The sequence below is a fragment of the Paramormyrops kingsleyae genome, chromosome 10 (assembly GCF_048594095.1).
Source record: "Paramormyrops kingsleyae isolate MSU_618 chromosome 10, PKINGS_0.4, whole genome shotgun sequence".
Classification (NCBI taxonomy): Eukaryota; Metazoa; Chordata; class Actinopteri; order Osteoglossiformes; family Mormyridae; genus Paramormyrops; species Paramormyrops kingsleyae.
This window is the reverse complement of record NC_132806.1, coordinates 13,991,618-14,095,957: the sequence shown is the minus strand read 5'-3', so window position 1 is coordinate 14,095,957 and position 104,340 is coordinate 13,991,618. Positions and strand designations below refer to the sequence as shown.

At 48.9% G+C, this 104,340-nt stretch overlaps 4 protein-coding genes and 1 long non-coding RNA gene across 11 annotated transcripts; 1 reads left to right on the top strand and 4 right to left on the bottom strand.

The window, feature by feature from the left end:
• Nucleotides 1–1,539: 1,539 nt before the first annotated feature.
• LOC111835080 (uncharacterized) lies at nucleotides 1,540–13,115 on the bottom strand. Of its 2 annotated transcripts, none has more exons than XR_002836149.2 (3): nucleotides 12,606–13,115; nucleotides 12,338–12,462; nucleotides 1,540–1,662 (listed from the first exon to the last, which is right to left on the bottom strand). It is a non-coding gene; the product is annotated as an uncharacterized lncRNA (long non-coding RNA). The 2 variants fall into 2 exon arrangements; XR_002836148.2 differs by lacking the exon at nucleotides 1,540–1,662 and adding an exon at nucleotides 5,390–6,530.
• Nucleotides 13,116–14,469: 1,354 nt separating this feature from the next.
• slc26a2 (solute carrier family 26 member 2) lies at nucleotides 14,470–22,875 on the bottom strand. Of its 2 annotated transcripts, XM_023794858.2 has the most exons (6): nucleotides 22,774–22,875; nucleotides 20,772–20,820; nucleotides 19,834–20,442; nucleotides 19,729–19,749; nucleotides 19,010–19,644; nucleotides 14,470–17,893 (listed from the first exon to the last, which is right to left on the bottom strand). In XM_023794858.2, exons 2-6 carry the CDS (start codon nucleotides 20,772–20,774, stop codon nucleotides 17,128–17,130), a joined length of 2,034 nt encoding a protein of 677 aa, XP_023650626.2. In that variant the 5' UTR covers nucleotides 20,775–20,820; nucleotides 22,774–22,875; the 3' UTR covers nucleotides 14,470–17,127. The 2 variants fall into 2 exon arrangements, with proteins under 2 accessions (XP_023650626.2, XP_023650624.2); XM_023794856.2 differs by having other exon boundaries at nucleotides 19,010–19,749.
• On the top strand, nucleotides 22,782–38,357 carry pde6a (phosphodiesterase 6A, cGMP-specific, rod, alpha). 2 transcript variants are annotated; one of them, XM_023794855.2, is made up of 23 exons: nucleotides 22,782–22,922; nucleotides 23,558–25,200; nucleotides 28,059–28,211; nucleotides 28,738–28,827; nucleotides 29,310–29,450; nucleotides 29,973–30,047; nucleotides 30,253–30,317; nucleotides 30,442–30,508; nucleotides 30,671–30,718; nucleotides 31,184–31,333; nucleotides 31,435–31,578; nucleotides 31,724–31,789; nucleotides 31,882–32,028; nucleotides 32,937–33,044; nucleotides 33,612–33,721; nucleotides 34,150–34,237; nucleotides 34,400–34,500; nucleotides 34,885–34,992; nucleotides 35,085–35,148; nucleotides 35,277–35,351; nucleotides 36,116–36,199; nucleotides 36,497–36,665; nucleotides 36,913–38,357. In XM_023794855.2, the coding sequence occupies exons 2-23, from the start codon at nucleotides 24,733–24,735 to the stop codon at nucleotides 36,960–36,962; spliced, it is 2,571 nt and encodes an 856-aa protein (XP_023650623.2). In that variant the 5' UTR covers nucleotides 22,782–22,922; nucleotides 23,558–24,732; the 3' UTR covers nucleotides 36,963–38,357. The 2 variants fall into 2 exon arrangements, with proteins under 2 accessions (XP_023650623.2, XP_072573430.1); XM_072717329.1 differs by lacking the exon at nucleotides 22,782–22,922 and having other exon boundaries at nucleotides 24,706–25,200; nucleotides 36,916–38,357.
• A 257-nt stretch (nucleotides 38,358–38,614) lies between these two features.
• ppargc1b (peroxisome proliferator-activated receptor gamma, coactivator 1 beta) lies at nucleotides 38,615–76,011 on the bottom strand. Its single transcript, XM_072717328.1, has 12 exons — nucleotides 75,515–76,011; nucleotides 49,090–49,275; nucleotides 48,281–48,469; nucleotides 46,704–46,823; nucleotides 45,567–46,434; nucleotides 45,224–45,269; nucleotides 44,952–45,016; nucleotides 44,157–44,598; nucleotides 44,014–44,065; nucleotides 43,810–43,928; nucleotides 43,554–43,678; nucleotides 38,615–43,123 (listed from the first exon to the last, which is right to left on the bottom strand). The coding sequence occupies exons 1-12, from the start codon at nucleotides 75,593–75,595 to the stop codon at nucleotides 43,032–43,034; spliced, it is 2,385 nt and encodes a 794-aa protein (XP_072573429.1). The 5' UTR covers nucleotides 75,596–76,011; the 3' UTR covers nucleotides 38,615–43,031.
• A 13,723-nt stretch (nucleotides 76,012–89,734) lies between these two features.
• Nucleotides 89,735–101,723, bottom strand: arhgef37 (Rho guanine nucleotide exchange factor (GEF) 37). Of its 4 annotated transcripts, XM_023794993.2 has the most exons (14): nucleotides 101,610–101,723; nucleotides 101,059–101,270; nucleotides 99,064–99,352; nucleotides 98,806–98,929; nucleotides 98,218–98,365; nucleotides 97,575–97,774; nucleotides 97,345–97,475; nucleotides 96,593–96,697; nucleotides 95,332–95,445; nucleotides 94,711–95,028; nucleotides 94,048–94,176; nucleotides 93,468–93,663; nucleotides 92,782–92,951; nucleotides 89,735–92,242 (listed from the first exon to the last, which is right to left on the bottom strand). In XM_023794993.2, the coding sequence occupies exons 3-14, from the start codon at nucleotides 99,337–99,339 to the stop codon at nucleotides 92,033–92,035; spliced, it is 2,121 nt and encodes a 706-aa protein (XP_023650761.1). In that variant the 5' UTR covers nucleotides 99,340–99,352; nucleotides 101,059–101,270; nucleotides 101,610–101,723; the 3' UTR covers nucleotides 89,735–92,032. The 4 variants fall into 4 exon arrangements, with proteins under 4 accessions (XP_023650761.1, XP_023650760.1, XP_023650762.1 ...); XM_023794992.2 differs by lacking the exon at nucleotides 101,610–101,723 and having other exon boundaries at nucleotides 101,059–101,442; XM_023794994.2 differs by lacking the exons at nucleotides 101,059–101,270; nucleotides 101,610–101,723 and adding an exon at nucleotides 99,713–99,854.
• Between the last annotated feature and the right edge of the window lie 2,617 nt (nucleotides 101,724–104,340).

The following is a 104,340-nucleotide window of genomic DNA, read 5'->3' as shown; positions in this document are numbered from 1 at the left end:
GCTGCTGCCCACACCGCACCGGCATTACAGTTCAGAGAGAGCTTCATCATACGAATGTACCAAAAAACCTGCTGCATAACTTCATAAGGAAGACCGTTTAAATGTTGGACTGGTTCTGTACAGTTAGACCTTCATGTGTTTCTGGAGCACAGAGTCAGGTCTGGTCAAATGAAAATGATGCATTATAAGGTCCTGTTGTGCTTCTCCCCTTCCGCCAACTTTCGGTCTTTTGAGCAGGCACAACGCACAGCTCTGTAACTAACCAGGAGGAGTATTTCTGGGGTAGAGACATAAAAATAGAGAATAAAAACCATTACTCAGTTAGACATGCAGGAAATGACCATAGATCGCTGTTTATCCTCGACCCGGGCCCACCCCCCTGTCACAGGCCTGCATGGGGGTTTTCCCACGAAAGGTCGTTTTCCACGGAGAGCTCAGTAGATAGCTACAGCCCTCGGAGCATCACCGCAATCTGCCTGCAGAGCAGAGACCCGAACCCAAGTCCTGACCAGCGCTCATTTTCCGTCTGCCACTGGCATCCTGGTGGCCCTTAGCACAGGACGAGCCAATTATTTCCCGTGTTGGGCCGAGTCTGTGCTTTATCACCTCTGCGGGGGCCATTATTAATGTTCTTGTACATTTTACTCGTCCATTTTGTGAATATAAATGCAAAAATAAACAGAATGCATTTTTCATATTTGAACTCACAGTATTTATTCATTATAGATTTAAAAAAAACAAAACTTGTGTGCAAAAATCTGCCTCCAAAGCTTTCCCAATTATAATAATTGTGGAGGCCTATAAAAATAGCCCCCAGGGTGACTTCCGCCCAGGTCTATGGATATGTTTCTGTGTTTACGCCAGACAAAAGCGACCGGCCAATAAACAAACGCGTATCATCGGAACAGTCCAGCATCCCACGCCGAGCAGCAGAGTGACGTCACGGCTCGAGCGCGTGTCCCCCTTTAAGCCCCTGCAGCAGTTTCCTGCCTGCCTGATGCGGCGACCTGCATAGCGCCAATTAGCGCTGCATTGTGTGAGGCGCACTCTGATTGGCCGGTGGCAGACACGCCCACGCCCGCCCCTGCCCCCGCGCCGCACAGTGTGGGGCCGCGTTCCAGCACGGCGGAGGTGAAAACACCATTCATTCCTCTGATTCATGCTTGTTGCCATGGAGGCTTGTATTAGCACATGAGTCAGTGCTGCTCCTTTTAATAAAGAATAAAAAAGAGAGATTTAGAGGAGAAGCTGGTGGATTGGCCCCCGACGGAGAGCGGCACCATCCGCGCTTCAGCCCAGAGCCTCTGTGGCCATCCTGCAGCTGCTCATTTAAAAGAAATATGAACTATTATCTTACTTTATAGGAGGGAGGCGGGTTACTTCTGCTTGTGCTTCCATCAAAGCCCCCACCCTGGTTGGACTGGGAATGGGGACAGCAGCAGAAAAAGCCGCAAAATACAATCAGCACATATTCTATAGTTTTGGCCATAATGTCTGGTTCGTGTGCAAGTCTGGAAAAGTCAGAGAGAAATATGTTCTGCTAGTTTCTTCATCTTCATTCCGTCCTCATCATCACGCTGGTGCGCTGCTCTCCATGTGAAACAGCAGCCACTCCGCCTCTCCAGATTCCTCACCCTGCCACATGCACAGGGCCCAGGAGCTCTGCAGGGAAGCCTCGTTTTGGTCACTTGTGCTAATGACCTTGTCCTTCTGGGCATCGCCCACAGCTTGTGACAGAGATGCAGGGTGACTGGAGCACTGAAAGTCACACAGAGACAAGCCGGGGGGGGGGGGGGGGTCACAGCACAGGGGCAGCCACCACGTAGTGCCCCAGGAGCTGGGGGTTATAGGCCTTACTCCGGGGCCCGATGGCGGCATCGAGCTGCCGACTCCCAAAAACCTTCCGATCACTGGTACTGCGTCCGAACCCACTGAGCCACACCCCCTGCCCCTAATACTTAGCTGGCTTGAGATCCATGCAATACAGAGTCTATTTTATTTATTTTTAAAAATGATTATCACCATCATGTGCTTAGTATACACGGATAATATCATCTTTGTAGAGCCATTTGGAGCAGATTTGACTGCTATACAGTGGATGCAGGAGACCACAACCATCACTGGTCAGAACCAGTACTTATGAAAGGGGAGGGTGGGTTACTCCACCATTATACCGGTTATATTGTTATTGTAATAGTTATACTTCACAAAGGATGGTAGATTGGCAGCCCCACCTCCTTTTAAAGCAAAAGGACATCTGTACTGGTCGGATTGCTGTGCCATTTCTGAGTTACAGCCAGAAGCGTAACATTTCATTAAAATTTCCTCTTATTTCATTAACTTCGTGTCACACAGCTTGACCACACCGGCAAATTTCAACACCACTTTGCAATAGACATCTCTCTCTACGTTCAAAGGGAATCACCCGGGTCATCGGTACACAAATGTAGCTATCTTCAGCTTTCCTCCAGAGCTGCGTCCACGTAGCTGCCAGAGAACGGGCCGTGGAGAACATGCTGTGACATCCCTCAGAGTGAGATCTCGGATCCTGGACGTCTACCTCAGATGATCCCGAGAGCCCAAACCTTCTCTGTCTGGCAAGCATCAGTCCATCGACGGCTCATAGTGAGCAGTAGATTCTTCATGGTGGTCAATAATGAAGTGGGTCTACCCTTGGGACCCTTGGGCTAGTCGTCATACTGAAGACCCCCCCACCCCTGGCTGCTGTATTATAGCATTCTGAACCAGGGGCCCTTAAAGGCTCCAGAACATTCCATGCTTCAGGTTGCTTCTATAAGATCAGCTGGATTCATCACAGTGAATGAACACACAGGTCAGAGCAGGAGCTATAATAAGCAGCCGTCATAGCACGCTTTGGCATTATGGGATGGCTCATACCGGTAATCATCTGCCGTCTGCCTGTTGGCTAGGAGCCAAGAAAATGGCCGTCATCATTCAGGTGTGTTTTCCAGAGTGGCTCGGCTCCATTGTTATTTGCATCATTAGATCTCATTGCTGCCTGGGATAATTACACCCTGTCGCCCATGCGGCTCGCTCTCCGCGGCGCAGCTACGCAGGCTGACTAAAGCGGTCCGCCGGGCCACCCACCTGCCTGTTACATCGGCTGCAAGCGGATCGAAAAGTAGCCCCTGCCTTTTCCGGAACATTTGCAGTTCATCCATCTTTAAGCTGCGGACTGAAATGCGGTCAGACGCACTAAGACCGCGAACAGTTCAAATGTACTTCAGCAACATAAGAGAAATGAAATCAGCCACGGCTACAGAGACTGCAACATTTTCCTTCAGATCGATTGTGTGCAGCCATACTTTACACTGAGTGCAATATATGACTAAGGTGGTCTCCAAATTGTCTCAAGTAGCATATCACATGTTGAAGGGTGTGGAAAGGCAGGACAAGGTCTCCTCAAACAGTAAACAATCTCAAACTTAGTGACCTTTAGAACCAACCAGGAAGTATCCCTGCTTGAAATACGAGGGGTAACTCCACAATAAAAGTGGCCCTGACCTCTCAGTCAGTCACATATCCCAGAGTAGGACCATATCCGATGACAATGACTACAGTTTTTTTTAGACACAAAACGCGAGTCCAGGCTTCTGAAACGCCCCGATCGCATTGCTGCATTGATACCCTAATGCTGCTCTAAGGCTTAAAATAGACATCCTTAAAACATGCAGAAAAACTCTGAAATTTGAACCAACTCACATCCTTGCTCACGTGAGACACATTAATAAAAGATCCCATTTGCATTTATTTGGCAGACACTTTCTTCCAAATCGACATACATTTGAGAAAGCTGGGCCACCTAGTCCCAAGGGCCGCGCTCAGGGGCCCAACAGCAAAATCACACTGCAGGCCATATGATTGGACCAGCAACCTTCCAATCACATAGAGAGTCTAACCTGCTGGGCCATATGCTGCCCCCAAGGCATGGTAAAAACTCTTGAGATGGCAACAGTCTGATTCCTAAAGCCCAAACAGAGCTTGATCAGAGATCTGGAGTGGCCAGTCGTGGTCTTTTGGGGCCACAGGGGACCATTTCTCCACAGCACTCTGTGGTGACTGATCATCAGGCATGAAACTCCACCGCTCTGTCATTTCAAGTGCGAGACACGGATGAAAAGGCAGCTCATAACCCTCCAACCCTCAGGAAGGCAGCAAGAGGAGATTTCGGCAAAAGGAGCACAGACTGCAGCCACAGACCTTTTGTGGGTGTATCACAATTTTACCCCATTATTTTCCCTTTGTACTTAATTATTAGGACACACACAACCAGACACAGAGTTTTAGATATAAGAGCATCTTAATGTTTTATTCTAGGAACTGAAAATGTATATTGTGTGAAAGGACTGATTACATCCATTCATACATCAATCCTCCAACCACTTGTCCTGTATAGGTTTGTGGGGACTTAGTACATTGATTTAAATATTATTCTGCAAAGATGAAACAGGCAGAGAGAGGCTCTTCACTGAGGCACACATGCACCAAAGTCCCATTTCATTTGATTAATGGAGCTGGAATAATACCCAAGTAAACAATAATGGGGGGAGTTTTTAATTCTGATGGAATAAAATATCTTCTATCAGTGGACCAATTGGAAATAGGGCAGGTGACGACAGTAGTAAGGAAGGTGAAGCTGATTGGCCAAGAGAATGGTGGACTGAGCGCGAACCCAGAGCAACTTTCACTTCTCTTGAAAAACTGGCACAGGAGACACAGTGATGGTAGTGAAATAGAGGGAGACTAAGACTGTAACTGGGACTGCTCCACTAAGACTATATGGCTGTTATTGTCACAAATCTACAAAGGAAAGGTTTATTTATTGGATTTATTTTGTTTTATTGTTAGTAATTTGTCTATTGTTTTGATGTTGTGACCCTGGAGAGGATGTACCTTTAAATTTCGTTGCTGTGGAAACAACAATAACAATAAAGCATCTGAATCTCCATCTGATTGGAAAAGGAAAGGAGTTAAAAGAGTAAAAGAAGAAGTGAAAAGTATGATTTATCTAGCAGAATCTGCAGCTGCAGGCTGATCATGTCGGGCAGGTTAGTCTGTCCCCCAGGTGTCATTTTGGATATTTACATACCGGTACGAAGCCTGACATTCAGTCTTCAGTAAATTTTAAAATGTAATACTTAGTTTTAATCTGCTTGATCATTTTAAAACATTTGCTTGTACTGGTTTTAGAATCAGTCAGAATCCATGAATATTTAATTGGTATATGATTAACAGACAGATCACGGGGCTGTGAATGTTTAAAGAGCATATAATTAGCATAATTCAAATAGTAATTCTTGACTTCACACGTCCTCCACCTGATAGCTGTAGATAGACACACTAACACAGCATGTTTTAACACATTTGAACCTTCCCCCTATTTTAATGTTATATACATGCATGTGTCATATTTCAGACACTTTTGGTACAAATTCAGCACTGTAACTGTCACGCCACACTCTGGCAAACATGCGAGTCATGTGGTGTGGTCACATGACTGTGGTTTAACCATGCTTGAGATGCTTTTCCTACAGTTTCAGCATGTTTGATTCGCTACAGGATGGCTGCAGTCTGTCCACTCTGACAGGTTATTGTTTCCGTTGCTGACTGAGCCTAAACACAATTTAGACAAATTTCCTCCAAAACACTCCAGGTCCGTTTCTAGTCGTTCCTTTGGAAAGAATATCCATCACATGTGGGTGGGGAGTGGATTAAGGCCGTATCTCTCCTTCTGTTTGGGGATAGCAGCTATTCACAGTCCTCATTTATCAGATGTCTTCTGAAGATACTGTTGAAGTTACTTTTGGAGATTATCCATGCCACTCAGGGGAAGCTCATCCTCACCTCACCTCACCTCTGCAGCCGGCCCAGAGCATGCCTGTTCCCGTCGAGCCTGTCCAGGTGTTTGCGTGCTAACCAGTGGCTAAACCAGTTAGCGCTGCACCCTGAATACTTGCTGGTAAAAGGATCCTGAGAGTACGGCCCAGAAAATGGGGGGCTGTGATGCGGCCTCGTTTTCAGCTCTCCGGGGTCCCGTAATTTCCAGCGATGCTTGGAGATGATTACAGCCTAACAGGCACCTTGCCCTGGGTAATTTGCCCTCCCCCGCACATCTTCACTGTGACGAGCAACTAGTGCCCAGGGTCACCGCGATGGCAACTGCAGGCAGGACCACATGCTGTCTCACGGCCCCCAGCATCCGCATGCTGCTCACGTCCATTCAACAGCCGGGTGGGAGGTCAGATTAACGCTGAGCCTCTTTGGCCACGGCCGGCATCCAGACGATGAGTTATCACCATGCAGGCGTTACTTAAAACCCCAACGCAGCACGATCAGACCGGCCAACAGATTGCTGGGGTTCTCAGAATAAAGCATGTTAAGGGGACAGGCCTGGGACGGTGCGTACAGCCCAATGGGGCAGGCAGGGATGGGGCAGGCTGGGATGGGGCAGGCTGGGAGCCGTGGCTGAGAGCCAAGCGGGGCAGGCAAGGACAGGGCCGAGAGCCTTTCTGCAAAGGAGAACAAATCTCCTAAAGAAAGTTCAGATTAAATATGGAAATTCCGTGCTTTGGGATCAATACAGTATATTAAAGGATGTAAAGTCAGAACATAAGCTGCATATGAGCCAGAGCTGCAGATGGAGTGATGATTCAGCAAATCACACACACACACACACACACACACACAAGTTGGCCTTCCTATCTAAATGGGGACCGTCCATTCATTTCTATGGGAAAAACCCTAATCCCAATCATGACACCCTTAACCTCTACCCATCCCTAACCTTAACCATAAGTAACCAACCCAAATACAAGACTTTTGGCATTTTCACTTTTTTGTATCGGGTACATGCTGCCGCTAACGCCACAGCCCATTTACAATAATCCCACATGACCTCCCACACAGACTACATAACAATACTACACAACAGGTCTGCCCTCGTTACAATACGGCACTTTGAATTTCATTAATTTTCATAACAAATGTGGTTACAAAGGACAGACCTTTTGAACTAGGGGGAAATTACACTGCAGCAAATAAGAATTTGACTCTGAAGTAGGAATTCTGACTGTGTCATCATTATAGCGCTTACAACACTGCTGGGGAAGAATAGGGTTAAGGTGACACTCCTGATCAGTGACAAAGGAATCCTATTACCTGCTAATGTGGGGTTGGTCTCACTGGGGCAGGAGGAAGGACACCTCCAATGGTGCAGTGAGATGCCCCCACACACCACCCGTCAGATACACCGGGTCGAAGCCACACCTCACTGGCTCTGTACACGGCTCGGGGGGGAGGGGTTACTATAATGGTTCTTATCTGGGACTTATCCAATTCATCTTCTCATTTCACTGTATATAAAATCCATTAAACAAAAAGCATGAAAAAAAAAAAATGAATCCACAAAACCAGTAATAGTATTTTAGGCATTTCATCGATCTGGGATTTACTTAATCGCAGAAAGCTTGTTAAATTAGTGTAGAAGTGATTGTAATGCAGCAGTTTCCTCACACCTCCTTGGCTGGTGGGGGGGGGGGGGGCCTACAGTGTGTGCGTGTGTGTGTGTGAGGGGGGGGGGGTATTGCACAGTTGATGCAAAGTGTAGGAACAGTAGGAGAAGTAAATGAGATCGGTCTCTAGTAAATGAAAACAACCTTGAAGATGACAGCCTGGGCGGGTTTGGTGCAGAACATCCTCACCATCATCTCTGTAATAAATGGTCTCTCAGAAATGGGAGTGAACAGTCACTAAGACAACTCACCATTACCGGCCCCCCAGGGGGGAGCTAATTTCATAGCAAAATCTCATAAGGACACCTTTAATGCTGCCGTCTATGTGAAAGCCCAAATAACTGACTCTCAGTACCGATCAGAAGCGATCTGCCGTTTCAGACAGCAGTGCAACACAAGTGCGGCCTCAGTGCGGCCTCAGACACAACAGACAGCAAACAGTATTTTGGCTCGGTTCTGATCCAGCACAGAAATGCCCAAAGCAAAACAAACCATTATCCTCACATTTCTCAAATGCAGATGCTTCTCCCTCCTGCAGCTAATAGTAAACAAACACAGACGAGAAAAATAAACAGATTGGAGCTGGTGGCGGGTCCGATGCAGCCCATCCATCATGCTCTTAATTACTCGTACTGGGGGCTTCGTTAGCCAGGCCCCATTAGCAGAGCAGCTCAGAAGTCATGTCAGGCGTGCATGATCCATATCCAAGCTGCAGTTTCCCCGAATCCGACGATGGTCCGACAGGAGGCCAGTGTACAGCCCCACCGGTGGGAGGGGGACAGACTGGCAGAGACCATCAGGGTCACAAACACCCCCTAACCCTCACAGCCCCCCACAGCAAAGGGGAACACAGACACACCACACACCGTCCAGCCCGTGTTAAAGACAGATGGAGCCTCATGCTAACATCAGCGATGCTCAGGATACCCACCTCACCAACCTCAGACGGAAGCTCTCTAGCCTTATGCCTTCATCAGAATAGGCCTCGGTAGCTATGGCAACAGCCCAAACCATCGGAGATGATTACAGTGCAACACAAATCACTCAGGTCTGGAAGCACATGTTTCTCCACAGGTGGGTGAGGCATTGCAGACTTGGTTATGGTATTTGCTGTCGCCCCTTACATTTCTTCACAAAGGACAGAAGGGGACATCATGTCACAGCAAGGGATGGTGTGAGATCACAACACGAAAAACAGGACAGCTCAGGGGCTGAAAAACCACACGGACTGAAGGTGTCTGTAGACACGCTGAACAGCCACAGTCAGAGGTGGGGTAGGAATAGGTACTTCATCGGGAAAAAGCCACGTCGCTGTGGCCCAGAGGCTAACGGAAACACCACGGTGCATTTTCTCACCCCCATGTTTTCCTCAAAATAATTGCTTTTGTAGCTGCTGGTGATTAAAACGGCTCGTTTTAATGGTCTAACTGCTTCCCACACCACCAAGGCCTGAAAAGGGCAATATGTAAAAAAATAAGCTTAATTGAATTGAACAATATTAAATTAGCTGTATCACGTCCATGCATATAAACAGGCGCTTTCCAGACATCAAGCGAGCCTCAGTGGGCTGCTGCCAGTGCGGTCACTTCCCATGCAAACCACCTGAACAAACCGCCACCTTTGTGGCTGCTCTGCTTCCCCCCCCCCCCCACCCATAGTACTGAAAAGTGTCAGTGAAAAACATCCTCTAAACGCCCCCCTGGCAGCAAGAGCTGCCCTTGACAAAGCAGAATAATAATTATGGGAAAAGCCTTTTTAGTATGAAACTGTGATGCCATCAAAGTCAGGTAACACAGGGATGCTGAGTGATTAATGGACAGAGAGTCGCTGGGTTTTAAGCGGCTAGACAGGCTCAGACTAATGCCCCCGCTGCGGGTCACCATGGCCCCAACACAACAGCACCCCTGCAGCCTTTTCTAAAGGTCAAGGGGCACGAACTGAGGGCAGGAGTGACTCGGGGCTTCCCATCATGCACTGCATCAGGACATCAGCGAAACTGGTTTTTCAAAAAGCCTCTGGGGGCCCTGTTAAAACCAGCCATGGTGACATGGAAGTCAAGTTCTTAGCATATACCCCTGGCGATAGGAGTGACACTGACCCCAGCAGTTAATGTTTGGTTAAACAGCACAGTTTGTGACTTCTCACAAATGCTGAAAAGCAAGTCTGCTCTGGAAGGTTGTAATTGAACCTGCACCTCGACAAATCAATAGGAGCAGATGCTTCATAAGGATGGAAAATGCTTTGACAGCAAAAGCAGTCAGAGTTACAGTCAAAAGGCATTCAGAATACACCACAGAGGGACCAGCACAACCAGTGATCCACCTCTAGACACACGCCGGACAAATGGAGGTAAGATGGTGAAGAGTATTAAGGCCAACAGTAAGCAAGAACTGCACAGACTAAGCAGATCGGCATCAGATGGGACACGTTGCCTGGGGAGAACAGCGCCTCCAGCAGGTGTGGAGGGCAAATAGCCAGCCCTCCAGGCTTAAGTTCCCAGCTGGCTAAGTAGACATGCAGCCTTCCAGCTGGGAGGGTGCGGGGGGAGAGTGCGGGGGGCGGGTGCGGGGGGCAGGTGCGGGGGGAGGGTGTGGGGGGCGGGTGCGGGGGGAGGGTGTGGGGGGCAGGTGCGGGGGGCGGGTGCGGGGCCCTGCACCTTTCATTGGCAGTATCTTAATCAGTGGACAGTCCTATAGCCAGCAAGTGACCCTGTGCATATACCTAAAAAGCTATCAAGTGTAAGAAAATCAGTTAAGCAGCAAAATTAATGACCACAGCAATACTAATATTAAACATGCAGGGACAGAAGGGGGGGGGGGGCGGCAAGAACACAGAAAATGTTAGAAACTCAAGCGTGACGGGGGGGGGGGGATAGTGTCCTCCAGAGCTCTGTATTCCCAGTGCCCCCCAGGCCTGACAGGACGTCCTGCAACCTGTCAGCAGTTCGGAAAGCAGCTCGTTATGACAGATGCACCATCGTCCTGTGAAAGCTGCCCTAATTAAAGCATATCTGCCCTTCCGCTCTGCATTCATACTGCACACGGCTATCAGACATCAGCAGCGGCTCCCAGGACAGCCACACGGCCTCTGAGAGGGGCTGCGTTCAGGCCATGCGTCAACGCGGCCCTCAAGGAGACGCAACTGCAGGAGGACGGGCCACTAGGGGGCGCTTGGCTCTAATCTAACATGTCATTTTTATTTTTTGTGAACAACTTTTATTTCAAAAATAGTTAACACTAGATTGTACAGGTATCATCAGAGATTGTCAACACAAAGCAATACCATCAACTGCATCCTGACCATGAACATCATCGTCATCGCAAAGGAACAACAGAGGTTGACACAAATATTCTGTCATGAAATAAATTACAGTGTGATACATTTGTTATACATTGTCATAATTGTAATTTTATTCATTAAATTACTGTAAGCCCCTTAATTTGTACTTTGTGTGCAGCAGAGGCTAGAGGGGAAGACAGTAAGTTTTTCATTGTATAGTGTGACTGGTTGCTTGCTGGGCATATGGCAATAAACTCTTGAATCCTTAATCCCACCCCCCAACTGGCCAGATGGGGGTTTAACCACCCCCGTACAGCTTCACCTCCCGCGCCGAGATGCCAAACAGCCAAACACTCAATCGCCTCAAGCCCACTGAGGCAAAAAACAAACAGGAAGGTCTATTTCCACGGCTGGCTCAGTGAGGCCCTCGTCGTCGAAGGCCCAGCTGTTTCACAGCCACGTGGGAACTTCAGGAGAACCAGCGTGACCCATCTGAACATCCTCCGCAATACTGAGCCTACAGCATTTCATAATGGTTTTCGATAAGAATCATTCCACGTATTACCAGAGAACTTATATTACAAAGAAAATTTTAGCTGCAGAGATTTTGCCTCCAGCAAAGAAAAATCCCTTTATCCACAAAGACAAGTGTTTTGTTACAGTTTCACCTGGTTTTGCCTTTTGGCATTTCAACCCACAAGCCTACAATTCCAGAGCCTCCAGTGATCAGCCTTGGTATAAATAGTGGACTTTAGCATGAATTTCAAACATGGCGACCCTCACTGGCAGTGCTGTTCATGAGGAGAGCTTCTCAAAGCATGTTCACCTTTCAACTGCCAACGGACAGATCACCACAAGCGGGCCAAAGTGTGCTCACTTCCTCTTAGAAATGGTTTGGAAATTGCCTCCTTTACCTCATTACTATGAAATTAGCCTACAATTGGCAGTGAACTTGTAAATCACATGTTTACATTCTCAAATGTACAGAAGACCCATTCAGAGGAGACAGTTGAGGCACCATACACTGAAACAAGAATAAAACATAACTCTCCTGACAAAGAAATCCTGACAGCTTCACTTCTCACTCTCAAGATACCTTACGGCATTTTATCATCTACTACAACAGTGTAACTGATAAAAATATTATCAAATACCCCCCAATGTCTTCAGTCTATGGTACACTTATTCTCTCTCGCTTAGCATTACATACAATCTTAAAATAAAAGGTTCCATATTGAACCTTTAGGGGTTCTATAGCTTAGTACATATATGGCACCCTCAAAAGGTTCTATATAGAGATAGCACCTTTTTGAAGGCAATGTTTCTATTTCCTAGGATTAGAACCCCTATAGTTCTATATAGCACCCCCAAGAACCTTTTTTTTCTAAGAGTGTACCAAAGTTTCGGGAAAAATTCCATGCACTGTGAGGTTAAAAAAAAATCCTGCTTCATGCATGTGTGTCTAATTACAGCAGGTGCAGGCATCACCCCAGAACAATAGTAGTGATGAGACCCCCCCCCATTACCTGGCAGCACCCTGGAGCCCCTCATTCAGCAGCCGCCTCACTTCAGTTCTGATCCGCCAAGAAGATCCAGGAGCCGTTCCTTATCCTTCTCCAGGACTTGCTGATTGGCAGTGGAGACTCAAAGCCTTTCAGACAATCACTCATTAATTGCATAATGGTTCTTGATGGAAATGATACACCTGGGGAGCAAATTGCGGCAGCGTTGCCGCGTCTCCCAGAAACATATCAAAATATAAAAATAATTGAATGAACCGGAGATGTGGCACACCGGCGAGTTTCTCCTGTCCAGGGGTTTCTGAGATGGAGATGGGGGCAATCCTGCAGCCCCCTCCCGGGATCCGCTGGCCAAATTACTTTTCCAGATACAGAGGACAGGCAGCTCTGGGGGAAAGACCCGCTCGCGGCTCAAGCGCGCGCTGCTTATGTTTATCCCTTTGATATAAATATTAGACTGTGACATAATGTGCACAAACCCCACAATACCCAGAACTGCGATGTATATTCTTGAGACTTAAGTACCTTCGTTAACTTTACGGACAAAGCACGTGTAAAGGCACACTTTTCTGAAAGTGGTGTAGTGTTAATCGGCGCTTCAAATGTGAAAAAAAAAAAGTTGTCGGTGTTATGCCGAAAAAGGCATCCCTGCCATAGAATGCATACCTGTCTCTAAATGACCGATCGGTCGCTGATATGAAACGAGTTGAGCTACTTTGTCGAATTAGGCTACCGTAGTGCTAATCGATAACCCTAACCCTAATCCCCAAAAAAACCCTAACCCCCAAAACACCCCAAAAACCCTAACCCCCAAAAAACCCATAAAAGCTCAACTCGTCAGAATACCGGCATGCATTCTACGGCAGGTATGCTTTTTTCGGCATAACACCTGTACTCACATAGTTATTCAATACTGGTAGATTAGGAGTGGTGCCAGTATACAAGAAACGCTTCCTGTACTCTTTAGAGACAGCTAAGAGGTACCGGTACTACGTACTAGTGAGTACCGGTCCACTTTATGCACTGGTGTGACCCTTCGATATATCAAACTGGGATTCTGCGCTGCCGGTTGGGATAGAATAATGATTAGCAGTAGTAGTTAGCACTGTTGCCTCACATCTCTGGGACCAGGGTTTGAGCCTCCGCTATGGCTCCACGTGTGTCTGGAGTTTGCATGCAATTCCCGCGTCGTCGTGGGATTTCCCCCGAGTACTCAGGTTTCCCCCCACACTCCAAAAATATGCTGAGGTTAATTGGAATTGACCGTAGGTGTGCTTATGTGAGTGAATGGTGTGCGAGTGTGTCTTGTGGTGGGTTGTTCCCTGCCTGTAGCTTCCGGGATAGGCACCGAACCCTCCACGACCCTGAATTGGAATAGCGGTTACAGAAACTGGATGGATAATAGTAATGTGAGCATGTTTAAAATAACTAACTTACGATGTGGTCCAGCAGTGTTTACCCTAAGAGTTCAAAAAGTGGGAAAACGAGTAATTAAGTCTTTTTATTAAGCACGAACCCCTTTCCTGTGTGTTATATTGTGAGCAATGTCGCCCCCAGCTGGTGTTTTGCGCATTTACCACTTCCCTATAGACATGGTTATTTTGAAAGGTAATATTTAAAATAAAATAGTAACTAATATTTAACTTGGCCTTAGCGCTGAAACACTGCAGGATTCCATATATCAATAACTGTTCTACCCTAATCACCTTAAGTATTAATTGCCTTACTCCACAGCTCCGCAATGTATTTGAACTCTTCTGCCCTCTGCTGGTCCATGGACGTCACACCTGATTATATCCAGGTATTAAACCCCCAGATGGTGAGGAAATTACATCATTTGGCTCTATCCAAAAGAGCAAAGGAATTTCCCAGGGGATGAATAGGGTGACAGTCAATACACATGGAGTCTATCCTGACGAACGAGATTCAGTGCTTAGGTCACAGAAGGACTCTTACATTCCACATCACGCTGGAAGCCATTAAATCAATAACGGCTTATGTTAAATCAACTGGAGCCTTTTACCTCAGTCCGTACGGTAACTGGATGCCGGGAACATTGGGCAGTGAGATGGCGTCTTGGAAGAGGAGCGGCCACCAGTCTGTGGCAGGGCCCACGCAGAGGACACGGAAGCCAGCAGCTGAATCGGTTACTTTATTTGGCAGGTAAGGACAGCAATTACAGGCACTTCACAGGAGACAGAAGGTGGCAGCTAACAAAAAGGCACTTCAGCCAGTAAGTACAGGAGGAGACGGGGCACAGAGCCCTTTCAGTCCCAGAAACCATCAGCAAATGACTCAATGGCATCCAAATCATCTTTGCACCCCAGCCTGAAAGGGGCATTATTCCTATTGCTCACTAAAGGTCTACACTGCCTTGCAATTTGAGAGCCAGTATTTGGGATTAAAAAGGTACATTTTTCTAGAACAGGAACATTAAATAACCTCCAAGATGGAGCACAACAACTGAATATTCAGTACTGTGAAATGCTTATTTTCACTGTTTCCCTTCACTTCGCAATGATCAAAGGTGATTCTTCAAGTGAACCCATGTGGGACAAACAGCTCAACCTAGTGAACCACTATGAGGGGGGGGGGGTTGATTGTGTAAGAGGCCCGGTTTGTTTGTGTCGCCTTGAAATGCCTCCCCGGTGACGACAGGTGTCAGCAGGCGGGTGACATCAAATGGCACATCCTAAAAAATTACTGCAACAGCCAAAGCCAAAATGAACAATGCGAGAAATTCACGCATTGCAGAAATTTAACCAACACCACAGAATCAAAACTAAGCTTCTTGTACCAAAATTTAAAAGGATCAAAAGCACACATATGGTTTGATATCGATTAAAACATGCTAAATAATTCTGTAAAGGATGGTTCCAGTCTAAACCCAGGAGTAATTGTATCCCCATTGTCCACGAGCCTAGGAGTTGGGGCACTCTCATGCCAGACAAGAGACAGCGAGAGCTACGAAGCTGCCAGCGTGAGCAGCACAGAAACCTCAACCTCACAGACAACTTATAAAAAGCCACCACACGCTTTCCATACAACTCATTTACATGCATCACTGACACTGTGATTAGGCCCATTATAGCTTGACAAATTTAAATAAGTCTTCTATAAAAGAACCCTGCATATATTAAAGAGGTACACGTGCAGCAGTACTTCAGGATTCTGAACCTGTAAACACAACAACAGTCATTAATGATTCAACCAAGAGCGACCTGGTCGGCACCTTGAGGCTAGATAAGAGATACGAGGTCAAAGTGTTGCTGCTCCACAACGTAAAACACACACAAGCAGCCCGGACCTGCTGCCCCCAGGTTCCACCTGAGGACGTGTCCCTGTATACAGACAGTCCTCACTTGGTGAGTATACCAGGATTAATGCAGCTATGAGAGACAGAACCGGGGCAAACAGGCAACACGGGGAAGGTACGAACGCATCTAACCCTGCTCCCCTTTCACGTCTTTCTTTGTAGGATAATAGCAAACATTCAGCTTTGCACAGTCCCACTATGCAAACTATCAAGTATCTTATCTGGTAACTCATGCCTGTGTTATACTTGGCACAAGGGTTCATAAAGGGCCCAGGCAACGTGAACACACTGACACAGGAGCCGTTACAATGAGTGCGCAATTACAAAGGAAGGGCCACTGCTTTTCTACAGGAGATTCTTTATGGAGGTAAAAATTGCTAAAGTTACTTCCTGACAACGATCTGAACTTTGGCCATTTAATAAAAGCCCAACCGGACATCTCCATGCCTCATCCTCTAACAGGCATGTCTTTGGATCCTGAAAGCACACCCATGCACATTTGTAATACCCAAAAAGCTGTTTTAACTTTTATGTTCCTGAATATGTACACGGCACTGAGAACGGCACTGCACAGAGAACCACTGACGCGATTGAGAGAACAGAGTGCGGGATTCCTGAGCCAGCAGTAAACGCACAAAGTCCTGTGAGCATGATGCAGAGAACCACAGGACAGGATTCCCTTAAGAACGAGCAGCAAATTGGGGTCAAATTGGTCCCTCCTGATGAGTTAAGCACTTAAAAAAAAAAACTAATTAATTTTGTGTCCCTCTTTGTACCAAGCCTTGATGAGCAATGGAAGACCTGCCCATAGTACAGGATTGGATAGAGCCGGAGTGGAGACCACGTAAGAAAGCATGAAGAATGAGATCGGGACAAACAGACCTACTGCAAAGGCACGCCTAAACGTGGACCCACTGCCCCATCAGCCTCCTGGAAGCAAACAGCAGATATTACTATCTAGCTAAGGTAATGGCTGCCATATGCATTGATCCATGAACATCATCATCTAGTTTTCATCACAGGCATGAAAAGCTCAGCTCCTGGGCCCCTTTTGACTGTCCCAATAATTAGACATCATTTGGTCATTTGTTTAACTAATGTATAACTTGACCGTGCTTGACATTTTTGATTTTGAATTCTTTTACACAAAGATTAGTGTTCCTTAAAATAACATAGTACAACTAGTTTAATAGAGCTACAAAGTGGCTAAATTCCATAAATTAATTTAGTTAGCTTAACTGATTCATTAAATGAATAAATTGAACGCTGATTTGTATAAACACTTCAAAACAAAATTAATATTTACTTTTCTCCTTCATACAAACATACTGATAATATCATTTAAAGAATGGGAAGTCCGTTTCTCTTTCCCCATAAAAAACCCGACCGAGCCTCACACCTGACAGGCAGAAGGACTCTGGGGCGACACACTCGGCCTGACGTGCTTCCCGTCTAGAAGCTGTGCTCCTTCCCTGGTTTCTCAACACTCCGTGTCACAGCTCCCGTTCTGAGAGGCCAGGCTTTGGCCGTAGTGGATGGCATCACCTATGGTGAAGAACACCATCTTATTTCCCTCAGCCTCGGGGTCCAAGTAACCACCCCTGCGGAGCGAGTCCAGCACAGACATGCTGCAGCGGGCCAGCAGCAGCCGAACACCCAGCCCACCATAGTCTTTAGCAACCTCCTTCAAGGCACCGACCCCGGCCGTGTCCAGAAAGAGAACTGGGGCGCAGTCCAGGACGATGGTGTGAAAGAGAGTCCACTTTGGCAGGAAAGCGTTGGACGGCTCGGCCTCTCTGCGGGGAGGTACCTTTTGTTTTCTCTCCCGCTTCTCCTGTTTCTTGAGCCGGGCCTTCTCCACCACTGGGTTCAGCCCAACAGCCCGGTACAGCGCCCGTTTGAAGAGGGCCTGGTTGGCATAGTAGATGGGAGCCACGTAGCGGAAGACGGCCACACCCGGCTGGGTCTGTAGCCCCTTGTACGAGGCCAGGTCCTCGTAGAGCTCCGAGCAGCCGGCCTGGCCCAGACGTATCGCAGGCACCCGCTGGGTACGGCCCAGGACACAGAGGGCGGATACCAGTACCCCCACCACCAGACCCAGCTCTGTGTTCACCAGAGCAGAGGTGGCCATGGTGACCAGCCAGATGGTGGCATCCACGTGGTTCATCCGCCACATGTGGGGCACATCAGCAAACTTGCATAGCGCCCCCCGGAGGTTCACTACAATGATGACTGCCAAGACACACCTAAAAATGTAATTATTAAATTAACAAACATCCTCAGGACCAGAGCAAGCAGTGGGAAAGCCACTAACAAGACAGGAAGGGAAGTATCACTGGCTCGTAAAAACAGACAAGACAAAAGTTTCAGGATTCTCTATCCCAGGGGTCAGCAACCCGCAGATCTTTGGCTGTCTGCATACATACAGTATGTACTACATTGAATAGTACATTTCCAATTAAATTTAGTCTGGTATAATATGCGGTTTTGAACGTACCCTTATGCATGGCGAAAACATTGCAAAGCCTATACAGCACCTCAAAAAATCTGAAGAGGCTTCTGCGAACGCCACATATTGACTGCTGGTGACTTGTGATGTTCATCTTGGTAGCCTAACTCCAATGGATCACAACTGGTCAAATCGGTACCGCTACCGTAAAAAATTCCAATAATTTATGTCACAGGGCAGCTAAAAAGAGTTTTCAAAATGTCAGAATAGAAAAATAAATTAACATCAAGCAATTAGAGATGAATAGACAAAGGTATATGCATTCAGAGCTACTTTGTCAGGTTAATATGCTAGGAGAAAGAAAAAATATATATAATGTTGTCCCTATATACTGTATGATGAAATTCTGTGGTTGTCTAAAATATAACATGCTTGCTTATAGCCGCAAATACGAAAATTAGCTGTTCAATGTGATTTTTTTAACTGCATATCTTTGGATAGCTTCTTGATGTATGGACTGTACGGACATTTCGATTTTCAAGCAAGATGGAAAGCTTTCATTGTTCAGAAGGGTTTGGAGTTCAGCACAGTTGCTGCCAATTTTATGGCGCCTTGGGAGATCATAAAATACGGAAAGCCCTTCACCAATGGCGAACATGTTAAAAATGTTTTATCAAAGCCGTGAAACACCCGTTTAGTGATTAACAGAATAAGAGTTAGAGACATGCCATTTTCGTTCTAGTCCGTAAAACACTGAAAATAAATTCTTTACACTTTGTTGTTGGTGTCATATAAATATGTTGCTAAGCTGTTTAGAATGAAGTGCCGTTTAATTCAAGAAAAGTGGTTGCCAACCCCTGCCCTAGTTAAATACAAAATAGCGACGCGACAGAGGCGCATCTTGGCATCTTACTTCTGCAGTGAGTAGAAGAGTGGAGCGATCACCAGCAGCACCAGCAGCAGCACCACTGCCGTCACCAGTGCCGACAGCTGCGTGTGGCATCCCGTCGACTCCTTCACCAGGGTCTTGGTCAGTGCTGCACTGGTGGTGAAGCAGCGGAAGAAGGAAGACAGGATGTTGCAGAAGCCGATGGCGTACATCTCCTGGTTGGCGTCCACTGAGTAGCCATGCTTCTTGGCAAACATCTCTGACAGGGAGACGGTGATGACGAAGCCCACGATGGCCACGGAAATGGCATCTAGGGCGACGTTGGGGATCAGTGACCAGGCGGGCAGCTGGGCCGGCATGAAGCCTGTGGGGATTTCGCCGGCCACATCTGAGCTGAAGCGCTCCTGGAAACGCCCAAAGTGAGAAGCCAGCGTGGCGGCGGTGACCACGAAGAGCTCGAAGGGGATGGGGGCCCGCAGCTTGGCCTTGAAACGCTCGTTCAGCTCCTTGGCGGGAATCAGCACGAGCAGGCAGAGCAGGCTGGTGAGCAGGTCGCACACGTTGGTCTGCGAAATGTTCCGGATGAGAAGAATCCACGTCTTGATGAGGGAGCCGGGACCCTGGGCCCGGGGCAGCTTGAGCCCCAGCAGGTACTTCACCTGGGAGGTGAGGATGGTTAGGGAGGCCCCCGTGGCGAAGCCGCTGAGCAGAGAGTCAGAGAGGAAGACGGACACAAAGCCAACCTGGAGGAGAGCCATCAGCACCTGAAAAACAGAGGGAACATGCCTCAAACCATCATGCTGTCAGCCACGCCGAGTTTCACACGAAGGACTGCTGCTCAGACGCACCTGGTAGACCCCTGCTGTGAAGGTAACGGTGGCCCCCACCACAATGGCATAGCAGCTTCGGTCACAGCTGGGCCTCATGGTCACGTCGTCAAAGACGGCTGTGGTGTTGGGATTGTCGTCGGTGAGGTAGCCGGCCACTGCAAGCTCCCTGTCCACCACCTGACCCACAAGGAGGCAAAGGACCCCGAAGATGCCCACAGAGATGTGGCGAGATGTGCCCAGCAACATGTAGATGATGCCAGCAAAGAATGAGGTATAGAGCCCATAGATGGGGTCCTGGCCAGCCAGCAGGGAGTAGGCGATGGATTGGGGCACCAGCAGGATCCCAACAATCACGCCCGACATCACATCCCCAAGAAGCCATTCTTTGGGCTGGTAGCGTGGAAGCCACCTTAGGATAGGAAAGAAGCCAAGAAATAGTTCCCTCGCCCAGGCCGAGCTGCAGGCACAATGCTTCCGGAGCCCCTGCTTCAGCAACACCCTCCAAGTCGTCTTCTCCTTCTCCAGCACCTCCAAGATGAAAGGCAAATGTGTGCAGGCGGTCCGGTCCTCGTCCGACACGCCATCTGGGTCCTCTTCAGCCATTTCTTGATCACTCTCTCCCTTCAGCTGGGCGAGACAGGCAAAGTGACCCAAAAGGGACACGTCAATCTGGCGTCTGTTCTTGTAGGTCACCATGCCGTCACCACCAGTCATGAGAATTTCTCAACTGGACGACGGAGTAATTTGCACCAGGATGCGATCAAACAGTCATTACTGAACATCACTCACGCTGCCGGGATGCACACAATTGTTTATAAAATAAAAACATTTGTGCCTAAAACTATGCAGCTTTTTCTAATCAAAATTCGTACAGACTGCAAATTAAAGAAACTAGAATTTAACTGAAAACTGAAAAATGAATTAGTATGAACAAGCTCATGTTTTAGGTCTCTTACCATAGGGCAGGATCCATGCTTAAATGCTCTTCAGCCCTCAAATGACTCTCTGTGATAAAAGACAAAGTGTCATTCCCTGACTCAAAGTGAAATCAGTCAGCTATCCTGCACACCAGCAATCAGTAGAGTATGGTATGTGCGTCAATAAGGATTCTGCACAGATCTGTAGTGACTATCATAAAGACGGGCCCATATCTCCACAGACTTTAGATGCACAGAAACTGAATAAATCTACACTCATACATCTGGCTCCTTCTCATGATCTCAAAGGTTAGAAACCCACATTAAACTGGTTTATTACCTCCAAAAGGATCCCTGCAATTATCAAAAAACAGGAATGGAAAAAAAATATGTTGCACTGTCTGATGGACTCTTTCTTTTACAAGATACTGTAATCTTAATCCCCGCCCACCCCTGGGGCAAAATTGCAAACCAGGGTTGTCAACTTTGGTCAGCTGGCTGGCGAGAGATATTCAATTTGAGACAGGTCTGCACACACATTTACATATATGTAATAGTTCTTTTTTTTCCCTTGTAAATAGTCTGTAGGGATTGTGAACTATCCCAACACTTTTGGGATAATCTTATTTTAGGTTCATAATGGAATAATATAGATTTGCTGTAAAATTTCTTGCATGCCCGTCTGTGAGCGTGAGTGTCACACCAGATGCGTGGGAGTTGGCAATCATGGCAAACTGTTTTTCAGAACTTTTTTTTACTATTAAAAAAGGATTAAACTTTAACTATGTGCTTTGAATGATCAGTTTGTTTTCTGGGAGTGTGACCTTCCTACAGCATACAGTTCATAGAAGGCACAGGGTAGCATTTTGATTAGGTTAAAATGTATACAGTACTGTACCATAACATTAATTGTACAAACATTAATATTAACAGGTAAACCCTCACTAGAAATTTCCAGAAAAAAAAAATGGTCAAACCAACACTAATCTCCTAAGAATCACACCTAGAGAAACTGGTCAAACTTAATAATGTCTTTATAACCCCCAGAATTTGTCAGACGTCATATATATTTAAAGTTAGCAAAGACTTTTACAAAAACGTGCAGCGTCTTCAGTTTGTTTTCACGTTACTCAGATTATCAGATGATCCTTTTTTTCCAGAATGTTATCTTGTGTTTGAATTCGTTTTATGTTATTTTGTAGTTGCGTCTGAAATCGTTATATTTAATCTCCTTACGCATTCCTTCCTTTAATTTATGTGCTTATTTTCCTGTCTCGTTACCCCGCACCTTCCCGCGCCCCAGCTCCGCGTGCAAGCCAACATCCAATGAGCGGAGAGATGCGCTCCATCCGCGAGCCCCTTCACGTGCAGCCAACGTGAACGGCGCGGCGTTCCGGCAAGTGGGCAGCCACGCAGTCCGCGGGAAACACACCGGCGTCTATGCTGCACACAATGGGGCCACTGAGCAGCGCCCGGGCGGCTCTATTTACACCGCATGAGGCATCACCTCAATGGACCCCTTTATGGACTCCAAGGGAAATCATTACAAGCAACTAGTGAATAAGCACGGATTTGCAAGGGATGTAAAGTGCCACGTGGGGAGAAACGTGCTGAAGCTTTTAATTATTCTAATTGTGCTTCGATGATAATAATAATAATAATAATAACAACAACAACATGTTTAAGGCAACACAAAATGCATCGTTTTCCCGGTTAGGTGAATGTCAGCGCCGGTTTCAAGTTCAGAGGAGTGACTAAGCGATTTCAGCGTGAGCGTCCAGTTCCCCCCCCCCAACAACCAGTTTGTTCCTTTGCGTGCGCTGAGGCCAGGTGGGTCTACCTATAAACTCCGTTTTAACACCCAGAATCCTAACTACGTGTCACTACGGACAGCGCAGATAGTTTGACGAACTAAATTTTGAATTAGCGATAAAAATGTAGAAACACAAATTTGCTTTGAAACGCATCTGAAACTTATTCTCTCACTGTTGCATACAATAAAAATGGGAAAACTCGTTAAAGACCTTAAGAAGTGACTCACCTGCAGCCCCGGCTCCGCCGTTTAAGAGACAGCCTGCCCGCTGGACGCCCATTGGACCAGCAATTGGGCTGAAAAGCTGCGGACCGAAGGCGTGCACCCGCATCACATGACAGGAGCGCGGACGGCGCGGCGCCCCATCCCTGCGAAAGGTGCGGAGGGGCCAGGAGAAGGGCCTCTGGGCTAGAGCTCCTGATCAGATAACACTGCCCAGTGTTGTGTGCCTGAAAGGGCGGAGCAACATAATCAGGAGATCTCACACAAATCACACTTCATGTTTATAACCAACATTTATGTTCTCAAAACTCCGCATTTATGAATAATACTTGTAAATGTAAAAGGATACCCAAAGGAACATGAAAAGGGAATGATATCCTTAAATAGATCTTTTGAATTATTTATATACTTATTTTTAATTTTTAATATAATAAATGAGTCGATCGAACATGAATTGACCCTTTAGTGCTGTGTAACTGCATTCATGACCAACCTACGTAGGTCATAGATTTACTGGTTTTAATTGATAGATTTCTTGTTGGAATATTTCTCGGAAAGTTTAAGCCCAAAATTAATGAATAGCGATGCGGCGTGAACATAGCTCATTTATTGTCCCTGTGCTAACACTATTGTCTGGCTGAATTGTTGCACTTTGAGTGCGTCACACAGTGAAACCATGCATGTGGGCAGAGGGCGTCATGCGTCAGAGTCACATGGTCACAGAGGTCTGCTTCTGCACCCCCTGCCATGAGAAAAGTGGGGTATTTACTCAATGGCTTCGTCTTTTCAGATATCTGAGACCATACAGGACAAAGACGCCAACATCCTGGAACGTTATGAGGGAGAGTTTGCACAAAAGTTCACATGATCTGGGGACACACTCCCTGGAATTTCAAATTCCTCCTCTCCTACTCACTGTTTATGTATGACGGGGGCAGTTTTGCATTATTTTCTAAAATTCTTTGTATACTGCACATTCCATATGAGCCCCCATGTCTACCAATAGGAAACAAGCTGGTGTTTGGCTCAGTGGGTTCGGATACTGTGCCCATCATTATAGGGTTGTTGGTTCAAATCCCATATTTGATGGAGTGCCATCACCAGTGGACCCTTGAACAAGGCCCTTAACTCCTGTTGCCCCAGGGACTGTCTGACCCTTTTCAGTTGTATCTTGCTTTGATCAAAAATGTCTGCTACACAAATAAATGTAAATGAAAGCACATACAGTGGGCGTTTAACCACATGGTAGATGGGCTATTGTGTAAGGAAATCACAGCAGAGTTCACTGTGTGATTATCCCAACAGAAGATAGAGTCCACGATGTGTCAGCCTCCACAGTAAGACAGTCTGCCATGTCATTAAATCCACACATACAGACACCACATGAAAGATAACTCATAGTTTAAACCCACAGCAAACCAGCTCATCGATAAAGTCTCTTTTCCTAGAATGTTCTTTTTGACTCATTATGGTATATGCTGTTTAAATACTATCTGAGCATCAAAGCACAAAACTCCTTTGGGATGCTTGGGTGTGCTAAGGGGATCTTACACATGCTGGGAAAAGTCTCTGCAGATCTGAAATCCACTATGTAGGGCACACGCCTGCAAGCTCCTCCCTTTCCAGTCAAGCATCTTCTGCAGGAGAGCAGAATCATGCCGCTGGTTCCCACACACTACATGTTCTTTGGATCCCATGCTCTCCACCCTATGTGCCTCCATGTTTCTGTGGCCTACAAGATGTGACGTGTATAATCCTGAAATGTAATTGGATGAGTCTTGCATGACTATTTAAATCTATCCCCATTATCCTAATTGTTTCTAAGCCACTGGCTGTCTAGGTGTGACGGATAAATGTGAGTGTTAACATCCTGAAGCAGGTCAGTGGCATTAAAACTCTCCTGTGTGGAGTAATATCACCTCAGAGTGATTTCGAAGGCCTCGACTCATCAGCTTAATCATCACGATGGTGGACAAGGACACGGTGGAGAAGTTTCTGGATAGCAACCCTGCTTTCGCGAAGAGCTACTACGACTCCAGGTTCCGGCCGCAGGTCATCGCTGACCTGCTAGGAGACAGAGCCCCGGTGCTGGACCGCGGCAGCTTCCGCGACTTGACCAGTGTGGAAGAGAGTGAGATCATATTTGACCTGGTGCGGGACCTGCAGGAAAACCTGCAGATGGAGAGGGCCATCTTCAACCTCATGCGACACCTCAGCCACCTGCTACACGCAGACCGCATGAGCCTGTTCATGTACCGGCAGCGCAACGGCACAGCCGAACTGGCCACACGCCTCTTTGGTGTGCACAAGGACGCCACCCTGGATGACTGCCTGGTGCTCCCAGACTGTGAGATCGTCTACCCGCTGGACACCGGCATCGTGGGCCACGTGGCTGCCACCAAGAAAACGGTCAACGTTCCAGATGTCACCCAGGTATTTGCTCCATCGTAGAACAGAAAAAGGCCTTCCTTGCTGGAAGCAGATTCTTTAATTGTCTTATTTTCAGAGGTAGAAAGTTCAGATCCAGAAGGTACAAATCTAAACCGATGTTTTGTTTCAACCAACCAGTTCAGTACTCTGTGACTGTGACTCTTTATATGCAACTGGTTGGTCGAAACAAAACCTTGGTCTGGATTTGTACTTTCTGGACCTGAACTTTTCACCTGGGCTTATTCTGGCAAACAAATGGGACGAATCATTTGAAAGGGAAAAACATCGCTGCAAAATTTAAGTCACGCTACTCTGTTTCTCACCACTAGGTGACAGCATAGGTCTTTGGTGTCAGACCTAAATTCTTATGAAGCCAGAGCAGTATGAGACAGGTAAGGTAGGTTGTTGTGTGGGATGAAACAGACATGTTTAATCAATGCTCGCATCCATCACGGTGCAAGGCCCCTTCTCCAGCCATACGGCTGTGTCTTGGCGGAGCAGCATCACACGGCAGATAGCAAATGCAGCGACAGAAACGGCTCCGCTCCATCAAGTAACATTAGCTACACCATGCATATCTTACACCTGGATTGTTTGAGAAGGTCTTTAAAGGAGATAATGGTCCCGCCTCCACCCCGTCCTGCAGCCACTACGTATCTTTCTTTATGTCATGTGTTGTAAATGCAGGATGATCATTGGCTGGTTTAATCTATGTTTTATTCTGAGATACACAGTTATAGACATGCCAGGCCCTCGTCTTCCCAGTGGGTTAGAAAAGATGTGTGAAGGAGGACGTTGGACTCCATCCAAACTAATTCACACAGCCTGACTTACCAACACGAGCGGGGCGGGCATGAAAAAGGCAGACTGTCAGCCACACTGGGCATTTTTTTCTGTCCCCGACCTCTGTCTTCCATGACCCCCGGGCTGCCCTTCCCGGCTGCGATGGCTCCCTTAGCTGCTGAGCCCCTGGATACTTTGAGAAAGCATGTCCATTGTGCCTGTCCACAGCATGTGCCATCATTACTGTGCACTGTGCCTGTCCATCTTGTCTGTCCACCATATCTGTCCACACAGTACCCATCCATTTGGCTCTGCCTCCTCTCCAAGGCGGATAATGGGTCTGATAGGTGCAGAGAGTGCAGAACAGCAAAAACGGCATCCAGCTTTACCAGACGCTTTGAAACTTTATTAGCTTAGCTTCTTAGCATCTTCTAAGCTCAGCCTGCACACACATGAATATACAGGTATAAGCTCTAGGCTCTAGTGAGAAAGAGTGAGTGGGATAATCACGTTAAGTGGCGTTGCCTGGACAACATGGCGTTGTCCCCTCCCCACCATTCCTACTCCTCTCGCACCCCCCCCCCCCCCGCCTTATTACTGATGAAGGCTGTAATTCCTGCTCTCCCATCCTTAAAATTCAAGATCATCTCCATCACATCTCCAGCATGAGATGAGTCTGTCGAACACTGTAAGGTAGTGATTCTCTTAAAAGTTTTATTTATGATTCCTGTCACTGCTGCCCCAGACCAGTGTTCCCCAACCTGGGCCTCAGAGACTCCCCGACGGTCACCAAGCTAGTTAGCAAGAACATGGGCTGTCTGGGGGTCACAGAGGACCAGAATGGGAAACACTGCCCCAGACAATAGGTTCAGGCTTCATTAGTGCACTTTAGAAAACATCCATATCTTAACTGCAATCCCAGCATTCCTCAGTGCCTGCAGTAAATTGGATACGTTTCTGGATTATCCAACAAAAACTTCACTGCCTGCTGGCCTCCATTTTCCTTATTGCAGTGAGATTAATCCGAGTAACATGTCTCTTGTGCCCATTGCATTCTGGGATGCAGGGCGTTATTTAACTGTCAAGGGATAATGACCCAGTAATCCTGGTTGAATTAGAGTGATCCTGGATTATTTTACAAGGTCATGCCCCAAAATAGCATCCCTGAAGTCAGCAGAACTGTGCTGTACTTTCATATCACAAATCCTGATGTACCAGTAATCAGTGTGTAATGAAACCGATCCATAATGCGGCGCCAGTGAATAAAGAGCACATTCACACTGACTCAAATCTTAAAATCACAATTTAAATGCATTAAACTGCCACCTTAGAAATACCCTATAATATCTTGTTGTGTTTATCAATGATTGTTTAACCATTTTCTAGACCCCACCATTTCAGCTATTTGTCAGATAAACATAAATGAAACCCTTTCTTAGCAGCTCAAGGGCCCTGAATGATCAAAAGTGGTGGAAATGTAAGATAAAAAAAACTTGGGGTACTGTGAACACGTGTGTTTGATTTTATGTTAACTGAGTTACATCGCTTGTTCATTCATTTGTCTGAAATGAAGCTAGCACGCAGGTGACCGTGACCTGGGTCAGGATCAGTCTCACAGAGCCCCAGTACCCATCTAAGCTGTAAAAACATCAGCGTGGACGAGATAGGAACACGTGCTGATCCATAAAGATCCAGCTTTTCAGGCAGTGAACTGGACAGGCAGCTTTTGCCCTTGAAGGGGACCAGATGCCGTTAACCATTAATTACCAAGATGAAAGAGTCACTTCACAATACACTGCATACACAAGTAGCAGAGGTGTTTACCACCACTGAAACCACACATTTGTGTGTCACTAGACTAAATATTAAATAAACACTTTTCTTATTTAAGAGATGCTGAAGCCGCATATTCTGCTAACCAGCCTGCTAGGTACCATCTTCTGATTCGACTTGCTAGCTAACTTTAATGTTACATCAGTGTGGGGCCCAGAAACAACATATCTGCACCTGCAGCTAGATAAATGGCTGGGAACTAAGTAACTACTGAGTACCTAAATACTGAATACTGTCATCTACAGGACAGCCATTTCAGTGACTTTGTGGATACCCTCACGGAGTACGAGACCAAGAATATCCTGGCCACGCCCATCCTGAACGGCAAAGACATGGTGGCCGTCATGATGGCAGTGAACAAGGTGGATGCTCCCCGCTTCACCAAGAAGGATGAGGAGGTATGTTTGGTAGCCAGATGTATGGCATAATTTGGGGGGGTGGGGTTTGGAGCCTGTACCTGTGATCAAGATATCACTGGTTTGAATCCCACTGTCAGCAGAATAATTACATCATTGTTGGGCCCTTGAGCTAGATCCTTAACCCCCAGAAAGATGTTCCAGGGCTGCTGGATAAATGGCTTACCCTGCACTCAGACCGCAAGCTTCACTCTTACCTCCATGTGTTAAAATGGAGAGCAAGTTAGGATGTGTGAAAACTAAAGAATTCCAACGTACTTGTACACGTGGCGCTTAAAGTATCTTTTAATTTTAATTTCAATCAGTAACACACCTTCAATTACAGCCTCAGTGTGTTTCCCAGTGTGTCATGTGGTGAGAGGTAATAAATGTGCCGTGTTTGCACAGAATAGATACAAAAGCATCGTGGTTTCTTCAAGCATAAATTATTCCGCCACAGAAGCAGTCAGAAATGGAGAAGTTTCCATTATCATTCTTGCTAATTTATGGCCATGGTTGTTTCATCCAGACCCTGATGAAATATTTAGACTTTGCCAACCTGGTGCTGAGGGTGTTTCATCTGAACTACCTGCACAACTGTGAAACCCGGAGGGGCCAGGTGAGTCTGCATGCCTCTGTCGAAAAGCTAGGGACCCTGCAGATGCTGGCACGTCAGATTCAGTCGCCATTCGGTGGAGAGAGTGCCTGTTTACCTCCATTTGACCGTCACTTCAGCAATACCGCAAGAATATCACAGCGACATGCACAATAGCCACAATATTCAAGTATAATTTATCATCCTAAAGAAAGGCGGCATACAAGTGAGCATCTGAGGACTATGACTCACCTGAATTAAAGCACACAGGACTAGTGTGATGATTTATGAGTCTTTATGACTCTGTAGATACTTATTAGGGTGGGAAAACAGAGCCTGAAATGCTAAGTCTGTATTTTTGTACTTTTTGAGCTTGTTAGTGGAGAGGCCTCAGGTTTTTTTTACTAATATGACCATTCGTCTGTTTGAACAATAATGTCTTAAATGTTTCAGAAGCTTTCTGAGACTCTCGTCCCGTCCGCTGTCTCTGTGATGATCCGGTGCAGGTTTTGCTGTGGTCGGCCAGCAAGGTCTTTGAGGAACTGACTGACATCGAAAGGCAGTTCCACAAGGCGCTGTACACGGTCAGGGCGTTCCTGAACTGCGACCGCTACTCCGTGGGCCTCCTGGACATGACTAAGGCCAAGGTTGGACCGCAGCTTCTCAGCATGCTCCTGAAAAGCATCCTGGGCCACTTACATCCACCCTGACATCCCTACACCCAAAACTTTGGGCAGGTTGTGTCATGGGGCCGTCAGACACAGAATGACTGCTGTTAAGTGGTGAAGATGTCACTCCTTTCTTTCTTGGAAGAAAGTGAAAAAAGCTGAATCTGTCTCAGTTGTAGGTGTTTTTATGCATATGGGTGGAGTGGTGGCTCTGAGGCCAGGGATCTGTGTCAGTAATCAGAAGGTTGCCAGTTCAAATCCTGTGAATAGCAGGAGTTATTCTACTCCGTTAGACCCTTGAGCAAGGCCCTTAACAATTGCTTTGTCCTAGGTATGGTGTTAAACTACATCCAGCCCTGAGGTGGGTTGTTGTGTAGTGGGTGTGGTAACATGCTCTATCAGCATGCACTCCTTACCTCCTCCTCCCTAATTATCTAATTAGAGCAGCAGAGTCTGTGTCCGTATTGTGTGTGCTGAGCTCTTTTTTAATGCCCTTGGCAGGAATTCTTTGACCTGTGGCCCATCCTGATGGGGGAGGTGGCCCCTTACGACGGCCCTAAGACCCCGGATGGCAGGGTGAGTGGCCCCCTCCAAAACACTGCACCTGCCCCAGCCACGTCTGAGGCACATGTTCTAGGGCGAGGTGATACGAGCCAGCAGAGAACCAGAGAAACACTCAGGGTGGAAAATCAGCACCGTGTGTCCCTATCCTTGGTTACTATGCTCGTAACAACAATTAAGCTTCCCAGTTTACATTTACACAAAATATGTTTCCCTTCAGGAAATCAACTTCTACAAGGTGATCGATTACATTCTACATGGAAAGGAAGACATCAAAGTCATCCCGTAAGAAAATGAGAGACTTTCTCAGTTTTCTCCATAGTTGGATTTGGCAGTGTCAGTCCCAATAATGCTTCACCCCTATCCCATGTTACTCTAACATTGTGCTGATGCACTGATGTTTCCTCAGAAACCCACCAGCAGACCACTGGGCCCTGGTCAGCGGTCTGCCCACCTATGTGGCAGAGACTGGCCTGGTGAGGGTCTTTTTCTGCCCAACCTACAGGCCCTTAAGGGGCTGTCAGGCACCTAACACAGTGCGGCTGGTTGCCGGGTCACTCACATTTATTGGCTGCTGAAATTAACAACATGAAGGCCTTAACTTTGAACATTTGTCTCTGTCCTTTTCTGTCTCACAGATCTGCAACATAATGAATGCAGCGCAGGATGAATTCTTCGAGTTCCAAGTAAGAGCCAGGGGTGCCCGACCGTGTCTCCCGCTCGTGATTAATACCCATGATCTGGACGCGAGCACTGACCGCCATCACTCTCTCATAGAGGAACGAGAAATGAATTTCACTGAGGCAAACAAATGTAAAGAATATAAATTAACAGGGGGCACCTTTCCAGAGTCGCTGGCAGAGCACTAATACGACTACAGAAAAACATCTGAGGTGGCTTATTTAAGGCTTGTTAGTGTAAAGTAATTATGCTAAAATGTGCAGAAATTATAGCATTCCCAGTAGTGTTATTACCAGAGCTGTAGAACCTGAAATAACTATAGAGTTAACTACACAGAGAGATGTAGATATACATAAATCCATATGTGTGTTCAGTGATGAGGTGTACACAAATAAAAGATGTTCAGGAAGACAGTAAGATTTATAGATGTCTGACGACCATTCGAAACCTCATCCCTTCATCTCCCACAGAAAGAACCCCTGGATACTTCTGGCTGGACAATAAAGAATGTGCTCTCTATGCCCATCGTCAACAAGAAAGAGGAGATTGTGGGCGTGGCCACCTTCTACAACAGGAAGGATGGGAAACCTTTCGACGAAATGGACGAAACTCTCATGGAGGTAATGTAGGGTCCATGATAATCAGCCGTTACAAATAAAAACCTGTTTCTACAAATACATGCAAATTCACTGTCTAAAATGGAGCCCCTCCCCCTCTTTAGTCACTCACCCAGTTCCTGGGGTGGTCAGTGCTGAACACAGACACCTACGACAAGATGAACAAGCTGGAGAACCGCAAGGACATCTTTCAGAACATGGTGCTTTATCATGTCAAATGCAGAAAGGACGAGATCCAGAACATCCTGGTAGGTGGTGCTCTTACACCAGAACTAATAAAGGGCCTTAGGTTTGACTGCTTCACTACTTTCATATACGCCATGTATAACGTAATGATTAAAGCGATCAAGAAGCATGAAGAAAGATGGATGGCAGCTTCTTCTTCTCTTCTAGAACACCAGAGAGGTGTATGATAAGGAGCCCTGTGACTGCGATGAGGATGAACTTGAGGATATCCTGGTATTTCGGCCCCTGCATCTCCTGCCTTCATGTAGACCAGCCCCCTCCTTTCAGCCTGCCTGTGGACTCAATTCTTCTCCCGTCTTCCATAGTTAGAAGCACTTCCAGATTCGGAGGAGTCCGAGATCTTCGAGTTCCACTTCTGTGATTTTGAGCACAGCGAGCTGGACTTGGTCATGTGCGGCATCAAGATGTACTATGAGCTTGGAGTGGTGGACAAGTTCCATATCCCACGGGAGGTGAGGCCACAAGAATGTCGTTTTACTCTTCCATCAGGTCTACTTCCCTTCTTCGAAACATATCGTAGGCAAACATCTCTGACCTGCACTAACTGTGTGTAGATCTGCTGGATACTTTTTCCAGTGTTTCCAGCATGACATCATTACCTATACGCATACCCATACCTAGCGTTGAGGACGCTGAGGTCAAGTCCTCAATATTTTTTCTGCAACTCCAATTACCATGATCCATTACAGGACACATCTTGAATGGGCTTAATACTTCTGACCTCAGTATTTTAAAAATCCTGGGTATGGCCCACCCCATATGGTGACATGTTGGCTCACTTTGACTTCACATCTCAGCTCTTCATTTGTGGACTCGATCCTTGGCTGGCTTTGTAAATGTGGAGTTTTGGTGGATTAATGCCAGTTGTGTGTGTTTGTCTGCCCTGTGCTTCCTGTGATAAGCCCCACACTCACTGTGCCCATACAGTGGATAATTACCTTTGGAAAATGATTGGCTGCCAGCTAATTATCAGTTAATCCTAAGATTTAATTGTTGGGAATGTTTACAGCAGTATGTTTTTCCACGAATGTAACAATTATATATGGATTAGTAAATACATAGCAAAAACAGATCTTCCAGCTGTGGAGATTTGCTGCTTGTGGTATATTATTCACAACCCTGCACAATTTCACCATGTACTTTGTACTAAAGAACCAATAATGTCATAAGATTACAAATTAAAAGAAGTGAATGGAGCCATATTTATATTCCGGCACATTCATAATAGTACTCCAGGATCTCATTGATGGAGCTGTATTCAAGAGTCATGCATTTAATTGACAAGTAAGATGGCCTGATGTAAGGAAGCGGTGTGGCTTTGGAGGTCCATAAATACCTAGAAGAACCTGTTTCATTGCAGGTACTGGTGAGATTCATGTACTCCCTCAGTAAGGGGTACAGGAAGATCACCTACCACAACTGGAGACATGGATTCAATGTGGGTCAGACCATGTTCACATTGCTCATGGTAGGAACCGGTTTCCATCTTTCACACCCAGTTCTGCCCTGCAACAGTAGGATCATGGAAGTAGGCTGTCGAAGTGGAGATGGCCCAGGGGTAGGGATGGAAGGTCTCCTGAGCATTATACTCTGGATTAGTATTTATGGAGCAAGATGCAGAATTATGGTTAAGAACTTCAATTCTTCTCCTCAGCTCAGCTAATGGTTTCTCATTTCTCTCAGTAACGTTCTCTCTATAGAGCACAATCCATTTGTTATTTCAGCATAGTTTGTCACCATAGTGATAAGCTGAATAGTAATGGGACACACTGAGCGTGAATGATCTTCGTTGGCATTCGCTGGTGGGTATGGACTGGAAATAATATCCCCCGATAGCCGTGTGAACCGCTTATATGCACGTTCAGACACGCTCGCTCTGCCCTTTCCTTGGGAAACTGTTGAAGTCAACACTATTCAGGCTTTCTTAAGTTTAACAAGCTCTTGTGGGAAGCGCCGTCCCTAGAGCAGGGGTCCCTAGGGGATCCAAGTGTGCCTGCATGCAGCCCGCAGCCACGATCCCATTCTATCCCATTAGACTGGCGACCTGAAGCGCTACTATACCGACCTGGAGGCCATGGCCATGGTAACTGCCGGCTTCTGCCACGACATCGACCACAGAGGGACCAACAATCTCTACCAGATGAAGTAAGTGCTGAATTTCATCCACTGAAATATCCCCAGAGAGACAGGAGGCAAAAAGGCATGTTGAAGTGGTTCCCTGTAAGCGTTTGTCCATTTCTGCTTCCTGCGACATGTTCCACCAATTCCCCCTTGTCCTGTTCTTCCTGTTCATGGCATTTGTTGGTTTGTTTTTCCATCATTCACCTATCCCAGCCCTCTTGTGCTGATCCATGTTCCCGTTCAAAAGGAATCCTGGATAAATCAGTTTTCCCATCCCAGTTTCTACATCCTATGGGTCTGTTTGCCTCACATTCTCAGATATCTCAGTATTAATCAGTATTTATGTGTGGGATCACTGAGGTTAGGACACTAACCCTAACCCTATCCATTACAGATGGTCTAGTACATAACTCTTCATGCTTACAGTGTCCTCTCTACCCTATTATCCACAGATCAGGGAACCCATTGGCTAAACTCCACGGCTCCTCCATCTTAGAGAGGCACCACCTTGAATTTGGGAAGACATTACTGAGAGATGATGTAAGACACTATATATAAATACATAATGGCCACTTTATTAGGTATGCTTAGCTAGTACTGGGTAGGACCCACTTTTTCCTCCAGGAGTGTCTATGTGCATTTTGCTACCCTTGTCCGCTTCTTCCTTTTGTGGCTGCTATGACAAGCCTTCACCACGCACAGGACTTGAACATCTACCAGAACCTGAACCGGCGGCAGCACGATCACGTCATCCATCTTATGGACATCGCCATCATCGCCACGGACCTGGCCCTGTATTTTAAGTGAGTGAGTGGCTGTTGGTTTAATATGATCCAGTCATATTTAAAAAATATAGGTGCTAGACAGTGGATTGGGACAGGGATTCACCACCAAGAGGTTACTGCTTCAAGTGCATGAGGTGGTCGTTCTTACTGAGGAAGAGGGGGCGCTATAGCAATTATAGAGCTTTTCAACGAGACATAAGAAAGCTACTGCCATGAAATACTTCTGTTTTTATTTTATTATTCTTTTTATTTTGAACATTTGTCCATCGGGGGAACTGAAAACGTTAGGGAACCTTAGGGTGATTCCATGGGCCCCTGCGTGAGAGGGGCCCTGATACAAAATCTGTAGCAGCACCCCTGATCTCCACATTATAGGAAACAAATCTATTTTTTTCGCCACAGGAAAAGAGCAATGTTCCAGAAGATAGTGGACCAGTCTAAGACCTTTGATGACTGGGATGCTTGGACCAAGTACATGATGCTAGAGACAACAAAGAAGGAGATAATAATGTAAGTGTCCCCCCCCCCCATGGCTTACTGCTTCATCTAATCATCTATCACATCATCCTCCTCTCCTGCTTCTTCTGTCACCTGCATCACAGGGCGATGATGATGACAGCCTGTGACTTATCAGCCATCGCCAAACCATGGGAGATACAAAGCAAGGTGACAGCACCGTTGCCCTGGGCAAGCTCGACAGTGTCCTGTTACTCATTACCCATATTGCTTTTCATGTGTGTGTGTGTGTGTGTGTGTGTGTGTGTGTGTGTGACCATGCTACCTACATCCCTTAGGTGGCGCTCTCAGTGGCAGCGGAGTTCTGGGAGCAGGGTGACCTGGAGAGGACTGTGCTGGAGCAGCAGCCCATTGTAAGGCAAAGAGAAAAAAGGAAAGAAAGGAAAGGCAGACAGACAGAAAGGAGGGGACATGAGAGAGAATGAGGCAGGGAGGCACATGAGAACAGCTAGGTCAGCGCCCCAATCCAGTCAGAATATTGATCAGATCAAAGCCCTGCACCAGTGGGAATGTTGGCTGGACTGGAGCCCTGATCCATTCGGAATTTTGGCTGGATCAGAGCCTTGATCCAGTCGGAATGTTGATAGGATCAGAGCCCTGCACCAATCGGAATGTTGGCTGGATCGGAGCCCTGATCCATTCAGAATTTTGGCTGGATCAGAGCCTTGATCCAGTCAGAATTTTGGCTGGATCAGAGCCTTGATCCAGTCGGAATGTCGATAGGATCAGAGCCCTGCACCAATTGGAATGTTGGCTGGATCAGAGCCTTGATCCAGCCGGAATGTCAATAGGATCAGAGCCCTGCACCAATTGGAATGTTGGCTGGATCGGAGCCTTAATCCAGTCGGAATGTTGGCTATATTTGGGCCCTTATCCATTTGGAATCTGGGCTATTTTGGGGCCCTGATCCAGGCATAATGCTAGCCGGAGAGCCCTGATTCAGTCAGATTGTTGGCTGGATCGGAGCCCTGATCTAATCGCAATGTCAGTCCAATTGGAGCTTCTTCAGCAGCTATCCCTCATTCTTGCTGCGATAGCAGTCAGCGGGTTCATTTGGCACTGACCGCACTGTGCCCGCCATGGCATCTCATACAGCCACCTTCCATTTCTCCCTCAGCCAATGATGGACAGGAACAAGGCCGACGACCTGCCCAAGCTCCAGTGTGGCTTCATTGACTTCGTCTGCTCTTTCGTGTACAAGGTGAGCCTGCTGGGCTGTCCTGTGCCTGTGATAAATTCTCCTGCATCTTCAGGCAAACTCGTGCTCAGCATAGAGTCCTGAGTCAGATGTTGACTCATAGTCACGACCCACTGCAGAACTCCCCAGGCTGCGATTACAGGCAAGAAGTCTGACTTCACCTGGGAATCAGAAACAAAATAAATGCAAGTTAATCAAGGATTGAGTTAAACGAAATGTGAACATTTTCACCAAATGCCCAAAGTTTACATTACTCCTTTGAGCCCTGGTGATCTCCATCCCCTCCATCTCCCTGGGAAGGAGTTCTCCCGTTTCCATGTGGAGATCACGCCCATGCTGGAGCGGCTACTGAACAACCGGAAAGAGTGGAACGCCCTGAAGGAGGAGCACGAAGCCAAACTGGCCAAGTTAGAGGAGGAGAAGAAGCAGAAGGAGGAGGCCGCAGCAACCACAGCTACAGCCAAACAAGGTGAGGAAGTGGAAAGACAGGAAACAGGAAGTGACTCACACTGTAGCATGGATGGGCCAGAGCAGGAACACTCTAGCATGGTTTGGCCGGATTAAAGCCTTTTTATGAGTCTATCTGCTATACCTTATCTATATGGGCGTATGGAATCAGGTAAGCTCAGGAACTGGATCTTCTCAGTTTGCTGTGTAAGACACAATGACAGATTTTCTGTGCTGACCCAAATGGTCTAATATCTCCTTCACTGCAGCAGCAAGTGCACCTCAGGGCCAGCAGTCCAAGACATGTATCATCAGCTGAAGCCCCCAGTGGATCTGGGTGGGCCCTCTGCCCCCCCACCCTGGAAACCATACACCAACTAGATTGATGGGAGGCCTACACTGAACCATTGGATTATTGGGGGACATGGAGAGCCATGCATTCAGTCTGTAGCAGCTTTTGGTTAGTACTGAGGGTGTCACCTCATGGCATTTAGTACGGTGTCTTCTGGCACTGAAGTGAAGGCTCATCTTTTATAGGTGGAGCTCTCAAAGAAATCAGCGCAGCTTATTTTCATTATTTAGGGATCTAGTGTTATAATTACTGCACAGATTCATCCAGTTTCTGTTGGGAGCCTATCCCGGAAGCTACAGGCAGCAAGGCAGGGAATAACCCAGGACAGGGCGCCAACCCATCGCAGGGCGCACTCGCACACCATTCACACCTATGAACACTTTGGCAACTTCATTGCATCTAAGCATGTTTTTGGACCGTGGGAGGAAACCAGAGTACCTGGAGGAAACTCCATAAAGAGACAAAGAAAAGAGGCAAATTCCACAGATGTGGAGACTCAAACCCAGGTCTGAGGTGTGATGTAACAGCGTAAATCACTGCACCACTGTGCCCAGTGCCAGTGCAAACAAACCAAATTACAAATGCTATTCCAGACAGCATCTGGCTGATAATGGGTCAGATTCTGGATAAAATGGCCCGAATTTGCGTCTGTCTGCATACATGTGGAAGTGAACGTCAGTCAGCAGCCACGGCTGCTAGCAGACACGCTCCACGGTGCGAAGCAGCGCAAGGGCAGCAAAAACCGTGGCTGACAGTGCCATTTTCACGCCGCTTGTCTGCACGCCCTGATTTTGGAAAGAAATCAGCTCTGTGGTCCCAGTAGTTTTGGTCAGATGAGGCCACGCCCCTTTAAATCTAGCCAATCAGACGCACCCAGTCAGGTTGGGGGAGGGAGGAGGAAATGAGGGGTCAGGGCAGGCAGACGGCACCTGAGGGCGCTGTGCCGTGCAGCTGCAATCCGAGCCATTTGCTTTAGGGGTGTTTGACAGCGGCGGCTGCATCTGAGACCACCAGTGCGGAAAATTGCCGCCAGTTCCTGTGGGGAACGCCGTTAACCAGAGTGAATGAAATCTTAATCACCACATCTGCTACCCGGCTCGGCAGATTCGCAGATCGGGACTCCAGATGACACACTCCGCAGTCAGCTGACACCTCCGTCTGCAGACAGCAGGACGACTCTGTACCATGCAGTGTCACATGTTCAGAACGCCGCTATCCAATTGAAATGCAGCGTTTATACCATCAGTAGCCCAACACTCTCAGGCAGGCTGGGATAGAGCAGGAGCCGTGTTTGGTGTGGAAATAAAAACAGATCATGAGTGACTGAGTGTTTATGGCATTTTAATGGGTTTGGGACTCAGCTGGAAGGGGCAAGAGGGGCGTTCCTCGGTGGGGTTTGCCCATGGATTTGACGGACCTCAGTAATGTGGTTATAAAGTCTCACCAAATACACACTCAGAGACTAGTGACAGACTACAGACCGCTGTGCTGTACTGCAGCTTAGAATCAATCATTCTGGCTTGTAGAAGAGAGCAGCACTGGACTAACACAGACACACTGCATCCACAAAGGCAGGTGAAAAACAGCAAAGCAGACTCACTCACCACAAGAAGCCATGCTGTTGTTCATTAGGATGTTTATTCTCTGAAGGCAAATCAATGAATATATGTACTTTTTACAGTAAATGAGGAACATCTCTATACTTTAATAATGTAAACAATTTCTCAAGAGAAACATACTCAGTTTAAAAGGAAGCCATAGTCTTTTTAAAACTATTTACATGAATTAAAATATAATTTATAACATCAGATAATTTCAGCTATTTTGGTAAAATTATCTATGAAACTAGATTTTAACAATTCAAAAATACAGAAAAGCTTTGTCTCCACATTCTCAAGACATGAAATCACACAACAGAGGAGGATCCAAACTAAACAGCATATAAATAAAAAGCAAAATAAACCAATGTATGTAAAAAATATAAAATCTTACTAGCCAAATACTTTATAACAAAACAAAGTTTCTTAAAAAAAGGAAAAAAAAAATCGGGCAATGATTGGTGGATATTAGATATGATCAGTGGAAAACACAATCGGACGCCTGCCAATCCGTGGAAAGTTCTATAGGACATGAGAGCGCACAGGATGGCATGATTAAGTGCTGACATCGAGTCAACGGAAGAGCGACTCCGCTGGGCAGTCGTGAGGCCGGTCGCGTACCACAACGCTTAACATTCGAAAAAGCAGCTCTGATTTAGAGGGAGGAGTCTACAGTGTCAGCACTATGGAGACGGCTGGGAAAACTGAACCAGGCCCATCACTGGAGGCCTGATTTGGATCGCTGGCACTGGATGGAAACTGAAAGCCAAACAGTCTGACACGTGTAAACTGCTCCGGTGTGGCAGCCCAGATCCGTGTTTTTTTTGGTAAACAACCGTTTTGAAGTGAAAAGCATGGACACCTTTTTAATCATTACTTAAAGCAGTGTTTCGCAGTCCAGTCCTCGGGGTCCCGCAGGCGGTCCATGTTTTTGCTCTCGCCCAGCTGACTATCTGGCAAGACGTTGGGAGGGAGCAAAAACGTGAACCACTGTGGGTCCCCAAGGACCGGATTGAGAAACACTGATCTAAAGAGTCTGGCTCCCTTTGGAAGTGTTCAGGTTTGGATTCCTCCACCCAACACTTTAGTTAGTCATTAAAATTTGCTGAAAAGTGCTCAGAACACTGGAGGAAATGGTCAAAGGTTTCTATATGAAATTATATATTCATCTATACATCTATCTACACACACACAAATATATCTATATATGTATATACTGTTTATAATATGGCTGTATTGAAAATTACTTCAGTAATTAATAAAACACGTAGCATTTTAAAGGACATTTAACTGTATTATTAAAAGCTACCGACAGCTTTATTTCCCCCTGTAGCTTTAAGGCTCTCCTTGTGAGATTCTTAACTGTTTATCTGTATCCAGCCACCAGCTCAACAGTAACCCCTGGCAAGAAACCAGTCCAACAACCTGAAATAGGCTCAAATCTGGCCACCCGCTTCCCCTCATCCTGATCTGCAGGAGGAGCTGCTGGGAGTTTAGCAAGAGGCCGTTCTGGACCACGGCGTCCGTTCAAACGCCCGCAAACGAACAGGAGTCAATGCCATTCTAACCCAGCTTAAGTGGAAGCCTTAAAAACGCACAGACACACAGGCCTTGACTTTGTGGGACGCCCAGTTGCATTGTGGGAATGGACGAAACACCGCACTGATTCACGTGTGATATTTACCCGCATTAGTCTGTTACCAATACAATCGAGAACCATTCTGTTAAAGAATGTCTGGACAAGCTTCTCCCCTCCCACTGGCTGGCAAGGCTGACTCGTTATCACATATTGCATCTGTACTGTTAAAAAATAAAAAAAACATTAAACTCATTTAAAAATCTCCCATTGACTTAGGGTACCCCCCAAGTACTCCCTAGAATTCCCTTAAAGCATCTCCCTCCTGCCCATTGCCATCTCTGCAGTCCCCAGATGAACAGTGAGTGACCCACCCCCTCACGGGGATTGGCTGCCAAACGCACGGCCACAACGAATCCCGGTGTGGATCTCCATAGACATCTTATAAGCCATTAGAACAAGGTTAAATCATGTAAACCTGCACGTCCACCTGCCGTTAACTAGTCCGCACATTAAGCACAAACACCCGTTAGGCGCAGTAGGAGGAACAATTCTGCGTTTCTCCTGGGTGGCACCAGCAGAGGGCGCACTTTACGTTGGGGCCGGTGGTTTACCCATGAAGCCAGGGAGCCGGGCCGTGAGGTTTTCTGTGCCGCCAAACGTGCCGCTGTGTGCTTAGCGTGCGCTCTAGCACGTAGGGGGGTGCTGTGATGTAAACATTCGATTCACGTGTGTTAAGGAAGAGAAGTTGTAGAAAGTGGAAAGAGGGGGCCCTGCCGTGACAGCCCCCCCCCCCACAGGGTCAAACTGCATCCTACCGGGGCTCACAGGACTGAAGATTAACAAAGGGTGGGGGAGAACAAGGCTTATCCCCCACTCCGCCCCCCCCCCCGGACCCCCGGCAACAGCAGCGACTGACACACCACAACACAAGAACAACACACCCAGACAAGGTTAAGTGTCAAAATCAGACACAAACATTAGAGTTTATCAATGAGGCAAGTGCTTCGAGCCCACAGAGAAAAAGAAAAAAAGAAAAGAGAGAGAGAGAGAGAGAGAGAGAGAGAGAGGGGAAGTAAAAGAGAGCGAGAACAACGAGGTAGATACCCCTCTGTTTCCTCTAGGAACGAGACTTCCAGAACATTTCGACGCTCCCAGCTTGCCACCATGTGGCCGACCCGCTCAGCGAGGCTGCAAGGGATTATTACGGGGCGGGGGGGGCGGCTATGGGACAAGAGCCTAAACGTAGGGCACTATACTACTAGTCAAAAGTTCTTTCACACACACAGATTTTCTACATTTGCATGTTACTCACTTAACATTTACTAAAATACACTTGATATTCTTTGCTAAGAAATAAATTTACAGTATGTTCACCATTTGAGTACCGTTATTAGCAAGAAAATGTCATATCTTTGATTCATCAAAATAACCTTCTCTAGCAGTTATAGCAGCAGAGAAAATTTAAGGCATTCTTTCTACAAGGGACATTAAACACTGCTCTACTTCATGGAATGAAACGGTTAACTAATACATTTAAAGTTAAAGGACAGCCTAGATTTTGACTATGCCATCACCACACAACCAGTTAATAGGATGTCAGACATGCACTGTTACATTCTCTTTCTATGATATAAAGGAAACTTGTTTTATTTGACTTATATTTTCATTTATAGTTCTTCACTCAACTTTCCAGTGCTTAACAAGAATAAGAAAATCTGCAGTTTCTGAAATAAATGGAGAAGCAGTAAAAACCTGTGGTGTGGAAAAACTTTTGCCCAGTAGTGCAGGTCCTGCGAGTGTAAAGATGACAGGTGTCACGTTCGGGCGACAGGTTAAGTGCTTCTTTGGACAACAGCTGATGCTTTTAATACTTGTCATTAATAGGGTCTCCAGACAACAAAAACACCAGCGTTGTGCCCTGAGCTCCCCAACACTGTGCTACAGTGCAAACCTTCAGAAACACACTTTGAGTAATTCGCCTACTGGATCTTCGTTATTGCGTTAAGTGCTAAGAAACAAACATCAAAAATGGCAAAAAGGCTAGAACAGAAGTCAGAACAAAAAAAAAAATCATGATAATTGCTTAAAAACTGGCCATGTTTTAATTGCTGTGAAAATGGGGCACATTTTAATTGCCATTTCTTTAGGAGGTAACAGTCCATCCCGAAAGAGCAGTTAGGGTCCCTCACCGGGACTGCAGCCTGTCATCTTTACGCAGGGAGTAAGGGGGCGCAGTCAGGACGGGTCCGATTCACAGGCGGCATGGGGGGAGGGGGGGGGTCAATGGCGGAAGATCAAGAGCAAGAAAACCATCACCTCAGGACAAGTGCATAGATGAAATCAAGGAAGCGCTAAGTTTACAAAACGAGGGCTTTTTTCTTCTTTTAAACTGTAAACTCTAAGTTGTCTTTTTTTTCTTTTCTTGTGAAACACAGTTTTACACCCACGGCTTGCCATGTAAAGCGTTTTTTTTTTCCTTTAGAATTTCCCCACACATGACGACGACGACTAAATGGCGAATGAGGCTTGCGGCTCCACCAGTACTGACTACGGGGTTACAGACGGGACGACACGCACACACACACACACACACGCACGGCACGACGACCAATGGGAGGACGGGCGGCTCGCCACCGGGGTGCGATCACACTCAGACACAGAAAGCAGCTTTCTGCAGTTCAGAGTACTTTAGTTTTTAGGCTTTTTTCCCACCCCCCCGTCCTTGAGTCCGCCTTTCTCAGACCCCCATGCGAAGGAGGTGACGGTCCACTTCTGGTTCCGATGTTAAAAATGTAAACATTAGGTGGTGCCCTGACTGACGTCCTGGCGCCAGTCTTAAGGGTGGGGCTTTAAGGCGTGTCAGCGATGCAGGCTCCTCTGCGCCTCCTTCAAGAGGGTGTCGAAGTCCAGCGCGTCGTACTTACTCTTCACTGGTCCAGGTCCCGCTTCATCTGCACAAAGACAGCCACAGCTGCTTGGTCAGCTTCACCTGGCTAAAAGGATCCTGGGAGCAGAGCAGCATTTGGCTGCTCATGGGAGTTTTATTTACATTAAAATGTTCTGAGGGCAGAAGGAACAATGATTGGCAATGATTGGTTCAAGCAACAAGACAAGATGGAACCAACCAATCAGATGTCTTGGTCCCACCTCCTTTTGTTGCTTGGACCAACCTCCTCTACAACCTGATTGGTTATCTCTATGAGCCAATCATTGTTCCTTCTGGCCACAGAACATTTTTGTGTAAATAAAAATCCCATGAGCGGCTAAAAGTGGTTCCGCTGACGGCAAACATTCTAGTGTTAAGAAACGTGCAAAAGGGAGTTGGCCAACAAAAATGGCCAGCACTGGGGGGGGGGGGGCGCATTGGCTAGTGGGGCTTACCTAGATCGATGTAGCGCTTCCTGCTGAACTTCCGTGGTGATCCATTCCGGGGGGGAAGCTCCCACCGGTGCCTCTGCACGGAGCCACCTGGGGGCTGACGGAAGGTGACCACGCCGCACCTCTCCCTTAAGGAGCAATAGGGAGATCGGTCACATCCCGATTCGACAGCTATTTGCACAGACACTAATCCGTATTCCTACAGCCACAGTTTGCCCATATAGTGGGGGGGGGGGGAGGGGGTTGGGGCGTGACCCACCTGTCCTTGACGATGATCTTGCAGTCCCGAGGCTCCCCCAGCGCTTCGAACCGTTCGCACAGCATCGCCCGGGTGACGCCGCAAGGCAGGTTGTGGATGTAGAACACCTGGCAATCGTCCTAGGTAATGACACCATGGAAACGGGCCGTGAGATGGGGGCCCTGTGCTCCGAATGGGCCCACACCTTCCGCCTGCCCCACTTACGAAAGCCTGGCTGCTCTGCTCATCTCCAGGACCCGTCTCCGAGTCCTCGCGGCTGTGGACACAGAGAGGTGCCTGGTTAGGGGGCGGTGTATGCTTGGGATGTGGGGAGGTAGCCAGACGGGGCCAATGGACGCGGGCCGTACCTGAAGCTCAGCTGGCCAGGAGAGTCGGGGGGGCAGCAGTGGTCCGGGCTGGGGCAGGTCGAGCTCCCTTCAGTGTTCTGGGGCGAGTGGGGCAATTCCCCCTCCCCACTGTGGCTGTCCAGGGCGTTGGAGGTAAGCAGGTCTTCGGGCCGGAGCTGCCCACCGTAGGGCCGCCCCCGAGCCCCGCCCTCCTTCCCTGCCAGCCCCTGTAAGCAGTAATCGTGGTCCCCAAATGTACGGTGGACGGGCCCCTGTGCCCGTCCCTCTGCATCTGGCTGGCTAATCCCTCGCAGCTGGGCATACAGCTCCGTCTGCTCCAGAAGCTTCCGGGGGTGTGCCCTGGACAGCCAGGACCCACGGGGAGGTCCCTCTGCACGGCCCTCCGGCCTGAAGGGCTCGTCCTCCACGGACTTATGTGGAGGGGTGGTAGGGGGCGTGAGGCCTGTGGATATAGCCCAGACCATTACCCCCCCAGCCTGCAGCATCCAGACACCCTCACCTTTGCTCTACAGCGCCCCCCTTTCTGCTCATGTCGGCCAATCAGATGAGTTTCTCGGCTTATTCTGACGCGTCTTTCCTAACTTTACTAGTCCTGTCATTAACCGTTTAATGTACTGCCCTCTCTCTTCAAAATGAACATGGCGTTAATGTGCCGGAACCTTCCAGGCACAGCCTGCATCGTCAAAACACCTCAAAGCCGTCTGGAACGGCCATGTCGCTTCCGGAACGTTGACGGGAAACGGGACTCGCGCTCTTTCCGCCTGACTCCTGGGAATCAGAGACTCCGGATGGTACCTGCGGTCCCACACAGCTCCACGCTGAGGTTCTGCTCGAAAGGTTTGCTGGGGTACTGCGGCACTCTGAATAAGCAAGGGATGGAGGGAGAGAGAAGAAGAACGAGAGAGAGAGAGTGAGTCAGATCTCATCTCTGATTGGGATTCTGTAATTGGAGTTTCTATTTCTTGACGTGTGGGACATTGAGCTCTTCATGCCACCCCTATTAAACACAGAGAGCCTAAGCCCAGCTGCAGGCTCTGGGCAGGATGAGGAGAGACGTCAACACATACCCTGTGGATTTGGGGGCCAGCGGCAGGCACAGCTGGGACCGTTTCTCTGTAATCAGAAACAGGGGTTGGAGGTCACCATAGCACAAGCAGAAAGTCAAGTGACTGCTGATGTACCATGGAAGAGTGATACCTCAAACAGCGCTCTAGTGAGTCATCTCTGAGCTACAGACCGAGCTAAACCTAGTATTCTGTTTTGCATACAGGTGGGATAAACCGGAATTCTGTTTTGCATAAAAGCTAGGATAATCCGAAATTCAACCAATATTCTGATTTGCACACAAACTTGGATAAACTGCACTTGTTTTAAATAGATGGGAGATCTTCTCTGTCCTGTTCTTTTTACCATTCTGGCTGTACGGCGAGTCGAGCTGGGCCGTCCTCGGGGCCACAGCCTTGCAGGATCCACCACCACACTGCGTCTCTTTGGCAGGAAGCTTCGTGCAGCGAAGCTTGGCCGGTCCCGCCTCCTCACAGCACCGCCCGGTAACAGACTCCGCCCGTGGGCGGCCGGGCCCCACCTGGGACTTCCTGGCGAAGCGGCTGGGGAAGGAGGCAAGGCGTCGGGAGCGCCTGACGGAGAAGGAGGTATCCCCTGAGGAGGAGCGCTGCCCCGCTGTGGCCTCGGGGGCCCCGGAGTCCTTGAGCTCGCTTTGGGGCACTCCCTCTGACTTCCTGTCTGGGGCCATGGGCCTGCCATGGGAGTACGGCGGGCTCTGCAGTCTGTAAGGCTTGCTCACGTCAAACGTCTTGACGGCCTCCAGGAGCTCCCGGAGCAGCGAGTGTCGCCTGAATTCCCGTGGACGCGCCAAGGGCACTCGTGGGCGGGAGCCAGGGGCGGCCAGGGGCGGCGGTCTGGGGCAGGCTGCAGACGGCCGGCTCTGGGGGCACTCGGGCCGGACCCCAGCGCCGTGCTTGCGGCTGGGCAGGCAGTATGTGTGCATGTACGTGATGAGCTCCACCACCCCACGCAGCTCCTGCTCTGAGGAAAACTGTGACTCCGCCGCCTCTGAGGAGGCGCAGCTCTCGGCCTCGCTGCCCGACGACGACTCGTCCTGGTCGTCCCGCTCAAGGTCGGACTCGCTGTCCTCCTCCGTGTCGACTGAGGCCGCATCGCCCACCTGCTGCAGTGTGATCAGGTGGCGGTGCAGCTCGGAACAGGGACGGCCCGCCGGCCGTGGGGGCCGGGGCTTCCTCTCCCAGACGCTGTCGCCCTGCCCGGCACACAAGAAGGGATACTCCCATTCAGAGAGGCAAGTCAGCTGACATGGCAGCGGCATGTCCCCCCCCCCCCAGGTGTGTGCTGACAGAGCAAGCCCCCCCCCCCACAGCCACACTGAATCCACAGCAACCTGGCACGGTACCCATGGTTACTGATCACATCCCTCCGCAGGGAAGACACTGATATATGGAGGGCTCTTCCCTCCCCAGATACCCCCCATCCGCACTCCCGCCCCCATGGGATAAAGAATGTTCTGCTCACCTTAGCCAGCTGTCTCAAGGGCTTGAGGTGCTGGCTCTTGTTGCCATGGTAAAGTGCACCCCCTTTCAGTGCTTCAGAGCCCACTGGCACAATTGGGGGGGACAGAAGGAGCTTTTTTAGCTGGGGGGAGGGGGGGTGGGGAGTGGGGTGCAGGATGTGAGAGAGAGACGGAGGCAGCCGTCAGTCACAGGAAGGCATATGACCACCATCCAGAACGCCGTCTGCATCAGTGATGTCCCCCCCCCCCCCAACAGGTGACACAGTCTGTCCATGGTCACGAAATACCGACCCACTGCTGTGGCGAGCTGAGCCGCTAATAAAAGAGGCAAAAAAAAAAAAAAAAAAAAAAAAAAAAAAAAAACAGGCAACTTGGCACCCTCCCAAATGCCCCCCCAAGACCATTGAGAAACGCAAGAGCCTTAGGGCTTGTGTGCAGGCTGGTTTCCACAGCAGGCATCTGCACTGTGAAAGCCCCCAGACTTTTGGCAGCCCCCCCCCCCCGCCCGCCTGCGTGGCCTCTCAATGCACCCGTTGTTCCATCAACAAGGGATGGTGTGCCATGATAGCCAGCCACCAGCAGATGGCGACCTCACTCTTGGCACACTTAAAGGCACTGTGGTTAGAATGAAGGTCTCGTCCGCGGTGCATGTCTTTCGGGGGTGGGGGGTGGCAGTACGTGACAAGAGATACGCGGTACAACTATTACAGCGTCAAAGATGCTTCCGACATACAGCCTGAAGTAACTCGACAGTCTGCCTGAGACAAATTCAGCAGAGAGTATGTGGTTTGTGCTTTGGTGACAGCAGCTCATGCACTGAGCAGCCCCACAGCCTCACAGCTCCAGTGTTTAATGGCAGCAGCATGCTAATGTCGAGCCCGTTTTGTGTGGCCGGTCAGAACAGCCCGTTCCCCTGGCCGGCCCGTTTCGCGTCATCCACCCCCACCAGCCCACCCCCGGCGTCCCGTCTAGCTTGCGGTGCCGTCAGCCCGCTCACGGTGGGGACACAAAGGTAGCTTTGTAACCGCCAGACAAAGTGTGTTTCCTGGCACTTTTCTGACCGAATCTTAATTTCGGACCGGGGCACAATTGAGCAGGAACAGAAGAGAGGCCCGGCGAGACGATGCAGCCATTTTGGTACAGAAGCCTTGAGGCTGTGAGGACTAAGAGCCCACTCGGGGTGAACCTGCAACAGGCCTGTGTTAGCGGCTCCCACAATGCATCAGTGCACAGGCTAACATGAGCTCAGGCTTTGGACCCAAGAACGGAAGAACGCCAGATCTGAACAGAGGAAATACGGCATCAGTGAGGGCAGATCAGCAGGCAGAAGATAGCAATGATAGTGGTCAGTGAAGGTCTCAGGTGGGGGTAAAGCCAGAGAAGCACAGAGCAAAAGAAGACAGAAAGCAAGGGAGCAGGAGCACTGCTGGCTGAAAAAGGGTCTCGTTAGAAGGTAGCTATAACAACATTATAAAGCCCAAAATGAGAAAAATTCAGACCTGTGTTGCCCATCATACCCAAGCTGGGGTAGTCAGAGGCTCATCCACATCCACCTTAAACAGCAAGGAAGGGTTCTTACTAGAGACGGATCTTCTGTCTCTGGGCTCAAGGAGCCTGGGAAGGGCTCATTGTCTTGGGGGAGGTCTTCCTCCTCCTCCTCCTCCTCCTCCTCAAGCCCCTCCCCCAGTGAGGGGAACACACCCAGCCCCCCCACCTCGTCCAGGCTGTCTGTGAGTGCAGCCAGCAGGGCTGCATTTTCCTCTTCAATCTGCAGGGAGAGGCAGAACGCACCTGTCATTTCCACGGGGCACCACACCAATGGAGGGCAAGGGCCACCCCTGGATCCAACTGATCCAGGAACCACATGGCATGGTTCAGTCCCAACGAGATGCTGAAGGATCCCCAAAGTCTGTTTGAGCCTGACCATTCCGATGGTAACCACAGAAACTGAAACCAAGAGATTTTCTCATATGCTTTAAGAAATGTTTATTTAAAAAGATAAAAGCAGCACCTACGGCTGTGGTCTGAACAAGGTGGCTGCCTTAGTTGTTTGAATGGCCTTACTTTGTTTATCTTGGTGCATTTCTTTTGTTATCTAAAATGATAACACCATTTGTTGTCATATATTTAAATTACTAACCTTTGCCAATAAGTAATGCTTCTAATTCCGGCCGGTAAAACACTTTGAACTGAACTGAGAGAGAGCGAGAGCGAGAGAGAGATGGGCATAACAGAGGGAAAGACAGAGATAGACGGTTAGAGAAAGAGACAGAAAGCAGAAAGGTGGGGGTAGGTAGACAGAAAGGAGGAGGAGGAGAGAGAGAGAGAGAGAGAGAGAGAGAGTGTAACTGAGAAGCAAGGACAGGCTGTACTGCACTCCAGCCTCACCTCAAAGAACTCTGGGTCCCCGGTGCTGTACTGGGTGGAGGTGGGGGAGCCATCTGATTGGTCGTTGTACCAGTGCAGCTCGTTGAGGCAGCTGACAGAGTCAAAGTCACTGGCGTCCAGCTGAGAAAGGTCAATGTCGGAGAAGTCCACATCCAGGCGGTCCGAGCTGACCTCTCCTTCCCCGTTCTGCAGGAGACGGAGGAGTGAGACAGAGGGTGGCGGGTCAGTCAGTCTGAGACGACAGGCCCCATTTATCTGGGACGACTGCGGTCTGCCAACGAGCCATCAGATGGCGCGGGGCAGATATGTGGCACAGCGCCGCGTCTTTCGGAGACCTGTTGTGGTCACATGGCTCTACTCTGGAATCCCAAAAGCCAGTGTTTCTCATCCCGGTCCTCGGGGACCTCCAGACAGTCCACATATTTGCTCCCTCCTAGCTCCCAGGACAACCGAACCAAACGGTCAAGCAATTAAGAACGCAGAGAACCTGGAGTGGCTGAGGGCTGTGCTGAGAAGCACCACCATAAGCCATAAGCCATTTCAGTCATGCTAGGGAAACGGCCCCGGAAAGCAAGGGACTGGTGCCAGCAGAGAGAGTTGATCCCCTGATCCCATAGGGACCTGATCCATCAAAGGGTCCCTCACCAGACAGACAGAGTCCAGAAGGCAGCAGAATAGCATGACAGCAGACAGAGTTTTTGATCCATGAGCACACACACACACACACACACACACGCCCACACACCCCCCCAATGACTGTGGCGGGAAGCCCGGCACTCCAGTTGGCCATAGCTGGCGGTGGCTCCGAAACTCGGATGCCGACGTGTCTGCGAACGGCCCGCGTTTCTGAGGCGTGAAATCGAAGCGTTCCTAACGGCCTTGGGAATGGCCGCTTGCCAACGCGATGTAATGTAAGGCGGCAACTCATTCGGGCAGGAAATGGAGGCCCTTTTGCGAGAGAGCACGTACACAAGGCCGCTACCGCCACTCTCCAAAGCCGCGTCTATATAATCAGAGTGGCGTTCTTCAGAGCACCTTGTTTAATGGAGTGTGAGATTAGCTTATCACCAATGGCACAAACTCTCATAATTGATTGTGCCACTAGTACAAATCATTCTTTATACTTTTTTTGTTTGCCATGGAACTTGCCTGCTTCCGATGGCCGCTATTCACAGGATAATAAGAATTCTTCCCTATAGCTCCACCCCCATATCTCTTTACTGATTACCTAACCCAGACCCACAGGTTCAGAGCCACACCACCTGTCCCATCCAAACAGCTTGGGAATAGTGTGGTACTACTTGTGTGTCATGTGACTGTGACCAACAGCATGGCCTCTTCAGCCATTCCCCACAGCCCCAAGGAGACACAGTTCATTAAGCCCCATAGTGACAGGTGTCTCATTCCATGTGGGTTTTGTCCTTTCGGGCCTGTTTTACTTTGTTACAGAACACCTCACTATCAATCAATAAATACATCCTTGGCTTCCAGAGGTTCGAGGTCACAGGGATGTGCACAAACACACACACGTGCAGGGCTTTCTGAAAAACGCCACCCCGCATGACTCAGAGACCTGGGACTCATCAGCAGGGCCGTCCCAGGCACTTAGTTCAGCTTGGCCCACCACAAACACCCCCATCCCCCCCCCCCACCCGGGTCTTTGACCACATCAGACAGCTCGGGGAGTGAGTGGTAAGCATTTCATCAACCTCACCACCTCACTCGGCACACCCAACCCAGATGCCTGCCTCAAAACCACAGAGGACAGGCGCAGAGGAGGATTCCTGCTTGCATGTGAGCCGAAAAGGCAGCAACGGCGAAGAGACAAGGAGCAGGAGATCGCAAGCCTCCAAAGTGATGCCTGATGGGCCTTTATGCCAAGCAGCAGCAAACAGAACATAATCTGAAGACGATGAGGACAGTGATTCATTCTCCACGCTGAAGCGCTCGGCTGTGATTCATCGGGATGCAGACCTCTCTGCAGACACGTTCCGATTTCCTCCGAAAGAAACAGAAAATACCTTTGTGACACTGCGAGCAGCAGAAGACCTCCAATCCCCAGAAGATGAGAGATGGTTTTTAGACCTTAGCCACAGGAGGAACCTTTACCCCAATTCCATCATTTCTCCTGACTCTTTCAGGAACTTTGTAGATATCAGTCCTGTGGATATTCAGTGATCTGAGAAGATGCAGCCAGGGGATGTGCAGGTGGAGGTGGAGGTAAAACTCACCAGCAAGAACCAGGGCTGACCCAAGATATCTGAGATAAAGGAATCTCCAGCAATGCAGGTCCTGTCCCCCTGCATTCTGCATGAACTTCCAAAACACAGACATGCTTTATGTTCAGGAAGGTCCATTCATGATCAGAAAGGGCACAGTGCCAAGATGTCAATCTGCTTAATGTCTATGTATAGCCTGCGTGAGAACAAAAGCCAAAATGTTCCCCCTCCCCCTCCCGGCAACATCAGCTGTTAGCAGCCCTGATCGAGGCCTACTACTAAAGCTCTCAGTCTCCCAGGACAGAGAAGAACCACACACACACTTCTAATAGATACCACCTCCACACTGATCGCACCTCGATCGGCATCCATGTTCGACAGGAGTCCCGGCCAATCTAAGGACCACAAATGCCCATCAACGTGGGAATGGGGGGCGGGGGGTATATGTATATATAGATGCAGCACCAAGGCCGTGGTGGGGGGGGGGTACACTTCTCATTTGGCACCTGAAGGCTTTGCAGAAACACAGATTTAACAAGCTCCTGGCCTATTGGTTTATCTCAAACACTTGTCAGCTAATAGGCTCTTATCTGGGTGTCCTGGTCTCTTTGAGCTTGCTGCTATCTGAGGTACGTTTTATATATAGCCATTATCCCTGGTCTCATGACTGCTTCTTACACAAGCTGCACATGATGGGGGGGGGGGGGGAGGCAGCTTCAGATCTGTCTGCCAGACACACATGGGCATTTCTCTCCGTTACCTCACCGCTACACACACCAAGCGCTCAGCTGAAACCCAAGCAGACCACAGCTGTCCCTCAGACCACTGACTAACACCTACAGTGGAACGGACCCTCAACCCACTGAACATTCACACATCTCCACCTGCCGGTACAGGTATATGTGGGTTTTGAGAGGAAGGAACAAGAATTCTCCCGATATCACAGGTCTGCCGCCGTCACATGACACCGGGCTTCCGGCAGCCAGAGAGATCGCAGTTACCTCCCGGGAGACAGACAAAGCCAAAAGAATTCTCTGCTGGATGGGAGTTAATGTTAGCAGGTCCTGTTGTTAGCTGCTGCGCTTCTATGGAGTTATCAGGTTTCTGTGCTGCATTAAGAGTTTTCCTAAACCTAAATTAACCACGGTCATGTGGAAGTAGGTCAGTTCGAGGCAGAAGTAGGACAGAAGGTCACAGATAACCTCCGAACAAGCATGCAGGGGAAAAAAAATACCCATTAGATCGCAGCTTGATGACAGTCTTCTCATGGAAAGAGCCGTGTACAGTGCCTCCAGCGAGTTATCCAACAGTGGAGCACGGTGATTTATAATACAAGCACAGGAACATGAGCGGCCGAGGCACCGCCCATTCCGAGACGCCTCACCCGATTGGCTCAGGTTCAGGCACGCACCTTTCCCGACTCTGCCCCAGCAGGTTCTGTGCGGACATACCAGACATGCATGTGTAGGAATAATAAAAAAGAAAAAGCACAGAAGCTCTAAAGGCAGAGGTAGAGCAGGGAATTACTGCTCCGTTGCTGAGGTAGGTCCCTTATGTCACGTTAGCGCTTTATGGAGAAACAGACATTGATGAGCGATCGTACTTCCGGTGACCTGGTTGTTCGACAGTGGCTTGGCAGATGCTATGTGGCAGCAGGTTGTGCCGAGCGTGGGGAGGGAGGATGAGGAGAAACAAGGTGGACAGCTCAGGTCTTCAAAGGGAGGCCTGCTCTTGTATCCTTACACAGAAGCACAACCACACAATGGGAAAGACTGATTAATACTAATAACATGAATAATGCCTTTCAATCATTTAGTGTGTGACCTGGTTTCTTCTGAAGAATCCAGAAGAAGGATTCAGGATTAAACCCAGATTAGCATACTGCTGCTGTTTGAGCCAGGCCACCCGTCATGACCCATGTTCTCCGTGGTGCCTCAATGGTCTAAGCCCACCTGGCTGCCAGCTCCATCTCGAGCCAGAACCCTGTAACAGAACCCAGGAACGAAAGGTCACCCAAGATTCTACTGGTGAACCAAAATTATATTTCTTCGCTGGGTTGCTTACTTCGCCTGTGTGCTCTGCTGCAATTAATGTTAATCAGCTCAGGTTAATTATCTCAATAACAAGACACAAGCCATCCTGGTGCCCACAAGTCCTAGATCTTTAGCCGTGACACCACCTGTTGGTCCACCTTCATAATGTCAGTGCAGCTGGGCTCAAACCTTCCTGGCCCTTGCAGGCACAAACTACACTGTTAATTCAGCCTTATTACCAGGCACTTTGGTGCAGAAGCTGAGTCCACATCTTCCAGGGTATCAAATACAAGTCAAGGACACAGGAGAGGCAGCGTGATCATTAATATGCAAGGGGGGTAGGACTCACCACAGAGACGTGCCCCCGCCCTCCCTGCCTTGTTGGGCAGTAATGGGATCTGATACGAAAGCAGCTACAATACCGGGAAAAGGGGGTCTGGTCTTCTGCCAGTCCATCAAGATGAACACAGATGAAAATAGGTTATACATGAAAGAGACTGAGGCACCGGTGTGGTTTGTCCCTTTTATCTTGCCGTATGAAAAGAATATGACATCCCTGTGTCAGACGGTCATCCTGTCTCTCAGTCAGGGCTCTATATTAGCCAGTGGGCAGTCAGTATGCACTTGTATCCTGAGCTCTCCTCCCAGTAGCATTAGCTCTTCCCTGAACCTCACTCTGCTTTTGGAATGGGCTGACAAGTCCATCAAAGGTGAATGGGGGGAGGGGGCAGGAGTGGGGCAGATGATTGCCTGCTTCAAATCAGCCGAGTCTGAGGCATCCCAAACAAGCAAACGCACCCAGGTTAGCCAGCCCCACTGGCTATGTCCACCAAAGGGCACTTTTCCACTGCACCAGGTGCCGTACTTCAAGAAAGTACCAAAAGTACGGTACTTCAAGGTGTTGGTTTTCCCCTGGCATAAATACTGGTACAGCAGCTGAATGACAACACAACGGAGGTGTGGCATTTTGTACTGAATTTGAACAATGGCTATAGTATATTATAGGGCTGGGCGACGTGCAATAATAGGAAAATTGCATGTTATCCACACGCAGTTCTTGAATGCCTCGTCAGCTAGATTACAAGCAGGGCTTCTCATACTTACATACATTATATTGCTGGGGGGCTGGTTTTCGCTAAAATATTTTTACTCCGTCATAGAAAAAAAACCTTAGCTTTGCAATTTTAATTATTATTCCTATGTAAAATTATCTAGTATATATTTAAAAAATAGTTTAGCTGTTTTTGCATGAGTGCTGAGAAATTTATGTTGAACTCTGTTTTTGCTTTATAAATACCCCAGTAATTTTTTTTATACAAAAAATCACATTGCAATGTCTGAAGAATTTCCAACACCATGCTTCCCTAGTATGTATATTATACAAAATATTTTTTTCTTTCTTGTCATGCCATCCTCATCTTGTTGTATCTATTCTTCTGACCAGATCACAATTAAATTTTGGATCTCTTCATTTGTCCACTGTTATCACTTAAAAAAAAAAAAAAAAAAACTTTGTTTATCGTTGTTTTCTGAGGTCGTAATTTCTTCAAGGCGCTGGTTGTATTGAGTTCCAGAGGCAGGCTATATGCATAACCAATCAACACAGAATGTGTTTCAAGTCCCACCCAGCTGGGATGGTACTTCAGGTACTGGAAGTTTTGATACTGGTACTCGACCAGAAGTCAATGGAAAAGGGCAAGTACCTAAAGTACTGTACCAAAAATATGGTACCTGATGCAGTAGAAGAGCACCCTAAGGCTCTGAACACCTTCAGGAATAGCAGGAGATTATTTCCATTGTGACACTGGCTTATGTGACACTCACAGATGTCTCTGACTTACCCTCCATTGACTCTCCTCCTGTTGACAAACATCTATGCCACGTTTGCACCTTAGGCCATCTCCTCTCAAACTAAACACCACGTGCTCAGTGTTGCTGCCCTCCATTTTGGCTCTAACACCCTCTCTCCTACAACCTTTCTTGTGGCAGTGATCTCACTCTTTTTGAGGTGGCACATCACCTCAACCGTTCTCACGTGGCACCAGAGGGTTACCGCTTGATTAGCCACCTGGCAGATTACAGCTGATGTCATGCAGGCATGGCGGCCATCAGAAAATGAAAATTAACTCTGAGCGTAAAATATGAAAAAATAATGAGAAATGGACATGGAACCAAATAGCAGAAAGTGGTGCCTAAATCCATAGATTATGCTCTCGCTGCACGTGGACCCATCACAACATACCAGGTTCCCCAGCAAGTCTGGGGACAAGAGGATAAAGGCAATGGGAGACACATCCTAGGAATGTATTTTGTCACTAATATAAGGGATGACTTGACAGTATCCACTGTCTTAAGGGAACTCTTCATTTCTTATTTACTACTAATTAATAGTTGATGCCAGATTTCAATTAGTAATGGTCACAGATGTATAACACCTATCAAATTCTTCTCAGAGTTACTGAGTGGCTTGCCGGTCACACAGCTGCCTTCCCAACTCTCAAACGCATGTCTGATGTCCTACCGCCACTCCCCGCTCTAGCATGCTCCACCATCCTTGCAAAAACATGGCCGACTGTTCCACCAGATTCCTGGCTTCATCTCGGTCACAGGCAGCAGAGGTTCCCTGTCTCACTTCCTGTGACTTCCTGTTCCAGGCTTCTCCAGCGAACAAGTCGGCTGGAGAAGTTGGCAAGAACCCAACAGTCTCTTCATGCTAAGACTCCAGCTTACAGGTTAATGAGCAGCCCTCAGCAAAGACCATTAACGGTTAATTGGAGCTCTATTGATTCCTGGAACTGGAATTTTCATCTGCAGCTCAAGGTCAACCGAAGTATAAGAAATGCCAGTATTTTTCAAGTCCTGGATTGTTTCACAGACAGTTGGTGGCTTGGCTTGAGGCTGAAGTGCAGTGTATTGCTTCTCTGATGTGGATATTGTCATTCATAAATAAAGACTTTTCTATTCACACATTTCCCGGCGGGTAGTGGGACTCTACAGTAGGCTACCCCTCCCCCAGCCAGATCCATTTTAAGGTCACATGCTTCCCTGTCACATGCCGTTGTCCTCTATCCAGTTATCTGCTGACCTTGTTCAGGCTGTAAACAGAAGCTTCTAGTTGTTCGCCGTCTGTGCGTTCCCTGACGTGGTTCCTGGAATAATGACTGATTTCTGTGCTATTTGAGTTGTGCGGGGGGATTATATTACAACAAACTGGCTGGTATATAGCTAAAATATAATCAATAACTGAACAACCTAGTAGTTGGAACACACATTCTCTGCATAGCTATATCCTATACTTGACTATATCTATTATTATCAGCTTACAAAAGCCAATTCAAGCTATGATAACCAGGCATGGAAGGTGGCACGCAGGATATTTTTGACTGGATTTTGTCAACGCCAGTAGAGATGATGCCAGGCCAGAATTGCCTATCCCTGTCGCACCAGACACACCAAACGCTTTAAATTAACCCGTCTCTTTTGCTGAGAAGGTTCTGGATACCTGAGCTGGAGCCAAAGGCGACAAATGGGACAGTAAAAATGGTACCAATCGCAAACCACTTGCAAATCCGCATGCAAGTGATGTGTCCATGTCAGAAGCCAGGAAATCAAATAAAATACCCCTCCTCACTGGCTGTGGCAGTGCTGTGAAGGATATGGCAGGTTGATGAACGGAGGACCTCTGTGTCCTTGATTTGGGTACAGTTCCACACCATTCTGTCAGCAGAAAACGGGCAGGAATAATGTCTCACTCGCCTACCCCCCCCCCCCCCCCCGGAAAAAAAGGGAGAAGGGAGGCTGAGAGGGAGGCTGACAAGAGCTGGCACTCTGGGTGTTTTCCATCTGTTTGACAGGTCCCAGCCCTGTTAATCACTGAGCTGGTTGTCCTGCAGTGCCATCAGGGGCCAGTGGAGTCCCCATCTGAGCCGCACCCACCCAGGGTGGCATGAGGGTAGGAGAGACAGAAACAGGGTGAGAATAATCCTGCGGCAGACAGGTCATGAGAACCAGGATACAGAAAGATCTGAGAGCTCCAAACTGTCCTTCTCAAGACATCTGACATACCCTCGGACTTCCGTCTCTGTCGTACAGCGACAGCACAGGCTGCCTCCTTCGCAGGACCCGCGGAAGTGTGGTGTCTCTCTCACTCTAAATATGGCCATGGTTTCTGCAGCAGCGGTCTTGCGCTAGCGCTCGAGCTGTCCCCGAGGACAGGACTCCTCCGTGCTGGAAAAAGCACCACACGTGAGCTTCCACGGCTTACAGGCAGCATTTGGTGGCCAGCTTGGTGCAAACTTCACCTGTGTTGAGTATCACTATAGCCCTCGGTGAGAGTCTTTAGATTTCCTCCTTCCCTGTCGTCTATTCTGAGGCACCTCGTGTGAAAGCTTGGTTTGAAATTCACGGTGCGATTAAAGCACCAAGCTGACCTTTACATGTGGAATTCAAAGGCCAAAAGGACAGACTGCAGAGACACGCCACTGTTAAAGGACAGCTTTACAATTACAAAGCTTGCCGTTCTGGACTTTACCTACTTACAGGGCTCTGCATTTTCACAAGTCAAGTGTCTTTCTCAAGGATATAAGGATGACTGAGACTCCACCCAGTGGCCTTGGTGTCTTCTACCACACTAAGTTCCAGTTCAAACATGTCTAACTCAACCCTAAAAGTCCAGGCTTCAGCATCTTCCTCATACCAATAAAAAGAGTTTTTCTTTTTTCCATGCTTGCTGTAGTGTGACTGGCGTTTACCCGTACCCAAGCTTCAGGGGTCTACAGAATTTGCATACCATGAATCTGATTGGCTAAATGGACCTATCTGACCCCTGAATTCAAAGACAGTTGGTCAATAAAAAGTTTAATATTAACACACTCAACTTGGAGGCTCTGAGCAGGAATACCTTCGAGTTCAAGTCTTTGCATCATGTGCACTTGCCCTGGAAAGAATCTGCCTCTTTTCCAGTTGAACTGCTGAGTAGAACCTATAAAGGAATATTATAAATATCACTCATGCTTACGGAAATAATCCGTCAGCCCCCTTATGATGACCGTGGGCTATTCTGAGGTCTGACCCCAGGATCATATTTCACTGTAAAAACTACACTGCAAATGCACTTAGTAAGTGAATGAGAGGAGACACATTCACCACACCCATATCTAAATAACTTCCTGGAAAACTTCACTGACTGGTGCCACCTACCAGTAGAGCTGGTTAATCCATACCGATTTCATCCATGACACACAACAGATTAGTCATACGGAGACGTGACATCCTTAGGAATCGGGTCAATGGTTGCCATTAGGGTTCATTGTATTTAACATCATTGTAATCACGGCCTGTCCTATCAGTGATGTTCCGCAGGCTACTGATCTACCCCTCAGTGGAGCTGATGAAACACTGCAGTCTTGCCTTTAAGCCCTGGCAATTCAGTTAGGATCAAACCCACCCCTCACAATGACACTGTGGCTACAGGGCACAGTGATAACTCAGTGGACATGAGGATTTCGCTAAAGCTTCCAAAATTCCAACCAAGCTACCCCAGCATTTGTAGGGAAACAAAGAACACTCCAGGCTACTGTCCACAAAATTTGAAAACGTAAGAGGGAGGGAAAAAACATCTTCACGAAATCCTGAAAATATCAATCGACTCATAAAACAGGGGTTCCGTCTGTAGCCAGTATTCCACCAGGCCAAGGAATGCTATAGGTTGGGGGAGGGGTCAGGTAACTTCCAAATTATACATCATAAACATGTATCTGCATGCCAAGTGAACACCTACTACCCGCAGTTGATGACTTTTAATGGTCCGTATACTGATCCGCAGTCTTCAAATGGTTGGGAACCCCTACCACTGAACATCTAGTGACTCCAGGTAACTGGGCCACATCTTGCTTCCTCCTGACATTAGAAACATTACTTCTCTTCCTCTTTTTAAATCTAGACTCAAAACTCACTTGTTTAAAATTGCTTATTCAACATAACCTTTTTTTTATTCTGTCTTTTTAATTTGGATTGTTTTATATAGATTTTGTAAATTGTTCGCTTTTATGTTTGTTCCTCTTATCATTTGTTGTGTACAGTGTCCTTGAGTGTCTTGAAAGGCGCTTTTAAATAAAATGTATTATTATTATTATTATTATTATTATCTCCCCTGTGACACCTGAAATAATATCCCTCAGAGACATTTAGACATGTCATGGGGTCTGTCCCCAAAGTTTTCTCTCAGCCCCTTGAGCAGCAATGGACTCCTGGCACTGGAGTCATGCTGGTATTTGAGAAGCCCATTTCCTTAGCCCCATAGCCCTCCAAACATCGGGAACCATGCCAGGCCAAAGCGCTGGCAACCAGCCAGCTGATGGAGATGCCCCCATGACTGCCGTAGTGGCCCGAACAAACAGACAGTGAACTTAAAAAACTGGCTTAATGGATTACTACTGACTCAGAAGGTCTCAAAAATAACACAGAGTAAACAACCGTCTGGAGTTTCCAAAATGGAAAGTAGAAGACGAATGACACCAGAATGACTCATTCTCATTAGAAGAGCACAGATAATGGCTGCACGGCTTCATGAAGCACGCTTGGACTAGGGGTCACGATCTCCCCTCCAATGTTTGTGTACCACTTTCATGAACAACTCAGCGGGCGACATGCTCGTGGACACACTGCTGCCACACGATTTCGGCACCGCACCTCAGGAAGCATCTGAATTCGTGACTGTTCCACCAGCATCCTCTGTGAAATGGGACTTCCCGGGTGAGCCCTCAAAGTTACAGGTGATTTATCCTGTAGAGCTCACACAGAGGTAGAAGGCTCTGCCATCTGCCAGCTACCTCGCCTGGCTATCTCCACAAAGGAGCAGAGTACAGTCTCTTCGTGAAGATCCCGGCATGAAGGTGTGCTGAAGGTCTTAAAGTTCCTCTCCCGTTCTCCAGCCCATGATATACTGTCCCCCAGCTGGTTAAAGACTAACGGTGTAAATTAGGTCTCGAACAGCACAACTCTGTCTCATAAGCTTCCAGCCCTGGATGATCAACTCCAAGATAAAATATCCCATTAAGGTCATCAGAAAATGGGTGATTTATATACTGTATAATGCCAAACAATGCCATTAAAATAAAAAAAATATATAAAAAAAAAAACTTTTGTGCTGAAACACCAAGACTTTGTAGCATGTTAACCCTCAAGTCAGTTACTTAGGTCCTGAAATGACTGGTTCAGCAAGATAACCAATCAGCTTGTAGGGGAGGTGGGTCCAGGCAACTAGAGGAGGTTGGACCAAGACATCTGGTTGGTTGGTCCCACCTCCTCTACTTGCTTGGACTCACCTTCTCTACAATCTGATTTGGTGTCTCTCTGAGCCAGTCATTTTTCCTTCTGCCCTCAGAACATCCATCCATCCATCCATTATCTATACCGCTTTAGAACATTTTAGTGTAAGTAAAACTCCCATGAGCAATCAATTTCAGCATCACGTAAAGTAACACTCACCCCATAAATAGCAAGCGGAGCAGGCTAGCCCCTTCAGATGAAGGTTCTATGAGTGCTAATTCCAAAGGTCTGACCTTTCCATAACAACAAGCTCAAAATCCTCTTACTCACACATCATGCTTTTACCATCGGTTTTCTAATCCCTCAAGTTCTGCCATTAGAAAGCTATAGAGCCTGAAGTTCATCTTGTTCCAGAACATTTCAAGCTAATCATTTTGGCAGGTGTCGCATTGTAATACTGAACTCTCAGACTCAAATGCTGCCCCCAGCCCGGGTTTGTGTGACTGTGGTCTTTTACAGTTTGACTGAAGGTGTCTAGTTCCTGAGTATGGAATACAACAGCTCTACATTCACACGGCTACAACTGCTGTTGGCTCTTGGAGAGCAGCTTAAATCTCCTTCAGCTAAAACTAATTGAATTCTGCTTTTGTGATTAATCTCGATCTTGGAAGGTCACTGGGTCAACCTGCTTTCTGAATCACTCAGGGCATCATTGAGAAAGCTACATTTCCAAAGTGTCTCAAGATTCAGATGACAATAAATGCTTATGAAACACAAACATTGTCCATTTGCAACTATATACTAGTAGACTGATCACAACAGATGTGATTTTTACACAAGAGCCTGCATTCCCATTACGTGTGTGAGAAAGTAAGGAGAAGAGCATGTAGAAGTGTAATGATCACCAGGATGAGGATGCTCTACAGAGCTTCAAGTACGAGTGGCTTAGACTTAGTGGTGCCGTGGCAAACTAAAATTAGAGACGACCATAAAAAAAAAACAGAAACGGGCGCCTACATACAGAGACCGGAAGGTTCTGTTGATCATGAAGTAGGTCAGCAGTGAGGAGGCATGTACAGAGAGCTGGAAATGCCTGAGTGGGCCAGAAGCACCCAGCAACATCGGCCTGGTCATCAGGACACATGGGGCAGCTCTTTGTGGATGCTGATAGGGGCAGCATGTGGCTCAGTGGGCTAAGCATGTGTGCCTGTGTTCACAATGTTGCTGGTTCAAACCCAGCCTGAGCCCGTCTGTGGGACCTTGAGCGAGGCCCTTAACCCCCAGCTCCCTGGGTGTCGCTATGGGTGGCTGCCCTTCGCGGACAGCTTACTCTACAAAGAGCATGTCGAGGGAGGTGTAAAGACAATTTCCCCACGGGATCAATAAAGTATCGATTATTATTATTATTATAGGTGGTCAGTGTCTGCTAGTTTCCAGTGATCCTCAACAACAAGGGTAAATGGCATGATCTCATCCCAAAATAGAAGGTTCTGGAAGCTCCCTCCCCTTGTCCCCAGCACTGCTCCACCCTTGGCCCTCACCTACTAAGATATCAGTTAAACAATCTCCCCATCTGGGGATTAAAAATGAACGCTCACTAAGTGGCTAGAGGATAAAACTGAATCAAATTCATCGGTGTGGTTTAGTTACCATAAAGAACGGCCACACTTGACATGAGTATAATCCCAGACTTTGCTACAACTTGGCTGTAAAGTAATTCCCAAATAGAACGAGTCCTCCTCCAGAACACTGTGTTCCCCTCATCACTTCACAGAAAGGAGATAGGTGGGTAAAAATCACTTCACATCAGTAATGCACTAATCCTGAGAGCGAGAGCGCTCAAACTGTGGAAAGATGGAGCAGCCATTCAAGCAAGCAGCTAATCCATTAGGACCAGAGAGAGCCCCCGGCTACGCATTAGTCTGCAGAGAGGTTGACAATCAAAGCACCCATCAGAACTTCTAATCACTGACTGATTTCATGCTGGGCTTCAGACTCTAGAAGGAGCAAACGATGCACTTAAATTCATCAAGTGTGTGTGGGTGGGGGTGGGGGGGGGGTGGTGGTTCAACAGGTTCTGTATGAACCAACAGTAGAAAACGATTGCGCCAAACTTGCAGCACCTGCAAACAAACGGAAGCATGAGGCTCACTTTGTACAAGCGGACCCTTTCCACAGTCTGGCGCTGCTGCTGGAATCGGAAAGCAGGAATTCAAAGACGGCCAATGAAAGGCCAACCAGCCGTTTGTGCCAAAGAGGTCCACATTCTATGGGCACCCCACAGGACTTTTTTCAAGGCCCCAAACCTGCCAAAACACCTCCAGCCATCTTTTGGTTTCACAGCCTCCCTAGTACCACAGTGGTAAAGATCCAAGTATCCATCATCAAAAAAGGCTAATGAAATTAGCAACTGCATCCAGCACTTACAACAGATTTACTGGGAAGGAGAGGATGGATCGAAAGATTTGTAAAGGACTACAGTCTAAGACACCCTGGCTGTGGGTACTTCACTGCTCAGCAAATTAAATTAGGGATTTAAAAAAATTTAACCAAGAGCAGAAAAGACGTGTCATCCATCCATCTGGTTGCCAAAGAGGTTTTACACAACTAGACCCAGCGGAAATCTGGAAAAGCGTGAAGAAACTAAAATGTTAACATCTAACTAGAACCAGGGAAAATCTCCTTTCAAGCAGCTGATAGAGATAGAAAATGACGAGTCCTATAACCCAGACCCTAATCCTGATCCGCCCCATAACTCTAACCCTATAACCCAGACCCTAATCCTGATCCGCCCCCTAAACCTAACCCCTAACCCTAACCCAGACCCTAATCCTGATCTGCCCCCTAATCCTAACCCCTAACCCTATAACCCAGACCCTAATCCTGATCCGCCCCCTAATCCTAACCCCTAACCCTATAACCCAGACCCTAATCCTGATCCGCCCTCTAAACCTAACCCCTAACCCTATAACCCAGACCCTAATCCTGATCTGCCCCCTAAACCTAACCCCTAACCCTAACCCTATAACCCTAACCATCCACACAATGGCGCATCACTGCTATCATCCGTCTCCCTTTTGGTCCCTGTAAGTTCCTCCACCCGGCTGTAAGACACTCTGCCAGCCCGATGCTAAACCTGAAGGCTTCCAGGTCGCCTCCCCACCTAGAATCTGAGACATGGCCACTCCGCTGCCAGCTTAACCAAGTCTCCCGTTGCCGCTAGAGAGCTGCCTGCTGTCTCCCCCATGGGGAAGAACTCCGCTGACGCATCAATGACACCCCAGGTGCAAGGACACGGATGGTCATGAGAGTGCTGTCGCCAGTGCCACCGCTCCTCCTGTGAGGAGGGGGGGGGGAAGGGTTCTGAACCACTGAGAAAGTGTTCCTCATTCCCCCAGGGCTCGCTGCACTGGTATGACCCAGATTCATCGAGAGGCGACATGCGCATTTGCTCTTTCGTGGATCAGATACCAATGAACTGGACCGGTTACCCTGACAGGGTGAGGAAGGGACTGACTAAAGCTGAGGGGGTGGGGGGGGGGGGGGGGCTTTCGCAGGAAGGCTGGGGCTGTTCCTCCCCTCAAAGCAGGATCAGGACTCCACACTCCAAGCTTTCAAACTCCTTCCTTATTTCTGTTGCTGAGATGCGAGCTTTGATTTTAACCCACAAAATTAAATAAAGGAAGCTCCGCGTGTTACTGCCGTCGCCAGGCTGACAGCCGCACCCCCACCCTAACGAGGCCTTAGACTTAAAACAAACCGGGTCCCGTCATCACGGGGTTTGGAGAGGTGACAGTGCGGGGGGACACGGCGTGTCAGATGTGCATCCACCGCGGCACAGGGCAGCCGCTGAGAGCCCCGTCAAGATTTAAGATCATGTTGGGGATCGGGCCAAATACCTCCCCAAGGCAGATCTCCACAGCAACTGCCTCATAAACCGGAGGACCTGGGAAAAAAACCGTAAGCATAATTCAGAGAGGAATCCACAGAAACAGATAAACCACAGCATCAACTCAAATTTAGAGCCCGATAAAGTTGCCTTTGACGACGCCATCCTCCCCACTGAAGGGCAACAGCCCACTGTGTTCTTTGTCTGAGAATTTCTGGGGAAAAGACATCCCCACAAGGATAATAAACCCTAAAAGAGACTCTGGGAGCATGCCACCATGAAAACAACCAAAAACATGGTCTCCTTTCATAAGGTGAATTTTTCTTAAAATGGTACAAGTGACAAAAGTGTTAGAGTTTAGTTTGGGGAGTGGAATCAAACATTATGGAGTAGGGTACACATGCAGCCCAAAAATGGCATGTAAACAAATGTGAATGTATGTGTGTGTGTGTGTGACATCATATCTCCAGACCGGGGTGTAATTTATGAGTTCAACAGGTTCAAAGGACAGATCTGTCACTGTACCGCCTGACAGGGTGACAGGAAACATGACCCCCCCCCCCCATCACGTGCCACTGACAGGGAGCCACAAGGGAAACCGCATCCCGCCAGTGTCCCCCTAACCTCTACCTCCTATCTGTGAACACCGACCAGCTAAAATAACCTCCGCTGATTGGCTAATTTAAGCCCTCGGTAAGGCGACCTCTGTGTGCGGCTACGACCGGGAACACTATTAATTATAGTGTAGGTCAAGCTGTGTTTAAAAACCCTTCTGAAGGGTAACCCCCCTGAATGTTCCATGAAAGGCTCAAATTACCACGACTACCATCATTATTACTGCCCTCAGAGACGGACCAGTACCAGGAGTACCAGGAGAGTAGGGGCAAGACCCACAACCCAAGCCCAGAACCACCTGAGAGGTGCAGCTGAGTGGAACCCTGAAATGGTGCAGTATGTGAGAAAAGCCACTGATGTCATAGGAATGTTTAAGCGGTTTGGCTGCCCCTTGGGGTATAGGCTGGAGCAGGTGCATGGAGGATGTTCAGAAGGTGAGCTCCGTGCTTCTCACTTCCAATCATCGCTATGCATTTTGACAAAAAAAAAATATTCTGTGACACCAAAGGCCCAATCCAACCCCAAGGCCAGCAGCCAGCCCCGTTCCCGCACCAGTCCAATTGGCTAGCTGTCCTTGAATGCCGAGCAGGTGGGGATGCCTCAGAGTCAAACCATCGTCAATCAGAAGCCCTACGCCGCTCACCCCTGCAGCCACCCCACCCCCCCAGAGTCCCTTAATCTTGGGTTGGAGGCGACCGAGGTGTCAACGTTCATAAATAATGGCGAGATTTATGCGCTAAACATTTCTGGGAGAGCAGCTGTGTGGGATGATAAGGGGAGCGGGGGGGAGGGCAATTTGCCCCCCCCTCCAAGGCGTAAGCGAGCCGTGGCTCACGGTCAGCCAGCATTTCTGTCCTGTTGCGTGGAGAAGTGGGCCGAAAGGCGACGAATGGTGCAAGGCGACGAATGGGCTTCTCAGTCTACGGATCACATGACTGAACTGGCACGCCAGCAAGGTGACCCGAAACACACTCCAGATTTCATGCCCATGAGTGCAGGATTAAAAGGTCGAAGGTCAAAGATCAAAGAGTGGTAAAACAATACAGGACTAAAACTCTTCCCATAGCATGTCCCTATGAAGATATTTTATGTCTGCGCCCCAAAGTTGCCTCAAAATGGCACAGTGGTCCAAACAGCCTGCAGAGACCTGCAAACGGTGAGAGAATCAGCAGCTAAAAAGGCTGGATAAAAGACCTCCCCCCCAGGAGAACAGAGCTGATGACGACACAGGGACACAGGACATCCTGGGTGCAGGACAGGCACAGAGAAGAGCTGACATGTCTGAATGGAATGTGGTGGCACCGCACCCCCAACCGGGAGCAGCGAGATGCAAAGCAGGCAGGGAGGAGCAGCGCGAATCCAAGCAAGTCAAAAATACACAAACATCACATCGACAGGCAGCCTCTGCAAGCGGCCCGACCGGCGACGGGAAGAGATTACAGCTGCGCGCATGTTTCCACAGCGGAATAACAGGAGGGGGCGCCGCGCCACGGCCCGCCGCGTCATGTGACCCAGCACCTTAACATGCCGCTACCATATTTGGCCAGAGGAGAGTGGAAGCACGGCGTAAAGGCTAACAGGCCGCCGTGGTCGAGCTCGACTTCCTGTGTCAGCGTGTGAGGAAGCCCTCTGACGATGGAGGGCGAGTGGCCGCAGGCAGGGGCTTTGAAGGCTGCCGCCATCCAATCAAAGGCCCGCTTCCTCATAGCAGATCAGAAACAAGCCGTCTCTTGCATAGCTTGCGGACGCCCAAGCAATATAAAAACAGCACATCCACCAAGAATAAAAGCGCATGGGATGGAGACGTGCACACAGTCACCCAGCTGGAGGGATTTCCTCACCGAAGTGCGAATAGAAACCTTTACAGGTTAGAGGGCGTGTGAAACAAAAGGCCCCCCCCCCATCACAAGAGTGCCGAGACAGAGACTGCGAATCTTCTCAGACAGCGTGACCATTCTGGTAGCAGTTCCTCTTGCTGCGGTGGTTTGCGAGCAGAAACTGCCGACTCTGACCGCCATCAAAGGTGGCAAGCATGTGACATGGAGGAGCAGGGTGCTGAACACCAGGGAAGAAGCTGAAAATTACTGACGGCCAGTCAGAATGGCTCCATCCGACTCACCTCCACCCTAATGAGCGAACCCATCAGACATCATGCAGACATGCTAATGTGCAGAGGAAAGCGCATCTACCAGAGCTTCAGGAACCCCCGCTGCTCTGAAGACGTTTGTTCCAAAGCACAGGAAACGCTGATGGAGGTCATAGCTCGGTCCACCGTTCCTGGGGTCAGTCCCCGGCCTCCGCTGGCTGGACCCACAGGCTTGTTTATTAATAGCTGCCTGCAGAAGAGGCTGTGAGATCTTCTGGGACTCAGGAACATGTGTTGCATGACCAGGCCCAATGAGCCCCCCAGTAATTCCCTCCCACGATAATTCCCCCTCGGTAAGAAACGCCCCGTACCGGATCCCTAACCCTGAGCCCCGCACTCCGATGATGTCAGTCCCAGCTAACCTAGAGGCGAGCCAGTCATTCCATTTGCAGAAGGGCTGCATTCTTACCGCTCAGCCCTTTATTTCATCATCAGGAAGCCCAAAGCCATATCATCTGAAGTCCTTCCCACAGTCAGAGGAACTGCTGCCCCGCGGGACTCCACAGATGTAAGGACTTCTGCTTTCAGTAGGGCCAGGATGTCACTGTGCACAAATGAAGAGGGTCTGGGAGATGGTCGAACAGCCCCGCCTGGTCTCACTCCAGCAATCCCTCAACAAAAAACTGTTTCCTGAAAACCTCAAAGCTCAGATTTCTTTCCTAAATGGCCCCCACCCAAGTCACGGTCTGCCCCCGACAAAACAGCTGAGACAAACATCTCCAGACAGATCGATAAGTCATCGAGAGCCAGGGCGGCCATCTTGCAGGAGCCTGCGTGGGGCGCAGACCAGCCCTTTCGGCAGGGACGCGGTCCTGAAATCCCCATGGGCTTTCTGTGCGCAGGTGCGCATGCGACTGCGTGTCTGGGTATGCATGTACGGCACTTTAAGGATATTCCCAGTTTGTTTGTCAATAAACTCAACGTGCTACCAAAGGAGCTAATGGACACCCTTGTCTTAGCGGTGTTCCCGATCCGCCCTCTATGCACAGTCACTATTGGCAACCAAAGCAGTCGTGAGGATGGAGCACCTTCCGGATTTATTCAATCCGAGAGGGACGCTCCGCGCAAGCAAAGGTGCGCGGAAGGCTGGATGCCACCCCCACCCCCCCAACCCATGTCAACAGAGAGCACTGGGGACGGCTAATTACGAGAAAACAACCCACCACCTCCATGTGGGGCCAAGTCCGCTCACGCCTATCCTGAGAGTGACTGAAAAGCAGCCCATTGGCAGTGGGAAGTGGCTGAACTCAAAGAGAGTTCAAAACACTCCTCATGTGACCGGGAGGAGTGCCAGGGAGAGAGAGGGAGCGCGGGCGAGCGAGAAGGAGAGGCACTGAGCGCAGGACGGTTAGCTCCGGATAAAACTAATAAAGGAGACGGAGGCTGTGGCATCCTATTTAAGGAAGGTCCTCAATTGTGCTGAGATGTGCTTCTTTATATGGCTGTTTTAAGCTCCTCGGCTCTCTGGCAGGATATTATCACCAAACAAAAACACGCGTGCAGTAAGTGACCCCTCCTCCCCGGTCCCACAACATCTTTCCAGCTTTACACACATGATGTTTATCTGTTAGAGTCCATAGGTCACCAGACGGTGTCGCGTCACCATTAACCTCATCCTAGCCCAGCTCTGATCTGGCTCCGATCAGGACAGGTTTATGGTCTGCTCCTCTGTTCCACTGAGGGACACATCCCCACCCCCTGCCAAGGTGGGTGTTTGATGTCCCACTGAGAGGTGGACGAGGGGCATGGCGACAGGGGTCCAGTCCAAAGCCAAAGGCTACTCCTCTTTGCGGCACACACGCTTCTGGGAGCTAATTCTGCCTCTTCTCAAAGGGGTATCAGCAGTGACAGGAGGGTGATCATGTGACCGGCAGGACACGTTCCACCTGCCGCAGGACCACACGGCTGCTTCTCTCCTGCACTCCACATCTCCTCCGAGGGCACGATGGAAATTCACAGGTCGCTCTTGGTCTGGTTGGGTGCCCACAATGTTAAGTCTCCCACCAGTAGGTGGAGCCAGAGCAGGAGGGCCCATCCCTTCACCTCTCCTTCATCCTTCTATGGCACGATGCAGCTCTAATGTACGAGGAGATAGGGACTTCTCCCTGCAGCCAGTTTGCACCCATCCTCTGGGACGTCTTCTCCATTCGACCCACCCATAAGGAAGCGATGCTCCTTAAGCGCATCACCCAGCCTCTACCCGCCGCCTCCCCCGGCTCTCCCTACCCAGGAGTCCCCTAAAGATGGGAATAACCATGTGGGGACTGCCAACGCTGGGCCAGAGTGATGCCAGGCGTGACCATGACATGGCCAGCGTCCATTCCCCGAATGCCTAAAGAGATCTGCGCCATGGTGACAGAATGGGCCGACACGTCAACAGAACAAACACAGGAAATGCTTTTAATTAACCCCACATCTTTTCTTCAGTCAAAAGACAACTGTGCATTTGATTCCATTGCCCATTCGCACAACTGTATCTTTGTCTTATGTCCATGTCTCGATATGTTTTGCCTAAATGTCTTACCTGCTTATATTCTATTTATTACTCTTACTGTTTGCACTATGAACAGGGAGATTGACATTTCTTCTATGTGTGACCCATGCGTCATTTAACTGGATGACAAAGACAATCTGATTTTGTCTTCAAACACGATGCCATCAAGAACGACGAGAGCCGACGGAGTATCATTTATGATTTAGCCTCATTGTTTTTATAGCAGGTATGAGAGGAATCCGGCTAAAAATAAACAGCCGAGGGCTCATCTTCACTCCGCCAGCTTCAGAAACGTGCAGCTGGCCAATAAAGACACGGCAGGGCACTTTCTGACTCTGGGGCGAGGGATACAGCAGGTACCCGTGGGGCACATTTGCTGAGTCCAAACAGAGAGGCGTGATGTTACGAAAAAGCACTCAGAGGGCCTCCAGTGGAGATTCCTCACCCCGGAACGCGGCCACGGGACCTTTGCCCCATGACAGAAGGTGCACCTGGGTGAAGCTGCGATCGGCCACTGTCGTGATCCCACCACCTCACCACTGGACTCAATCACGCTGCCGGATCTCACCACGAAGGTCTAATTTGCCTGGACAGATATGCCTCGCTGGGTGACCCATGAAGAGATGACTCCCCTCAAGACCAACCAAGCTGTTGATTAGCCAAGCATCATGAATCCAGGCTGTTACGTCAATATATGAAAGGTGGAACACTGCAACAGATAAAATCGCATATAAGCACAGACCCGTCAGACTGGGGAAGGCTAAGGTCATCATTCTGAGATTTCAAAGACATCTTCATCCAATTCCGTCACCGTCTCATAGCAACACGGTGTATTTTTGGACCAGTAAATTGAAAAGGATAAATTAAAGAAAATGTTTTTACGTTTCCCTGCAGAACTTTAAAGAAACATTCACTTCTCGAACCATCATACTTTGCCCTGAAACCCCCGAGAGATATCCACCTGAATATGAATTTTAAAATAAAGATTAAATGTGGGACACGCTGTAAGACTACTCAACGTTTAACCAGGTCTAATAACAAGATTCTGGTATGCCAGAGCTGACCTCAGGAGTTGAATCGATCCCTTATATCAAGGTCACGATGCAGCCATAATCACTCGTGGTGGCATTAAGTGGATCACTACTCACGGCGTGATATTAATCCGGTGAATGACGGAGATAAAGTATCACCGCTATCATTCACTGCGTCGCACAAGCTCCTTTCACCCCTTTAGCTTACAAAAGTAAGTTCAGTGAGTAACCGAGTTAGTGAGTAACTACTGTCACCACAATCGGCCAATCCTGCGGCCAGACACTAGCTGAAGAAATTACTGTCAATTACTATCACGATTAAGGCATTTCCAACCTTTCCCCACAGCTTTAGGAACAAGTCCATCCATCCTGGAGGAGACAGTCAGCAAGGCCACAGAGAAGCTTCACAGCCACACGTTTTATTATGCCGATGAACTCAGACAGCCATCGAAGAGATGGGGGTGAGACTCGGAAAAAGGCACAGGACGCTGGGGAAGACCGAGCCAGCGGCATTTACATTATGTCTGATTCATATATAAAGAACGGATCAATTTCAGTGCCGTCGTGCATTTCGATTAATCTGCTCGACACAAAACAGCACATCCCGTTCCTGGTGTCACACCGGTGTCATGACCGCAGTAAACCCAAAAACAAAGTACCAGCATAGCCAAAAAGACAGAGCTGGTCACATCTGGACAGAATGAGAAGGCATTGGCTGAAAGAGAGAGAGAAACAGAGAGAGAGAGAGAGGGAGGGAGAGAGACAGACAGACAGAGAGGGCAAGCAGAAGGGGAGAGAGAAAAAGAGCCAAGTTGTAGTAAATGAGGAAAGGTGTCACTGATCACCAGCAGGGGGATACGTCAGTGTGCCCTGCAGCAGATAGCTGCTTAGCTGCATAGCAGCGATTCACATTTGATTAGCATCTAATTCACAAGGACTGGGCCCATGAAACCAGTACCAACATCCCTGGGCTGCTCATTTCCGACACCAAAGCGAGCATCGCTTGGATGAGCGCGCCGATCTTCCCGTCTAATTTTAGCAGCTGACGGCAAGCCTCCAGTTCGCTGACGACATGCCGCATCTGCAGGTGATTTTCCTGGAAGCGGCGGCGAGGCTTCAGGTCGCCGTCACGCGAGGAGCGAAGGGGCGATGCGCTTACTGTGACGTCGGCTTACCTCTGCAGCCCGAGCAGATGAAACAAGGTCACCCTAAGTCCCCTGACACACTTTGGCATCGTCTGATCACTGCACGCTTATGTTCGATTATGCAACAGCACTCGGCGCTGACGAGCAGCCAGATGGTTCCGCATCCCCGGTCTCCTAATCGACCGGCACTGGATCCTCAGCCACTTTTTACAACCATCGATTTCATCAGCTTTTTCTCTGAGATGTAAAAACAAGCACATGCACTCAGAACATCAGCACCGGGGTCGTTTTATCCCCTCCAGCTTCTGTGTTCCCCGTTTGGACTGGAGTTGGGCTAAAAGCGTCCCTGATTTACAGCCTGGCACTCAAAGCAGGTCGTTCACACGGAAAGGCCAAAGAGCAAGAAGGGTGGCCACCTCGCCAGCAGCAGGCGGCTCACTGAACACCCACAGCGGCACGTGAAGAGGGAGGGAACGCGGCCCACCCTCGGCCCACCGCTTCAAAAACACACATGACCTTTTCACCGTTTCATATTGTCAGTGTGGCGATCTGTCAGCTATGCTGCCCTTTTTGGGGCTGTTCTGCTTTTTGTAGGAGGGGTACAAGCTTCGTCACCTAAAGATGAGCTGCCCCCCCTCCCCCCCCCCGACATAAATCACTGAAACCACTCTCAGCCTGAGCTCTTAAACAAAAATATGCCAATTTTGTCCTTCCAACACACTGTACCCTAGTATTATAATATGGACTGGTGTTTATGGAAAGGAGCGATCGCAGAAAGCAGGAGTGTTGTGGTGCAGATTCAGAGGGATCGGAGATCCAGCCATGGTTCCTCGGGCTGTACCACAGACAAACGAAGGGGCAGTGCCGTACAGCTGCGAGTCTGTCGATGAATTATGTAACAAAGCTACGCAATAAGCGCTCATTTCGGCAGCATGTAATTGGACGTTATTACAGACAACACCAACTTGCAGCCTAAATAAGCCTTACATGGCACTAAACACCCCCCCCCCCAAGCATCACACGCAGATGCCGGACAAGGCTCCATTGAAAAGGCTTATCTCACATTTCAAAATATCTGAACCAGTACAGAAGATACGAATCCTGCCATTAATGTCACCACAGGACAGGAGGAAACCACTGAGGTGTACCCTCAGATTGGGGGGGGGGGGGGGGGGGGCTCCTTAGTCATCCCCGCAGGGGTTTTAAAACAGGAGAAGCTTTCCTGCACGTCATGCAATCAGAGCCCTAGCCATGGCTCAGCCTGGCCTGAATTATTGATAGTCAGACCCATCCAGGGCCAGGATGGTGTGTCCATATGGCCCCCTCAGACAGCCACCCCCCACATGAAAGGCAGCAGGTCTCCGGGAATCAGGGAGAGACACCCAGTAGCACTGCATTATGCCAGAAACGAAGGGAAGAATGATATCCACACGCTAGCTGTCCCCACAATGTGGTAAAAAACTGTTACTTTTCAGCTTCTGGGGGAATTTTTCAGGTCCCCGCAATATAAAACTCAAATTGATAAAAATCTGTGAATGCAATCAAAAAACTAAAATAGCCAAAAGTCCTGTATTTTGTTTAGTTACTTATGGTTCAGGTTAGGGCTGAGTAGGGGTTAAAATTGTCATTGTAAAGATTAGGGATTTGCCCACAGAAATGATTCTACCCACAAAGATATAATTACAACCCTGTGTGTGTGTGTGTGTGTGTGTGTGTGTGTGTGTGTGTGTGTGTGTGTGATCACTTGCAGGCCTGGATCAGCCCTTCATGGGTGGGGAAGGGGGACAGTGGGGTAGAACACACTGACTGGAGTGGACAGGTGTTGCACAAACACTACAGAGACGGCAGCCCAAACGGCATTACTCAGCAGCAAAGGGAGACTGTTAAAAATTCTCTTATCTCGCTCCGGCACGTGACAGAAGTGTGAATCCTCTCTTTCAGAGACCCGTCACATCATGCATGTTGTGGTTATTACTAACAGCAGAAGAAATGCAAGTAACGAACCAGTCTGAGCAGGTCGGCACGGCAGCCAATCAGATTCCAGCGTGAGGAAAGGGGCGGCACCCTCGGCCGGGGCCTGAAGCATGCGAGACAGGTGGCCAGGAGCCTATCAGGACGCAGGACACATAGCACTGCAGTCCCGCACACCGGCAGACGGGCGAGCAACCAGAGATTCAGGTCAGCTCTGCACTTGGAAACCGCGGTCGACAGCACGCGAACGGAGAGGGCGGGTAGGCTGAGACACCGGCAGGGACATAGTTCATTTATTAACAGTACAAGAGAATTCTGACCCCAGCAATAAAAAGATACAGCACACTGGAAAAGGTCACCTCAGTGTTAACAGCTGCCTATACAAAACACAGGTGTACATATGCAACCTTTGCCCTAATTTTAAACCACCTGCTTTAAACCTTTAAAACACACATTCTATATTTTTAGCCACACACACATAAAGAAGATGACCCTCTCAGCCAGGTGTCGACTGGGGCAGCACTGAGGTACGGAGGGGCTTCGAGAGGTATTGTAGTAGCGGGCAAGACCGTGAACTTCTGAGCTGTGACTCACGCAGACAGGGACGCGGGGTCGCGCAGGCTGCGACGGGCGCGCGCAAGTAGAGGCGCGGCCGGCCGGCGTACGTCACGGGAGCCGCCCCTCCGCTACTACTACGGCAGCGAGCACATGACTGCAGCACCGAGGAAAATGGCATGGCTAGGGTGCAGACTGTTTCAGTGCGCCCTGTGTACCGAGTTTCAACAGAATAATCAGATAATGCACGAAAATGTATATTTATGGCTGAAAGCGCCCGTGCTTCTTCTTAAAGCATACCTACCACTACGGTTTGCTGAACTAATGAAGCAGGGAACTAAACGTCATCACGTCCTCAAAGCCGATTTAAAGGATGTCCCGGCTTCCTTACCGCTTTCTGCGGAGCGTAAGTGCAGGACGGGCAGCCCGAACCGGCGAGGCTGAGAAATCTGCGGACCCCTGCCAGCGTGAACCCGCTTTTGTAAGAGCGGTTACGCAAAGTGTTACGAAAGTCTTTATGGTCGATTTGTACGGCATGCAACTGGGTTTCACCATCCCGCTGGTTCACGTTACCCCACCGAAAATGCTGCTCAGTGCACTCGACCCGAAAGACCGGCTCCATGCACAATTTCTTCGCTCCGATATTAAAGCTTCCCGGCCACTTCCATACCTGATCGTAAACGTCTGGGAAACAGCAACTCGGATTACCCAGGCATGCAGCTGAGCACCCGGCGGACGAGCTGAGAAGCAGCCGCGGCACCCACGTGTCCGGCAGCTGGGACTCGCAAAAAAGTATCCGGCGCCGAAGTGTGAGGAGCCCCCTGCAGAAGAGTCGCAGTCACCGGACCCAGCACGGGTGCCTGGTTCAGTGGTCCGATTGCCTTACAGTTCCCGTAATCCCCATTAAACAGCCGCCGGTACCCGGCGAGCAGCTTTTCCTTAAGCCCCCACGTGAGGTGTGCAAACCGGCCGCAACTCTGTGCGTGCAAAGCCATTAAAACCGCCCGCCGTGGGGCTCCAAGCCGGGATCCGGCTGTCCCGGCCCGTGTGCCTCTCACCTGGCTCCCGGAGCTTTCTGTCAAGTAATTGAAGACAAAGGAAGAGAGCTCCTCATCCAGCAGTGATGCACCGTCCGCCATCTTCTAGAGAATGAGATCGGAGAAGCCGGGCGCCGAGTGTACAGGTCGAGCCTGCAATGGTGCTCCCTCACCAACAGGGGGAGCGCCGGGTGGCTTCGCGCATCGCACGTGAAGCGGCGCGTTTCTGATGTACCCTAATTAAAACGCACTTAGATATGGTCCCCCTTCCAACTCCCAACTTCCCCCTCCCCACCTTACACGACTGGGGGAAGTGAGAGCTGAGGCCGCTTGCAGAGCGTGGGATGCGAGATGCACGCAGCCTGCGGCCGCCGCTGATGACTCATTTATACGGCAAATGCCGGGATCCGCACGCTGCATGCAGTGGACTGAGCGCCAGCGAGGAGAACGGAGCCTTTCCTCCCAGAAAGACCCGTTTCATGTCTTATCTATTTAGTTTTCACTCTGCACCAAAATATTGTTTCAATGGTCCTAACAAGGCATAAACACAGTGAAGCAAATATACCCAGCAAACCTTGTTAATTATGCACATTTTGAACACATGATGATGATGTATTAACTGCCTTTTAATGACGGACATATTTGGCAAAGGGGGGCTGGTTAAATTTAAATTTACGACAGAGGGTCTGTTAAACTGATTTGGAAATGATGGATCCTGAATATCGATTGACTAGAAGTGCTGCTTTAAACACTGGAAATCACAGTTTGTTGTCTTTGAGCACAGACAAAATGCAACAGTGTGGTTTCATTTTGCCACATTGCCGATAAAACCCAACAATTTTAATGGTGGGATGGGGTTTTCGTTGCCACATTTGAAATGCACCTTCTGCATAGATGTTGAGAATCTTCTGGTCCGAGTGCAGTTGTTTCAAGCAGTGTTTCCCTTTTATGCTTACTGGGACCTGGAAGGGAGCAAAAATATGTGCCTGTGGGTCCCCGCGAATCACATTGGGAATCAGTGGTTTAGAGGTTCTACAGAACTTGTTCCAGTCATATATTAATGACCGGGTTTGTCTTTGTGATATTTATCTTACTGTTATTCTCGCTGGCTGGTTGTTGCAGCCATAGTAGTCATACTATACTATTTTTACCCTCCTGTCATTCACCCTTAGAGTCACACTGAGAGGTCCAGATGTGAGAGGACCTACACAGGGTCTGCAAGAAGCTTTGGAGGCGTGTCAGCAAGATGCCTGGCCAGTGTCACCCCGGGATGGTCGTAATAGTCAGGTCTCTCCTCGGGAATGATCATTAATCGTGTTCATAAAACACAATCTCAACAACACCCATAAACTCTACATATGACGTCCTAACACAATTGTGAATGAAATTCATAGACAATGCAGGCTAATGTTTTGATTAATAATCAGAGTAGTGCTGGTGGGTATGAGTGCTAATGCTCTGATCCCAAGATTGCCCGCATGCTCAATCTCTTTCTGTCCTATTCTGTGGGGGGGTTGCATGCATCTTTTTTTAATGTAGGGGGTCGCTGTAATTTAATTAGTTACTTAGATGATATTTTTATCCATGGAAAGTTCTAAAAGTCAAGTTATAAAAGAAGATGCAGATTTTTATTGGAGCAGTCGAGGTTAGGCACCCTCTCCAGGACAGGAGAGCAGATGCCCTTCTGTGATTTTATAGTAACTATCATTCTGGTTACAGGTTATGTTATCTTATAAACTCAAAGCAACTTTAGACTGGCATTATCCTTAAAGGTACAAAAGCAGCTCCTCCTGTCACCCCTTAACCAGGACTTTGCCTTGTTCCTTATGTTAAACCTGGGAGTGGGGGGGGGGGGGATGGGTGGGCAGTGCCTGAGCACCTGGCCCTTTTGCCAAAACTAAATAAAGTGCCTCCCTTTAAAGGTACAAAATGCCCCTCTGTATATGAAAGGCTTTGCCCACCAGGCCCCCCAACAGTCTCTGCACTGTACTGGTCAGACCCTAGGTCACACGCTTCTGCCCTCAGGACCGGAGCTGAAAGGCAAAAAACAACTTCCCCTGCCGGCCAGGCTTTTCCGTGGTCTGTTTTAAATACCCACGTTTTTCCTAGTCAAAGTTTTACCCAAAGTGGCCGTTGATTCCTAGTGGCCGTCGCCTCGTGACACCTCCCCCCCCCAACAAGCGGTGACCTCTGTTTGCCCTTAGTGGCAGCCAGCACCATTTGTCCTAGGAGAAATGTCACCCACGAAGGGGGGATGTTCCAAATTTAGCCTGCATGGGCTGGCATCAGCGCCGTGTAATCTTAGACAGGCCCGTGGCAGAGCCTTGCTCGCCCGGGGCTGATGCCCATGTCTAGCACCACCACGCTACCCTCGCTCTCTGGAGATTAGCCACCGCCACGGCGCTAACGGTGCGTTTTTATGCTCGGCTTATGCCCAATAAGCATGGCGATGCTGGGCGTCCCACGTGGAAGGCAAGACCCCCGACGTGCTTGTTACCAATGCGGAGTGACCCCCCCCCCCACTCCCCACCCAGGCAGATCCTATGGGCAGCTCTCTGACTCTCACGCTGTCCCGTTTGACCCATTGTGACATTTCCAGAAAACAAACGGAGTCGGGTGGTTAAAACGCACCAAGTTAAAGTTTAAAACACAAATCTTAAACCTCAGCTGTCCCAGAATGCACCAGGGCTACAGGGTCTGGGTTGGGGGGTGCACAGGGGTCTCATTTCAGGGAGAGGAAGTGATGCAGACTGCTGCTTCTATCCCTGACCATGGTGCTAAAATGTGGCCCCTTCCAGTGTCACCAGAACCCCAGTGTCACCTCCAGTGACTAACAGGGAGCATTGGTGTCACTCCAGACAGATCGGCGAAGGCAGCAATGAATCAGCAGCAGGGGGGACCTCCCCTCCGATGCCTTCTTGAAGGTGCTTTCCCGGGTTCGAAGACCACAAGGGTCTGGCCCTGGGAACCAGGTGTCGACCGCACATCGGAGATCTTTCAGAATAACCTTCAGGACCTCAGGAGAGACTCGCCTGTGGAGTCATTGCATTTCCTGGTCTGACACTTGTTCTACCTGTGAGGAAAGGTGAGAAAAGAAAGAACGATTTCATCAGGCGAGAAAGCGATGAAGCTGAATTTGGTTTTGGGGGAAAAAATAAATCATAACAGGCAGTGGAGTGTGAGCACATGTGGGGCCAGCATGGAGACTTGGGGGGGGGGGGGGGTTGGAAAAACAGCACAGTGAAATGAGTAACCCCATTCACCTGACTGCCACCCCCACCCCACACACGGTTAATGTGCTTGTATTACTTTCTAACACCATGCAGGTTGAATGAGTGACTCGGGTAATGGTAGATGCTGGGCTATGACTCATCAAGGATGGCCGGGCATATTTGTTTTGTGTATGCAAATCCGTGATAGCGGCAGGAATTTTAGCTGGTACATTCGGCCAACGTACATCTGGGTCTGCTGGCTGGTACGGAAGGGGGGGGGGGGGGGTGCATACACTGATTTTATCTTTGTTGTGAACAGGCCATGGTGGACTTCAGCAGCTCTGATGGCTACCCCTCACATTTGTGTGGGTGTGTTAAGGTCCACACCCCAGGGGGTGGGGGGAATGGGGGGGTGGATCTGCACTTTATAATGATTATATTGGCAGATAAGAGGCACCATGGCTCAGATAAGTACACAACTGCAAAGTCAGTCAATGGGCCAAGATTCCTCCATCTGAGGAGTAGCCCTCGTACAGAGCCCTGGCATACTGGGGGGGGGCTGGGGGGGGGGGGACACAGCGGCCGGTCCATACGGCCATGAGTGTCTGGGCACTGGGGGGGGGGCATTGATGTTACGAGCTGGACTCCACGTCCCCCCTTTTTCCGAGAAGGATCTGAATTGAAAGGAAGCATCCCCCCGTGGCCCAGTAACCCCCACCCGCTCAGTGAATAAGCCACATCGCAGCCAGAGGAGCTCAGCAAGGGGGGGCAGAGTTCACACACTGACGTACGGAACGTTCCAGAGCCGCAGGCCTGCAATTGGCTGCTGGGGTCCCAGCCTCTGAACTGGAGAACGTCTGAGTGAGCCAAGCGGACATGTGACATCCAACCACATGACCAGCTCCCCCCAGCCGCCCCCTCGCCGACAGGCAGGCTGCCCTGTCCACCCGCCCAGCTCTCCTTATTGACATGCCACTTAAACAAACTGGCACTTCGAGTTACTCAGGTGATAATGGGTTTAAAGTCGACGCGACGTAGACAAACACCTGCCTATGGGTGCCCCCCCCCCCCCCCCACAGGGCCTGAGAGCTTAGTCCTAGAGGATGGGGGGGGGGGGGGGCAAGAAGTTGGGAAATTAGCCAGTCTTTATTTTGCTAGCCATGACCCAGTGTAGCAGTGAGAGATTCTGGGAGTGGGTGTGGGGGGTGCATCCAGCCCAGCACCCGACACACTTGGATCACCTCACCTTTGTGGCCTGTTTACCTCCTGATCCTATGTGTGTGCAGAGCTCATGGATGCAGAAGCACATGGAAGCCTCACGAGGTACAGGACCCACATGCTGAAGCTGCCACCTCCCGCTGGCTGAGCCGGGCCCGCGGCACCAGTGGGGGTCCGGTTCACTGCCCCGGTTCTTGAGTCCATACCTACTGCAGGCTGCCTCTTTTACCTGGAGTGACTTTCAGTGTTTGACCCCTTTACAGTGATGCCCCAAGGTTAAGGATTTTATCCAAGGGGACACACCCTTCTGGGCCACTTTCAGGCTGCCGGTCCGACGATTTGACCTCCGCTCTACCTGCTGCCCCACTCATAGGCACCTGAAGTTGTCCCTGGCAATGGGGAGGGCACAGAGGGGGCAGGAGGTACAGGCTCTACCCCAGTCCCTCATGTCGTTGTGCTGGATCCGGCCCCGCCCGCCATCTCCATGGAGACAATGACAAGCTCCTTCAGATGGTTAGGGCACAGAGACAGTAAAAAAATTCCTGTTTTGTTCATTTTCCGGATAATTTCTCCGTAATTTTACCCATAATTTTTTCCGGGTATTTCTCCAGTTCCGAGTGCCAAGTAGGGGTGTGAATGCGGAGAGGGAAGGAGGAATAGGGCCACCGTGTGCTTTAGGGGAAGGAGCCGCAAATGGAGCGCATAGCCCCAGCCACGGGAGCTCCAGGTGTTGATGGGCGGCCCCGAGACCTGTCACATGACACTGGGAGCAGGAACAGCACACCCACGCACTCACACAGACCTGTCACATGACACTGGGAGCAGGAACAGCACACCCACGCACTCACACAGACCGCAGCGGCCTTCCTGTGAGACTCTGGTCCATGGCAGCCTCCTCCTGGATAAATATAGGCCAGAAGCTGCCAGAGGCAGCAGCGTGGGCGGGGGGGGGGGGGGGGGGCGTGCATTCTCCTGTCGCTCAGGAGCATGGGGTGGGGGGGGGGGCGTGGAGGCTGTGCCGTGACATGTCCATGACTTCCTTCCGCCAGTAGGGCCAGATTTCCAGAACGGGCACGCCATCCAGACCACCGGCAGAACTGAACACCAGCCCTGGAGGGTGTGAGACCTGGTTGGGGGGGGAAAGCTGGGGCCTGAGCCAGTGTGCGCACCTGCAGCTGGCTGTGATGAGGTTATCACACGCTCAGGGGTACTGGGGATGTTTCAAGATGCTCTGTTAGCCTGCCCGCTTCACCCCAAGGGTGCCACTAAGATCCCCATAGATCCATTTGCCGTCATGCAGAACCAGTTTTTCCACACAGGGCCTGATTGGTGGAGAAGAGCCCCCCTCCCACCACTCAGGAGGCATCTCTGGCCCCCAGAACACAGCAGGTGAAGCAGTACCTAAAAGACATCTTCTCATCGGTGACCAATCTCCAGGTTTCACATGAGGGCTCCAGCAGAGCCTGCCAGCCACATACAGCGCCCCCCTCTGGCTGCATAGCGGAAACGGGGACAGCGGCTCCTCAGTGAGAGGCAGCCACGATTTCAAAGGGCGACGGAAAAAGGTGAAAAGCGAGCGGAGGCCTTGCATAAGACTGTTACATAAGGCGCCCTTTCAGGTCCACATACCCCAGGAAGGCAGTCATGTGAATGCCCCCCTGGATAATCCCGGTCTGGCTGGATGAACCGGTAGCCTGGCAGGTTACAGGCGATTCTGACTGGGGAGGAATCCTGCTGTGTGGGCTCCAGCACCACGCGCAGCCCGTCCACGCTCATCAAGCCTGATTCACAATCACAAAAATGAAGCTCAGTAACAGACTGACTGAAACCACCACCCCTCAGCACAGCTCATTCACCCACCTGAGCTGAGCTGTATGATGGGGGGGGGGGGGCTATGCTGGAACAGAAGGCTGAGACATCTATTATGTACTGAGCCAGGACTGATACCATAGCTGAGGAGAACGTGACTATGTTCTTCCCCTAGTGGCTTGTAAAGGAACTGCACTGTTTATTAGCACATGCCCATAATGACCTAGACAGACCTTGAACCCGTGAGAAAAGCTCTTATTTCTATTAGATATACAAATTATTCGCAGTTACCAGAAAAAGTGTCAGCTGTGTGGGGGGGAGGGTAACAGCATCAGCCCATGTCAGCAGAGTCACTCGCTCCCTGCGTTTGCCGTCACAGTGGTGTACCGCCACTTGTTTGAGACACCCTAAGTGTTCGCACTCGCAGGTGCTGAACGTGGCACCCTGTGAGTGAGTGCCATTAAGACAGCTGGAAGCGAGGGCCGGGACGCCGGATGCGATCGACTGGCAGGACTGTGGAAAACAGAGGATCCTGTTTACAGAAGATCCAGTTTCCGAGCCCACGGCCTTATTTAAATCCCACGTAGTCACACGGTGCTGACTGACATCATGAGGTGATTTAAAACAGGAGGCCAGCCCTGAACACGTAGGAGGGAGGAACATGATAGATACCGATGTGTGTAACAGAACCTGGAAGCAGACTGATTGTGGCGCCGTGAACAGGGATGGGCAGTATTCCTGATACATGTATTTGTTAAACTATGTATTTTAAATACAAAGTTGTATTTTGTCATTTATATTTGACTTATTCCATAAAAATGATTATGTAATATGTCTCAAAATACTTGTTCGGTATTTTTTTTAATATTTTGAAAATACAAGGGAATGCTTTCCCCATAAGGTACGCGTGACAAAGTCATGTGTGCAAAATGTTTGTGCTACACAAGGAGGAAGTTTTTTTCAGACATTTTAATGAATGGTCATTAGAGCCAATAGTTGATCATTTGTATTGAACGAAAAGACTTACAAGGCCTGGTGTTTGCTGCCTTAAGCGATAAAACTGTATTTGCCAGTTTTAATTTTAAATGTTGTTTTTAGTTATTGCATCTGTGGTGCATAAAAGTTTGTATTACTTTTGCATTCAATGGACTTACCATTATCTGAGTGTTCAGGTGAGTAACTGGGATATATTTAAGACACTTCAGAATATTTGATCTTTTATTTGGTTCTACATTTCTTTTGTGTCTCAATGAGCAGTGATATAGAAGTATGTGAAATGTATTTTTGTATTTTTGCAATACAAAATACTGTATACTGTACTTATTTTGATACTTTGCTTGGTGGCTGCATTTTGTAGTTCATTTTGATACACTTACAAATAGGATTATTTTGTATTTTGTATCAGAATATGATTGGATGTATTTCTGCCCGTGTCTGGCTGTGATGAACCTGTTATCCTGTGAGAATATCAGTGGAGCTCAGCACATAGCAACAATAAAAGCGACAGTACAAGTGAGAGTGTCTGGAGCCAGATGCTAACTTGGACCTTTGCACACAATGTGAGTTTGCCTCATGTTAACAGGGCACTTCCTCGTCGGGCCAGAGTACACGTTCAGTTCCAGTCGTGTCCTCAGTTCCTGATCGGGTTCCTCTGAAACCTAGAGCGTGCATTCCAGGAAGGGATCACATAGTTATCTGTGTGGGTGTGTAGAGCAGATATTGTCCATTGGCGTTGTTAAACGCCATACTATATATTTCAATTGATCTTGTATCTACGTATGTACATACAGATTGAGATTGTTTTGATTCATTCTTGTTATGCAGCTCTCCACAACAAAGTTGCCCCAGACTTCTCAACAAAAATTTGACAGGAATGTGAGTTTGTAGTGAATATCACCGAGGTGAGGGACAGTATGATGTGTAGAGGAATCTATGGTAGTTAGTTGCATTTAATTTGTTTAGCAGATGCTTTTAACCAAAGCGACATACATTTTTAGAAAGCAGGGTCAGCCAGTCCCTGGAGCAAACAGGGGTCAAGGCGTTATTTAAGGTCGCAATGGAGAAATCGCTCCTGCGACCTTCTGATCACAGGCACTAACCCATTGAACCAGACGCCATGCCCCCAATGTCCGTGCCCTTTAACGGCACAGCACATGCTCTCCTGCGACGGTCCCAGGGCACTGACTGGTGCTCTCTGCTTTAATGAGCTTATCGCTGTGTTTGGCGGCTGGCATCTCCCCACCCTTTTCTAAGGTTTACTGGTCTGCCGCTGCCTGTATCCACCCATCAGGCCGATCACAGTTAGTCAGCAAACAGAGACGGCACCAGGGTGGGCCAGCGTGCGCTTATATCGGATCTGGCCAAAAACACACCCAGAAATCGTTCGTTTCATAGAACCCCACATTAAATAAATGAGGCAATAACTCATTGTGTGTCAACAGGCATGACTTGCATGTTTTGCTCAAGAGCTTAATTCCCGGTCTTACCACAAACAACCCGGTTGTGTAAGACTGGATTCTGTGATTTCCATCAAAGGGTAAGAATGCCTCTGTAAAGCTCACATGTGGGGGGAGGTGGGGCACCAAGTGTTAGACACACTGTAGAAATGTTCAGCAGCTTCCTGGTTCAGTTTGACTGTGTTTGGTGACTCCGTAGTGAAACGTTATCTTCAGAGTTTGGGAGTTCAGTGACTCTGTGTTCAGTCATTCTGCAATAAAAGGTCTGTAGGTACAAAATCAAATTAACTGCATCCAATTCTGTGGTGACAAGATTTACGCCAGACATCTCATCCTGAGGGGAACGCGGTGTTTACTGTTTATCTGCATTAATGTTTCCAGCAAAGGTCAAAGGTCACCTTGCAAGGCCTTGTGAGCAGAAAAGCCTGTGTCAGCACTCATGCATGTCTTTCGAGTTTCAAGGACGACCGGCCACAGACAGAGGCTTAGTCCTACCTGATCGGGTGGATGACCCGGGGGTGTCATTCCGCATTTCGGAGTCTCTGTCTGGAGGGTGACCTTTAAGCCCCATAAATATTCATATGTGAAGTGCTTCAAATATGCTGATCATGCACCCCAAGGGAGTTCTTGCTGGGTGCAGTAATGCACAGCTCCCCTTGGGGGCGCTGTCCATGACGTCCTCTATCATTTTGTGACAGCTGACCACCTTGGGACCAAACGGCGGCCCTGTAGGCTCACGTGACCCATGCTCCAGCAGGCTGACAGGCATGAATGAGGAAGATGGAAAATGATGGCCCTACACCCCTTCCACCATCCACCATCCGCCCCCCCAGCCCCTGCAGTGAGATCCAAGCTTTCCCACGAAAATACAGGGGTCAGGGCCGCTCGTTCAGACAGTTGGAACAGAGGAATCCCAAACATTCCCACCCACATAGCCCGCCCCCCAAACCACAGCTCCTCCCACTGTCCCCACCTCCCAGCAGCCTTGATTGGTCAGCAGGGAAACAGCAGGTGTACTGCTCTGACTCCTGCTCTTTGTTTTGATTTCATTTTCATTTTTCTTAATTTTCTTTTCAGTTAATGGCTTGTGCTGGGGGGGGGGGGGAGGATTGTAGCCCCCTTCTGCTGACCCCAGCTGGGGGTAGCTACAGAGGCATGTGGATACTATTCAGAATTTGGGCCTGGTATCCAGAATTACACACACTCACTGCCTGCAAGCCCCCCCTGCCTCTATGAGGGCACAGGCTGCTCTGGAGGGCAGCCCCCCGCTGAAAGGTTACTGATAAGAATAGGTCCGACCTCTGAATGATTTATCATCTGCCATAGCAGCCAGCTCAGCTCCCGGTCTCGTGCCACACGTGACCCCCAGGGCCAGAGACAGAGCCTGGTGCCAGAAAGCGCCCTGAAGGAGCAGGGGGGGGGGGGGCAGGCGGACCTGTCAGCACCTGGGTGTGGCCGTCACTGGCATCCGGAGACCTTCAGGAGGCGCTGTCTGACACGGCAAGTCAGATGTGGGTCGTGTCTCTGGGCAGATTGTGTTGTCGGAACATGCAGTTCTGAGGCTCACCTAACACCCCCCCCCCACACACACACATCCTCGTACCGACTTGCCTACTGATAAGAGGTACATTTACTCACCGTGGAACGTCTCACAACTGCAGGGCGGTGCATTCAGTGGTCAGATACACACACACAGATACACACGCATGCATACCAACACACTCAAATATAGATATACAGAGAAGAGGAGTAGCAGAGGAGCCAGCACAGCTGGGTCGACCCTTACACCTTTATTCACACTTTGCAGGTTTTTAATGTGAAGTTAAAGCCAGATGGAGAAACATAGTGCCTTAGGGTTGGGCTTAGGGTTAGGGTTGGGATTAGGGTTAGGCTTAGCTGGAGACTGGGCCGCCGCGGCAAAGCCCTAGGCGCGGGAGGCCCTAAGTGCGGGAGGCTGCAGGGCTGCAGGCTCACACATGCCCGTCACGCTGCAGCCGTGACCCCGCCCACATCCCAGGCGCCCGCCAGAGGACAGCCTTTTCAAGGGCGTCTGTGTCGTTTGCCCTGATAAACTGCGGACTAATAAACGGCTTTCGTTAATTATTACATCTGGCAGATAATGTCTGGCCTTTGACCCAGCTGTGATCAAAGTCACCTCCAAGAAGGCGTTCTTCTGCAGTGAACAGGTCCGGTGCAGTTGCCGGGGTTCAGAACTAGCAATAACAGACTGGCAGCCCCAGCATGTGACCTGTGGTGTCTGGGTAACAGTGTGTTACTGGTTTGTATTCATTTCACATGAAATTTTGCATAACTGAAGTATAATCCAGGTGCTAATACTCTACGAAGGTTTAATAAATACCTATGGAGAGAGAGCGGTGTGTGTGTGTGTGCGGGTGTGTTCTTAACCCTGTTAGGGTATTAAGCACTAGTTAATAAACCTAAACCTACACTGGGAACATTCTCAGGAAGCATATCTGCTGCAGCAGCCCTTGGTCATGCTCCAGCTGGCTTTAACATTGTGTTATATACCTGGGCGTCCCCCCTGGCGGCAAAGTGTGAATGAGTGTGCGAGGGTCATAGCGACCTAGCCGTGCCCACTCTTGTGGCAAGATGGGGGGTACTCCCCAGCACACTGGGGCTCGAGGAGATGAGACTCCCAGGCATGGAGCAGACCAGGAACGGGGTGCCTCTGCCCTCCGAATTCAAAACATCCTCCAGAGCTGAGAAAAGAGATGTATAAACACCACTGTAAATCCGGTATTGATTTTGCCATGGCTCTGTGAGAGTGACCGTTTCATCACGCTTCCAGGAAGGAGGGGGCGCTGTGCTGTCTAACGATCACGACCGGCGCCTACGTCAAGTCAAAAACGGCACTCAACATGTCACGTCCACTGTGGGGAGATCATGTGACAGCAGGCTTGTCAGCGGGGGAGGGTGGACGCACTGCCATTACGGCATTCGGCTCAAACACGCGACATCCAGAGACTCCTTGTCGGAAACTGCTGGCAGTGCAACGGCTCATGGCAACATGTGCAAGCTGTAGTATTATGGTATGGAAGGATGCTCAGGAGTAGGTGGGACCAGACTGCGTAGCACACTCCAGTATCAACATACTCCATTTATGTCACACTTTATTTACATATCGGAGTGAAATATTTATACTACCTGAAAAGCTTATACAGACAGCGTACTAAAATCCAAAGTCACAGGCCTCATTTAGATAGAATAAATCAAACAACAGACGTCACGTCTGCTTTCAGACATATACCCCCCCTGGTGGTAACAAACGACACTGCAAACCTCAGAGAGACCAAGTACAAAAAAACAGGTGTTTCTATAAAAGGCTTCAGGACACAGAGAAGCTGTGTCTTCAGAAGCAGCAACAGCCCCCGTTTATGCTGTACGGTGGCTCTATTTGGTGAGTCGGGCAGATCCCAGGTGTGAAGGACACAGATTGCATGGGTGGTGTACCAGCTGGGGGTAGGGAAGGCTGCAGAAATCTGTGGTATCCCGGGTGAACTTCTCCAGGCTGGTGGTAAGGCTGTCCTCCTGGCATTGCAGTCAATCTTTGCTTCCATTTGTCCTTGCTGGGGTCATCTTCAACAGGATTCATGATCACTTGCTCACCTGTCAGCGACCGGAACAGTCTGGTTTTACGCCTAAGAAGTCTACCATCGACCACCTCCTGGCAGTTAATGTTCTCATTGAGCACAAATGTGAACGTTTCTTTGCAGCCTTTGTCGATTATTTTCTTAAAGTGTTCTACTTGGTCGATTGAGCTGCCCTATGGGACATCCTGGGACTTTGGGACCCCCCCCCCCCCCCGAGGTTGCTGGATGTCATGGCCGGCTTATACACCGGGACTGTGAGTGCTGTGCAGAATAGAAGCAGAAGCTCTACATTCTTCAGGGTTAGTTTGGGGTGCATTCTTGCTCCTACTCTGTTCAATGCTGAGGACCCGAGTGTGTGGACCAGGCCAAGGTGACTAGCTACCTGGATAGCAGCTTCAGCATCTCTTCAATAAGGAATGTTTATTTAATATTTAGTGTAGTGACTGTCTGTGGCCAAGAGGGGGCCCCTATACCTCAAGGGCCCCATATTTGAGTGATAGTAAATACTGCCCCTGCTTAGGAACCCTCTTTGGATGAGTTTGGGCCGCTCACTCCAGCAATATAAGTATACTGGACCACCACCCCCCCACCATCAACAATGCGTGTCAGCAGAAGGGAGGCTGTCTCTTTAAGAGGCCCACGAGGGACATCTATCCACATGCTTTTCCCTCCCGTCACGCCATCAGTGCGAATCGACTCCTCAAGGGCAAGTGCATGTGTGGGCTGGGCAATGTAATGCTGGGGGGCGTGTGTCACCTGCATGGGAGATGGTGGTATCGCAGACCCGATCTCTGTGACGACTCGTGTGCCACCCATGAAACCTGTGCTTATCTCGCCGTGAATTTACTCACAGTATGTAAACATGCCAGGTAAGGAAGGTAAATGTCATGTGACCCTCAGCGAGCCGCTCATGAATAAAACACAGCATTGACTCTGTTTCAGGGAACGGTGTGGGGTTCCGGGAGACCCGGGCAGATCAAAGGGAGCGACGTGAAACAAACACTGCTGATCCAATTGATGCCCTGATGCTTGGCTGGCAGGAATTAGATTTCAGCAATGACATGTGATGATGTAATGCAGCAGGAACAGTCACACTCATTGGTATTAATATTTAGTGTAATTTACCGTAAATTAGCTCCTTATACACACTTTGGAATCACCTGACTTTTAAAAGTACAGTCACGCATTTTATCTATCTGTCCATCCATCCATCCCTCTTTTAATTGCTTATCCCAGGCAGTACAGCACACAAGGCTGGGATACAGCCTGGACTGTCTTTGGGCTGCGGGAGTACCCAGAGGAAAGCCAAACACAGAGTGGAAGTGGGATTCGAACCTACAGCCCTGTGGGTGTGAAGCGACAGCACTGTGGCACTGTCTGAGATTAATTTTGATTACAGGTGTACAACAGAACGCTCCTCCTGGGATTAAACAATAAAAGTGTAGGTTGACCTGAGCGACAGGTGACTGATCCTAACAAAGATAACAGTAATGTCAGGGTGTTTTAGGGAAAATCAAAATGGTGGTGGGGGGGGGTTCTGTGACCTCACCCAAAACACACAAACACAGCAAGTTCAGGCCTCACATGAGCATGGAAGGAGGGTGTTTTCCCAGGACCTGGACTAGAGGGGGCTCAGAATGAAACTTTCCTGATTGGCAGAAGGTACCAAGGGGGCCCAAGGTGACATTCTGTCAGGAGGCCCATTATTCCTTGCTACACCTCTGGGTGCGGGTACCAAACAATCCCGCCTGTTTACACACAACAGACCAGCAGGTGCAGATCCCTGAGAAGGTTCTGGAGTGTAGCGCCTGGCCGTTGGCACTCTAGCCATCGGGCCATAACGTGTCACAGAGCCGTGAGTTTGGTCACGTCGGCTCTCCGTGGGAACACCCTCCTCTCTCGTCACATGACACATTCACCAGACACAGGAGCACGCAGTTTCAAACACTTTAATTATGGACCACAATTCAACTACTACCGGCAAACAGGGCCTGGCCAGCAGTATGTACCACTCCAGTGCATTCCTCTTCACAGATACGTCCACTCATAGAACCACTCACAGCAAAGCATAATGGGACACAGCCTGGCCACAGTCACTTCCTGGTGAATGGGAACTGTTGGGAAACATGACACGGTGCCCACCAGGCACATGATTGGCTACCAGGGCATGGTTCAAGTTATGGATGAAGGAGCCCCGGGTCAAAAGGTACAGGTCTAAGATAAAACCACCACACATGCCTCCCTGGTGGTCTGAAGATCACACCTCTCTCTGTGTCCCCCCAAAAGAGTTTGTAGATGTTGGGTGGTCTTCATCAAGGAGCCAGATCACTGAAGGGGGCATGAATGTGGATTTTCAGCTGAGCACACTGAGGAAGGAACAGAAAACCTGCCCCAGGAGGAGATAGGGCCATAGACCCCCCCCAGGTGGGTCACGCATCCGTCCTGATGGGCTCCCGTAGAAAGGAAAGCCACCTCCAGGGACCTTCCTGGGTTTCATTCCAGTTTCAGGAACATCTCCTTTACATTAAATATGAATGGGCTAGTGTCAGGTTACTGAACAGCGGGCATGTTTGGCAGGAGGGCCCGGCTGGTCCCCGTGTGAAGCGGCAGGGAGCTTCGGGCATCACATACAAACAGGAAATGAGGCGCGCGGATATCTGGGAGCAGGGCCTACGCTCTCAGCGCTAACGACAGCCTGCTAAGCACCTGTGCTCTGTGTCATTGCATTGCCTAATAGACGACCGGCTCTGTCCCAACAATTAACAGCTTCAAAAGACTGCAGACTTACCAATGCCGTCCAACAGGTTCTCGTTCTTAAATCATGGCCCAGAACAATGGCGGTTCTCTGTCATCTCTGGTGGCAGCCAGACTGATCCAGTACTGGGGAATTATACTGCAGTTTCTGGAGCCTCCAGCAGGGGGCAGCAGCACCAAACCTCTTGCTTCATTCCTGAGCTATTTTTAGCCCATTGACCAGAGACAGTTATTTATAGACGTGCGTGGCGTGTCACGCTAGGAGAACAGTAGTCAGGAGATGCCAGAACCTCTCTGAGCTGCAAGCGTACGATTTAATGCAGGCACAGGCCGAACATGCTCAGAACCAACCATGACAGTCCCTGTGGTAATAAAATTAAAATTAATGGTTATAAACTGCAGCAAGAGAGGCCTGCTTAAGGTTGTTATGCTTCTGCCTGCCAAAAAAAATCTCTCCTGGACAATCAAGATGCACAATCCCATGGCTGATTTAGCAGCACAGGTGATGGTACAGTCAGTGTAAAACACAATCGCAGTCTGTTCAGTAGTAAAGGGGATCTCTACTATTCAGCAGGAAGCCACCCCTACACACAGACCCCCTGGACTAAACCATCCTCGCTTTGTGAAATAAATAGCATAAATAAATATGAGCATAATAAATTAAAAAGATGCTTTAGAGCAGCGTGTGCAAGTGAGCAGCGGCTGTGCCACGCGGGAACCTTCCCGTCCCACATGAATCATCGGATGAATAATATCACTGCTGAGTGCAGCCCCACAGGAGCCGTACAATCAATACTGACTGGTAATGAATACAAGCCACAGGAAAGAGCATTTTCTGCCCTCTAGTGGACAGCTCAGAGAATGCACAAGAATTGGCACAGTAAAATTATGTTAAGTGATGCTTTTCTTCTTCTGTCTGCAGCTGAACATTTTAAAAGAACATTCAGCAGAGCATGGAACTTGCAACCTTCTCATCAGAACAACACAAATCATTTTATCAATATCATAACATGGTTGCTCACAGTCTAATTCAGGATTCTATCAGCTTGGCTATGACTCCTCCCCAAAATCCATGAGTCTCTTTAGGGAAAGCAGGTCCTAGGCACATACTGTATAAATATCCCATGAGAGGACACTTAGGACTAACCTTAACCTTATATGGCGAACAGCACCAGTTTCCTGAGCTCTTGGACCAGCACTACACACAAGCCAACATGCTGAGCCCGAATGAGTCACTCAGCCAGCCTGTAAACACCACGTGAGTCATGCAGACAGCAGGGGGCTCCACCAGCCCCATCAATCCAGGGAGCATCGATATATCATCATGCTTAAGCTGCCCTCTAGCACATGGTCACTTTAAGAGGAGGCAGGGCCAGAAGCAGGGGCAGGGCAAACAGGTGGCAACATCACTGGCAGTCCTGGCGATATCTCCAATGGGAAAGCAGATTCCTGGGATCTTGGGGGTAAGAATACCAGGTTCTAACAGTAAGGGGGGGAGGGCTGGAGCGCTGAAGAGGGCACCATAGTCAGGTAACTGGAGGGCACGTAGCCGCGCTGGCCACGGACCTCCACCAAGCTCCACTCGGGGTTGCCCCGCTTGTCGTGGGATTCCAGGAGCCGCACGGGCTCACCGGCCTGCAGGGTGACCTCATGCCGACTGCGTGCCGTGAAGTCATAGCCCGCAACTACCTAGAGAGAAGGAGGGATCCATCCAAACACAGCTCAGTCTATTGCAGGAAGTGACACTTTCTGCATCAGGTATCATGTTCTGATGCCACACTGAGACATGTGTACCCATTTAGGTCCAGGCATAACAGTGTGACTGATTATTGCTTTTAAAGTAGGTTTTAGCAAGAAGTAATATTTACTATTTTCTCAAATCAACCTAATACAAAGAGCAAGTTGAGGGAGGCGTAAAAAGAATTTCCCCACGGGGACAATAAAGGATCTATTATTATGATTATGATTATGATTATGATTATTATTATTATTATTATTACGACACAGGAGGCCCATCCTACGCCCCCTGCTGGTCATCATGTTAACCTCTCACACATGTTCCCGCTGCATAATGGCCAGACAGACAGCTGCATGATGTCAAGTTCAGGTATTGCTGTCTCAGGAATGTCTCAGGAATGTCTCAGGAATGTCTCAGGAATGTCTCAGGAATGTCGCTGAAGTCACACCCTCCGGACAGCCTGCTCCCCCCCCCCCCCCCAGGAACTCACCTGGAAGTAGGGTGTGGTCACAGTCCTGGCCGGCTGGGCCAGCGGGGTGTAGGAGTGCCTTCTGCCTTCTGTCCGGCTGATGACGGTGGCGATGTGTGGCGACAGGGGTGAGTCCTTGCTGACCTGGTGATAATGCACCAACATGGCCGACGGCACATAGCCTCTGGGCCCTGCAACATGGAGAATCGAGCCGCTCATGCTTGGAGCGCTGCCCGAGTCATTAAGCAGCTCCGACTTTAAGATTAGTTTCTATGGAAGTTTTGAAAGCGTGATAAAAACAGACAAACAGATAAATTGATGGACACAATATTATACCGGACAGAAAGCAAAACATGTAAAAAATTTCCCAGCCCAGAATAAGATCTGTCTATGAAGAAAATGAATTAAGGTTCTAAAGTTCAACATGAATGTTAAACACACCTACAATTAATTAGTGCATGTTAACATCCAGATTAATGTTGTATAACAGCCAGCCATAACTCATTAGTTACAAAGTTGTTTTAAGTGAAACCCAGCAGGGACAGGGTGACCAAGCTCACACCGCTGACGTCAATGACGATGATACGTCAGGTAGCAGTATCATCAAATGGCCACCAGGGGTCACCACTTTCATATGAACAGATTTGCTTGACATAAAAAAAACTGAAAGTTGTTAACAGTGTTGAATCCTATAGGTTTAGCCTCACCCCCTGCGTCCACCAGCCAGCGGCGCCGGTCTCCGCGGGTGTCCATCTCGGTCATAAGTGCCACCAGCTCTCCCCGCTGCAGCGTCAGGTCCAGCTCACGGCCACCAGTCACATGACCCGTCAACTGGTAGATCTTGCTCGGGCCAAACTTGTCTGTCAGGATCTTCAGGCGCCTTTGGGAGGTGGGGCTGAGAGGCTGTTACCATGGAGACATGGCTGGGGTTTAGGTGAAGACTGGGAGTTGGAAGACCTCGTTAAGGTTGTCAGATACCCCACTAGGGGGCATTATTGCAAGAAAAGGGCACTAAGAGGAACATGAATCTCATGTATTTAAAGCATGAGACACCAGTTAAAGCAGCTAATATGAGTCACATCCAGGCATGTTTCACGAACTATTTAAAAACCGGAGACCATAACACGAAAACAGCAACTAAGTGAGTAAATGAATATATATATGGCTGCTCCAGTTTCCACCCTCTCGACCCACCAGAGAATTTCACGTTGTCCCACCAACGGTTCCTGGCAACAAGTTACTATACCATAACAAACGGCCACAGAAACAGAAGCTGTTTGCTCAGACCTGCACAATGGGGCCTTTCAGGTCGTCCTGTATACTCTGAATCAGGCCGTCCAGTCTTTCCGCCTGTTCACAGATGCAGCCCTCTGCCCACTCCCAGAATGCACTGGGCTTGAGCTGGCTGTGTGGGAGCTGCAGGTTAAATAGGACAGAAAACAAACCGGGTATTTTCATTTGAAGATGGCGCACTTAAAGGAGCGTGCATGTACCTTAAAAGTGTCCACAGGACCAGCAGAGAAAATGAGTTCTGCACACCAGGGGTGGTGGGCAGCTAAACAGAAAGGAAATGTAAACATTGCAAAGTAGTGCAGAGAGTTTGACTCCCGTTTCCTCATCACTGGTATTGAGGGACTGAGGACCAGAAATCCCTACATGTTTCTCTCCATCTTTAATTTTAATCCAGCGCTGCCCCCTTATGGCTCCCCCCGGAAACAGACATCATTACATCAGGATGACGCGAGGCATGCTAACAGCACCTTCCCATACTGTCCCATCCCATCCGAGCATGACATGGAGGCACATAACTTTATGCAGTCTGGGAGAGTAAGATACGAGGAAGGGACAGGGGACAAGGGACCAAAATCCCAAGCGGATTCAGAGGACAGCCCCACCCCCCTCCAGCAGTCACCCAAACATGCAGAAGATCAGACCAGAAGCCCCCCCAACCTCATTAGTGTAGCTCGCAAACAGCTGCTCCACGTCGGCTGCCAGGTCGCGGTGCAGGCAGCTGAATGTGCCCAGCGCCCCCCAGAGGAGCTGCAGGGCGGTGGCGTTGAAGCTGGGCAGCTCGGCCAGCAGCAGCGCGTTGATGGTGCGGTACGCCGTCGCCACCTCCTGCTCCTCGTAGCTCAGGTTGCTCTTCTCACCCAGGGCCTCGAAGTCCAGCAGCTTGTCCATCCGCTTGCGGATCAGGTTGCGGGGCCCCTGCAGCAGCTCCCGCAGGGAGCACAGGGGTTTGCAGACCAGCGTCTGGACCCGGTGCTCCTGGGGCAGACCAGAGCGCAGAGCAGGCGGTGAGCAAGACAGCCCAGATATGCAGAGGGGTTTAATACTGAAATGAACTTCTGTGAAATCTATGACGATATAAAGAAAAGCTGTACAAGGGAGTCAGACACTGCAAATGATGTCTCTCTCACTCCCTGTTTCTGTCTGTCTCCCTGTCCCTGTCACTCCCTCCCTATCTCCCTGTCACACTCTCCCTCTCTGTCTCTCTCTGCCCATCCTGCAGAATCCTGCCTCCTGTCTCACTCACCACCTCCTGCCACTGCCAATGATGTAGACACTTACGAAGGTGGGGTAGATCCACTCCCGGAGGGCCGTACTGATTTCCTTATAGCAGACAGCAGCCTTGTCCCCCACTATGTCCAGGTCATGCTCCTCTGGTCTGCATTGGAGATAAAGCTACGGGGGGGAGAGGGGAGGGTTAATCACATGGTAAAGCGTGTTATGGATTCCCTAGCAACACCAACATAAGGTCTGTGACAATGTCCAACTGAATTAGAATTAAGAATTAAGTGATCAGTGGTCATTGTCAACACACCACAGCACACAGTGCGCAACAACGAAATGTGTCCTCTGCATTTGACCCATATGTGACTTTCGTGACATAGCAGGGGGCAGCTAATTCAGCGCCCGTGGAGCAGTGCTTGGGGACGGTACCTTGCTCAGGGTACCTCAGTGGTGACTTGCTGGTGGGGGATTCGAACCCGCAATCTTTCAATTACAAGTGCGCTACCCTAACCATCAAGCCACCACAGGATGCTCCCATGCAGGTTAATAAGATCAATAAGCCAGGAAGAGCAGTACCAGGGTAACTCAACAAGCACAAACATGCCTGCGTCTCCCTGCCCCAGCGAGTGAAGAAACAGCTTTTGAAGGGAGGAGACACAACACAATGGACAAACGCACAAAACTGACCATGTGGGGGCAAGATTGGGGGGAGGCATTCCTGACTAATGACATTAAAGGGAAAAAAACAGGACGGCAAATGACACTGAATGCAGCCTCGAGTGAGAATGCGAGGACGAACACAGCGGCTGTTAGGGACTCTGTGCCTCTCCCCCCCATCACCAACCTGCTTCACATACCGTCCGTGTGACACGGAAGCAGGCGGCCTTGTAACCAAAACATTCAGGGGATCTCAGCCATTCCTTCATTTTACTATTTTTATTTTAGCAGATGCTTTTATACAAAGTGATGTATAATTAAGAAAGCGGGTGAGCCAGGGACTGGACCAACTGGGGCTTAAGGGCCAATGGTAAAATCACTCTGGGATTTAAACCGGAGACTTTCTGATCATGAGGACAGCATACTGACAAAAACCATTCTACCAAAATAAGCCCCTTCTTCTTGTGTATATTAATACACGCTATGCATCATCAGAACATGCAAAATAACATCAGTACGAATCAGGCCTGCAAGTGCAGGGAAGGGTGACTAATTCAAAGGAGGGTTTTGGTTTTGGAGGCACTGCAGGCCTGTGAACCGCACTGCAGGCCTGCAAACCCCACTGCAGGCCTGCCAAAGCAAAACTCCCAAACCTGCTCACCTGCATACAAGTAAGGAAGGCTATCACATTCTCATGAAGGTTCACGACCCCTCTTTCCAGGACACAGAAAAATCCCTGTAGGACATCGAATTCTTCATCCTTCAGCTAAGAGGGAGAGAGTATAGAAGTGAGATCGCATTTGGAATGTTTCCATCTGACACTCATGGTTTTAGGGGCATCTGAGGGCACATCCTTGGCACACCGGCTCAAACGTGGGCCGCTTCTTGCAAATGTTTGAACAACAAGGTCACATGGCAAAGGTCCCCGCGCTCAGATACGTGGCACAGGGAACAGGGAGCAAAGGGCAGTATGGCAGCCATTATCAAACCGGAGGCACCGCCCACAAGTTAAAGACAAAAGCAATTGATACAAAGGGTCGGATTCTTCAGATTGTTTTTGGTTTAAAAAAAAAAAAATGGGAGAGAACAGCAAAGTGTAATAAAAAAAATTACACGAAGGAATAAAATTGGGATGAGCCAGATAGCGAGAGGGCAGGAGATGAGAACAACAGAAAGATACAGGGACAGGAAAGGAGGACAGGGGAACAGAAGAACAGGAAGGATAAAAGTAGAACATAAGAAAAATACAGGGACAGGAGAACGGGGTGAGGGAGAACAGGAAGAAAGGAAAGGAGAACAAGAGAAATCAAATATGGTATAGGAGAGAAGGTACATAAGCCAAAATGGCTTATCGCCAGTTAGAGGAAGTGTGTTACACACCAAAACAGGCACCAGGATCAGCCGAGCCTTTACCTTGGGGACAATTCCAGCCTCAACCTTGATGTACTGGCTCAGCCTGGCCGTCTTCTTGGCAATGCTGTGTCCAGTCAGCCGATTCATCTTGTCTATTATTGTCAGCGTCTCAGTTTTCTTATATTTGTCTGCTGTGAAGGAAAATGCGGGTGTTTAATCCAGCCACCCGCTCACGGTGTCGGCCGTGCATGACGTCTGCAAACATGCCCGTGCCACAGCGACTCCCTCACCGACTTCCCGGAAGCGCTTGTACTCGTTTATGTTGCAGTTCATCTCCACAGCAATGTGGAAGGCGTGTTCCAAAGCAGGGTAGGCCGGGTGCGTGGGGTCCGTGTGCTTCTGGATGGTCTGCAGGAGCAGGGGGTAGCGGGCAATCCTCTGAACCGGCATGACCAGGAAGAAGGTCAAGGAGGAGGCGTTGACCTCCGGCCTGCAGGGGGCCACAGTGAGCTTCAGGCACATCTTCAGAGAAGGATTTCTGTACATAATTCCTAGGCATTCGCAGGGGACTAACTGTCCCAGTGGCAGTTTACACTAAAACTGCTTTTATATACTCCTTTGGGAGGACTGGTACTACTAACTGTCTTGGGGGGTTGGTCTTAATTGCCCCCCCATCTGTTTCCCTGCTTTCATGGGAGTGTGTGTTTCTCCCACAGCTTTGATGTGCAAATCCCCTAAATTATGTTCCCTTGCACTGTCGCGGTTTCTTTTTGGTTCAGCCATAATAATCTTATTCTGCACTCCCTCTTGTTGCCAATATTCCCTGAGCTGCGTGGTTCTGTCCACTCTGCACATGGACAGCCGTCTGGTTTTTAGCAGAGAACAGCAGCAGGGCCCACCCTGGTCACGTGACAGTGACTTAACCAAACTTACGCCGAGGACTTGATCACCATCACGATCTCAGGCCACAAGGCCTCTTTCTGCTTGTAGCTGTTCTCCAGAGAGGTGATGATGTTGTAGTTGGCGAGATACTCTTTGTATGCTTTCTCCATGTCGGACCTCAAGCTCAAAAAAGCCTCACCTGAAAGACATGGAAACACATCAGACTTATTTAACTGATGTTCATGCCGGCTTTTCATAATTAGTCAGGGAATGCGCTGCTTTGACCGCCTTGGACTGCCAGCACGCTCATATCTGCCCCTCCACTGTTAGCCATTCCATCTGCATTACGATTTCACCCCTTTGCTCTACAATTTCCACACTATTTTGTTGAGCAATAACTCGGCACGATGATGGAAAGCTGGCTCAGACAGACCCCGGTCCTCTTATATGGACACAGGAAAAAGGATCCATTCTATAGTCCTCGTGTTCTAACAAAAAGCCTTGCGGTACACATGCCTGACAGAAGACAGAAACACATCATCGGACCAGACCTCGAGCTAAAGACCTGAGGATAAGCCCCGATATGTGACCAGGGAGCTAATAACCCCAGATGAGGCTAAGGGACCCCCTACTACTCACACAGGACTCTGAGGAAGTCCGGGTCCGACACCTCAGTCTGCTCCAGAAGGCTCAGCAGGCAGCGCGACATGTCGATGACCCCATCAATGTGCAGGAACATGCTGTCCAGGTTATCCAACGGGGGCTGCATTGTTGTGGGGCAGGCGGGGGGGCAAATATACTTATTTTTAGCACATATGTTGCCGAGTTGGACATACACGTTGAATGTTTGCAATATGCCATGTGACTCGCTCCTGACAGCAGGAGGTTGAGCAGCACCTGGATCAAATGCAGGTTCCTCCTGATGGTTCCGGTGCACAGCTCAAGGCTCCTCAGGTAACTCCTCTCCGTCTGAATCAGCTCCTTCACCGTGAGCAACTGCCGCTGAGCAGTTAAAGCCTCCTGTTCCGCCTTTGCCTGCGCCTCCACCTCTCCCTCTGCCGCCTCCTCCTTCTCCTCCTCCACCTTCTCTGTCACGTCCCCCTCCGCAGCTCCTCCCATCACCTCCTCCCTGAGCTCTGCGGGAGATGCCGCTGTTCTGGAGTCAGGATCCATGGTGGGGGGGTGTCTGTTTGGAAAAGGGGGGTTGTGAATCAGTGCAGCAGCCTGCACAGGGTGGGGGCCATTATCTGGCCAGAGGAAGTGATAACGCCCCCCACATTGTCACAGCGCATCCTGAGGGACACCCACTGTGCTTCCTGGACAGAGGAGCAGCAGATACAAGTTTGGTAACATGGGAACCGTTCATACTGTACATGCGACCCTAAACCCGCCGCCGGACCGGGAAGTGAAGCCTCGTACCTACATCCCATCAACTCAAACACGTGTGGAGATCAGCGTAAATGAAAAACTCATACTGATGTTTGCAAAAAAGCCCCAGAGAGGAGAGAGACAGAGAAAGGAGAGTAATGGCAGGAGCCAAGCTCACCGGATCCTGCGGATCACGTCATGTGGCGCAGACAGATCACTGCGGCAGGGCGGCAAACACTCTGCAACTCTCCCAGCGCGAGTGCGTGGTGGCAGGCAAACGGCAGCCAGGCAACTTTACTCTGACTGCATGACCTCCGGCAAGGGGGGGGGGGAGTTTGTATGGAGAAAGGGAGAGGCTGGGTGTGCCGGGGGTGGGGCGAGCGCGCACCCCCCATGCTGTGCTGAGGCAGCTGAATGACCACTGTAGCTAAATGCAGCAAATAACAGGGGCCCCTGTCAGCATCTAATTCCACTGGCTCATAGTCAGCAGTATGTAAGGAAAAGTGCTACGGATCTCCCAGTGCTCCTGACTGGTAATCTGAATACAGAGAGCAAATTCTGATCATGGGACAGTCAGGAAAACAATGGGGGTTTCATTTGGCATCACTAGGGTGATTAGGAAGTAACTGAATGAACAGGAGGGATTAGAAGGGATTAAATTAACATTACACTCCAGAAGGTCACCCTTTATATTTTAATTAACACCGCACACCGATACACAGCACCATGTTAAGCAGGGTCTTTATGGGTACAAAGGGAGTAAAACAACTGTCTTTAATTTGTATTTGATCTCTCTGAGATACTCTTAAAAGTGGATTCCTCAAAACAAAACACACACAATCTCGGGTACAGACTGGGGACACTTAAGTATCCACGTGGTTCTCGCATTATTTTCGCATACAAAATCGTATTAAATGATTTCACGACACCGATGCATAGTGCTATGAGAAAAAGCGGCTTTATGCCGAACCAGGAACCCGACGGCCCAAAGCCAGAGCTAAAAAAATGTCGGTTTTTAAACTTTTTGTAAACACGGGAACAAAATATTAACGCACGTATAAATCCTGCCCTTTATATGTAACAGGATATCCAAAGAACTTAGATTAGAGCCAAACGTGGAAAAAACAGCACGAATCGACGCTTGACTCAATCTCTCATTTAAAACAAATTATGATAATATTTGACGCTGTGTATACAGCCTGTCACATGAGTATAATCAAACTTAACTACTAACAGTGACGTGGGAAAAGGAGAAGGGCTGGGGGCTGAAAGAAGGGAAGGGGACCACCGGGGATCCTGCCGGAATGACGGGGCCGCCGACAGCCCCGTGAAGCCGGGAAGGCATCCTGCTCAGTGACCGCAGTGACCGTGCAGGACCCCGCCATGCAGACCAGGGTGAAGTGCAGTCATTTCACCGCACCATGCGCAGTTCACGTCTGATAAAAACGACCACGGCCGCATATGCACCAGTTTGGTGAAACTACGCAATAAAATAACAAAAATAGCCGATATAACAGCTCGTACCTGCCGCAAATTTGCGACAGAGCCGCCCGGCTTTCAGGTCCCGCTTTGGACGGACCGACGTCCCGGCGCTCGGATCCCCGTTTGGGACAGACGAGCGTCCCGGTGCTTGGATCCCCGGTCCCTCCGGCTCCCGGCTCCTCGGCTGTCCCGGACGGGATTTCCAGAAATGAGACTCGGCTTGTGGCCTCGGTGCTGGCTCCAATCTGCGTCGTCTACACTTCGGGGAAGATGGAGGAATTAAAGCGACAGGTGTCCCGCATTAGGCCTATCAGTCTACTGACACTTTAAATTGGGGGGCGGATGCTGGTATCGATTTAACGCAGTCTGTTGATCCCCGGACTGCATGACACACAGCCCGGGGATCTTTGCGCATCCAGCGGAACCGGTCCGGCAACCTACACTTCATTCCAGGTGTGATGCCAGGCATACCAGAGCCCCGGCACGCTTATTACAGCAGAGATAAAGGCACCGCGTCATTATATTCGTATAAATACTATTTCCAAGGTACTACAGTTCGAACTAAATAACAGATCAAGTTAAGTAAACCACACCGTTGTTCTCTGCTTGCTTCCGCTTCTTTATCGCAATCTGTTTGCTTTTCTACCACTGGCGTCAATATAGCATGTGAGGAGAGGAAACGAAACATGTTGTCATTACCACGGCGACATTTAGTATGTATCTGAAAAATGAGGCGCTTTTGTATTTTTAGGAACCTGACCGGTTTGGGTTGCCTTCTGGATCTGGCCGCTTGTCAAGTGATCTAGTCAGTTTGACACAAGTTAAAGGGCCCCGAGGACGCAAATAAGCCCAGTCTGTTCACGGCAAACTTAATACATTTTAACCTGTGCGGTAAAGAAAGCGCGAGTAACAAACTTACGATTAAGGTCTGGCTTTTTCCAGACGTGTAACGCAGGTAATGTGTTTGTCACTTGGAACTGATGAGATGACGGAAACATTTAAAATAACAAAGCAATGGAACATTAGGTACAGATAACGAATATTATCATAATAATAATAATAATAATAATAATAATATGATTATTGTTTAATGTTTTGTTTCTTTATAGGCTACTTTATATGCGCGTACCTTATAGGCTACAAGTTTTTACTTGTACTGTATAAAAGTCTGCCACCCGCGTCTTGAAATTAAGCAAACATGCGTTTCACTATTGCACTGAATATAACCGTGTATGTAACAAATAAAACTTTGTTCGATAATTTCGATTTGATAATAACGGTTTGATTGAATTCGCTGCAATTAACAAATGCCTTCATTTAGGTGAGGGTTGATCATTCTCCCAGAGTTGATGAATAAAAAAGAAACTCATAAAAACTATCCCCTAACACTGCACTAGCACACTTCTCCCCATCACTGTTTCCACTCTGGGCTTCCCTGAATAATATAACCCCCCTCAAAGAAAAGGTAATTCAAGTTCATCGACAGTAGGAGGCGCTGTAGTATTGCTCATAATACAAACCATTGTGTTTTATTTACGGGCAGTTACTACGGAATTCTGTGCTGCTCCTTGGCATTTTTTGCGTTGTTACGGTTTAGTGTTGTTTATTGTTATTGTTACTGCCTATTAAAATGCAAAAAACTTTTTACTGTCTGCATTTATGTATTGTGCCACTATCTATCTATCTATCTATCTATCTATCTATCTATCTATCATGACAGAACCCAAGATGCGACTCGCCTTGACAGGTCGTAATGCGTGTAATACCAGTCCAGCCATCACCAGTATAACGCTAGGCGTACAGCTGGACAACGCGGGTCTCCTTAATGTTCAAGGTGTGCCAGTGACATCTACTGGTGATTTTCTGCGTGACACCCACCATAAACCTGACCTGCCGCCTCCGGTCTGGTGATGCTGCTCAGATGCAGCCCAGCCCCACGTAAACCGGCTTTAACTAACGCATGACCCGAGTTAAAATGGATAAAACAGGGCAGCAGTTAGACTGGGCTGGAATATTAAATTACCACCCCGTAGGCCTGAATTCAGAAAGTGTCATTCGGGGATCAGAAAGGAAGTAAAATATGTTTAATTGAATAAGGTCGTTGAGCCGCTAGGCTACAGGAACGTAACCGAATAACACAGTTGCAGCTCTTAAGCAAAAGGGCCTTTTAACTGAGCTTTAGGTTGGCGTCCCTGGGGCCCTGCAGCCGTAACCCCCAGGCCTGTAACTGTAATCGGTCCAGCAAGAAAACGCCAGTGCTAAGAAGTATCCTGTGTAAGTCACGCCATGAAGGTCTGCTATGCTATAAAATGATTATGCAGTAATATTTTCAGATCAAGTGTCAAAAAGGATCGGATTCAGTGGAAATACAAAGCAGGTGCTTATTTAAAACGCACCATTGTTATGATTTTGGAAGTGATCAAATGTCATTTCTGTGAAGGATAAGAATAGAAGCTAATTATCACGTTATGGGCCCTTGGTGTGGCCTGTGGATCAGGGATACCTGGGAAGGGGTGGGTTTGGTGTTGGCCGGGGTGGGGGGGGGTTTGTGCTTAAGGATTTTCAGACCCAGGGAAGCCTTTCAAGCTTGGGCAAGCTTTTGTCTGATTCCCCTGACCAAACCTTGTGTTATACACAATGGCAGAGAAAGAAACGTAATCAGAAGGATCAGAAGTGGAAAAGAGTTTGCAAATCAGATTTCTCTTCCGCCTCAGCATTACCTGATCAGGCGCTGAGAACATCGTGAACTCAGCTGATTACAAGCACCGACCCTTTAGACCTTCACCTCTTTCGTAATGGAGCTTAAACGGCAGTATATTTCAGCATGAGGCGCCTGCCGCCAATCATAAAACCATCCCTTCTTGCGGAATCATGTGTTGGCTGCCGACGTTTTCCTGCCTCAGCGGCCACAGAAGTGTCAAATAAGTCGTAAGTTGTGAGTTCTGGGTTTATCTTGGAATCCGCTGAGGATTTTCCAAATCGTGAAAATCTTCAGCATCCTGAAACTTTAAAAATCTTATTGAGGACTTTCCAGATCACAACAGTCTTCCATAAAGACCCCATATTCTGCAGAGACTCTTTCCTAAGCTGTGTGAAAACATTCATTTTTGAGCTGGAGACACCCTCCCCGAACAGGATATGTTTATAGAATCTCACTGTTTCAGTCCATCATAACAAAACACGAGTCTTTTATTCAGGATCAAAGCCAAACTTCTCCTCATGTGATTCCAGGACCTCAGTGAAAGGTCAGAGTTCACACAGGACACAGCAAAGCATCACGTCGCTCATGTTGGGTCAGGTGACCAGAGAGGCCCAGGCTCCGTT

Excerpts from the sequence above, each read along its gene's own strand:
- slc26a2 (XM_023794856.2), bottom strand. Across the intron at positions 19,750-19,833 it reads TCACAGCAGGGGTCTACCAG|GTGCTGATGGCTCTCCTCCA; the intron begins GTGCGTCTGAGC and ends TCTGTTTTTCAG. Across the intron at positions 17,894-19,009 it reads CTCTTCTACTCACTGCAGAA|GTGTGTCTTGGCAGTCATCA; the intron begins GTAAGATGCCAA and ends TTACATTTTTAG.
- pde6a (XM_023794855.2), top strand. The coding sequence starts at position 24,733 with ATGGTGGACAAGGACACGGTGGAGAAGTTTCTGGATAGCAACCCTGCT. Across the intron at positions 25,201-28,058 it reads ACGTTCCAGATGTCACCCAG|GACAGCCATTTCAGTGACTT; the intron begins GTATTTGCTCCA and ends TGTCATCTACAG. Across the intron at positions 34,238-34,399 it reads AGACATTACTGAGAGATGAT|GACTTGAACATCTACCAGAA; the intron begins GTAAGACACTAT and ends CACCACGCACAG.
- ppargc1b (XM_072717328.1), bottom strand. The coding sequence starts at position 75,595 with ATGGCGGACGGTGCATCACTGCTGGATGAGGAGCTCTCTTCCTTTGTC. Across the intron at positions 45,270-45,566 it reads CTCGCCGTACAGCCAGAATG|AGAAACGGTCCCAGCTGTGC; the intron begins GTAAAAAGAACA and ends TTCTGATTACAG. Across the intron at positions 43,679-43,809 it reads AAGATCATCGTCAAGGACAG|GGAGAGGTGCGGCGTGGTCA; the intron begins GTGGGTCACGCC and ends TTGCTCCTTAAG.
- arhgef37 (XM_023794993.2), bottom strand. The coding sequence starts at position 99,339 with ATGGATCCTGACTCCAGAACAGCGGCATCTCCCGCAGAGCTCAGGGAG. Across the intron at positions 98,366-98,805 it reads GGACTTCCTCAGAGTCCTGT|GTGAGGCTTTTTTGAGCTTG; the intron begins GTGAGTAGTAGG and ends CATGTCTTTCAG. Across the intron at positions 95,029-95,331 it reads AGTGGATCTACCCCACCTTC|GAGCACCGGGTCCAGACGCT; the intron begins GTAAGTGTCTAC and ends GGTCTGCCCCAG.